Genomic DNA, 129190 nt, shown 5'->3' with positions numbered 1-129190 from the left:
ATTCAGTTCATTCATTCCTGAGATCATTCCGTCAGTGTTGGTATATGCTAATTTTAATTTTTTTCTTTCCCTTCTTCTGTTTTGTTTCCTTCTTTGTGATATACCATTTTCTCAACTTCAGGTCCACTACTTTAAAAAAAAAACTTTTCGTTCTCGGTTCTTTTTTTGTTCCTTTCTTTTGCTTCACTGCTAAGCTCTTTTTCTTTTTCCTTTTCTTCTTCATTCATTTCTTTCTTTATCCATACATTTTTGAGATTTTCACTATTTGCTAGTTTTGTTGTTTTGGATAGTATTCCTCTGTTATCAATTGTGACCTAAGTTTTACCTTTAGCAGCCTAAATTGCTTTTCTCTTGAGTATCTCCCCATTCTGTAAGTTTCCTCAATTTCTTTATCCAAGGTTTGATTTTCCTCTTGAATCTCCTTTAGAATCTCTTTTACAATCTCTTTTTCTTCCCTTTGTCTCTGGTATCTAGGCACATTATGCTTTTCCTTAATACCATAAATCACAATGCATATTTTCCTGTCCACTGCATCCCTAACTAAATTTCCTTTTTCTTTAATTACTTGGATTACCATTTTTTCGTATTATCCTTAACCTGTTCCATTATTTCCTTGAAGGATAATTTTTTACTTTTCTCCTCCTTCCACTGTTTTTTAATTTCTTGAAAGTCATTTTCTTTCATTTTTTCTTCCACTTCCTGAGTCACCATCTGTATTTGATCCTTCATCTCTTTTTTCAATGCTTCATTCCTATTCATATTTTCGTTTTTCAAACTTATATTTTCTCCCTTTATTCTATTCAGTGGGTTTTTGTAAGTGCATATGGGCCTGGTAGTGAGAAGAGTGTAGAGGAAAGGAAGGCTTTTTGGGTAGATATAAATGAGTGCATAGAGGGATTAGGAAGAAATGTCAATGTAGTTGTATTGGGAGACGCTAGGGTAGGAAATGAACCAATAGATGGAGTGATTGGGAAGTATGTAGTTTCAGGTAAAAATCTTACTGGAGAGTTGATGGTGGAGATGTGTCTTGAAAGAGAGTTGATAATAGCAAATACAGTGTTTAGGAATAAAGTCAAGCATAAGTACACATGGGAGAGGGTGGTGGATGGAAGGGTGGCAGATAGAGCATTAATGGACTATATAGTGGTGACCAGGAGTATGGTAGGAAGAGTTAAGGATGTATATGTTCTAAGGGAAGAGAGTGGGGGAATATAAAATAATTTTCTGGTGGAAGGTAAATTGAGAGTGGAGAAAGAGGAAAAGGGCAGAAGGTAGGGAGGTATTTAGAGTGAACTGCTTAAATGAGAGATAAAAGGAGAATTAGTATAAGAAGCTGAAGGAGTGGGAGGGAGTAAAGGACAGAGTAGAACTAGGAGTGGAGGAGGAATGGGAATGGTTCAAGAAGGGAGTCATAAGGTGTGCAAAGATGGTGTGTGGAACAAGGAGGGCGGGAGGAAATAGTAGGAAGGGTAGTGAGTGGTGGGATGAGGAAGCAAAGAAAGGTGTAGAAGAGAAGAAGCAGGCATTCATAGATTGGCTACTAATTAGGAGGAGGGAATCGTATGAGAGGTACAAAGTAAAGAGAAGGGAAGTTAAGCATAAGATAAAGGACGCAAAGAGGAGAGCAGATGTGAAATGGGGTAAGAGTATGACAGAAAAATTTGAAAGTAATAAAAAGATGTTTTGGAAAGAAATTAAAAGAGAAAGAGGAGACGAATGAAGTAGAGAAGAAAAGGTAAAAGGTGCAGATGGAGAGATGATAATGGAAGAGAAGGCAGTGAGAGGAAGGTGGGCAGAGTATTTTAGGGAGTTGCTAAATGTGAAGGAGGATAGGGAGGGAAAGGTAGTTGCAATGGGAAGCACTAAGAAAATGAGAGTGATGAGTGAGGAAAATGAAGGAGAATAGGGAAGGATGAAGTGAAAGCAGCTGTTAAGATGATGAGAGCAGGTAAGACACCTGGGTTGGATGGATGCCATGCAGAATGTCTGAAGAAAGGAGGTACAGTTATGATGGACTGGCTGGTGAGATTATTTAATGTTTGTTTAAGAGAGGGTAGATTGCTGGAGGACTGGAGGAGTGCCTGTATAGTTCTGCTTTACAAGGGAAAGGGAGACAAGTGTGAGTGTAGTAGTTTCAGAGGGATAAGCTTGTTGAGTGTAGTTGGGAAGGCTTATGGGAGGGTCTTGATTGAGAGGAACAGAGGGAGTAATTGGTGAGGAACAATGTGGGTTAAGGACAGGTAAGGGTTGTGTAGATCAGATTTTTGTGGTAAGAGATATGTGAGAAAGCTATAGGAAAAGGTAAGGATGTTTTTTGGGCTTCTATGGATCTGGAAAAGGCTTATGACAGGGTAGACAGGAAGGCACTGTGGAAGGTACTGCAGATATATGGGATAGGAGGAAAGCTGTTAAGAGCAGTCAAGAGTTTTTACGAGAATAGTAGAGCTTGTGTTAAGATTAGAGATGGAGAGAGTGAACGGTTTGAGGTAAAGGTGGGACTTCGTCAGGGATGTGTTATGTCGTCCTGGCTGTTCAATCTTTACATGGATGGGGTGGTGTGAGAGGTGAATGCAAGGGTAGTGGGTCAGTGGTTGGAGATGATTAGAGAAAAGTGGGAGGTGAGCCAGTTGTTGTTTGCTGATGACACTGCGCTTGTAGGAGGATCAGAGGAGGGATTGAGGAAGTTAGTGACAGAGTTTGAGAAGGTGTGTGAAAGAAGGAAGCTGAAGATAAATGTGGGCAAAAGTAAGGTGATGAGATGTAAAAGGGGAGAGAGTGACAGCAGGATGGAAGTGAGCATTAAGGGTGAAAGTCTGGAGGAAGTGGATAGTTTTAGATACTTGGGTGCAAATGTGGCAGGAAAGGGAGGAGTGGGAGTGGAGGTAAAAGATTGAGAGAAGCGAGTAAATGCCTTGGTGGATTAAAAAGTGTAATGAGAAATAGACATCTGGGAATGGATGCAAAGAGGAGGTTATATGAAGGAGTGATTGTGCCAACAGCACTGTATGGGGCAGAAACATGGAGCATGAGAGAGGAAGAGAGAAGGAGTTTGAATGTGTTTGAGATGAAATGTCTGAGAAGTATGATAGGGGTTACTAGGCTAGATAGAGTGAGAAATGAGGAAGTGAGGAGGAGAACAGGGGTGGAAAGGGAGCTGGGAGATAGGGTTGATGAAAGAGTATTAGGATGGTTTGGACACATGGAAAGAATGAGTGAAGAAAGATTAGTGAAAGAAGTGTGGAAGGCAGAGGTGGAAGGAGTGAATATGAGGGGACGTCCTAGTATGAGATGGATGGATGGGGTGAAAGGGGCATTACGAATGTCTGCTGAGGAAGGACAGAAGATAGGGGTGAATGGAGAGGGGTTGTGTATAGATGATGCTGTGATGCATGAGGGAGAGTGAGTGGGGATTGAGGAAGTATGTATGAGAAAAAATTTGACGCAGCCTAAAGGGATTTCTCCCCGTCTTCTCCTTTTCTGCATGGGAGGACAGAGAGGGGGGGGGGTCGCCAAATTTATGAAGCGGCCTTGCTGTGGATGTGCTCTGTCTTGTGACATTGCTTCTGACCCAGGGCAGTGGACAGGATGCAGGGATGACCCGTCATCCAGGAGGTGCCAAGATGGGAAGGAGGGTGGAGGGAAGTGTAATATATAGAAAATGGAATGGGTGGGAGTGGTTTCTATGCCTTTTTCTTTTTGGCTACCCCTGTGTAGGGGGAAAAAGCCTTTGGTATATGTATGTATGTATGGTAACATTTTGGGGCCATTATACATTTACGTAATTTGAAAACCTTTGCCAGTGTGCAATCCAGGAATAGTGATCTGTGGGTCACACTACTTCTCACAACTAAAGCTTCAAAAGCTGAATTGAAACCAAGAATTGCCTTACAGTTTCACCTTGATTTCACCTAACATATCTATCATGTGACTGGCCAAATAAATCTTTGTAATTTCACTTAACAAGTTCACCTTGCCAACCTTAGATATAGTACCTATGGTTAAGGGTACTTAGTGGTAGGGATTATTCATTATCAAGTACAGGGCAGCTCCAAAGATGAGTTGTACTGCATGATGAAAGGTTTAAGGAAAGACAAGTGTGAAGGATCATCACAATATATATTTCTGTATTCAAACATTCACTCAGTCTTATGAAACCTGTATTTGTGAAAACATACATTTTCTCATTCATAAATACATAATCCATGATATTACTATCAAAAATATATATAAAAAATACTACTTCCAAATATAGATATACCTGAAAAATATAAAAATAAAACAAAATACCTTAAAACTATTCATTCTTACAGAATAAGAATGAAGTAAAAACAAACCTAACCTTACAAGAATTCCTCACTGATTATAAAGTTATATAAATTAACCCTAATATTATTGAAATACAGTTCCTGTATTCAGTTATAAAGCATTGTTGCTAATAGTTATGTATAACATAATTTCACAGCCTTCATTAATCTCTCAAAACTTATAAACTACAAAATTCATCTGGCCACATAATCAAACCTCACAAAATTATGGGACAGTTCCTCCTGTAATTATGTATGTATATGTTCAAGTTAGAATGTGTATTAAGATCCCCAAGTTACACAAATTATAATACAAGAGTTACATAACTCATTGATCATAAATTGGTTAATTTAAAATTATTGAATGGAGTACCCTATAACCTTAAAAAGATGATCATATAGTTGTCTTTGTTGCTAAAACTAGTACTAGAATTTAAGAATTCAATTGAATTAGTTACTAGACATTACGTACTTCATTCCTCTTCAACTGTGCCATCACCAATCAAAGTATATATATGATATAATCGTGCTTGGTGTGCTGCTGTTATATTAATTGCTTTATATCCTGTCAGTAGGTGAAATGCAACAAAGACAAGGAAAATGGAGCTCACTGCATAGTCAAGAGGTAAAAGTTTTGTCCCAGGAACAATTAGGAGGAACAGCAGGAGTGGCAACTGTAGTAGAAGGGTCAGCAGCCAGCTGCCTGCCAATTCAGGAACCTAATTCCAACATAAAAGAAGTTCATGGTAGCAAATAGGAAATTATTACAGAATTATTAAATCAAGAGCCTTAGTCTGTGGTCACCTGAGTAGCCACTAGGATCAAACAGTTATTACTGCAAAAATGGTGTTTAACTATTAGCCACAGGATTATCTAAAGGTAATAATATTGCCTGAAGCAGCCAGACAAAAAATATGAAGATGCTCAGCTTGGATTAGTTAGTCAATGTAGGCTTTTAAGCCCATAAGCAATATGGTTATTCTTTGACTACTGAATAGTTCTTAGTGTCTATCAATAGATGCATACAAAAGGATACCATATATACAACTTTTCTATCATATACAGCAAGTGAAAAGCTACTAAAAAAAAATAACATGTTTACATCCCTTAAAATCCTTTAATAGATATGGTACAGATGAGAGTAAAAGGGAAGAGATAGGTAGTATATTTGTGAGAAGAAAGATGGATGTGTTGGCTTTGAGTGAAACTAAGTTGAGAGGGAAGGGCGAGTGTGAGTTTGGGAGGTTCTCAGAAGTGAAGAGAGGGCAAGGGAGAGAAGGGGTGGCTATACTAGTAAGTGAAGAGATTGGTAAACGTGTAGTGGAGTGGAAGGAGGTCTTTTTCAAGGTTAATGTGGATGAAGGTAAAACTGGGAAAGGATGTGGGTTTTTATAAGTGCATATGGGCCTGGTAGGGAGAAGAATGTTGAAGAAAGAAAAGGCTTATGAGAGGGTAGACAGGAGAGCACTGTGGGGGTTTTTGCAGATATACAGAATAGGAGGAAAGCTTTTAGGAGCTGTCAAGAATTTTTGCAAGAGTAGTAGAGTGTGTGTCAGGATTAGATATGGAGAGAGTGAGTGGTTCGAGGTAAAGGTGGGACTTCATCAAGGATGTGTTATGTTGCCCTGGCTGTTCAACTTATACCTGGACTGGGGTGGTGCGAGAGGTAAATGCAAGGCTGGTGGGTCAGGGATTGGAGATACATACATATACCAAGGCTTTTTCCCTCTTACAAGGGAGGTAGCCAGAAAGGAAAAGGCATAAAATCATTCCCACCCACTCCATCCCTGAATACACTCCACACCCCTCCACCCTCCTTCTTATCTTAGCACCTCCTGGATGACGGGTCATCCCTGCACCTTGTCCACTGCCCTGGGTCAGAAGCAGTGTCACAAGACACAACACATCCACAGCAAGGCTGCTTCATTAAATCGGCGACCCCCCCTCTCCGTCCCCCCATGCATAAAAGGAGAAGATGGGGAGAAATCCCTTCGGGCTGCGTCAAATTTTGCTCTCACATACTACCTCACCGCCCATTCCACCTCATGCATTACAACATCATCCACATACAACCATTCTCCATTCACCCCTGTCTTCTGTCCTCTCCCGTCCTTCCTCAACAGACATTCCCCTCTTCCCCAATGCCCCCTTCACCCCATCCATCCACCTCATCCTAGGACGTCCCTTCATGTTCACTCCCTCCACATCTGCCTTCCATATTTTCTTTTACTAGTCTTTCTTCACTCATTCTTTCCATGTGTCCAAACCATCCTAATACTCTTTCATCAACCGTATCTCCCAACTCCCTTCCCACCCCTGTTCTCCTCCTCACCTCCTCATTTCTCACTCTATCTAGACTAGTAACCCCCATCATACTTCTCAGACACCTCATCTCAAACACATTCAAACTCCTTCTCTCTTCCTCTCTTATGTTCCATGTTTCTGCTCCATACAGTGCTGTTGGCACAATCACTCCTTCATACAGTCTCCTCTTAGCATCCATTCCCAAATGTCTATTCCTCATTACACTTTTTAATCCACCAGGGCATTTACTTGCTTCTCTCAATCTACATTCTACCTCCACCTTCACTCCACCTTTTCCTGCCACATTTGCACCCAAGTATCTAAAACTATCCACTTCCTCCAGTCGCTCGCCCTTAATGCTCACTTCCAGTCTACTGCCACTTTCACCCCATGTACATATCATCACCTTACTTTTACCCACATTTATCTTCAGCTTTCTTCTATCACACACTCTCCCAAACTCTGTCACCAACTTCCTCAGTCCCTCCTCCGATCCTGCCACAAGCGCAGTGTCGTCCGCAAATAACAGCTGGCTCACCTCCCACTTTTCTCCATTTTTTTAACCATCTCCAATCCCTGACCCACTACCCTTGCATTTACCTCTCGCACTACCCCATCCATGTATAAGTTGATCAGCCAGGGCGACATAATGCATCCTTGACGAAGTCCCACCTTTACCTCGAACCACTCACTCTCTCCATTTCTAATCCTTACACAAGCTTTACTACCCTCATAAAAACTCTTGACAGCTCCTAGAAGCTTTCCTCCTATCCCGTATATCCGCAAAACCTCCCACAGTGCCTTTCTGTCTACCCTGTCTTAAGCCTTTTCCAGATCCATAAAAGCCCAAAAAACATCCTTCCCCTTTCCTACAGCTTTCTCACATATCTGTCTTACCACAAAAATCTGATCTACACAACCTTTACCCATCCTAAATCCACACTATTCCTCACCAATTACTCCCTCTGTTCCTCTCCTAATCCTCTCAATCAAGATCTGCCCATAAGCCTTCCCAACTACACTTAACAAGCTAATCCCTCTGAAACTACTACATTCACACTTGTCCCCTTTTCCCTTGTAAAATGGAACTATACAGGCACTCCTCCAGTCCTCCGGCACTCTACCCTCTCTCCAGCAAACATTAAATAACCTCACCATCCAGTCCTCCATCACTGTACCTCCTTTTTTTAGACATTCTGCATGGCATCCATCCAGACCAGGTGCCTTACCTGCTTTCATCATCTTAACAACTGCCTTCACTTCATCCTTCCTTATTTCTCCTCCATTTTCCTCACTCATCACGGTCATTTATTAGCATTTCCCACTGCAGCTATCTTTCCCTCCCTATCCTCCTTCACATTTAGCAACTCCCTAAAATATTCTGCCCATCTTCCCCTTACTGCCTTCTCTTCCATTATCATCTCTCCATCTGCACCTTTTACCTTTTCTTCTCTACTTGATTCGCCTCCTCTTCCTCTCTTAATTTCTTTCCAAAACATCTTTTTATTACTTTCAAAATTTTCTGTCATACTCTTACCCCATTTCATATCTGCTCTCCTCTTTGCCTCCTTTACCTTTTGCTTTACTTCTCTTTTCTTTTCTTTGTACCTCTCATATGACTCCCTCGTCCTATTTTGTAACCAATCTGTGAAAGCTCGCTTCTTCTCTTCTACAACCTTCTTTGTTTCCTCATCCCACCATTCACTACCCTTCCTTCTTGTTCCACACACCATCTTTGCACACTTTGTGACTCCCTCCTTGAACCATCCCCATTCCTCCTCCACACCTACCTCTACTCTATCCTTCACTCCCTCCCACTCCTTCAGCTTCTTCTTGTACTCCTTCTCCTTTTCCTTTTCATTTAAAGAGTTCACTCTAAGCACCTCCCTACCTTTTGTCCCTTTCCTCTTTCTCCATCTATCCTCCACTCTCAACTTACCTTCCACCAAAAAATGATCTGATATTCCCCCACCCTCTCCCCTTAGCACATGTACATCCTTAACTCTTCCTATAATAATCCTATTTACCACTACATAATCCATTAACGCTCTATCTACCACCCTTCCATCCACCACCCTCTCCCATGTGTACTTATGCTTGACTTTCTTCCGAAACACTGTATTTGCTATCATCAACTCTCTAGACACATTTCCACCATCAACTCTCCACTATGATTCTTTCCTGGAACTCCACATTTCCTAACCACTTCACCAACTAGATCATTTCCTACCCTAGCATTAAGGTCTCCCAGTACTATTACATTGACATTTCTCCCTAAATCCTCTATGCTCTCATTTAAATCTATCCAAAAAGCCTCCCTTTCTTCTACACTCTTCTCACTGCCAGGCCCATATGCACTTACAAAAACCCACATCTCCTTTCCCAGTTTCACCTTCATCCACATTATCCTTGAGGAAACCTCCTTCCACTCCACTACGCGTTTGCCTATCTCTTCACTTACTAGTATAGCCACCCCTTGGGATTGGAGATAATTAAAGAAAATGGAGAAAAGTGGGAGGTGAGCCAGCTGCTGTTTGCGGATGACACTGCGCTTGTAGCAGGAACAGAGGAGGGATTGAGGAAGTTAGTGACAGAGTTTGGGAGAGTGTGTGAATGAATAAAGTTGAAGATAAATGTGGGTAAATGTAAGGTGATGAGATGTACAAGGGGTGAAAGTGGCAGCAGACTGGAAGTGAGCATTAACCCCTTCCATACGGTGCCGCACACGTAGGCGTCATGAGGAGCAAGTGGATTCGCGACGCTGCCATATCGGCGTCTTGATTATATTTATTGTAGTCGCCCCTGTGTTTTTACATTCTCCCAAATGCGCCCTGAATCCCATTCTCTGTGGATTTCAAAATTTGCGGGTGAAAGAGAGAACGATCGATATAAGCGGTGACTATATTTTATGATGCGAGTATTATTACGACACGTCGTATGGCTGGCATTGGCTGCTGCCCGCGAGATTTAAGTCCCGTACTGAAGTGGTTAAGGGAGAGAGACTGGAGGAAGTGGATAGTTTTAGATACTTGGGTGCAAATGTGGCAGGAAAGGGAGGAGTGGAGGTGGAGGTAGAATGTAGATTGAGAGAAGCGAGTAAATGCCTTGGTGGATTAAAAAGTGTACTGAGAAATAGACATTTGGGAATGGATGCTAAGAGGAGATTGTATGAAGGATTGATTGTGACGACAGCACTGTATGGGGCAGAAACATAGAACATAAGAGAGAAGGAGTTTGAATGTGCTTAAGACGAGGTGTCTGAAAAGTATGATAGGGGTTACTAGGCTAGATAGTGTGAGAAATGAGGAGGTAAGGAGGAGAACGGGGGTGGAAAGGGAGTTGGGAGATAGGGTGGATGAAAGAGTATTGGGATGGTTTGGACACATGGAAAGAATGAATGAAGAACGACTAGTAAAAGTATGGAGGGCAGATGTGGAGGAAGTGAACATGAGGGGGCGACCTAGGATGAGATAGATGGATGGGGTAAAAGGGGCTTTGGGGAAGAGGGTGTCTGTTGAGGAAGGATGGGAGAGGACACAAGATAGGGGTGAATGGAGAATGGTTGTATATGGATGATGGTGTGATGCATGAGGTGGAATGGGGGGTGAGGTAGTATGTGTGAGAAAAATTTGACACAGCCCAAAGGGATTTATCCCCATCTCCTTTTCTGCATGGGGGGACAGAGAGGGGGGTTGCTGATTTAATGAAGCAGCCTTGCTGTGGATGTGCTGTGGCTTGTGATACTGCTTCTGACCCAGGGCAGTGGACAAGATGCAGGGATGACCTGTCATCCAGGAGGTGCCAAGATAAGAAGGAGGGTGGAGTGTATTAGGGATGGAATGGATGGGAATGGTTTTTATGCCTTTGTTTTTTGCCTACCTCCCTTTTAAGGTGGAAAAAGCCTTTGGTGTATGTGTATGCATGTAAAATCTTTTAGTTACTCAAATCACTATTTGAAATTAAATTTGGAGAGAAACATATTTCAATCAATAACCCTCACAATGGTGGTGCATTTTATTGCATTTAGCTCTTACTAATGCTAATTATTTTTCCTATTCAGTTAAGGAGTGGATTCTAAAGTGAAGGGACACTTAGTTTCTATCTTAGGGTCCAGCACCCAGATGAATGAAATTACTTAGAATTAGCCATAACAAAGTATACAAGTTTGTCACTGTATTGTTGAAACCAAGTTCTTACAAAGCTAAGCTATTATGAGTGATAAGGAAAAGAAAGAAAAATTAAAGCATTTTACTAAATCAACTTAGTCTTACACCAACTGACATACCTTGCTCTCGAAGTTCCCAATGTGTCCAATGTATAAACGAATTATCTCAATAACTGGCACTGATGCATGGATTGCCACCAGAATAAACTGATACAAACTGCTGATATAAGCAAACTGCAAGACAATAAACAACATTCAGCATGTTATGTTTGTGGATAGAGTGAACTTGAGGGGAAGATTGATAGTGAAATGGAAGTTCACTTAACTATGCATCCACAATATGGTATCTAACAATTACAAGAAACAAGAGTCTACAAATAATACAAAAAAAATTAAAACATTAAGAATAAGAACTAGCTGCACTAGAACAACACCAATAGAACATCTACACCCAAACTAAAATTCTTCTCATAGTACATGGAAATGGGCACACAGTTCTACATTGAAGACTTTGAACCTTCCCACCCTGTTGGGAATTAATCCCAACAGAGGCATTTTTTAGAGTAAATAAGCTATTATTACAAATTAATATAGACATCTGTGGTTACAATCTCAGTTGATTTAGTGAATTGATAGCTGCAGAATTAGGATGAAGATTGAAATACAACAATTAAGCATATCAAGCTGTATGAAATCTGTATTCTAGAATTCTTAGTACATGAAAGCATGTATAACAAATTATGCAACTTTACTTTTTCCATTTAGATAGAGTAGCCTATCATTTTATTCACATATACGAAAACATTATATAAAGCGTTATGTAAGAGACTCAACATCATAGGACCATGCATGGTTGATTACCCTCTCCAGGAATGTTGAGTTATTGATATATAATTTTCATTATTAATACTTTTATTTACCATCCTAGTGACTTCTCCGTCTAGAGAATTGGTTCTGGTGTATTACCTATCTCCAACTCCCATACATGGGGATTATCTATTGTATGTATCATGCAACATTTCTACATCAGTTAAGGTGAAGTTGTTCCTCCCATAGACCTTTGGCAACAAGAGGTCAAAGGCCACTAGGCATTCGACATGGCATCAGACCCCTTTTACAAAGTCCGAGACATGATTTGAAACTGACCAGAAGTGTTAGTGATTCATGACTGGTGAGTGATATGAAATTTACCCCAATCACAGACCTCATATAAACCCGATAGTGTGAAGTGTAAATGTGATGAAGTGTGTGGCAAACCAATGAAGGGACACATTCTATGAGAGAACCAGTCTCCCCTCAACATGTACCTTTATCCTTCCCTCCATTCCCATACCTATCCCCCATACCATGTCCTAAGTTGACACATACATCACCACCACCAGAACAAAGACGAAGAAAATCATCACCAAGTGGCCCCAAGCCCACGGTATATTACAATACTATGTTTTAATGGAACATCCAAACAAAACAGAAAAAGTAAAATGATTACATATTCACAAAAACACATGATGCTTTGTGATGCCATTGTACTTTTCAGGGTTCAATAAGTATGTAGTTTTTTGTCTTCTGTGAACATTGTAAAAATTCACAGGAGTATCCCAGAATCAATTCAGTGGAGCGGTCACCTAGATTAAACTTACACTGTCAGCATTACGTACTTAAAGGGATGGGAAATTTGTCAGAAGTCATAACATTCTCCACATATTGCATAGCCCCAAAACTTTTAAGTTGGTCCTTCTTTTGATCATGATACCAAGTTCCCTATCCTTATCCCAACTAAAAGTTACTTAGCATATTTGTTTTTCACCCATGTACATGAAAGGTATCTGCATGGAGGCATTAAAAAAAAAAAAAAAGTTACATATCAGAATGTATCATTGGATGCCAAAGTGCCATCAAATCATTAAGACCATACTGAGTCATTGTGTGACCTGTAAGAGGGCTGAGGGTAGGAAATCTGAATACCCAGGTCCACTTCCATTGCCTGTTGAGTGAATGACAATTGAGCATCCTTTCCTTCATACAGGAATAGATTATTCAGGACCTAACACACTCATAAGGATGGAGGATAGAACCCCCCCACAAATATTACATATGTTTATTCACATGCACAACAACTAGACTGGTGCATTTAGAGTTAGCCTCCCACATATTGACCCTAACATTTCTGAACCTCTTTAGGAGATTTTGTGCACTGTATTCATTCCCAAGAACAGTAATTTCAAACAATGGGTCCAATTTTGTCGCTGGAGCCAAGTTCTTCAAGGGGTTGTTAGACCATATTAATATCTCTAAATATGTGACAGGAAATAGCATAACATGGACATTCATAGCCCCTCGAGCACCATGAATGGAGGCTTTTATGAATGCATGATCAGTTTAATCAAGTCATGCCTGAAGAAGGTCTTGTATAAGAAAAGATTTTCTCAGGAGGGGTTGGAAACAATTATGTGGGAAGTACAAATGTGGTTGAACAATCACCCATTAATATATCTCAATGAAGAAGGACCCGTAGAATCCTTGACTCCTAATCATCTTTTATATGGGAGAATCATAAAGCCCTATCCACCACTGGTAACATCTGATCCATCTGACTCAGACTTCTTGGGACATACAGGATTTATTGCAAGACACAGCTGCCTATCATCAATTATCACATATTTTGAAAGAATTTGGAAAAGGTACTACTTGACTTCTTAGAGAGAAAAACATTATGGCTCCTCAAAACCAATGTAAACAAAACCACCCAAGGTTGGAGAAGTGGTGATAGCGAAGAGACATGGACCACAACATGAGTGACCATTAAGATGTATTGTTAAACTATACGCAGATGAAGAAGAAAATGTATGCATTCTAGATATGTTATGCAACAGGATAATTAGTATAAGAACCCTGGACAAACTAATTCCCTTAGAAATTCATTCCCAAGAGCCAATACCCTTGACAGGTGAAAAATCCATTGGCAAGAATGATACACCATCAGTACATCCAATAAGACAAGCAGCCTAAAAGGCAATTAGATTAAGACAATCCCTAACTGACAATGCACAATTGTAATCAAGACATGCCCCTTTGGCGCCCAAAGGGTGTTGAGAATAAATCCCAACAAAGGCATTTTTTAGAGTAAATAAGCTATTAATATAAATTAAAATAGACATCTGTGGTTATGACCTCAATTAATTTAGTGAATTGGTAGCTGTAGAATTAGTATTAAGATTGAAATACAGCAATTAAGCATATCAAGCTGTAAGAAATTAGTATTCAAGAATGCTTAGTATATGAAAGCTGTTGTTTGCGGATGACACTGCGCTTGTAGCAGGATCAGAGGAGGGATTGAGAAAGTTAGTGACAGAATTTGGGAGTGTGTGTGAAAGAAGGACATTGAAGATAAATGTGGGTAAAAGTAAGGTGATGAGATGTACAAGGGGTGAAAGTGGCAGCAGACTGGAAGTGAGTATTAAGGGAAAGAGACTGAAGGAAGTGGATAGTTTTAGATACTTGGGTACGAATGTGGAAGGAAGGGGAGGAGAGGAGGTGGAGGTAGAAAGTAGATTGAGAGAAGCAAGTAAATGCCTTGGTGGATTAAAAAGTGTGATGAGAAATAGACATTTAGGAATGGATGCTAAGAGGCGATTGTAGGAAGGAGTGATTGGACCAACAACACTGTATGGGGCAGAAACATGGAACATAAGAGAGGAAGAGAGGAGTTTAATGTATTTGAAATGAGGTGTCTGAGAAGTATGATAGGGGATACTGGGCTGGATAGGGTGAGAAATGAGGAGGTGAGGAGGAGAACGAGGGTGATAAGGGAGTTGGGAGATAGGGTGGATGAAAGAGTATTGGGATGGTTTGGACACATGGAAAGAATGAGTGAAGAAAGACAAGTAAAAGAGGTGTGGAGGGAGTGATCATGAGGGGGCAACCTAGGATGAGATGGATGGATGAGGCAAAAGGGGCTTTGGGGAAGAGGGGAATGTCTGTTGAGGAAGGACAGGAGAAGACAGAAGACAGGGGTGAGTGGAAAATAGTTGTATATGGATGATGTTGTGATGCATGAGGTGGATTGGGTGGAGGATGGGGGGTGAGGGAGTATGTGCGAGAAAAATTTTACGTAGCCCGAAGGGATTTCTCCCTGTCTTTTCCTTTTCTGTATGAGGGGATGGAGAGGTGGTTTTTTTTTTTTTTTTTTTTTTTTTGCCAATTTAATGAAGCGGCCTTGCTGTGGATGTGCTGTGTCTTGCGACATTGCTTCTGACCCAGGGCAGTGGACAAGATGCAAGGATGACCCATCATCCAGGAGGTGCCAAGGTAAGAGAGAGGGAGGAGGGTAGAGGGGAGCAGAGTGTGATAGGGATGGAATGGGTGGGAGTGGTTTTTATGCCTTTGTTTTTTGGCTACCTCCCTGTGGTGGGGGGAAAGAATACTGACACCAAATATTCCAACTTGAATCATAAGAGGCGACTAAAATGGGGACAGGGATTAGGACTAGGTATCCTTCTCCCTGTAGCCACACAGGGGGCATTCCTAAAACAAGTAAAGGCATAAGAGGTTCTGGGAGTTTTCCAACCAGTACCCTAAGGTTTAGGTCTTTTAATGTGCATGGATATGGTACAGATGAGAGTAAAAGGGAAGAGATAGGTAGTATGTTTGTGAGAAGAAAGATGGATGTGCTTGCTTTGAGTGAAACTAAGTTGAAAGGGAAGGGTGAGTGTGAGGTTGGGAGTGTAGCTGAGAGGTTCTCAGGAGTGAAGAGAGGACAAGGGAGAGACTGGGTGGCTATACTAGTAAGTGAAGAGATAGGTAAACGCATAGTGGAGTGGAAGAAGGTTTCTTCAAGATTAATGTGGATGAAGGTGAAGCTGGGGAGATGTGGGTTTTTGTAAGTGTATATGGGCCTGGTAGTGAGAAGAGCGTAGAGGAAAGGGAGGCTTTTTGGATAGATTTAAATGAGTGCATTGAGGGATTAGGGAGGAACGTCAATGTAGTGTTATTGGGAGACTTTAATGCTAGGGTTGGAAATGAACCAATAGACGGAGTGGTTGGGAAGTGTGGAGTTCCAGGAAAGAATCGTAGTGGAGAGTTGATGGTGGAGATGTGTCTCAAAAGAGAGTTGATGATAGCAAATACAGTGTTTAGGAAGAAAGTCAAGCATAAGTACACATGGGAGAGGGTGGTGGATGGAAGGGTGGTAGATAGAGCATTAATGGACTATGTAGTGGTAAATAGGAGTATAGTAGGAAGAGTTAAGGATGTACATGTTCTAAGGGGAGAGAGTGGGGGAATATCAGATAATTTTCTGGTGGAAATTGAGAGTGGAGGATAGATGGAGAAAGAGGAAAAGGACAAAAGGTAGGGAGGTGCTTAGAGTGAACTGCTTAAATGAGAAACAAAAGGAGGAGTACAAGAAGCAGCTGAGAGAGGAGTGGGAGGGAGTGAAGGATTGAGTAGAACTAGGAGTGGAGGAGGATTGGGGATGGTTCAAGGAGGGAGTCACAAGGTGTGCAAAGATGGTGTGTGGAACAAGGAGGATGTGAGGAAATAGAGGGAAGGGTAGTGAGTGGTGGGATGAGGAAGCAAAGAAAATTGTAGAAGAGAAGAAACGAGTTTTCACAGACTGGTTACAAATTAGGTTGAGGGAATCATATGAGAGGTACAAAGTAAAAAGAAGAGAAGTAAAGCATAAGATAAAGGACGCAAAGAGGAGAGCAGATGTGAAATGGGGTAAGCATATGACAAAAAAAATTGAAAGTAATAAAAAGATGTTTTGGAAAGAAATTAAGAGAGGAAGGGGAGGTGAATCAAGTAGAGAAGAAAAGGTAAAAGGTGCAGATGGAGAAATGATAATGGAAGAGAAGGCAGCAAGAGGAAGATGGGCAAAGTATTTTAGGGAGTTGCTAAATATGAAGGAGGATAGGGAGGGAAAGGTAGTTGCAGTGGGAAGTACTAAGAAAATGACAGTGATGAGTGAGGAAAATGGAGAAGAAATAAGGAAAGATGAAGTGAAGGCATCTGTTAAGATGATGAGAGCAGGTAAGGCACCTGGTCTGGATGGATGTCATTCAGAATGCCTGAAAAAAGGAGGTACAGTGATGGTGGACTGGCTGGTGAGGTTATTTAATGTTTGTTTAAGAGAAGGTAGAGTGCCAGAGGACTGGAGGAGTGCCTGTACAGTTCCACTTTACAAGGGAAAAGAGGACAAGTGTGAGTGTAGTAGTTTCAAAGGGATCAGCTTGTTAAGTGTAGTGGCGAAGGCTTATGGGAGGGTCTTGACTGAGAGGATTAGGAGAGGAACACAGGTAGTAATTGGTGAGGAACTGTAGGAGGTATTGCAGATATATGGGTCAGGAGGAAAGCTTTTAGGAGCTGTCAAGAGTTTTTACAAGAGTAGTAAGGCATGCGTCATGATTAGAAATGGAGAGAGTGAGTGGTTAGAGGTAAAGGTGGGCTTCACAAAAAAAAAAAATAAATAAATAAATAAAAAAATAAATAAATCATAACGTATTCACAAAGACACATTATCCTTTGTGATGCCATTGTACTTTTCAAGGCTTGATGAGTCCCTACCAATCACAGGCATATAGTTTTTTTATTCTATGAATGTTGCAAAAATTGACAGGAGTATCCCAGAATTAACTCTGTGGGTTGGTCACCTAGATTAAACTTACACCATTAGCATTATGTATTTAAAAGGGATGGGAAATTTGTCAGAAGTCATAATATTCTCCACACACCCTTCACATATTACTCAAACACAGCCTTCTGAATGCAACATAAAAATAATTCTATCAGTGATCTATTCAAGCATCTACAAAAACCTGCTCCCAGTAGCCTGCAACACATTTACACAAAAACACATACATAGATCACAAAAACACTCCACAAGCTGCTAAATTCTATACTTTACTAAAGTCCCCCAGAATTGTGACCAACAGAGAACTCACAAGATAAATTGCGCTCGCACAACTACATTCAGGTCACCATACTGCATTAAAACAGTACCAACATAGAGCTGGCCTGGTAACAGTTTTCAATTCCATCAGATTCAGCCACCACACAGAAGACACAGAGCACCTACTGCTACAATACCCTACATTTACTCCTTCCAGACAAAAATATCTATTTACTAAATAATTTATGGGTTGAACCAGTAGTTGAGGCTGGTTTCCTGAAAGCTGCAGTTCTCCTTCAGGAGAAACCTGGGCAATAGATTGAGGCCCTGGGGTTGGTGAATTCAAAAGTACACAGGAACTGGTGAATTAAGAGCGTATATAACCTTGACTGTTCAAGTGTGCCCAGGAAGTGTCAGGTTAATTACCACAACACTTATACGGGATCATAAACATGAAATAGTAAAACTGTGTGAAGGAGGTAAAGAATATATAGATGACACAGAAATGGCAGAAGTTACGATCAGACATTTCAGGTCTGTTTTTTAATTGAGAGCTCACAAATTTGGGAAGATGGACAACAAGAAAGATCCCCCAAAATGAATGAAATAAAGGTAACACAGAAAGAAATAAGAGACCAAATAAAAAAACTTAGATGTTAAGAAATCGCATGGACCGGATGGAATTGCAAATTGGATACTGAAAGAGTGTATAGACGAAGAACTGAAAGACAAATTATACAAGATAATAGACTTTTCACTCAAAGAAGGAAAGGTACCACAAGATTGGAAAGATGCAAACATAGTACCAATATATAAAGGAGGAAACAAAGAAGATCCTACAAACTTCAGACCAGCATCCCTGACAAGCACAGTAGCAAAAATATGTGAAATATTATCAGAAACAAATGGAACGAACACTTGGAAGAAAATAGAATAGTAAACCCCAAACAATTTGGCTTTAGAAGTGGAAGATCGTGTACCACAAACTTAATATGCTTTTGAGATTAATTGAGATAATACAAGAAATAGATGGCTGGGCAGATTGCACCTTCTTGGGCTTGCAGAAGGCATTTGATAAAGTACCACATAAAAAAATTAATAAGAAAAATTGAAATAATAGGAGGAATACAAGGTAAGCTACTGGAATTGATGAAGGATTTCTTAAATAGGAGAAAAATGAGAGTGGTACTTAGAGACAAAAATTCAAACTGGGAAGATATGAAGAGTGGCATCCTGCAAGGCTCTGTATTGGCTCCTTTAATGTATGCCATATATATAAATGATATCAATGAGGGAGTGAATTGTTACATGAACTTCTTTGCTGACGATGCCAAATTGCTGAAGACAGTAAGCACAGAAGAAGGTTGCAGATCGCTACAAAAAGACCTAGACAAAATATGGGAATGGAGTCAGAGATGTGAAATGAACTTCAACATTAAGAAATGTAGCATCATGGAATTTGGAAAAAGCAAAAATAGAATATCGGGTCAATATAAAATTGGAAACAAGGAAGTCAAAAAAGTCGATTCAGAAAGGGACCTGGGAGTGATCATCTCACGTGACCTGACACCTGATACACATGTCAATAAATTATTTGGAGAGACTTTTAACTTATTAAGATCAATGAAAGTGGCCTTCAACTACATGGATGAAGAAATGGTAAATAAAGTAGTGGTTACACTAATAAGACCTAAACTAGAGTATGCTGCAACACTATAGGCACCTGGCACAAAAAAGAACATAAGAAAATTAGAAAGAATCCAAAGAATAGTGACAAAAATGGCACCTACACTATCAAATTTGATATATAAACAAAGATTGGAGAAATTACATCTATCAACGCTGGAACAGAGAAGAGAAAGAGGTGATTTGTTGACCATTTACAGAATTATGAAAGGGATGGAAATTTTCGATGGAGACAACTTTTTAAAATGGGACAGAAGAGAAACAAAAGGACATGAAAAGAAGCTAAAGAAGGACAGTTACAGAAGAGACCTGAAAAAGAATAGCTTCCCACATAGAGTGATTGATGTCTGGAAAAAACTATATGGAGAAACAGTGAGTGCCAAAACTATACATGATTTTAAGAATAAACTGGATGCGGAGAGATACGAAAATGGGTCACTACGAGCATAGCTTTCGTCCCGTAAAATACAACTAGGTAAAACTAGGTACCGTAAATAGAAGCCATGGTCACTCAACTGGGGATTAGAAATATTGTAGTCTCCAGTTCAATTCACTCGAGGGATGCCATTTATTCAATATGTCTGGTTTATTATTTTCCATTTTTCTCTTATTACAATAATATTAGCACACCTATTGATGTGAAGTAATATTTCTCCTATCACTACTTTCCTAACTAGTACAATATTCCTACTGATTTCTTACTTGTCACATAATTTACTTAATAATGAATAAAAATAAATTAATAAATAATTAAATCCAACTCATATTCTAGCTGTTAAGTTTACTCCAGCATATATGTCTGTAAACAAAGTAATATTTTTATGGCAAATGAGACCCACTTTTTGTCTTAAAAATATAGATGAAGAAATTACCTTAGGTATCACATGTGAAGTCAAGGTATCTGGTTAGCTAAAGTTTACTCAGGTATCATAGGCTACAGTACTTGTATCAAACCCAATTCCATAATATTGCAATACATTTTGCTCAAATATCGTAATCACAAAATTCATTACTATCACAACTGTAGGTATTTTCATTAAATTTTAATTAGGGTAATGTTAGGGCGAGTTGTACTATTAGTGGAAAAATATTTCTCAAAATTCAATCTTTGAGGTGAGAGAAATCACAATGGGTGCAAAATCAACTTCAACTATCTAGCCAAGTCTGAAATCCACCTCAAGGTTTCCCAGTTAAGGCAGGTATGTTTTTTCAGGATTTGAAAATATTTTTTATTTTGTGCAGTTTGCTCCCTATATAGGGGCAACACATACTGGGTGTGGTGTGACATGTACAATCTAATTGACACCTCATATTTTATCTAAACTGTAATTTCATGGAACTTAAAAATGTATATCTGAAAAAGTAAAATAAAAGAAAAACAAGTTTCACTGATGTTTTGGGCACAATTTTCCATGTGGTATGTTATTTCATCATTATCTCAACAAATAAACACTTTTTGTAATGTTTTAATACTCATTTTGAAAAAAAAGAGCACATCCAAAATTCTCCTGTATGAGTTACCCTTGTACACATGGTCCCCAACCACAAGGAGCCATTTTCGTTTGTTTGGCCACAATTTTTAATCAGAACCACGTTAATATGGCTATTGTCATTATTCAAATGTATACCAAATGAATCATGACATTCACAATTATGCGACATTATATCTTTAACCCATTAAATTACACTGGACCTTTGGAGAAAAAAAAAATTGTATCTGGTAACCACAATGAGAAAGTAGGTGCCATATCAAAATGGTGTTGTTGTGGGGCATCTTGATCTTCATCAAAGAATGTGATGTCATCATACAGGAGATAGTTTTTTTCTCAGATGCGACTGTACATATCACCCCATATATTACTCGCCCCAACATTACCTTACCACAAAAATTGTGGTGGAATCTTCATTTAGCACCCAAATCTAAAATGTTGCATAAAAATCATTTCTTATCTTGTATGCATGAATAACATGATACTGTCTAATCATGTAACACTTACCATATACTTCTTGAAAGTTTTATGTGAAAATGTCTTAACTTTAGAAAGAAACAAAGTTGGGGTAATAATGGTGTGTAACACTGACAATGATCATCATTGGCATCACTGCAATTTATTATCAAACACTGAAAACTCTTAGATATCCCCACAAGCCATTGTCATTTTGTGCACATGGTATTTTTCAAAATATGAGCATCTTAGTACAATGTAGTCATAACAAACAAGTACAATATTTCTCATGATATTCTTTGCTGAAAGAGGGTTGGGTCTTATATGCCTGTGGGTCTTACATGCCATCAAATATGGTTTTTAACATATTATACATTAAAAAAAATGCAGTCACAAGTATTATTTTTCAACTTACCTTCATATGTAACATAACTACTGATGAGATGAACCAGAATGGGAAGAAGAGTGCAGAGAAGTACAGGTTCATTTGGAATGGAAGACTAGACACTACTTCACTGCCTGGATTGGTAAACAGATTTATTTAGAATCAAATTGTACTAATGATAAAAAATCTTTACAAACACAATTTTTTTCTTTTTTTTAGTTTTGGCATAAACACTTTATGACTGACTTTAAATGTGGTTGTCTGCACACTCACCCCTTAACATTCATGATTTTACCATTTGCAATTTTGATTATTTGTGAACTGCCACAAGGAAATCCCATCATCCAAGATATGTAAAGTAAAATCTTTATCTCCTTTCATAGCATTTTTTTGCCATGCTTATTACAATATATAAACAATACTGTCCAGCCAGTGCATCAGCAAAGTCTTTGCAGGCAGGCATATCTCCATGATACTCTCCAGCACCCACACATATCCATACATATCACAAAACAAACACCACACATTAGACCTACACATTTATTAATTCAACCAACTCCCCTAGATATCAATCCCACTGAAGAATCACTCCCAAGACAAAGAAAACTTCATATCACATTACATTAGGTTCAGATGTGATCTCAAATATCATCACATGTATATATGGTGTGCCACCAGTGCAGAAGCAACACAAAGTTGTGGGATTACATTTATACACAGTAGTTAATGTAGGAGATGGTTAGGCCAGAGACCAATGACAGGTACCTCCATGTGGTGGTCCTATAAGATGGGAGAATGAAGCTCCCTATTTTCAAATCCCATCAACCACCCTGAACTCCAACAGGAAGTGTAGCCCTGAGATGCTGACACTCAGTTTCAGACTGGGCTCAAGATCTCACGCTGTCAATTCTTACTGTATTTCTTACATTTTTTCATATATGAGGAACTGATAATTGGTGACTGCTTCCATTCCCCTATCACTCTGAGCCAGTAACATGGAAACAGTCCCACACTAATATAACAGATAATAGTTGGAAGTTTCTTCCCAAAGTGATCTGGCCACTGTGAGGCTGTGGATTTTCCATGGTATTATTTTAGTTGTGCACACCTACACAATATAGCATTAGAAAATTATATATTAATTTTGTAAATTATAATACATGAACGTAATATGCAATTTTCTTGGCAGAAAAAAAAAAAAATTCTACATGCAAATTTACTAAAGAATGAAGCTGCTAGGATATGGTCCAGACACCATGCCAGTCCAGTCACTATCAGAAAATGGCTTTCATGCTGTGGACTGGGCATTCTCCAACTCCAGGTGATGTTAATAAGTGCTGTTACAAAGAAAATGGGGCTTCCCTGGACTATATGAGAGAACACGAGGTTCTGCCGTCGTCTGTTAATTACACAAGGTACAATAATAATCAAGCTGTCAGCATCTGTGATGACAACAACAACCCAGATGATCTTTAGAATTTGAGGTACCAAAATACTAAATATAGGTTAGGTTATGTAGGTTACTTAGGTTAGGTTAGGTTAAAATAGACTAATTTATTATTCTTTCATTTCTTCAACCTCGGCATCTATCAAAACAAACATGGTGTATCATTCAACCACCACGACTTTACACCTTAGTAAATAGTTTTAGCAACATTTTTGTTATTGATTTTTGCCAAGAAAATCGCATATTACGGTGATCTATTATAATTAAAAAATGAATAATTAATTTTCCATTGCTATATCACGTAGGTGTGCACAACTAAAAATTTACCCTTTCCATTTAGTGAAACTCAAAACAACAGCCGATAATAAATTAGGCCAGTTTGATATTATTGATGTAACTTTTATTGAAACCAATCAAAACTGGCAAAACCCTTCATTTAATGTTATCATAGCTTGCTGAAACTTTCTATATACATGTATTTTGACCCATTCATTCTAATGGTGAAACTAGATATTACTTTTCTGATGATTTTTTTTAAATAATGGCCAGTTTCATAATATTCCACCAGTATCACTTGTAAAGCTCATGATCATGAAGTTTTCTATTTCTTAAGTTAGGTTAGATTTGGTCAGGTCAGTTTGGTTGGATTAAAGTAAGTTAGGTTAAGATAGGGGTGAATGGAGAAGGGTTGTGTATAGATGAGGCTGTGATGTATGTCTGTGAGGCTGTGAGGAAGTATGTATGAGAAAATAAATTGACGCAGCCCGAAGGGATTTCTCCCCGTCTTCTCCTTTCCTGCATGAGGGGACGGAGAGGGTGGGTCGCCGAATTTATGAAGCGGCCTTGCTGTGGATGTGCTGTGTCTTGCGACACTGCTTCTGACCCAGGGCAGTGGACAGGATGCAGGGATGACCCGTCATCCAGGAGGTGCCAAGATGTGAGGGAGGGAGGAGGGTGGAGGGGAATGGAATATATGGGAAATGAAATGGGTGGGAGTGATTTCTACGCCTTTTTCTTTTTGGCTATCCCCCATGTAAGGGGGAAAGAGCCTTTGGTATATGTAGATTAAGATGCATCTTAATTTACTATAATGTAACTATTTTCAATGTTGAGGGTTTTTTAAGATTTTGTGCAGTTTGGTAGGTATCATTTCAAGAAACTGGTCAATATGAATATCTCAGGAACCAATGTAATTAGGCAAAAAAGGATAACATTTTTCGAAACCGAGTTAAATTTACAATATAACAGTCAGTTATTTCAACACATTTTACAGGTACATATTATCTGGTTTCGCTGATGTTCAGCAGGTTTTGCTCGGATTTAGCCTGTTTTGACAATCATGCGTCAGCCCCGCCATTACTATTAACCTAGACGTATTTATAAGCACCTATTTATCTATCACAGACATAATTTATACAAATTATCTATATTCATACTATAAGATCCCCCTAAAATTTATCACATGACTTCCACTCAATGAATGATCAATCCTTAACATCATGACTTACTGAATTTTGTTGCAGACGGTTCATGAAAATGTCTTGAAGATATATTTGGGAAAATTCTTTCTGATAAGTTTTCGACTGTATCAGACAGCAGACGTCTAATTCTACCGTCTGTACTCTGATTTGAGTACAAACTCATTCTTGTTCAAATGAATTTGTTCTTGAACTTCTACTTTCAATTTGTTCGTTACTATGGCAACGCTGAGAAATTCTGTAAACAAAACACAAGTTATATTCTCGACAATTTTTTTTTATTTGATCAATTGAATATATATATATATATATATATATGTGTGTGTGTGTGTGTGTATACATACACACACACACTGCTTTTAAGCTGTCCGTCGATTTTGACGATGACGTCACTCCATGCGAAGGAGTTGAAAGATGAAAGAAATTCAGCGTTGATGTGGAGGTCGACTTTCTTGCAAAGTTGGTCCAGAGCCCCAGGATAACTGAGCTGAGTCAGAGCCTTGTGACAGCTCTGGGACGGTTGGGTACTTTTATCCACTCCGATACCTGGCTGGCACAGGCGGCAGGGATCCTGGACTCCTTCAAGCTCACCAGCACTCTCCTTGAGAAAGGTAGGGACTCTCCACATCCAGAGTTCAAGCCCCCACCACCATGGCTGTCGATACCTGCAACTTTCGTTGTCACAAAGCTTCCCAGTAAGAAGAAGTTATGTGACCAGGAAGGAGTACGAGCGCAGGTCCTACAAGGCGTCCGCGCACTGTCGAGACCTGGAACTGCGGTCTATTACACGGATGGCTCCGTAGACCCCAACAGGCCTCGCAGTGCGGGGTCTGCTTTTGTGACGGATGGTTTGACCTACGGCAGGAGAGTATCTGATCATGCGTCCACTCTCCAAGCTGAGGCCATAGCGGTCCAAGGAGCGTTAGAGCATGCTCTAATATCTCGAGCTGGTCCTGTGGTGATCCACACGGACTCACAGTCTTTGCTAGGCAGCTTAGAATCGATACAGCCCAGCGACAATGTACGCCTACTGACCTCCATCCTAGCACTCCTGCTGAAGCTGCATCAGCAAGGCAGGAGTGTTACGCTCAACTGGGTGCCAAGCCACGTAGGTGTCCCAGGTAATGAGTTAGCCGACGCCGCAGCAGAAGAGGCGCTCAAAAGACCTGAAGACGATGTAGACGTCCCTCGCAGTAGGGCTGGGCAGGATCCGAGTTCTTAAGTATTCGCGGATCCGAGTACTTGGCCAGGCGGATCCGCGGGATTCGGATCCGGATCCGAGTACTTCCTTCAGCACGGAGAACTGGCAGCGCGAGTCCACGGATTCGTTTGGGAGCGGGATCCGACTGACATCCTCTGTCGGATCCCAGTCGCGCGGTATTCGCCTGGCATTGGTAATCGCCACAGCTACATCTACTCGAGTCCACACCAACTAGGCGAATCCCACTCAAGAGGAACACCAAGGAATCTCTATCTGACTGCTGAATTATCTCTGACTGCTGAAGTATTTTGTCCACTATAATACGTCAGTTATGCACACAGATTTATATTTGTTACATATTTACTGCTGTACAAAAAAGTTTGCATTAGTTATATTACGGTTCAGTGATACTCTACCGAAAAAAGATTGTACACGGTGCACGTTACAAAACATATTTAGGGTGAACCTTGTGGTATAATTGAAACACTTTTTAAGGACCTTTGGTTTTATTTGTTTACTGACAGCTATATAATATACAGCATACATGCATACATGCGCGGCACTATTTATACCCTCTGCTGTGACGTCACAGCGCATCAGCCAATCAGTCTCCGAAGAATTTGAGATGCCGATGGCAATACTGAAATTGTATGCCATGTATCGCTAGCCGAAAATAATAGTTTATTTTGTATTGTAATTTCATTTGCAACATATGACTTTGTAACTAATTAATGATAATATCAAGTATGGTATAAATGTAATGCTTCGTATAGATAGTGGTCATAACGAATTTTGGCTCCACAGGGAAAATAGATCCTTGAGTAATCGTTTGTACTCGTCTCAGCGGATCCGAGTACCAACATCTGGTACTCGGGTCCCTCCTGCCTTGTCGGATCCGGTGGATTCGGGTCCAGTACTCGGATCCCGCCCAGCCCTACCTCTCAGCAGAAATCAGTTGCGCCTACGCACCAGGGCTCTTAACCAGGTACAACGGTTCCTCGAGCACAGACTGGAGGCAGAGGTGTCAGAGAGGGCGAGGTGGTACAGGGCAGTCACAGACTACGAGCCCCTTGTACTTCCTCGCTCCACACCTAGAAAAGTGGAAACTCTGCTCTTCCGTCTGCGGCTGGAGGACCGTTGTTTCTGGCAAATCAAGACGAACCCCACACCAGAAGAAAGAAGATGCCATCATTGCCGCCACCCTTGGCCACTACCTCAAACATTGCCCCGCAACTGCTTTTCTGAGGAGAGGGCCTCCGACAACATCTGAGGGTCTTGTGCGCCGCCTATGCAGCCACTTAAGTCCGTTTGAACTGCGTCGGCTGGTGGAGTGTCAGCCCCCCCTTTAATTTTTATATATACATGTCTCTGTCCGGAAGGGTGAATTCATGGCGATGTGCATACGTATACTGCATGCGTATGCACATCTAATGTATGTATGAGTGTGTGTGACCAAGGCCACACACGCTCATACATTGAATCACCCCCCCCCCCTGTAATTTCAATATATATGTTTACTGTCCGAAAGGGTGTATTCATGGTGATGTGCATACGTATATTGCATACGTATGCACATCTAATGTATGTATGAGTGTGTGTGGCCAAGGCCACACACACTCATACATTGGATCACCCCCCCCCCTTCTTTACATTATATAAAACAAGATGTCACCACTTACCATCAGATACAGTTATATTGAGAAGGGTGCATTCACGGAGATGTGCATGCGTATTCATATACGTGTGCACATCTTGTGAATGTATGAGTGTGTGTGGCTGGGCCCACACACACTCGTATGTCTAAACACCCACCAAACGGGCTCACACCTAAAGCCCGTGGGAGCCTACCTCCCAAATTTTATAGACTAGACTAGACAGCGTTGATGGGTCTTGCGGTGGCTGACGAGTCCAATGCGGGCGGCACATACACGTCCACAGATGTCACACACGTACTCTCCACCTGGGAGAGCTGGACGATGGCGCCTAGCGCGTCTTTCTTCAGCCTCTCTGTCATAATTTTGATTGAATGAGGTCATTCCCGCCTGGCAGGTCGCCTTCCACTCATCTCTGTCTTCAGTTAGTGTTTCTAGTTGCATAGGTTGGATGCCACACTTTTTCAAGTTAGCCTTCAAGCAGTCTTTGTACCGTTTGCGCTGCCCACCCACTGATCGTCGTCCTTCTGCGAGTTCTCCATATAAAATCTGCCTTGGGAGTCTATTTTCCGGCATTCTTGACACGTGTCCAATCCATCTGAGCTGTTTCCGCACGATCATAGCTTCAAGAGAATCTACACCCACCCTCATTCGTATCTCCGTGTGAGGTATGCGGTCCCACCACTTAAGGCCAAGAATCTTCTGCAGGCAGCTTATGTGGAACCTCTCTAGCGTCTTGATATGCCCTCGGTAAGGGACCCAGGTTTCACTTGAGTAGAGCAGAATTGAGAGACAGATTGATTTGTAAACTGCGATCTTTGTGCGTACAGTGAAGTCCTTACAAAGAAACACTCTCCCTGAGAGTTTTCCGAAAGAGGTCGAGGCAAGGCTGATTCTTCGATGTATTTCATCAGTCATATTACCTTTACTGTTGATAATTGAACCCAAGTATTTAAAACTATTCACATTTTTGATCGATGTGTTGTGCACTTTGAAGGTGGCGGGTTCAATATTGGGCTGCAAAGTGGTCATCGCTTCGGTTTTGTCGGTGCTAATTACAAGGCCCGCGCGTGTGTAGGTTTGTTCCAATTCTTGGAGATTGTGCTGAAGGCCATCAGAAGTGCATCCCACAATTGCGGCATCATCCGCATACTGGAGCTCAACTACGCAATCCCTAGTAGTTTTTGTGGGCGCTTTCAGTCGTCGTAGGTTGAAGAGGTTGCCATCCAATCGATAAGAAAGTGGCACACCGTCCCTGGGCTGATGCCTTGTGCAGCAGCGATCATAACAGCTGCGAGGTACAGGTTAAAAATTACAGGAGCAATGACATAGCCCTGTCGCACACCGGTGCACACATTGATAGGGTCAGATATAATACCGTCACCAAGGACTTTAACCATTGCACCGTCATGAAGGGCTTTGATTACGTTTAGGAACTTTGGTGGGCATCCAAACCTATGAAGCACCTCCCACAGAAATTCCCTATTTATAGTATCAAAGGCTTTCGTCAAGTCAATGAAAACCAGCGGAAAAAAATACACGGGAGCGACGAGCGATTTCGCTCGGGAAAGTTCCAATGTCGCTCTCGCAAATCCAATAGCGGGAGCGATCCCCCACAAGAAAATCGTTCCCGCGGCAAGATTCAACGTTTTTCATGCATTATCCATCATTTGGCAATCCCTGAATCCCATCACCATTGATGAAAGGATCAGAGCAAACACAACTTACCCGTGATCAATCATTGCATTATCAATCGATATCATAAACGCAACGCATCAATCAACTTTAATTTGTTGATGTACGTACATATGTGTACGCGGTATAGCTCCTTGAGTTCAATGGCTTACCTAGCCTAGCTTCGTATCAGCTGCATGTGCGCGTATACTAGTACGTGTTGACTAGACTCTACACGACTATCGTGCTACATAATGTCGCTAGTTTTGAATTGCATGGTACCTGTATGCAGGGAAGCTCATTGGTTGCATGCAGCTAGCTGCCCAATCAACGCTCTGACTATATGTACAATGCACCATACCCAATACCAGATCACCGCATGCATACGTACACTACATATGCAAGCTCGCTCCGACATGAGTAATAAGTTAGCCTTCCAATAGTTTGAAGGAAATGGAACCTGCAAAAACATGGCTCTGGAAGTATCAAAAATGGCTCTGGTAATTAAAAAAAAAAAATGAAAAATGGCTCCGGGAAAAAAAAAAAAAATCCCCGATGAAAACCATATATAGATTACAATGTTGCTCAATGCACTTCTCTTGTATCTGTCGTATGACAAACACCATGTCGGTTGTGCTGCGGTTTTTTCTGAAACCGCACTGGCTTTCAGGTAAAACATTCTCAGATATTGTCTCAATGAGTCGCAAGAGCAGAATTCTGGCTAATATCTTGCCAGCGGTTGATAGGAGTGAAATCCCTCAACTATTATTACAATTGGCTCTATCACCTTTATTTTTATAAATGCTAATGAGATCCGCATCTTTCCATTGTTGTGGGATGTAGCCAGAGTTCCAAGCTGCTTGTGTGTGTGTGTGTGTGTGTGTGTGTGTGTGTGTGTTTAATTCGGGAGTTAAGCTCTCACGGACTTTGGTTGTGAGCCCGTTTGATGGGTGATTTGACTTATGAGTGTGTGTGGGCCCAACCACACACACTCATACATTCACAAGATGTGCATACGTATATGCAATATGCATGCACATCTCGGTGAATGCACCCTTCCCAACGTGAACTGTGTTCGGTGTTAAGTGGATGGTAACATATAATAAATTGTAAGAAAAAAGAGGGGGGTGATTCAATGTATGAGTGGTCGTGGTTTGGCCACGCCCACACATACATTTACCGGATGTGCATGCCTATGTGAAATACGCATGCACATCTCGGTGAATTCACCCTTCCTAATATGAACAGAGTACGAGTGTAAAAAATATAAAAGAATTAAAGGGGGGGATGACACTCCACCAGCCGACGCAGTTCGTAAGCGCTTAGGTGGCGGCATAGGCGACGCACAAGACCCTCAGATGGTGTTGGAGGCCCTCTCCTCAGAAATGCAGTTGCGGGGCAATGCTGGAGGTAGTGCTTGAGGGTGGCTACAGTGGCGGCATCTTCTCTCTTCAGGTGTTGGGTTGCTTTTAATCTGCCAGAAACAACGGTCCTCCAGTCGCAGACGGAAGAGCAGAGTTTCCACTTTTCTAAGTGTGGAGCGAGGAAGTACAAGGGGCTCGTAGTCTGTGACTGCCCTGTACCACCTCGCCCTCTCTGACACCTCTGCCTCCAGTCTGTGATGAAGGAACCGTTGTACCTGATTAAGTGTTGGGCATCGAGGAGAGGTAGGGGGAGAAAAGGGGTTTATTACGGGCATCGAAGGGTGGACGGAGATGAAACACGAATATGTACGAGATGGTATCCTGTGCCAATATGTGTGATTATTATTCCCTGACATCCCAGAATTATTTTTATCAAAAATTATGAGTATAAAAGTTATGGCATTACACTCTGATTCTATATCTTGTCTGTGTTATCCTCTTCTAGTTTGATAAATGATAGCCAGCATGGTTTCAGACGGAAACGTTCTTGCGTGACTTACTCGAATTCTACAACACAGTTATCTCGAATTATGACAAAAGAAACAATATAGATTTAATATATCTAGACTTTGCAAAAGCTTTTGATACCGTCCCACACGAAAGACTACTTACTAAATTAGCTTTACACGGAATAAGTGGTAGCCTATTAGGTTGGACTAGTAATTGGTTGAATGGTCGAAAACAGAGTTGTTTTAAATGGAAAAACTTCTAGATGGAAAAATGTTACAAGTGGAGCTCCTCAGGGTTCCATTCTTGGACCACTTCTATTCATAGTATATATAAATGATATAGACCATGGACTAAAATCTACTGTTTCCAAATTTGCTGTTGATACAAAACTGTGCGGAGTGGCAAATGATCACTCAAACCAATTAGATATTCAAGAAGATTTAGATCAATTACAGCAATGGTCTGAAAAGTGGCTAATGAAATTTAACACAAGTAAATGCAAGGTAATGCACATAGGTAAAAATAACATTAAGTACGATTACAAGTTATTTGGAAATTCGTTAACAAAAGTGGATAGTGAAAAAGATCTCAGCGTAATTATCAGTAACGACCTCAAATCATCCAAGCAGTGTATTTCAGCCTCTGAGAAAGCAAATAAGATTCTAGGACTGATTGCGTGATCTTTTGATTTCAAAAGTCCATCACTCATTAACAAGCTATATAAATCGTTAGTTCGTCCACATTTGGAATATGCTGTTTCCGTATGGTCACCGAATCTCATTAAAGACATTGACAGACTGGAAAAAGTACAACGGCGAGCCACAAAACTGATTCCATATATCAAAAATAAATCATACGAAAATCGACTAAAACATATGAATCTGTTTTCCCTTAAAAAGCGTAGACTCGGAGGTGACTTGATACAGGTCTTAAAGATTTTAAAGGGAATTGACATCAAAAGTGACCAAATTTTCACATTGAATGAGAATCAGACAAGAAACAATGGTCTCAAAATGTCCAGAAATAGATTCAATTTAGAAGTAGGTAGAAACAACTTTGCCAACCATGTAGTTAATGAATGGAATAAACTTCCTGCACAGGTAGTGCAATGTAGTTCAGTTCGAAGCTTTAAGAATCATTTAGATAAACACCTAAGCAAGATGCTGTAATGATTATAATTCATTTTATATTATTTGTTTTTGTTTTGTTATCATTTGTCTGTCTGATTTTCATTTATTATTAGTTATATGTCAATTTATTATTATTTACTATTTACCTGTTTGTTTATTATTCAACTATACCTATGCATTTATTTATGTATTTTATTTGTTATTTACATTATTATAGTTTTTATTTATTCTTTTATCATTATTATTATTATTATTATTATTTTTTTTTTTCCGCATCCGACCTAGATATGGACCAAAAGATCTCCTGTCGGCATGCTCCGCCTTTGTAATCCTTTGTGAGAAACTAGGTGAGGAGGGGGGTTGGGGTGAAAAAGGAGATGACAGATAGAGTTGGTGAAAGAGTATTGGGATGGTTTGGACGCATGGAAAGATCGAGTGAATAAAGATTAGTAAAAGAGGTGTGGAAGGCAGATGTGGATGGAGTAAACTTGAGGGGATGACTGAGAATGAGATGGATGGATGGGGTGAAAGGGGTGAGGAGCAAGAGGGGAATGTCTGTTAAGCAAGGAAAGGAGAATGCAGGAGATAGGTGTGAGAGGAGAATGGCTGTGTAGAGATGATACTGTGATGCAAGGAAGGGACGGGGAGGGGGAGGGAGGGGTTAGGGAATGGTTATATGTGAATGATATTTTGATGTAGCCCGGAAAAATTTCTTTCTGTCTTCTCTTTTTCTTCATGAGAGGACAGGGAGGGGGTTGCCGATTAAGTGAAACGGCCTTACTGTGGATGTGCTGTGTCCTGCTGCATTGCTTCCGAGCCAGGGCAGTGGACAGCATACAGGAATGACCTGTCATCCTTGAGAAGCTTAGATAAAAGGGAGGAATTGGTGGTGGATGAGGGTGGAATGAATGGGAGTGGGTATGTGCCTTTTGACTTGGCTACCTCTCTTGTAAGTGGGAAAAAGCCCTTGTTATATAGATAGCTTGAGAAACTGTAAAATTATAAATGGTTGGGTGGTTATGTATTGTTGGTCTCAGGTAGGTCTCCCTAACTGATCATAAAATAGGACCAACCAATCCATGCATCTTCAAAATAAAAAAGAATGACTATATTATCACAAACAAGGCTTTATATAAATTCTTAAAATTATACTGCTAGGTTATGTTTATGTTACAACTATAGCTATCTTAAACAGTTTTAATTTTTTCTTTATATGTTGTCAACTTTTTCTTATTTTATTTTATTTTTTCCTTGTGTTTAATTGCCCTTATGCTAAATTGTCCTTGTGCTGAATCATCATGTGCAGAATTTTCTTGTGCGGAATTGTCAGTTCACAACCTGCTGGTCGAAGTGGTATGGATAGTGCAGGTTACTGCAACTTGTTAGTGTTGCCAATGTCCTCATTTTTGTTTATTTCCATAGATTGCAATCCCACTAAGGTGTTGGTCTTTCTTCTGAGATAATCATAAAGGCATAGGTAGTACAGTCCTTACAAATAGTGTGTGTTTTTAGTGAGTGATTCACTTTGTGCACGAGCAAGTGAATGTGGGTGAAAAATGAGTAGATTGTGTAAAATGTGTGCAATAAAACGAGTGAAAGCAATAATTGCCCTTCTCTCCCTCCTCCTCTCCACCCACACACCAGTATCTCTCACTTAAGCCTATCATCAGTTGGCACACGACATTGTTTGTGTTGATATGATTTGCTGCTACCTGTACCCTTATTCTTGTGGATTGCACCATGGCTACTCCAATTAAAATTGGCAGTGGTAAAAAGAAGCTTCTGACCCATTCCATCAAGTTGAACATCATCAAGAAAAAAGGAGCAAGGCATAGGTAACACAGCAGTAGGAAGAGAAATGGGTTTGTCTGAGTCTACAGTGCGTACCATGTGGAAAAACCAGGAAGCTATCAAGAAAACTGTGAAGATTTATGGTGCCTCAGTGTTGGATGGTCATAGCCATAATAATAATCGTGCTGTTAACTTGATGGAGAGATATTTAGTCACTTTTTGTCAGCACAAGGCCAAGGAGGGAGTAGAGCTTACTAACAGATACATACAGGAGAATGCTGCCAAATTCTATTCCGTGGCTAAGAGGAAGGTGAGGTCTACTTGAGACTTGAAGGTGTCAGTTGGCTGGACTGTTTTGTTTTTGAGATGCAAGGAACTGAGGAATCTTGCCTTTATAGGAGAAAGGGGTTCTGCCAATGGGACAGCAGCTGAACAGTTTCCTGCTATTCTGAAGAATATTATCAAAGAAAGAAGGTAAATGAAGGATCAGATATACAATCTTGGTGAAACTGCCTTGTATTACAAAGCTATTCCAAAAAAGACTTACATCACAAAGGAACAGAAGCAGGCAAGAGGATGCAAGGTAGACAAGTCATGAATAACAGTCATGTTTTGTGTCAACATGTCGGGTTCCCACAAGATGCGCCCAACTGTGGTTCACACTGCTGCACGTCCCTGCTGCTACAAGAACTTACATAACATGAATGATAGTGGGGTGTATTGGTACAAGTGTGCCAATGGATGGATGACTGGCAGTATTTTCTCTGACTGGCTAAAAAAGCACTGTATTCTTGATGCAATGATGTCATTCCAGGTAACTTGAGCAAGATTTCAAGATGTTACTTCTTATGGACAACACCCCAGCTCATCCAACATGGGTACAAGACTTAGCACCTAGGCAGTGCAAGATTGTATTCATGCCACCTTGGCCCCTTGATCAAGAACTGATCAGCACAGTAAAGCAAATTTACCACTGAAATGTCTACGGCTACCTATGAGAAAAAACTGAAACCAACGAGGAGCTTTATGGTTTGGAGGAGCTGACCACTGATGAGGATATGGATGAACCAGATTCACCACCAATGCCCTTACCAGCTGCAGCTTCAGCCTTGCCTAACCCTGATTCACCTAACCTGGACTCCCCAGCTGCTTCACTGTCAGCTTCAGCATCAACAGCTACATCTACACCACAACGGTCTGCTCCAAAAACAACAGTAATTCAATTTTGGAAACGTTTTACTATCAAGGATGGTGTTGACTTTCTTTTAAAATCCTGGGATGAAATAAACTTCACTACAATCAATTCTGCATGGCAAACCCTAGTGCTTCATCTTTGTATTCCCATAGGTTAACCCCTTCCATACGGTGCCGCACACGTAGGCGTCATGGGGAGCGAGTGTATTCGCGAGGCTGCCATATCGGCGTCTTGATTATATTTATTGTAGTCGCCCCTCCATAATGACATTCTTTCTAATTCTTTTGTAATCGCATTTTCTATGGTTATCAAAATTCACGGGTGAAGAGAGAACGATCGATATAAGCGGTGACTATATTTTATGATGCGAGTATTATTACGACACGTCGTACGGCTGGCATTGGCTGCTGCCACCGAGATCTAAGTCCATGACGCCTACGTGTGCGGCACCGTATGGAAGGGGTTAACACCACCATTCAGCCTCTCAGTGAAGCAGAAGCAGCCACTCTCCAGGCAGCTCAAGCTGTGCCTGGTTTACAAGACTTAACACTGCATGATGTCCAAGAAGCCCATTCTGTTGAACCAGAGCAAGATCAGTCAGAAGTTCAACAGCGAGTGGATGAGGCAGACGAGCTGTTGGAGGCAAGAGGAAAAGTCGACATGCACAGTGAACAATGCACAGCTGGTGAGAATCCTCTTCCTATGCATAACATAAGCCACATCCTACTAGCAGTAGAAAAGTTAAAAGAACAACTGCTGGACCATGAAACTTGTAGACTTGTATTAGACCATCTCTTTCCTTATTACATCAAGAAATATAGAGAGGAGGTGAACAAGTGACAGCAGACACTGATAACCACATCTTTCGTCAAACTGTTCAAGATGATCATCAAGAAGGTGAAGAAGAGGAAGAAGGTGATTCGGATGATGTCGTTTCTGTACATACATACATACATATACCAAGGCTTTTTCCCCCTTTCAAGGGAGGTAGCCAAAAAGGGAAAGGCATAAAAACACCCCCACCCATTTCATCCCTAAATACACTCCACACCCCTCCCACCCTCCCTCTCATCTGAGCACCTCCTGGATGACGGGTCATCCCTGCACCTTGCCCACCGCCCTGGGTCAGAAGCAGTGTCGCAAGACACAGCACATCCACAGCAAGGCCGCTTCATTTAATCGGCGACCCCCCCTTTCCGTCCCCCCTTGCATATAAGGAGAGGACGGGGAGAAATCCCTTCGGGCTGCGTCAAAATTTGCTCACACATACTACCTCACCCCCACCCCCTGCCCATTCCTCCTCATGCAATCACAACATCATCCATATACAACCTTTCTCCACTCACCTCTGTCTTCTGTCCTCTCCCTTCCTTCATCAACAGACATTCCCCTCTTCCCCAAAGCCCCCTTCACCCCATCCATCCACCTCATCCTAGGACGTCCCCTCATGTTCACTCCCTCCACATCTGCCTTCCATACCTCTTTTACTAGTCTTTCTTCACTCATTCTTTCCATGTGTCCAAACCATCCTAATATTCTTTCATCAACCCTATCTCCCAGCTCCTTTTCCACCCCTGTTCTCCTCCTCACCTCCTCATTTCTCACTCTATCTAGCCTAGTAACCCCCACCATACTTCTCAGACACCTCATCTCAAACACATTCAAACTCCTTTTCTCTTCTTCTCTTATGTTCCACGTTTCTGCCCCATACAGTGCTGTTGGCACAATCACTCCTTCATACAGTCTCCTCTTCGCATCCATTCCTAAATGTCTATTCCTCATTACACTCTTTAATCCAGTAATAGATTTTGAAGTATTTATGGAAGAAGTGGAACATAATGACACAGTTGGTGGAGAGAATGGTGGCAGAGAGATGGAGAGTGGTGGTGCAACTGGCAAGTCATTGTCACAGTTGCAGTTACCCCCACCATGCACTCATTACTACAACACTTCACACAAGTCATCTATGACTTCCAGTTAAGGTAAGCATTATTTAAAATTGTCTAAACATGCCTTTTTTTTATATATTATGATCATTACTTGTCAACTCATATTATAATTAAGGGGACTTTAGCTCAAGATCGGTGGGTCATGTTGCCCATATGTCATTTTTTCCATAAGATACGTTATTTGTAGTGCACATATTTTTTAGTGAGCACCCATGCATGTCACCCATATGGATGCTCACTATCCATAAGGACCACAACTTAATTCTTGCAGTCAACTCCTGAGTTGCATGAGTTCTTGTTAAGTGGGGAGGCAGGAAGAACCTTGTTAAGGCCCTTCAACCAAGTGAGATGAATATGAGCATTATTTAGGTTGAAGAGCTTTTTGAATGGGATACCAAATGCCCTGCACTTGGCTTTGCTATTGGTGATACAGTGTTGCATCAGCTACTCTGCTATATGCTATTACTTGTTGGCACTCTTGCTCCAATATACCCTGCTGTTGTCCATCTAAAATAGGTCCTTCTACCACCTAGGGCATCCTGCAGTGTGTACGAGTACAACATGATGCATCTGATATTGACCCAAACAAGTCAGTCTTGCAGAAGCACAATATGCAGGTACTTGTCGTTTGGCCTTGGTAAAGACAGTAAAATGGCAATGAAATTTATTATACTTATAAAATTACAAGAATAGGCTACTGAGCCCAATTCACAGAGGTGAGAATAGATGGCAGGATAAGAAAAAAATCTCTAAATGTCAACCATGTTTAAAGGAATTACATACATACATAAATACATATACCAAGGTTTTTTCCCCCTTACAAGGGGGGTAGCCAAAAAGAAAAAGGCATAAAATCATTCCCACCCATTCCATCCCTGAATACACTCCACACCCCTCCACCCTCCCTCTTATCTTAGCACCTCCTGAAATGATGGGTCATCCCTGCACCTTGTCCACTGCCCTGGGTCAGAAGCAGTGTCACAAGACACAGCACATCCACAGCAAGGCCGCTTCATTAAATCGGCGACCCCCCTCTCCGTCCCCCCATTGCATAAAATGAGAGGACGGGGAGAAATCCCTTCGGGCTGTGTCAAATTTTGCTCACACATACTACCTCACCCCCCATCCACCCGCCCATTCCACCTCATGCAATCACAACATCATCCATATACAACCATTCTCCATTCACCCGTCTTCTGTCCTCTCCCGTCCTTCCTCAACAGACATTCCCCTCTTCCCCAAAGCCCTTCACCCCACCCATCCACCTCATACTAGGACGTCCCCTCATGTTCACTCCCTCCACATCTGCCTTCCACACCTCTTTTACTAGTCTTTCTTCACTCATTCTTTCCATGTGTCCAAACCATCCTAATATTCTTTCATCAACCCTATCTCCCAGCTCCTTTTCCACCCCTGTTCTCCTCCTCATTTCTCACTCTATCTAGCCTAGTAATTACAAATTACATAATATATTAATAGAATTATTAAACAAGATAAAATACCAAAAGCATGTAACCAAAGGGTTTTTTCCCCTTACAAGGGAGGTACCCAAGTAAAAATGGCAAGTACCCCCTCCCATCCACCACCCTTTCCTCCCTCTCATCTTAGCTCCTTGTGATTGAAGAGTCATCTCTGTCTCTCACCCATTTTCCTGGGTCTAACACAATGCAGCAAGACACAGTACATCCACAGTAAGGCCATTTAACTTGATTGGTGATCCCCCCTGTCCCCTCATGCAGAAAATAAAGAAGACAGGGAGAAATCCCTTTGGACTGCATATGAATATCATTCACACATAATCACTCCCTACTCCCCCAATCCCCTACCCCCTCCCTTCCTTGCATCACAGTACCATCTATACACAGCCATTCTCCATTCATCCCTGTCTCCTACCTTCACCCTTCCTTGCTCAACAAACATTCCCCTCTAGCTCAATACCCCATTCACCCCATCCATTCATCTCATCCTCAGTCGTCCCCTCAAGTTCACTCCATCCACCTCTGCTTTCCACACTTCTTTTACTAATCTTTATTCACTCATTTTCTCCATGTGTCCAAACCATCCTAATACTTTCATCAGCCCTATCTGCCATCTCCTTTTCCACCCCAGCTCTCCTCCTCACCTTGTTTCTCACTCAGTCCAACCTTGTAACCCCTATCATACTTCTCAGACATTTCATCTCAATCACATTTAAACCTCTCCTCCCTTTAATTCCATGTTTGCCCCATACAGTGTTATTGGTACATTCGTTACACTTTTTAATCCCCTCAAGGCACTTACTTGCTTCTCTCAACCTACATCAAAATATCATTCACACATACTCCCTGAAACTCCCCCCACCCATACCCTTCCATGCTTCACAGCATCATCCATACACAACCGTTCTCCATTCGCCCCTATCTTTTGTCTTCTCCCTTCCTTCCTCAATAGACATTCTCCTCTTTCCCAATGCCCCTTTTACCCTATCCATCTCATCCTTGGTTGCCTCCTCATATTCACTCCTTTCACCTCTGCCTCCCACACTTGTTTTACTAATCTTTCTTCACTCATTCTTTCCATGTATCCAAATCATCCCAATACTCTTTCAACAACCCTATCTCCCAACTCTCCTCCTTACATCCTCATTTCTCACTCTACCCAGCCTAGTAACCCATACCATATTTCTCAGACCTTTCATCTCAAATTTAACCATCTTTGAGATGGTTAAAGAAAATTGAGAAAAATGGGAGATAATCCAGTTGTTTACTGATGGGATTGCACTTGTAGCAGGATCAGAGGAGGGATTAAGGAAGTTAGTGACAGAGTTTGGGAAGGTGTGTGAAATGTAGGTAAAAGTAAGGTGATGAGATGTACAAGGGGAGAGGATGGCAGCAAATTGGAAATATTAAGGGAGACTGGAAGAAGTGAATAGCTTTAGATACTTGGGTACGAATGTGGCGGGAAAGGGAGAAGTGGAGGTGGAGGTAGAATGCAAGTTGAGAGAAGCAAGTAAATGCCTTGGTGGATTAAAAAGTGTAATGAGAAATAGACATATGGAAATGGGTGCTAAGAAGAGATTATATGAAAGTGACTGTGCCAACAGCACTGTATGGGCCAGAAACATGGAACATAAGAGAGGAAGAAAGAGTTTAAATGTGTTTGAGATGAAATGCCTGAGAAGTAAAGTAGGGGTTACTAGGTTGGATAGAGTGAGAAACAAGGTGAGGAGAGTAGAGGTGGAAAGGGAGTTGGGAGATGGGGTTGATGAAAGGGTATTGGGATGGTTTGGGCACATAGAAAGAATGAGTGAAGAAAGGTTAGTAAAAGAGGTGTGGAATGCAGAGGTGGAGGGAGTGAACACGGGGGTGGGGGTGTGACCAAGGATTAGATGAATGAAGTAAAAGGGGCATTGGGAAAGAGGGGATGTCTGTTGAGGAAGAAAGGGAGAAGACAGAAGATAGGGGTGAGTGGAGAATGGTTGTGTATGGATGATGCCGTGATGCATGAATGGGAGAGGATGGGGGATGCATACGTGTGAATAACATTTTGATACAGCCCGTAGGAATTTCTCCTAGTCTTCTCCTTTTCTGCATGAGGGGACGGAGAAGGGGGGTCGCCAATTAAGTGAAGCAGCCTTGCTGTGGATATGCAGCGTCTTGCTGCATTTCTTTTGACCCAGGGCAGTGGGAGAGATACAGGGACGACCCATCATCAAGGAGGAGCCAAGAAAATAGGGAATGGTGAATGGGAGTGGAGTATGTGGGGATGAAATGAGAGTGGGAGTGGATTTATGCCTTTAACTTTGGCTACCTTCCTTGTAAAGGGGTAAAAGCTATTGGTATATGTACGTGCCTCTCATATGTTTCTTTCATCCTACTTTGCAACCAATCCCTGAATGCTCGCTTCTTCTCTTCTACTACCTTCTTCACTTCATCATCCTACCACTCCTACCCTTCCTTTTATTTCCTCCCACCCTCCTTGTTCCACATACCATCTTTGCACACCTTCACTCCCTACTTGAATCACCCTCATTCGTCTTCCACTCCAACTGATATATGCACCCAGAATGTAACTTTGAATATTATTTGTTACATATAAGTTGGGTTTTACAGGGCCTTGTATAAGTCTAACAATTTGTCTTTCATTATTTATTATTGTAATCCATGTTAATCTTACGTATACCAAAGGCCTATTCCCCCTAACATGGGAGGTAGCCAAAAAAACAAAGGCATAAAATCTGCTCCCACTCATTCCATCTCCAAATATTCCACTCCCATTCAGCCCCTTCCCTCCCTCTTATCTCGGCTGCTCCTGGATGACAGGTCATCCCTGCATCTTGCCCACTGCCCTGGGTCAGAAGTAGTCACAAGACACAGCACATCCACAGCAAGGCTGCTTCATTAAATTGGTGACCCTTCCCCCCCTCATGCAGAAAAAGAAAAGACAGGGAGAAATCCATTTGGGCAGCATCAAATTATGTTTTTGCACATACTCCCTCATCCCCCATCTCCCCATCCACTCCCTTTCATACATCACAGCATCATCCATATCTTCTGTCTTCTCCCATCCTTCCTCAACAGACATTCCCCTCTTTCCCAATGCCCTTTTTACCCCATCCATTTCATCCTTGGTCACCCCCTCATGTTCACTCCTTCTACCTCTACCTTCCACACCTTTTACTAATCTTTTTCACTCATTCTTTCCACATGACCAAACCATCCCAATACTATTTCATCAACCCTATCTCCTAAATCCCTTTCCAGCCCTGTTCTCCACCCTACCTTGTTTCTCACACTATCCAGCCTAGTAACCCCTATCATACTTCTCAGGCACTTCATCTCAAGCTCATTCAAACTCCTCTCTTAATAAGTATTAACTGATATAACTGTAATAGTTTTATTGATGAGGTGAAGTAAAGTAAGAAAATTTTTTCACTGGTTTCCCAATGAAACCACTTTTATTAACAAGAATGATAAACGTTTTTTAAGTGAAATCAAGCATGATACGATATATCTTTAATATGAAATAATTTTACAATAAAACATTACTTAAATTTTTGGACAATTAACAAAGGTTATACAACAGTAGATTCAATTTCTATTTGTTCAAATACTTAAATTACTTTTATTAATTCTTTTTTTCTATTTCCGAGTCATAAAATGTAACATATAAACTTAAATCAAACAATTCTGAGAATATATGACTAGTAAATTAGCTTCAGATTTGTCTGATCCTTCTCCCTGTGCCTACGGCAGCACACAAATGAACTTGTAGTGTGTACCTGCCACACACTCCACAATTATTTCACCCAATGTTACTTATCCATCACTACTCAATACATATTGTTCTCTCAAAATAATGGGTATGGGACGGGTGTATGCTTTGACTTAACCACCTCTACTATGGGGAAAAGGCCTTAGGGAATATATATTTGTATGTATACATGTATGTACACAAAGTACTGTCTTTCCTGTGTTCACTGTAAGCTGGTCTTTCTAATATGTAGTTTTCTACACTTTTTTATGGTGCTCATGAGAGCACAATTGACTACGGTGCAGTAGCTATGATTTTTGTATCTGTGTGTGACATTTGCTCCTTTTTAGAATACATACATATACCAAAGGCTTTTTTCCCCCTTACATATTGCCCACCACACTCAGTTGATAATTAGTTCTGTTAAGCATTATTGTGCAACCCTCTATTACCTAAAAACCATAAGAAATATAGCCACTGTCATGTCTATTATCACATATGTAAAAGAACAATCCAGTAATAATAATTGTTGCCTCAAGGTTGACTAAATGGAAAACCAGCAGCCTCACAGTGACTGACAACAGTCCCAGGCCCTTCCACAGATCTCTTAGGATAGAAAGTTTGGACTATTGTCTGTGTTGTGCTGATGTAGGATTATTTTACTGTTGCCAGCTGAAACTAATGGAAATAGATCAATCACTGGTTGTCAGCTCTATATGTGGAAAGATGTATAAAATACAGTTGAAGATGATGGAGATTGATTTTGGGTCCAGTCCAGAGACTGACTGTTAGTCCCTCAGGACTGAACCTCTTGACTGAAATGAGGGGGTTGATGGGTTTTGAAAATGGGCAACTCCACTATCCACCTTGTAGGACCACCACAAGTAGATATATGTCATTATTTACAACAATTGGTGACCACCTGTGACATAACATGAGACAATGACAGTTCCCAAAAGCAAACCACTGGTCAGCAGCATTACCAGTCTCCACCATTACTATTGTCTTTGTTCATTTAACCAACCTGTGACTAGCACTATGCCTTTGCTGCCACCCATGGAAAATAATGTTATAAATTGTGACAGGTAATTATGTGGGAAGAAGTAAATGGAGTTTGTGGATGATGCACACTACAATCCTTTTGAAAAAATGAGACTGGAATGTTATTAAAAAAATAATAATAAAATAAAATTTATAAACCTATTACACTTACTCTAGCCCTACAATGCACATTTTATTTCATTTCAATCAAACCATGACTTGAAATTTAAATGATCAAACTTTTATATGAACCTTTCTTTTACCTTTCAGCTCAGTAAATCATTAATATCTGAACTACTTAATGGTTTGACATTTAAAGAGGTGGAATTTGGTATCATGGGTGAAACATTCATGGGCATTAGAGTACCAGTGCTGTTAATAGTGGTACCAGGCATAATACCTGATGGATTTATATTGAATCTCTGTTGTTGCATCTGGTTCATACTAATTGGCTTTGGCTGGGAGGGAAGAAGTGTGTCAAAGGCTGATAAGTTAGGCTTTCCTATAGTGGGTTGCGGGAAATTACTTTGCTGAAATTGTGTTTGTTTAATTGCATTCATCCCTCTTTGCTGATATGGAGTCTGTTGTACTGCATTCATTCCCCAATTGTTATTAACTGGTGGTAGAAATGGTGAACTTTGCATTATGCTAGAAGAGGATGTAGTAAGTGGACTAGTTTTACTGATACTTGTCACATCAGTTCTACTAACAGAAAGGGGTCCATTACTGTTGGAGAGATGATTACTTTCAAATTGGGAGAGTGGGGTGGCAAAGGAATTAGTTGAAGACATTGTTGAAGATTGTGGTTTGGTAACAGACACTGCTGGAGGAGGTGGAGCTGGAAGAAGTGGAGGCTGTTTGCGCAAAATCTCACCAACTGCTTGCTCCTTTGCCATTCTGTGAACAAGATTCCTGTATTACTGATAGTACACAAAACATGTTCCCAAAGTTATTCTTAAAATCTAGTTGATATTTATATTTCTAATATTGAATGACTGTACCACACAATATATCCACACAAAAATACATTCACACTCAGATCACAAAACACACTCTTCAAGAATAATCACTAAGCTCCCTATTCCATCACACCTTCCAGACACCAGTCCAACAGGAAAATACCTACCAAGAGAAGCAAGAATGACACTAGTACACTAGTTATCAGGTAACCATCCAACCGTAAATAAGTAGCAGCACAGAATAGGCCTGGTTACAGAGACAAACTGTCCCAGATAAAACCATCACACAGAATACACTTAACACCTCATCTTACAATGCTCCACACTAGTTATACTCAGACAATGCAATATTTCTTCCTTGAATGACTTATAGGTTGTTCTGATAGCTGTTGCTAGTTACCTGGGAGCCATGGGTCTCCTGCAAGAGAGATCTGGGGCATACACCCACCCTACATCCATCCAAAACTTATATTTGCACCCCATGGATGAAGGGTCATCCCAATCCCTGATAAATTACTTGGATGAAAGGAAATGCAACAAAACATAATACTCGTATGTTCACAGCTGGAGTTAGTTTACTTTCCCTACATAATTATGTGGTAACCCTTCCCTCTTCATCCACTTGAAAAAAAAATTAGAGTAGATAAAAAGAATATCCCTTTGGGCTGTATTATCTCCTCATCCATTTACAATCACTCTCCATTCACCCCTATCTTTTGCACTCTCTCTTCCTTTCTCAACAGACATTCCTCTTATGTTCAGTCCCCCTTCACTCTGTCCATCCAATTCATTTTTGGTCTTCCCTGAAGTTCCCTCCATCTAAATATGCTTTCCACATTCTGCTAGTCTTTCTTCATTCATTCTATACATATACCCAAATTGTCTTGGCACTTTAATCTACCTTATCTGCCAGCCCTTTCCACACACCTACTTCACCTCCACATTTCTCACTCTATCCATTCTCATTGTACTTACCATACTCCTTAAACACTTCTTAAACATATTTAGGCTCTTCCTATTTGCCTCCAAATTTCATGTCTGCTCAATACAGTGCCATAGATACAATTACTTGTACAATCTTCTCTTTGCATTCATTCCCAGATACCTATTTCTCAAAGCCATTTCCATTCCCCATTTACTTGCTTCCCTTAGTCTATAATTCACCTTTACCTCCACTCCTTTGTTCCCTGCCACATATAACCCTAAATATTTAAAGCTTACCACCATTGAACTAAAATGTAAAATAATCACTACAATAAAATCTAACACTGGTCCACAGGGCACCCCAATACAGTCCCTTAAGTACTGGCTGCATGCCATTATCCAGTTAATAACCCAGTACCTTAGGAAAATGCATTTTAATGAATCTTAGCTTACTACTTACCTTTGTTTATCTTCTAGAGTAAAACTGGAGGCTAAAACTGGCACTGATGAGGGAGGTGCTGTGTAATTCTGCTGGTCTGCATTGCTCCCAATAGATGGTTTTGTGTACTGATCAAGTCCCATATTGCTGAACATCTTATCAACCTCTGAACTACTCTCTGAAGAGGATCCTGTGGTTCTTTCTTTTGTGACTGATGCGCTTAACTGAAGGCTGTAAATCAATAATACATCTGTAATATGATCTTAATTTCCTTCTAAATACAATAAAATCTACCCATCCCCCTAATTTAACTGAATTCATGTACATACATGACAGTGATGAATGAGGAAAATGGAGGAGAATTAAGGAAAGATGAGGTGAAAGCAGTTATTAAAATGAGGACAGGTTAGCCACCTGAGTTGTTGTTATTGTTGTTGTCATTCCCTAGACTGTCTGTCCGAACAGTCCCGTCTCCCCAAGGAATGCCACAGCTGGAAAAGGGTTTTCCCACAAATCCTTTATAGAGTGTATGTTGTCTTGTTTGCATGCATGATTGTGTATAATGCAAACTTCCATTATGTGTTGAATAGTATGGGGTGAAGTGTTACATCCTGGGCAGTTGTCCACAATGCAGTCATCCAGTCTCTTCTGGTAGCTTAGAAGGGCTGGGTAGTGGCTGCACTGCAGTCTGGTGAGAAGGACTCTGTCCTTTCAAGGGAGAGAGGATTCAGAGGGATGGATATCAGGGGGCCTGGCATGCAGTGATGTGTTGTCTTTTAGTGTGTTAATGGAGCAGTGAGTGATATGATTATGAAGGTTTCCTGTGCAGCGGTGTCTTCATCATGGGACCACCCCTCAACCTCAAGAGTTGGGGGCCAAATTGCAGCAAACATCTCCGGCCACCAGCTCTGCACAGGTAGCACCTATCCCCAGGAGGGGCTTCAGTTGCCTGGGCAAGTACAAGCACCTGATTTGCATGGGTGTCATACAGAGTGTTTAAAAAAAAAGGAGGTACAGTGATGGTGGACTGGAGGAGTGCCTGTATTGTTCCACTTTACAAGGGAAGGGGACAAGTGTGAGTGTAGTAGTTTCAGAGGGATCAGTATGTTGAGTGTAATTGGGAGAGCTTATGGGAGGATTTTGATTGATAGGATTAGGAGAGGATCCATATGAGTTCAGAACAGGTAGGGGTTGTGTGGATCAGATTTTTGTGGTAAGACAGATATGTGAGAAAATCATTAACACAGACTATTATGAGTGACTGTACATTGATTTGAAACACCAATGTAAAATTCCTTCACTCTCTGAAATTCTAACGAAGCTTCTGCAAAAAAGAAAAACCTCATTCAACCCGCGTGAGGAGTGAAAGAAAGTCTACGGCTGTTCTACCAAACTTTCGCAAACATATCTCGACAAAATCAACCCAGTTTCTTCACTTCTAGGCTAAGAATAATCAAAATAAGCAAGATTTGTTGGTTTTACATCATTTTCAGTTGATTTATGCAATAAAAAAAATTATTTTGGCTCAGACGCTATATGGGTTAAAGAAAATGGAGAAAAATGGGAGATAAGCCAGTTGTTGTTTGCTGACAACACTGTGCTTGTAAAAGGATCAGGGGAGGGATTAAGGAAGTTTGTGATGGAGTTTGGGAAAGTGTGTGGGAGAAGGAAGTTGAAGTTAAATGTGGGTAAAAGGTGTTGAGATATACAAGGGGAAAATGTGGCAGCAAATTGGAAGCGAGTATTAAGAGAGACTGGAGGAAGTGGATAGCTTTAGAGACTTGAGTGCAAATGTGGTGGGAAAGGGAGGAGTGGAGGTAGAGGTAGAATGTAAATTGAGAGAAGCAATTAAATGCCTTGGGGGATTAAAAAGTGTAATGAGAAATAGACATATGGAAATGGATGCTAGGAGGAGATTGTATTTTACCTAGTTGTATCTTATGGGAAGGGGAGCTATGCTCGTGGTGTCCATCTTTGTATTTCAGTGTCTAGTTTGCTCTTAAATTCGTGTATGGTTTTTGCACACACTATTGTCTTGTCCAGTTTGTTCCAAGTGTCCATCACTTTGTGTGGAAAATGTTTTTCTTCGGATCTCTTCTATAACTATCCTTTTTTGAGTTTCTTTCCATGTCCTTTGTGTTTCTCTTGTCCCAATTTAGTAAGTCCTCTCTATCCAATATTTCCATACCTTTCATGATTCTATAGATGGTAAGTATGTCACCTCTCTCCTTTGTTCCAATTTAGACAGTCTCTCTTCATATGACACGTTTGAAATTGCTGGGGCCATTTTTGTGGTTGCTCTCTGGATTATATAAATTTTCTTTATATTCTTTTTGGTACTGGGTGACCATAATGTCACAGCATACCCCAGTCAAGGCCTTATTAATGTGACTAATATTTTTTTAATAATTTCTTTGTCCAAATAGGTAAACACCACTTTTATTGATCTCAATAAGTTGTAGGATTCTCTGACAATTTTGTTTATTTGTTTATCAGATGACAAGTCATTTGAGATAATTACTCCCAGGTCTTTTTCAGATCCCATTTTCTTTACCTCCAGTCAGGGCCTTATTAATGTGACTAATATTTCTTTAATCATTTCTTTGTCCAAATAGGTAAATGCCACTTTTATTGATCTTAATAAGTTATAGGATTCTCTGACAATTTTGTTTGTTTATCAGATGACAAGTCATTTGAGATAATTGCTCCCAGGTCTTTTTTAGATCCCATTTTCTTTACCTCCTTAGTTTCATTTGTATATTGTCCTTTTTTACTTTTTCTGAACTCTATTATGCTACAATTCTTAATGTTGAAGTCCACTTCCCACTTCTGACTCCATTTCTAAACCTTGTTCAGGTCTCTCTGTAATGGTTTGCAGTTTGTTTTGGTTTTCACTTTCCTCAACAATTTAGTATCATTTGCAAAGAAGCTCATGTAACATTTCACATCATCATCCATGTCATTCACATAAATGGTGAACATTATTGGAGCCAATACTGATCCTAGTGGAACTCCACTAATCACCTCCTTCCAACCTGAATACTTTTCTTTGAGTAATACTCTCATTTTTCTACCATGCAGGAAATCCTCCATCCAGTTTAGTAGGTTGCCTTGTATCCCTCCTATGTTTTCCTTTTTTTTTTTTTTTTTTTTTTTAATAATAATAATAATAATTTTTCTGTGGTACTTTGTCAAAGGCTTTTTGTAAGTCTAGTAAAGTACAATCAGCCCATCCATCCCTTCTATTATATCAATTAGTTTTGAGTAAAAATAGTTTAAATTTGTGGTACATGATCTTCCCTGTCTGAATCCAAATTGTTTCGGGCTTATTATATTGTTTTCTTCCAGGTGTTTTACCTATCTATTCTTAATAATTTTCTCACAAATTTTGGTTACAGTGCTTATTAGGGAGACTGGTCTGTAATTTGTTGGTTCTTCCTTATTTCCTCCTTTATATATTGGTACAATGTTGGTATTTTTCCAGTCCTTTGGTATTTTTCCTTCTTTGAGTGAGCAACTTATCATGTTGTATATTTTGTCCATTAGTTCTTTGCATTCTTTTAGTATCCAGTTTAGATGTCTAGGAATGCTGCTTACTGGTTGTGTTGTGTCTACATTTTGATATATAAATAGATAGGTTTTGTCAGGGTGGACTGATTGCTGTAGTTTAGTGTATTTACCTAGTTCTTTTACACAGGAAGGGAGCTATGCTCATAGTGACCCATCTTTGTATCTTTCAGCATCAAGTTTTTTCTTAAAATCTTGAATAGTATTTGCACACACTGTTTCTTTATCTAAGTTAGTATTTTCTTTCCTCTTTGGTCTGCTGTTTGTGTGTGTAACCATACTAAGTGGTGTGCATTTATGTCACTGGCTGGTATATGGTTTATTAATATTGCTATCTTGACCCTTCATCCACAAGAAGCTAAGATAAGAGGGTGGTGGATGGGAGTGGAATGGTTGAAAGTGAGTGTGTGCTTTGATTTGGCTATCTCCCTTAATAAATGGGGAAGAAGCCCTTGGTGCATAGATGGAATCTTGAGTTTCACTTCATGGAAAACCTGCAGCCCCACAATGACTGGCAATGGTTCTCAGACCCTCCTATAAATCTCTCTGGAAATAAACTGAATTGTTGGCAGTGTTGTATCAATGTAGGACTGTTTCTGTGCCATTGGCTGAAAGCAGTAGGATGAGAGAAGTAGTCACTGGCTGTTACCTCTCCATATGTGAAAAAATTGAAGAAATATAGTTGAAGATGATAGATATCTTTGGCCCAATCTTGAGAGTAAATGCCAGCCCACCTGCACTGCATAGGGGTTGATAGGTTTTGAAAAAAACTAATAAGATGATTCTTTCTACTGTCCATCTTGCAGGATCACCACAAGCAAGAACCTGTCATTGGTCCCTCTCATTCCTATTTGGGTCATAAATATAAAGAATAATAAAACATAAGACTCACCTATGTTGTTCATCCTTGATAGAATTCAACTGTTCAAGTTTAGCTCTGTGTTCAACTTCAATACGCTCTGTCATATCCTGGAGAAAAAATATCATTATGAACTATTTCCACAAGAGTAATTATTATTTACTATATGAAAGATTGACTACAAGCTCTATGCTATGAATACCTTATGAACTTTGGTGAAACTTCCAAAGACCAGATCACACAAAATTCTTTTATGACTGAAGATCAATAATTTCTGGTAATGAAATGCCAAATCCCTTTTAACCAATGCTATCCCTCCTTTCTGCTACCCCATCCCTATTAGTTTCCCTTTTCATTTTCCTTGTAGCAGGATCAGAGAAGGGATTAAGGAAGTTAGTGACAGAATTTGGGAAGATGTGTGAAAGAAGGAAGTTGAAGATAAATGTGGGTAAAAGTAAGGGTGTATAAGGAGAGAGGACAGCAGCAAATTGGAAGTGAGTATTAAGGGAGAGACTGGAGAAAGTGGATAGCTTTAGATACTTGGGTTGCTGATTAAATGAAGTGGCCTTGCTGTGGATGTGCTATGTCTTACTACATTGCTTCTGACCCAGGGCAATAGGCAAAATGCAGGGATGATACATCATCCAGGAGGAGCCAAGAAAAGAAGGAGGGAGGGGTGGTGAAAGGGAATGAAGTATGTGGGGGATGAAATGGGAGTGGATTTATGCCTTTGAGTTTGGCTAACTCCCTTGCATGGGGGAAAAAGCCACTGGTATATGTATGTACATATTTTCCTTGAACATCATATGTAGGCCTGGAGTCCATATTATTACTATCGATATGTTCCCTGAACATCATTAGAGACATATCAGAAGGGTTGTTAAAGGCTAGCAAGCTCACATTCCCAAAATAATTTGCTAAAATAAAGGCAAGAGGGAACAAGCAAGGGGGTAAATGTGGTAATTTGCCCAACTACAAAAAGGGTTCTCAGTTGTGAAGATTAGTTGTGTGGATGTAAAAATTGATGTAATAAGGCTCTTGTAGATCACATTAACCTCTTCAATACAAGTCAAATTTTTGCAAGTAGTATCATCTGCCTGATGTATGATGATTTGATGATACATCACAATACTCATGTTATAAAATATAAAGTTACAGCTGTATTACTCATTCTCTTTCACTCTGAATATTAATAACTACAGAAAATATGATCAAGCCAGTTCACAGAATGTGGGGTCACTCAGCTAGAACTACATACATATACCAATATCTTTATCCCCCTTACAAGGGAGGTAGCCAAAAACAAAGGCATAAAATCCACTCCCACTCATTCCATCCCCACATACTCCACTCCCATTCACCACCCTCCCTCCCTCTTATTTTGGCTTCTCCTGGATGACTGGTCATCCCTGCATCTCACCCACTCCCTTGGGTCAGAAGCAATGTAGCAAGACCACTTCATTTAATTGGCAACCCCCACTCCCCATCCCCACATGCACAAAAAAAGATGGGGAGAAATCCCTTCAAGCTGCTTCAAAATATCATTCACACATACTCCCTCACCCCACTATTCCACACCCTCCCTTCCATGCATCACAGTATCATCCATACACAACCATTCTCCACTCACCCCTATCTTCTATCTTCTCCCTTCCTTCCTCAACAGACTTTCCCCCCTTTCCCAATGCCCCTTTTACTGCATCCATCCATCTCATCCTTCATCCTTGGTCGACCCCTCATGTTTACTCCTTCCACCTCTGCCTTCCACGCTTGTTTTATTAATCTTTCTTCACTCATTCTTCCCATGTGTCCAAACCATCCCAATACTCTTTCATTAACCCTACCTCCCAACTCCCTTTCCATCCCCACTCTCTTCTCACCTCCTTATTTCTGACTATCCAGCCTAGTAACCCCTACCATACTTCTCAGATATTTCATCTCAACATGTCAACAATTGGCACTCTTGGGGAATACATTAAAAACAAGACATCTCATCAGTGTTACAATATCAGGATACCTTGGATGTGTTGAATGGGAAGGGGGAGTGCTCATAGATGCCTGAGGTAAGCTAATATAGTGAAAATAATGAGTACTGAAAGAAGATGGATGGGAATGAAAACAGGCCAGATGAGACCCAGGTGGCATGAGCAGCATGTTCAACAAGATGAGAAAACAGCTCAGTTTTGTTGTCATTATTGCAGAGAAAACTCAGTTTCCTGGGATCTGGGTGGTGAGTTACTTTCCCACAAACACCACTGCCTCTCTTCTCCCTGGTTATCTTGAGGCTTTGTTCATTGTAGAGATCAAAAACGATATCTATTCTGGCTATGTTCTTCAAGATATTTTGAATGTGGGGCACAAAGACTTGTGTAACATAGCCAGAGAAGGTCTTTGAAGCAACTGGAGTTAGAGAATGCACCACCATAGCACCATCCAGCACAACTGCAGTAACCTGAGGGACTGTGGTCAGAATTAAATAGACCTTCCAGGGGAATGAGCAAGTGAGACCTCTTACATGATCTCATCTCCCCGGACTTTGACAGAGAAGGTGGACATGGCTGGTTCTCAAACCTGAAGAACTCCCCAAGCTTCTCTCTCGAGATTGGCAGGTAATGTACAGCCTGGAGAACAATGCATAGTTGTCCTTCAATGCAGATACCGACTTTTATGTTTTGAAAGACTTTGAGACTTCGAGAACAGCGACAGCTTGTACTTCTTGATAGGCTGTGTAACTGACTTTGTCCGAGTTGTGATGTGTTCAGTTACAAATGTCTCAATGATGCTGTCCCAAGTCATACATATCCTTGAAACTTTCTACAGCTGACTGGCTGATGACAACTTTGCTGTCATTAAATGTCAATATATTGTTGCTGTCCTCTAGAAAAGGACTTCAAAGATCTTCTTTAACCTTCTTGAGAGCAGTTACCTCCTTCACAAAGGAATTCTGAACACTTGGTGTCTGCTCATGGTGTTTGTCATTGGCTGCTTTCTCTGAAGAGTTCTCAAAGTTGTGGATGAATCTGCTGACCTCTGGACAACCAATCATCCAACGTCTTAGTGAGGCAGGATTGTTTATCAAGCTTACAGCCCCACCATTTCCTTTGATCAGAGCATTTTCTTGCTTGTGTGCCTGATCTAGTGCCATTGACCTGTTTTCTGGACTACAAATGTACCTTCAGAGAACTCCAGAAACACAGCAGGATGAGACTGCTGCAGACTTGACATATCGTGGATGTGAACTGGCAACCACCTAACATAGTTGGTGTGATCTGTAGAAAATGCCCAAGGTGTCAGTCTAACTAGTGACTCAATATACTGTTTGAAGTCACCCTCCCGAAGTGATTGTACATACTGAAGAATATCCATCTCCAACTCCAGCACTAAGTTCCAAAACTGGAACTGTGGATGCTCTGCACACATCTTCTTGACCCACTCATGAAAGTCAACAATGTCTTTGTCAGAAGAAATGTTCTGCTTGTAACTTTCATAGGCCTGGCACTGTAGGAGGTAGGGAGTAGCTGCAGCAACAGTGTGGGCATGACGTGTCCTAGTCGGGTGTGTTGCTTTGAGATGCGAGTCAGCAACACCACCAGTATCAACATAAAGTGTACAACATTTAATGGATTTGCACTGGTTATGCACTCCAGCTCATTGATTGATGGTGGGGGCACTTGAGCAAGTTGAGCTCCACTTTGGTTCTGCTGCTGCTTTCCCTACCCAGTCTTGGGATTTTCCACCGATGACTGCTCCTGATGCAGCCTGAACTACACTCACTGCTCAATTTTCAATGATATTTAGTCCAACATTGTAGAACTTACAAAAGAAACAACAACAAAAACATGACTTGTGTTGTACACTTAAATATCTATCTATATATCTATCAACCATGGTTCCCTTTACAAGATGCGGCACATGATTTTTCATTAATTTTGGTCATTAGGGGGCTTTGATTACATTTTTTATTATCAAGTGATAGTTCTTATTAATATTTTAGAAACCTGCCAACTTAAGACCATTGTAAGTTTTTTTTTTTTTTTTTTCCCGTCTGGGGTATTGGCTGCATGTTATTGTGGCAGAGTAGCATGCAGTTGATACTTTAGGATCTATATGGGGAGCCCATAAAGACCAGAGCCACACATCATTTTGTCTGTGATAGAGGCAAACTCTGTTCATAGAGAAATAATGACATTTTTATACTACGACTGTCCCTCCATTATGCTGTTCCCCAACCTCTTGTTACTGTCCTGTACCATTTCTCTGAATATTCATTTCCATTTTTCGCCTACCCTGTGGTGGTGAAAGAGAATTCTACCACCAAGTCTTCTCACTTGAGTCGTATGAGACAAAAAACGGGACAGGGGATGGGATTAGGAGTCCTGCTACCTGTAGCCCCAAAGAGGACATTCCTAAAAAAAGTAAAGGCATAAGAGGGTCAGGGAGTTTTCCAACCAGTAGCCTAAGGTTTGGGTCTTTTAATGTGCGTGGATGTGGTACAGATGAGAGTAAAAGGGAAGAGATAGGCAGTATGTTTGTGAGAAAAAAGATGGATGTGCTGGCTTTGAGTGAAACTAAAATGAAAGGGAAGGGAGAGTGTGAGTTTGGGAGTGTAGCTGGGAGGTACTCAGGAGTGAAGAGGGAACGAGGGAGAGGAGGGGTGGCTATACTAGTAAGTGGAGAGATAAGTAAGCATGTAGTGGAGTGGAAGGAGGTTTCGTCAAGGTTGATGTGGATGAAGGTGAAAATGGGAAGGGAGATGTGGGTTTTTGTAAGTGCATATGGGCCTGGTAGTGAGAAGAGCGTAGAGCAGTGGTTCTAAGCTTTTTCCAGTTCCCGTACCCCTTGATATCTCAGAAAATTTCCTCGTACCCCCCATCCAATACAAATACAATTATATGAAAAGGATGAGTGATACAAACCTTCTTTGCTTTCTCATTGTAAATATACAGTACCATTGCACTGGCTATCATGTCTCGTACCCCCAGGTTTAAGGTTTCGTACCCCAGGTTAAGAACCACTGGTGTAGAGGAAAGGGAGGCTTTTTGGGTAGATAATAATGAATGCATAGAGGGATTAGGGAGAAATGTCAATGTAGTTGAATTGGGAGACCTTAATACTTGGGTAGGAAATGAACCAATAGACGGAATGATGGGGAAGTATGGAGTTCCAGGTAATAATTGTAGTGGAGAATTGATGGTGGAGATGTGTCTTGAAAGAGAGTTGATGATAGCAAATACAGTGTTTAAGAAGAAAGTCAAGCATAAGTACACTTGGGAGAGGGTGGTGGATGGAAAGATGGCAGATAGAGCATTAATGGACTATATAGTGGTGACCAGGAGTATGGTAAGAAGAGTTAAGGATGTACATGTTCCAAGGGGAGAGAGTGGGGGAATACCAGATCATTTTCTGATGGAAGGTAAATTGAGAGTGGAGAATAGGTGGTGAGATAGGAAAAGGGCAAAAGGTAGGAAGGTACTTAGAGTGAACTGCTTAAATGAAAAAGAAAAGGAGAATGAGTATAAGAAGAAGCTGAGAGAGGAGTGGAAGGGAGTGGAGGATAGAGTAGAACTAGGAGTAGAGGAGGAATGGGGATGGTTCAAGGAGGGAGTCATAAGGTGTGCAAAGATGGTGTGTGGAATAAGGAGGACGGGAGGAAATAGAAGGAAGGGTAGCGAGTGGTGGGATGAGGAAGCAAAGAAGGGTGTAGAAGAGAAGAAGCAGGCATTCATAGATTGGCTACAAATTAGGATGAGGGAATCATATGAGAGGTACAAAGTAAAGAGAGGGGAAGTTAAGCATAAGATAAAGGAAGCAAAGAGGAGAGCAGATGTGAAATGGGGTAAGAGTATGACAGAAAATTTTGAAAGTAACAAAAAGATGTTTTGGAAAGAAATTAAAAGAGGAAGAGGAGGCGAATCAAGTAGAGAAGGTGTAAAAGGTGCAGATGGAGAGATGATAATGGAAGAGAATGCAGTGAGAGGAAGGTGGGCAGGATATTTTAGGGAGTTGCACTGTGGGAGGTACTGCAGATATATGGGATAGGAGGAAAGCTGTTAAGAGCAGTCAGGAGTTTTTACGAGAGTAGTAGAGCTTGTGTTAGGATTAGAAATGGAGAGAGTGAATGGTTTGAGGTAAAGGTGGGACTTCGTCAGGGATGTGTTATGTCACCCTGGATGTTCAATCTATACATGGATGGGTTGGTGTGTGAGGTGAATGCAAGGGTAGTGGGTCAGGGGTTGGAGATGGTTAAAGAAAATGGAGAAAAGTAGGAAATAAGCCAGTTGTTGTTTGCTGATGACACTGCTTGTAGCAGGATCAGAGGGATTGAGGAAGTTAGTGACAGAGTTTGAGAAGGTGTGTGAAAGAAGGAAGCTGAAGATAAATGTGGGCAAAAGTAAGGTGATGAGATGTACAAGGGGAGAGAGTGACAGTAGGCTGGAAGTGAGCATTAAGGGTGAGAGACTGGAGGAAGTGGATAGTTTTAGATACTTGGGTGCAAATGTGGCAGGAAAGAGAGGAGTGGGGGTGGAGGTAGAATGTAGATTGAGAGAAGCGAGTAAATGCCTTGGTGGATTAAAAAGTGTAATGAGAAATAGACATCTGGGAATGGGTGCTAAGAGGAGGTTACATAAAGGAGTGATTGTGCCAACAGAACTGTATGGGGCAGAAACATGGAACATAAGAGAGGAGTTTGAATGTGTTTGAGATGAAATGTCTGAGAAGTATGATAGGGGTTACTAGGCTGGATAGAGTTAGAAATGTGGTGGTGAGGCAGAGAACAGGGGTAGAAAGGGAGCTGGGAGATAGGGTTGATGAAAGAGTATTAGGATGGTTTGGACACATGGAAAGAATGAGTGAAGAAAGATTAGTAAAAGAGGTGTGGAAGGCAGAGGTGGAAAGAGTGAATATGAGGGGACGTCCTAGGATGAGATGGATGGATGGGGTAAAAGGGGAATTACAAAAGAGAGGAATGTCTGTAGAGGAAGGACGGGAGAGGACAGAAGATAGGGATGAATGGAGAAGGGTTGTGTATGGATGATGCTGTGATGCATGAGGGGGAGTGGGTGGGGGATGAGGAAGTATGTATGAGAAAAAATTTGACGCAGACCAAAGGGATTTCTCCCTGTCTTCTCCTTTTCTGCATGAGGGGACGGAGAGTGGGGGTCACTGAATTTATGAAGCAGCCTTGCTGTGGATGTGCTGTGTCTTGTGACATTGCTTCTGACCCAGGGCAATGGAAAGGATGCGGGGATGACCTGTCATCCAGGAGGTGCCAAGATAAGAGGGAGGGAGGAGGGTGGAGGGGAGTGGAATATGTAGGGAATGGAATGGGTGGGAGTGGTTTCCATGCTTTTTTCTTTTTGGCTACCCCCCGTGTAAGGGGGAAAAAGCCTTTGGTATATGTAAGTCATTTTTGTGATGTCTGCCACATGGTAAAATGTTAGTTCCTGCTGTGGCCATCAGGGGACTCTGACAGTTTGTCTCCATATCCCAAAATCTTCATCTAGGGTTACTCTTTAAGTTTGCCAAGTTTCATGCTTTTAACCCAAAAATGCACGAAATGGTTCTGGGGCTGGTTTCAGATCCCCCACTATTGATAGAAAGACTTACTAATTTGGGATACGAGAAATACAAAAGGGCATGGAAGAAAACTCAAAAAGGGCAGTTATAGAAAAGACCTGTAAAACAGCTTTCCCCACAAAGTGGTGGATGAATGGAACAAACTGGGCGAAATGATAGTGTGTGCAAAAACCATACATGAATTTAGGGGGGGACTGAACTCCTTAACAAAAAAAAAAATCATATAAAAAAAGTTTACGGCCTCTCAACTTGAAACTTTTAGGTTTTGTTTAAAATATAAATAGAAATATATTGTGAACCCAAGAACTTCCTATGTCTTGATGTTATAAAGTTATGACGTCATAACCTTTTTTCTTTTTACGTAATCAAATACATATGTTGTATTTTTTGTACTACAGTTCTGCTTTTTCATGGTAATACTTATAGATCCTATAAACACTTTCACATCTGCTCTTTTAAAAATTTGCTATACGACATGAGATATAGGTGCCGTAAGTATGGTCACTTACGTCATCCCTTTTTTCCGCGTTTTTTTTCCACTTGATGGAGCCCGTCGCTCTGTTTTTTAAGATATCAGAAAAATCAGGCGTGGAAATAAAGATATACCTATTATACCGTGCGCGGACAATTGCCACTGGGAAAATTGCCACTGGGTAAATTGCCACCGGGAATATTGCCACTGGGAAAATTGCCCACGTAGGAATATTGCTACCCGGAATATTGCCACTATGAAATATACAGACAGACGCTACAACCTTATTTACTTATGTCCCAAACTTTTATTATCTGTTTGTCACTCAAGATTTCCCTTTTTATTACGGTTTTGAAAACTGTTTACCTCTTAAAGTTGTTAGATAGTTTTTCCAACAATTGTTATTTAGGAAATTGCTAATTACCAATTTAGGTAACAACTGACTTTTTGTATAGGTTAAACGAGTTGACAACGTTCAAATATTCAACTAACAATTTAGTATTTCTGCTAACTTCAGCCCATAATGGTGTCGATCATTAAGAGTGAACGTGGAAATAATATGCTCGTTGATGAGCAACAATTTATGTATCATAAGCATGGGACAAACAAGGACAGTACAGTCATATACTGGGTGTGTAGCCAACAGAAAAAGAGACACTGCAAGGCTAGACTGCATACAGTTTCCGATCAGTTTCTGGAATGTCTATAGCCGTGTTGTAAATTCTTTACCACGAACAAATAACAACGCGGAGGCATTTCATAATGCGCTTAATAAATCAGTTAGTAACCCCCACCCCAGTATCTGGAGACTAATTGACGCATTCAAAGATGAGGAATGCTTAGCAAAAGCTAAGAGAATTCATTTTGAGCGCAGTGATTCACTTCCAGACAAGAAAAAGTATAAAGATTTAAATGCCAGAATAAAGAACATCGTCTTAAACTACAGCACTTATGATGATAAAATAAGATATCTACGTTCCATTGCTTATAACATGCATGTTTTTTAATAAACCAATTTTGTTCTCTCTTATGTATTCTTTATGATCTAAATTTTTAAAATACTTGTTGTAATAAAATCGTGTTTTTATTTGTTTTTTCTTTTTTCCTCTATATTTTTTCAAGTCACTTTTATTAAAGAAATATATCTAGCAATATCAATAGGTAAACAGTTTTTAAAACTAAAATAAAAAGGTTAAAAATCTTAAGTGATAAACTGATAGTAAAAGTCTCGAATATAAGTAAATAAAAAAATCACAGTGGCAATATTCCGGGTAGCAATATTCCTACGTGGGCAATTTTCCCAGTGGCAATATTCCCGGTGGCAATTTACCCAGTGGCAATTTTCCCAGTGGCAATATTCCTAGCGCCCTATTATACACTACCAGAAGCATATTCAGGCTGCTACAATTGATTTAAAAAATTTGGCATATTTTTAATTGCAAATATTTGTGGTTTTGAGATATGAGCATTTAAAGTTTTCAGCAGGAGGTGCTAAGATAAGAGGGAGGGTGGAGGGGTGTGGAGTGTATTCAGGGATGGAATGGGTGGGAGTGATTTTATGCCTTTTTCTTTTTGGCTACCCCCCTTGTAAGGGGGAAAAAGCCTTGGTATATGTATGTATGTATATCTCTGTTACTTACTGTGCGATTTTTATTATATTCACACAATTATATAATGTATATTGAATAAGTTGACAATAAAAATTTTCATATATATACATATCTACTATATATATTACATTAAAATGTGTTTGTTACTCGCCAAGCAATCCTTTTCATAATTGAAATTTTGTGCTTTTACCAGTTTAAAACCTCACTGCTGGGGTGTCATCACTTTGTAAAATCATTGCAGAATAGTTTATTTTTACCAGCAATGAGTGCCTTCTCTATGCTCAATGACAAAGCTGACTAAACATGTTTGATTATCCTACACAAGCACGATCCCAGCCCCATATGTTTCTCCTTCACCAGCTATTTTCTCTTTCTCCTCCTGAATTTCCTTTATCTTCTCTTCATCTAGAAGAAAGCACTTTGTCAGCTGTGTTGTCAGGTGTGGTGGTATTTGGTGGTGGAAATGGTGTTGGCAGTGGAGGTGGTGGTATTTGGTGGTGGAGATGGTGTTGGCAGTGGAGGTGGGGTGGTGACGCGCAAGGCGGTGATGTCCCTCCTCCAAGCCTCTCACACCTTGCCCTCCTTCTAGCACTTTCATTCCACTTTTGGCTCAATTTTTTCATCTTTTCTTTGGTTTTCCTCTTCATCGTGATGCAGTTGATGATTGGACATCTGGTAAGTGTAGTAATGTCCAGGAAATAAGGCAAACAGCGGCACAGGAACACAATATCGCCACAGTCAGTGAGGTGTTTATGCATCAATCTACTCTGATCTTTGATGGGTAACTTAGGCTTGAAGCGTGATGTGCACACCACACAGAAGAGGAAGTCACGCTGATGCCAGGCATACAAAAATATAGCTGTTTCATGGAATTAGACAACCGAAAACAAGACATATTTATAGATATTTAGGTTATTTAATGATTGCTGGAGAGAGGGTAGAGTGCCGGAGGACTGGAGGAGTGCCTGTATAGTTCCACTTTACAAGGGAAAAGGGGACAAGTGTGAATGTAGTAGTTTCAGAGGGATTAGCTTGTTAAGTGTAGTTGGGAAGGCTTATGGGAGGATCTTGATTGAGAGGATTAGGAGAGGAACAGAAGGAGTAACTGGTGAGGAACAGTGTGGATTTAGGACAGGTAGAGGTTGTGTAGATCAGATCTTTGTGGTAAGACATATGTGAGAAAGCTATAGGAAAGGGGAAGGATATTTTTTGGACTTTTATGGATCTGGAAAAGGCTTACGATAGGGTAGACAGAAAGGCACTGTGGGAGGTTATGCAGATATATGGGATAGGAGGAAAACTTCTAGGAGCTGTCAAGAGCTTTTATGAGAGTAGTAGAGCATGTGTCAGGATTAGAAATGGAGAGAGTGAGTGGTTTGAGTTAAAGGTGGGACTTCGTCAAGGATGTGTTATGTCGCCCTGGCTGTTCAACTTATACATGGATGGGGTAGTGCGAGAGGTAAATGCAAGGGTGGTGGGGCAGGGATTGGAGATGGTTAAAGAAAATGGAGAAAAGTGGGAGGTGAGCCAGCTGTTGTTTGCGGACGACACTGCGCTTGTGGCAGGATCGGAGGAGGGATTGAGGAAGTTGGTGACAGAGTTTGGGAGAGTATGTGATAGAAGAAAGCTAAAGATAAATGTGGGTAAAAGTAAGGTGATGAGATGTACAAGGGGTGAAAGTGGCAGTCGACTGGAAGTGAGCATTAAGGGAGAGCGACTGGAGGAAGTGGATAGTTTTAGATACTTGGGTGCAAATGTGGCAGGAAAAGGTGGAGTGAAGGTGGAGGTAGAATGTAGATTGAGAGAAGCGAGTAAATGCCTTGGTGGATTGAAGAGTGTAATGGGGAATAGACATTTGGGACTGGATGCTAAGAGGAGACTATATGAAGGAGTGATTGTGCCAACAGCACTGTATGGGGAAGGAACATGGAACATAAAAGAGGAAGAGAGAAGGAGTTTGAATGTGTTTGAGATGAGGTGTCTGAGAAGTATGATGGGGGTTACTAGGCTAGAGTGAGAAATGAGGAGGTGAGGAGAACAGGGGTGGAAAGGGAGTTGGGAGATAGGGTTGATGAAAGAATATTAGTATGGTTTGGACACATGGAAAGAATGAGTGAAGAAAGACTAGTAAAAGAGGTATGGAAGGCAGATGTGGAGGGAGTGAATATGAGGGGACATCCTAGGATGAGGTGGATGGATGGGGTGAAGGGGGCTTTGGGGAAGAGGGGAATGTCTGTTGAGGAAGGACGGGAGAGGACAGAAGACAGGGGTGAATGGAGAAGGGTTGTATATGGATGATGTTGTGATGCATGAGGTGGAATGGGTGGGGGGATGAGGGGTGAGGTAGTATGTATGAGAAAAATTTTGACACAGCCCGAAGGGATTTCTCCCCATCTTCTCCTTTTATGCATGGGGGGACGGAGAGGTGGGGTCGCTGATTTAATGAAGAGGCCTTGCTGTGGATGTGCTGTGTCTTGCGACACTGCTTCTGACCCAGGGCAGTGGACAAGGTGCAGGGATGACCCGTCATCCATGAGGTGCTAAGATAAGAGGGAGGGTGGAGGGGTGTGAAGTGTATTCGGGGATGAAATGGGTGGGAGTGATTTTATGCCTTTTCCTTTTTGGCTACCTCCCTTGTAAGGGGGAAAAAGCCTTGGTACATGTATGTATGTATGTATGTAGGGCCTATTCTTGCGTGAGCCATTTAAATTGACATGCCTTCCGGGCCATTTAAACTCCCTCCATTACACTAGGAAGGAAAAAGTCATTCATATTTTGCTTTTAGGATGTTAAGATTATTCAAATATGCCCATATCTAAAATTCAATTTTTGGATGAAAATTTCATGATTCTAGGTGTTCAGTCCCTCTTAAGAACAATTTAGGTACTACAAGATACAGAGATGGGACACCACAAGTGTAGCTCCCCTTCCCATAAGATAATAAATGTATTTAAACTCTTCCTCTATTATGTTCCATGTTTCTGCCCCATACAGTACTGTTGGCACAATCACTCCTTCATACAATCTCCTCTTAGCATCCATTCCTAAATGTCTATTTCTCATCACACTTTTTAATACATCAAGGCATTTACTTGCTTTTCTCAATCTACATTCTACCTCCACCTCCACCACACTCGCACCCAAGCATCTAAAGCAATCTGCTTCCTCCAGTCTCTCTCCCTTAATACTCACTTCCAGTTTGCTGCCACATGCTCCCCTTATACATCTCATCACCTTTCTTTTACCCACATTTATCTTCAACTTCATTTCTTTCACACACCTTCCCAAACTGTCACTAGCTTCCTTAATCCCTCCTGTGATCCTGTCACAAGTGCAATGTCATCAGCAAACAACAACTGGATTATCTCCCATCTCAGCTACAACTACAGAATAAATATAATCAAGATGCCAATGCCAGCATCCTCATATAACTCGCGCCTCATGACGCCTGTGGGCATCACTGTATGGAAGGGGTTAACACATAGATGGCAATATTTTTTTTCATATGATTCTTCTGGCTACTGTCAGGCAATTTTATTTGGCCTAGTGAAAACACCTACCACTTAAAAGTAATAAAAATTCTTATACATTTTTAAGGCTGCTGCCAAACAATTATATTCATACACTTCTATCCCTATTATGGCACCTACCTTTCCATATGCTATTTGTTTAGTGGATTTCTTTATTTCAAGCCCATCCTATTACCTTAAAATTGATCTTTTGAGAGTTTTTACAGCTTAAAATAACATACAAAATAAACTCACCTTGATCAAACTCATAATGCCAGCATGTTGAGCAAGGGTGAGGGAACTCTCAATACTTAAAGGAAAGAGGAAAGGCAGCACTTTGGTGGCCAACACTTCCTTTGATATTCCAAGCTTCTTGTGAGTCAGGGAAACCTTATAGATACCTAAAAGTAAAGAAGAATTACTGGTATATACATAATTTTGAATAAATAGAAAATATAATTCATAACTTTTTATATAAATAGTTATTCATTTTGAAGATGCAGCTTTCCTTTTTCATGCATACCAAGTCACAGCATCCTTCCTCCATCTAATTCACACCCAGCCAACAGGAGACAACATGAACTCATCACTAGCTAATCTACTTTGCCTCAGGCTACTGTACTGTTTTGTATTTTATTGCTGACAATTCACTTGCACTTCTATCCTTCAAGACCGTGCTATGCTGAGATTAAAGATCAATCAATCAATCCCTTGCCCCAAGTCTCTCTTGCAAGAGATGCATGACTCCCATGTAACTGGCAACTGCCACAGGATCTGCCCAAGTCAATACAGGAAGAAATATTGTATTGTCTGTGTGGGGCAGTATGAGTGGTGTTCAATGTCCTCTGTGAGATGATTGCATCTGGGTCAGTTTGCTTCTGTAGACAGGCCTATTCTGTGCTGGTACTGTCTTAGTGCTAGATGGTGATCTCAACACAAGTGTGCCAATGCAGTTCAAGTTCTCTTGCGAGGGCTTTATTCGTGGGGCTGATGTCTGAGGAAGGGGTGGGCATTTGATTTTGTAATCAGTGAATGAGGGTAGTGTGGACTATGATGTTAGTTTTGTTTCCAGGATTTGAGCTATGCATATGTTGTGTTTGTGTAGGAACTGAAGCAGTAAGTGTCTATGATTTTGCTTAAGCTTATTTATAATACAGGTGCCTTAGAGCTGCACTACTAGGTGGAGGTGAAGGGGTTGAATTGGCTTGTATCACAGTATCACAGTGAGTTCACTGATCACAGAGGCAGTGAACACTATGTGATGACAAGAAACAAAAGATATCTACACAAGTGAGAGACTCTAATACAGAGGCTACACCTTGACTTACTACCAAAAAATACACCCTAACCACATTCAAATGCCTACTTTCTTATTTGAGGTGATTGTCATGGCTCAACAATTTTAATTACTTTAAACTTTTGTTTTGTAGGTTTAATTAAGCTGGAACATCCAAGGTTATTTCATCCAACTACATTCTGAAACTGCTGACATCTTAATCATATTATTGTTCAGTTACATAATATATTTGGTTTAAATTCCTTGTCTAGAAAAAAATTATTCATGTATCTAAGAACATTTACTACTTAGCTCAGAAAACAAGATCAATCAATCAATCCACTGCCCTAGGTCTCTCTTATAGGAGAACCACACCTCAAAGATAAATGACAGTAGCCACTGGGCAGGCCTACAGGCCACTCAAGGAAGAAATATTGTGTTGTTATCTTGTTATTGTTAGTGTGGGGCAGTGTAAGATAATGTGCTTCATGTCCTCTGTGTGATAGTTGCATCTATGACAGTTTGATTCTGTGTTGGCACAGTCTTAGAGCTGGATGGTGTCCTGAACATTGCATGTGAGTGTAGTTCTTGTTTCCCTGCCAGTGAAGAAAGGAAGAGGACCAGAAGAAAACATCTTACTGAGTTTGACATTGCCTTTCTGCAAATGGACACTATAACCCCACCTCCAAAAGGAAATGTGGCCCAGATGAATCAGTACCTGGTTTCCAGATCAGACCCAGAAATTCAGAAAACAAGATAATATTCAAAGCAATATTAATTTTCCTTTGCATTTTTATCCCTGTCTGGAATATTGGCTGCATGTTATTGTGGGGTTACAAGCTGCTCAGTGGTATGCAGCTGATACTTTAGGGTCCATATGAAGTGCCCTTACAGACCAGAGCCACACATCATTTTGTCTGTGATACAGAAAATCTCTATTCATAGTGATTCATGCTTTTTTTTTTTTCTTTGCATTTTTATCCCCATCTGAGGGTATTGGCTACATGTTATTGGGGGGTTAAAAGTTGCTCAGTGGCAGGCAGCTGATATTTTAGTGTCTGTATGGGGTGCCCCTACAGACTAGAGTGACACATCATTTTGTCTGTGATAGAGGAAATCTCTATTCATAGAGAAATGATGCTATGCTATTATACTGTGATTGTTCCTCCATTATGTTGTTCTCCCACTCTTAAAATTGTCCTGTACCACTTCTCTGAATATTCATTTCCTTTTTCACCAAACCCAGTGATGGGAGAGAAAGAATACTGCCATCAAGTGTTCCCAATTGAGTTGTAAAAGGCGACAAAAACGGGACAGGGATAGGACTAAGTATTGTACTCTCTGTAGCCCCAAAGGGAACATTCCTTAAAAAAAGCATACATAAGAGGGTCTGGGAGGAGTTTTCCAACCAGAAATCTAAGGTTTGGGTCTTTTAATGTGTGTGGATGTGGTACAGATAAGAGTAAAAGGGAAGAGATAGGCAGTATATTTGTGAGAATATACTGCCTATCAGGAGTGAAGAGAGGATGAGGGAGAGAAAAGGGTTGCTATACTGGTAAGTGAAGAGATGTGGTGGAGGGGAAGGAGGTTTCTTCAAGGTTAATGTGGATGACGGTGAAACTGGGAAGGAAGATGTGGGTTTTTGTAAATGCATATGGGCCAGGTAGTGAGAAGAGTGAAGAGGAAAGGTTAGCTTTTTGGATAGATTTAAATGAGTGCACAGAGGGTTTAGGGAGAAATGTCAATGTATTGGGAGATCTAAATGCTAGGGTATCAGATGAACCAATAGATAGAGTGGTTAGGAAGTGTGGAGTTCCAGTAAAAAATTGTAGTGGAGAGATGATGATGTGTCTACAGAGTTGATGATAGCAAATACAGTGTTCAGGAAGAAAGTCAAGCATAAGTACACATGGTAAAGGATGGTGGATGGAAGGGTGGTAGAAAGGGCTTTAATGGATGATATAGTGGTAACCAGGAGAAGAGTAGGAAGAGCTTTGGATGTGCACGTTCTAAAGGGGAATATCAGATCATTTTTTGGAAGGTAAGCTGAGAATGGAAGATAAATGGAGGAGGAAAAGGACAGAAGGTAGGGATGTACTTAAAGTAAACTGCTTAAATGAAAAGGAGTAAAAGAAGAAACAGAGAGGAGTGGGAGGAAGTGAAGGATAGAGTAGAACTAGGGGTGGAGGAGGAATGGGGATGTTTCAAGGAGTCACAAGGTATTCAAAGATGGTGTGTGGAATAAGGAGGATGGGAGGAAATATAAGAAAGGGTAGTGAATGGTGGGATGATGAAGCAAAGAAGGTTGTAGAAGAGAAGAAATGAGCATTCACAGATTGGTTACAAAATAGGATGAAAGAATCATATGAGAGGTACAAAGAAAAGAGAAGTAAAGCACAAGTTAAGGGAGGCAAAGAGAAGAGCAGATGTGAAATGGGGTAAGAGAATGACAAAAAAAAATTGAAAATAAGAAAAGATGTTTTGGAAAGAAATTAAGAGAGGAAGAGGGGTGAATCATGTAGAGAAGAAAAGGTAAAAAGTGCAGAAGAGGTGACAATGGAAGAGACAGCAGTAAAAGGAAGATGGGCAGAGTATTTTAGGGAGTTGCTAAATGTGGAGGAGGACTGGAAGGGGAAAGGTAGTCGCAGTGGGAAGCATTTAGAAAATGACAGTAATGAATGAAGAAAATGGAGGAAAAATAAAGATGAGCTGAAAGCAGTTATTAAAATGATGAGAGCAGGTAAGGCACCTGGGTTAGATAGGTGTCATACAGTATCTAAAAAAGGGAGATACAGTAGTGGTGGACTGGCTGAGGAGGTTGTTTAATGTTTGTCTAAAAGAGGGTAGACTGTTGGAGGAGTGCCTGTATAATTCCACTTTAAAAGGGAAAAGAGGACAAGTGTGTGTAGTAGTTTCAGAGGGAAGAGTTTGTTGAGTGTACAGTAGTTGGGAAGGTTTATGGGGGGGGGTTGAATAATAGGATTAGGAGAGGAACAAAGGGAGTAATTGGTGAGGAACAGTATGGGTTCAGGACAGGTAGGGGTTGTGTGGATCAGACTTTTGTGGTAAAGCAGATATGTGAGAAAGCTTTAGGAAAAGTTAAAGACTGTTTTGGGCCTTTATGGATTTTGGAAAAGGCTTATGACAGGGTAGACAGGAAGGCACTGCGGGAGGTACTGCAGATATATGGGATAGGAGGAAAGATGTTAAGAACAGTCAAGAATTTTTACAAGAGTAGTAGAGCAATGTACAGGGCAGAAACATGGAACATGAGAGAGGAAGAGAGGAGGAGTTTGAATGTGTTTGAGATGAAATGTCTGAGAAGTATGATAGGGGTTACTAGGCTAGATAGAGTGAGAAATGAGGAGGTTAGGAGGAGAACAGGGGTGAAAAGGGAGCTGGGAGATAGGGTTGATGAAGGAGTATTAGGATGGTTTGGACACATGGAAAGAATAAGTGAAGAAAGATTAGTAAAAGAAGTGTGGAAGGCGGAGGTGGAAGGAGTGAATATGAGGGGGCGTCCTAGGATGAGATGGATGGACGAGGTGAAAGGAGCTTTACAAAAGAGAGGAATGTCTGTGGAGGAAGGACGGGAGAGGACAGAAGATAGGGGTGAATGGAGAAGGGTTGTGTAGAGCTAAGGCTGTGATGCATGAGGGGGAGTGGGTGGGGGATGGGGGGGTGAGGAAGTATGTATGGAAAAAATTTGACGCAGCCCAAAGGGATTTCTCCCTGTCTTCTCCTTTTCTGCATGAGGGGACGGAGGAGGGGGGGGGGGGGGGTCACCGAATTTATGAAGCGGCCTTGCTGTGGATGTGCTGTCTTGCGACACTGCTTCTGACCCAGGGCAGTGGACAGGATGCAGGGATGACCCGTCATCCAGGAGGTGCCAAGATAGGAGGGAGGGAGGAGGGTGGAGGGGAGTGGAATCATATGGAAAATGAAATGGGTGGGAGTGATTTCTATGCATTTTTCTTTTTGGCTACCCCCCATGTAAGGGGGAAAAAGCCTTTGGTATATGTATGTGTGTAGTAGAGCCTGTGTTATAATTAGAAATGGAGAGAGTGAGTGGTTTGAGGTAAAGATGGGACTTCAACAGGGATGTGTTATGTCACCTTGGCTGTTCAATTTATATATGGATGGGGTGGTGCAAGAAGTAAACATAAGGGTAATGGGTCAGGGATTGGAGATGGTTAAAGAAAATGGAGAGTAGTGGAGTCTGTGTTAGAATTAGAAATGGAGAGAGTGAGTGGTTTGAGGTAAAGATGGGACTTCGACAGGTATGTGTTATGTCACCTTAGCTGTTCAATTTATAAATGGATGGAGTGGTGCAAGAAGTAAACACAAGGGTAATGGGTCAGGGATTGGAGATGGTTACAGAAAATAGAGAAAAATGGGAGATAAATAAGTTGTTGTTTGCTGATGACACTGCACTTGTAGCAGGATCAGAAGAGGAATTACAGTAAGTCCTCGTTATACGGTACATATGCGTTCCTGAAAACCTTACCACAAATTGAAATTACTGTATACCGAACCCATTATAACATTTAATAATAGGATATGGCAGATGTACCTTCTCCCTGCTCTTTCCTCTTCAAAATATCTAGCGGATACCATATCTGTGAATTTTTCTTACCATAAATAGAATCGAGGGAAGTAATTACCAAATACCATAACTGTGAATTTACCGGATGGAGAATTTCCGTATAAGGAGGACTCACTGTAATGGATTTAAACTGGACAAATTTAGGTTTAAGAAGGAAATAGGCAAGAATTGGTTTACTAATAGGGTGGTCAACAAATGAGATAGATTTAGTAACCATGTAGTGAGTGCTAAAACTATCAGTTGTCATAAGAAACGGTTAGACAGCTTTATGGATGGGGATGACAGGTGGTACTGGACATGGAACTACCTTGTGCAGGCCTCATGGTCTTATGTTCTTATGTCCCTTCATGCAGAAAAAGAGAAGACAGGGAGAAATCCCTTTGGGCTGCTTCAAAATATCATTCACACATACTCCCTCACCCACTCCCTTCCATACATCACAGCATCATCCATAAACAACCATTCTCCACTTACCCCTATCTTCTGTCTTCTTCTCCCTTCCTCAACAGACATCCCCCTTTCCCACCGCCCCTTTCACCACATCCATCCATCTCATCCTTAATCACCCCCTCATGTTCACTCTCTCCACCTCTGCCTTCCACACCTCTTTTTCCAATCTTTCTTTACTCATTCTTTCCATGTGTCCAAACCATTCCAATACTTTTTCATTAGCCCTATCTCCCAGCTCCCTTTCTATCCTTCCTCTCTTCTTCACCATATTTTTCACGCTATCCAGCCTAGTAACCCCTACCATACTTCTCAGGCATTTCAACTCTTTCTTATTCTATCATGTTCCATGTCTCTGCTCCATACAGTGCTATTGCCACAATCTGTCCATACAATATCCTAGTAGCATCCATTCCCAAATGTCTATTTCTCATTACACTTTTTAATCCCCCATGGCATTTACTTGTTTTTCTCAACCTACATTCTAACTCCACCTCCACTCCTCCCATTCCTGCCACATTTGCACCCAAGTATCTAAAACTATCCACTTCCTCCTGTCTCTCTCCCTTAATACTCACTTCCAATTTGTTCCCATCCTCTCCCCTTGTAAATCTCATCACCTTTTACCTACATTTATCTTCAACTTCCATGTTTCACACACCTTCCCAAACTCTGTCACTGATACAAGAAAAAGATGGCTGGGCAGATTGCACCTTTTTGGACTTGCAGAAGGCTTTTGATAAAGTACCACATAAAAAGCTAATACGAAAAATTGAAATAATAGGAGGAATACAAGGTAAGCTACTGGAATGGATGAAAAATTTCTCGAGTGGGAGGAAAATGAGAGTGGTACTTAGAGACAAGAATTCAAATTGGGAAGATATGATAAGTGGGATCCCACAAGGCTCTGTATTGGCCCTTTAATGTTTGCCATATATATAAATGATATGGATGAAGGAATGAAATGTTACATGAACTTCTTTGCTGATGATGCCAAACTACTTAAGAGAGTAAGCACAGAAGAAGACTGCAGATCGCTACAAGAAGAACTAGACAAAATATGGAAATGGAGTCAGAAATGTGAAGTGAACTATAACATTAAGAAATGCAGTATAATGGAATTTGGAAAAAGCAAAAATAGAATATGGGGTCAACATAAAATTGGTACCAAGTCAAAAAAGTCAACTCAGAAAGGGACCTTGGAGTAATTATCTCAAATGACTTGACACCTGATAAACTTGTCAACAGATTAGTTGGAGAGACTTTTAACTTAAGATCAATGAAAGTGGCCTTCGACTAAATGGATGAAGAAATGGTAAAGAAAATACTAATTACACTGATATGACCTAAACTGGGGTATGCTGCAACACTATGGGCACCTGGTAAAAAAAAAAATAATAATAAAGAAATTAGAAAGAATTCAAAGAGCAGCGACAAAAATGGCACCTACACTCTCAAATTTGACATACGAACAAAGACTGGATAAATTACATCTATCAACACTGGAACAGAGAAGAGAAAGAGGCAATTTGCTGACTATTTACAGAATTATGAAAGGGATGGAAGTTCTTGATAGAGATGACTTATTAAAATGGGACAGATGAGAAACAAGAGGACATGAGAAGAAGCTAAAGAAGGACAGTTACAGAAGAGATTTGAAAAAGAATAGTTTTCCAGACAGAGTGATTGATGTCTGGAACAAACTAAATGGGGAAACAGTGAGTGCCAAAACTATACAAGATTTTAAGAACAAACTGGATGTAGAGAGATACAAAAATGGGTCACTACAAGCATAGTTCTCATCTCATAAAATACAACTAGGTAAATACAACCCATTACCAATACTACTAAAGATTGATGATTTGGTTTAACATCTTAAACTCCCCCATCAGAGTGCTAGGATGGTACCCCTTAAAGATGAGTTTGTAGCATGGAATTTAATGAATCATGCCCTTGGTACAACTTGCTGGTGGCAGAGTTCAAACTGCCATCACCATTACCTCTACTGCCAGCAGCAACACTCTAACCTGCTCAGCCAGCATAAACCCAAGTCTTACATGTAATACTAAATAATAGTACACATAAGTTAATATATAAAATAGGATTTCAACTTCTCAATCAGCCCTGTGTTTATGAATAAAATAAAGAAGTAACTTACCAACAATGGCCATAATGACTGGAGCTTCCCGAGATGGCACCTGAGAGAGAAAGGGCAGGACCTCATCCAGCACCAGCCACTTGTCTAGATGCTCTAGCAGTTTTCCCAAACACACCAAACTATTCACTCGTACCTTTAAAACATTGAACAGGGTATTTATGGAATGACAAATAAATCAATCAATCAATCAATCAAATCAAATAAATAATAATACTAAGTTAAATCATTACAGTACCAAGAGAAATGCCTACTAATACACAGGTTGTTGTGAATGAAAATAATTTGGATAAAACTTACTGAGAGATAGCCTGTGTGAAGACATAGCTTTTTGATTCTTGGTAAAAGTGAGTTCTTCATAGCTGGAAATTCAACATGGGAGGCACACATGGGAATGATGCTGAGGCAAAGTTCTTGTATTTGCTGGATGTCACATTCCAAGGCACGATAGATAAGTGGCATGACATCATTCTTCACATTCTCAGGTGGAGTTTTAGTTAAAAGCAGCTCCATGTTCTGCATTAGCTGAAGCATTACCTTTAAAGAAATCAATTTTTTTCACTCAGTATATACTGTCCCAACAATCAAGGGATCTTTTCCCTCTTATATCTGGAGTGGCTGAGTCAAAACATACATCAAACCCAACATCCATCCAAAACATACTCATAAACTATACCCCCACACTAATCCAAAACCTTATTCATAGTACCATATATAAAAGGTTTTTTCACCCTTACAAAGGAGGTAGTCAAGAAACAAAGGCATAAAAACCACTCCCACCCATTCCATCCCCTACATATTCCACTCCCATCCATCCCCATCCCTTCCTCTTATCTTGGCACCTTCGGATGACAGGTCATCCCTGCATCTCGCCCACTGCCCTGGGTCAGAAGCAGTGTCACAAGACACAGCACATCCACAGCAAGGCTGCTTCATTAAATTGGCGACCCCCTTCTCCATCTCCTCATGCAGAAAAGGAGAAGACAGGGAGAAATCCCTTCGGGCTGTGTCAAATTATTTCTCACACATACCACCTAACCCCCCATCCCCCACCCATTCCACTCATGCACATCATCATCCATATGCAACTATTCCCCATTCACCCCTATCTTCTGTCTTCTCCCATCTTTCCTCAACAGGCATTCCTCTCTTTCCCAAAGCCCATTTTACCCCATCCATCCATCTCATCCTAGGTTGCCCTATCATGTTCACTCCTTCCACATCTGCCTTCCACACTTCTTTTACTAGTCTTTCTTCACTCATTCTTTCCATGTGTCCAAACCACCCCAATACTCTTTCATCAACCCTATCTCCCAACTCCCTTTCCACCCCTGTTCTCCTCCTCACCTCCTCATTTTTCACTCTATCCAGCCTAGTAACACCCATCATACTTCCCAGACACCTCATCTCAAACACATTCAAACTCCTCTCTTCCTAACTTATGTTCCATGTTTCTGCCCCATACAGTGCTGTTGGCACAATCGCTGCTTCATATAATCTCTAAGCATCCATTTCCAAATGTCTATTTCTCATTACACTTTTTAATCCACCAAGGCATTTAATTGCTTTTCTCAATCTACATTCTACCTAAGATAAGAGGTGCTAAGATAAGAGGGAGGGTGGAGGAGTGTGGAGTGTATTCAGGGATGGAATGGGTGGGAATGATTTTATGCCTTTTCCTTTTTGGCTACCTCCCTTGTAAGGGGGAAAAAGCCTTGGTATATGTATGTATGTACATTCTACCTCCACCTACACTTCTTTTTCTGCCACATTCACACCCAAGTATCTAAAAATATCCACTTCCTCCAGGCTCTCTCCCTTAATACTTCCAGTCTGCTGCCACTTTCTCCCCTTGTACATCTCATCACCTTACTTTTACCCACATTTATCTTCAACTTACTTCTTTCACATACCTTCTCAAACTCTGTCATTAACTTACTCTATCCCTCCTCTGATCCTGCTACAAGTGCAGTGTCATCCGCAAATAACAGCTGGCTTATCTCCCACTTTTCTTTATTTTCTTTAATCATCTCCAATCCCTGACCCACTACCCTTGCATTTACCTCTTGCACCACCCCATCCATTTATAAATTGAACAGCCAGGGTGACTTAACACATCCCTGATGAAGTGGTGTTCCATAAGGGTCAGTGCTGGCTCCAATCATGTTTGCCATATACATAAACGACATGGATGAGAGAGTTGAATGTTATATGAAATTCTTCACAGATAATGCAAAATTATTAAAGAAAGTAAGAACAGAAGAGGACTGTGATTCATTACAATCAGACCTGGACAAAATCTGGAAATGGACTCAAAAGTGGGAAGTGAACTTCAATATCAAGAAGTGTAGCATATTAGAGTTTGGAAAAAGCAAAAACAGAATTTCAAAAAATTACAAAATTGGTACAGAAATAAAAAAAGTGCACTCGGAAAGGGACCTTGGAGAATTAATCAGCAAAGACATGACACCGGATAAACATATAAACAAAATAGTCGGTGAAACATATAACCTATTAAGGTCAATAAAAGTGGCATTTGACTACCTGGATGCATACTCTTACCCCATTTCACATCTGCTCTCCTTTTTGCTTCCTTTATCTTATGCTTAACTTCCCTTCTCTTTACTTTGTACCTCTCATACAATTCCCTCGTCCTAATTTGTAGCCAATCTATGATAGCCTGTTTCTTCTCTTCTACAATCTTCTTTACTTCCTCATCCCACCACTCACTACCCTTCCTTCTATTTCCTCCCGCCCTCCTTGTTCCACACACCATCTTTGCACACCTTATGACTCCCTCCTTGAACCATCCCCATTCCTCCTCCACTCCTAGTTCCACTCTATCCTTCACTCCCTCCCACTCCTCTCTCAGCTTCTTGTACTCCTTCTCCTTTTCTTTTTCATTTAAGCAATTCACTCTAAGTACCTCCCTACCTTCTGCCCTTTTCCTCTTTCTCCACCTATTCTCCACTCTCAATTTACCTACCACCGGAAAATGATCTGATATTCCTCCACTCTCTCCCCTTGGAACATGTACATCCTTAACTCTTCCTACCATACTCCTGGTCACCACTATATAGTCCATCAACATTCTATCTGCCACTCTTCCATCCATCACCCTCTCCCATGTGTACTTATGCTTGACTTTCTTCTTAAACACTGTATTTGCTATCTTCAACTCTTTCAAGACACATCTCCACCATCAATTCTCCACTACAAATTTTACCGGGAACTCCATACTTCCCAATCACTCCATCTATTGGTTCATTTCCTACCCTAGCATTAAGGTCTCCCAATACTACTACATTAACATTTCTCCCTAATCCCTCTATGCACTCATTTAAATCTATCCAAAAAGCCTCCCTTTCCTCTATGCTCTTCTCACTACCAGGTCCATACACACTTACAAAAACCCACGTCTCCCTTCCCAGCTTCACCTTCATCCACAATAACCTTGAAGAAACCTCCTTCCACTCCACTACATGCTTACCTATCTCTTCACTTACTAGTATAGCCACCCCTTCTCTACCTTGTCCCCTCTTCACTCCTGAGAACCTCCCAGCTACACTCCCAAACTCACACTTGCCCTTCCCTTTCATTTTAGTTTCACTCAAAGCCAGTACATCCATCTTTCTTCTCACAAACATACTACCTATCTCTTCCCTTTTACTCTCATCTGTACCACATCCACGCACATTAAAAGACCCAAACCTTAGGGTTCTGATTGGAAAACTTCTAGACCATCTTATGCCTTTACTTTTTTAGGTATGTCCACTTTGGGGCTACAGGTACCAGGACTCCTAATTCCATCCCCTGTCCCGTTTTTTGTCTCCTCTTACGACTGAAGTGGGAAGACTTGGTGGTATCATTCTTTTCCCCCACCACAGGGTAGGTGAAAAAAGGAAATGAATATTCAGGGAAATGGTACAGGACAGTAACAAGGGGTTGGGGGACAGCATAACAGAGGGACAGTTGTAGTATAAAAGTGTCATCATTTCTCTATGAACAGTTTTCTTCTATCACACAGACAAAATGATGTGTGGCTCTGGTCCATAGGGGCACCCCATATAGACCCTAAAGTATCAATTGCATGCTACTTTGCCACAATAACATGCAGCTAATACCCCAGATGGGGAAAGGACTTTGTAGCATGGCATTTAATGAACCATGCCCTTGGTTCAACTTTGCCAGTGGTAGGGTTTGAACAGCCATCCCCTCGACCTTTGCCACAAATAGGATGGTTTGGACACATAGAAAGAATGAGTGAAGAAAGACTGGTAAAAGAGGTATGGAAGGCAGATGTGGTGGGAGTGAACATGAGGGGACGTCCTAGGATGAGATGGATGGATGGGGTGAAGGGGGCTTTGGGGAAGAGGGGAATGTCTGTTGAGGAAGGACGGGAGAGGACAGAAGACAGGGGTGAATGGAGAAGGGTTGTATATGGATGATGTTGTGATGCATGAGGTGGAAGGGGTGGGGGGATGGGGGGGTGAGGTAGTATGTGTGAGCAAAATTTGACGCAGCCCAAAGGGATTTCTCCCCGTCTTCTTCTTTTATGCATGGGGGGATGGAGAGGGGGGTCGCCAATTCAATGAAGTGGCCTTGCTGTGGATGTGCTGTGTCTTGCGACACTGCCTCTGACCCAGGGCAGTGGACAAGGTGCAAGGATGACCCGTCATCCAGGAGATGCTAAGATGGGCGGGAGGGTGGAGGGGAGTGGAGTGTATCTAGGGATGGAATGGGTGGGAATGATTTTATGCCTTTTTCTTTTTGGCTACCTCCCTTGTAAGGGGGAAAAAGCCTTGGTATATGTATGTATGTAACAACACCCTAACCCACTTGGCAGTTGGGATACAAGAAAAACAAGGGGACACAAAAAGAAGCTTAAAAGGACAGTTATAGAAGAGATCTAAAAGAGAGAGAGAGAGAGAGAGAGAGAGAGAGAGAGAGAGAGAGAGAGAGAGAGAGAGAGAGAGAGAGAGAGAGAGAGAGAGAGAGAGAGAGAGAGAGAGAGAGAGAGAGAGAGAGAGAGAGAGAGAGAGAGAGAGAGAGAGAGAGAGAGAGAGAGAGAGAGAGAGAGAGAGAGAGAGAGAGAGAGAGAGACAGAGAGAGAGAGAGACAGAGAGAGAGAGACAGAGAGAGAGAGACAGAGACAGAGAGACAGACAGAGACAGAGAGAGAGAGAGAGAGAGAGAGAGAGAGAGAGAGAGAGAGAGAGACTTTCCACACAGAGTCGTGGATGTCTGGAACAAATTGGATGAAACAATAGTGTGTGCAAACACCATACATGAATTTAAGAACAAACTAGATGTTGCGAGATACAAAGATGGGACACCATGAGCATTGCTCCCCTTCCCGTAGAATACAACTAGGTATACACACACACATGCAATGTCAACTCAAAAAATTACAGAGCAGACATGAAGAACATCTCTTTGGGCAGCCTTTTCTAATTGATTTACAACTACTTTCCATTAAACATTTAGGTAATATTGGTATTTGCTCCTTAACATAAAATAATTTGGATTTCTTTCAGGTAATGTCATCACATTGAATCCTCATTACCTTTTCTGAACATCTATGTTATATTTATCATTCACAGAAATATGGATTAATTATTATTGATATCACTTACTTGAATGGGTTCCGTAAGTTTCATAATAGGAGTGAGAGCTGGAAGAATATGAGTCACAAATTCTTCTTTGGAGGCTTTTTCTGCCACAAGTAGCAATACTGGTAGTACAAAGGGCACCATGGTTGCATTCACAAATTCTTTCACCAAACAAGGAACAATTCTTCAAGAGAAACAAAATTACATCCAAATTAGGGCAGTAAACACTTCCTTGCTGATACATAATCAAATACATGAAATCATAGCATGGTCAAATTTTATCTAATAGATAATACTAGTTTCTTAACAGGGTAAGCAATCAATCAATCAATCCGTTGCTCTTGGTCTCTCTTCCAGAAGGCCTGCAGCCTTCAGGTAACCAGCAACAGTCTCCAAATGGAACCATGTCATTTAGGGTAAGTATACTGTGTTGTGTAGGGATTGTAGGGACTGTTAGTGTTAACCCCTTCGTTACCGACCCGTCAACCTTCCATAAACAAACGTTTCAAACCGTCCCACAAATGGCTGGAGCCTTATGTTTGTAAACACAGACACTTGCCACCACGTGGGTAGAAATAACCCAGAAACCGAGGCCTTGAGAGCCCTCAATACACACAGCTTATAACTGTGACAAGTGCATGTCACAAGGAGCACGCTTGGTTCCTGGCAGGTGCACTCAGCCGTGACACGCAGGTGTCACAAAACACACATCCGGTACTCAAGGGGTTAATATCACAGGTTAACTATAGTGTTAGCAAACCAGGTCATCTGCTATCACCCACATTATGCCCAACAGGAAAAATGTAGCAATTTGAAGAATTAAGTTCTGGTTAATACCAGATGCTTTAATGAAGATTTAAGGAATCTCTAGGCAACATCTGCTGCCTTGAGTTTCATGGACTGGAAATCCACTGCCTCACAGTGGGTGGGAATGGTGTAATAAAATATTGTGATACTATCTATATGTCACCAGTTTACAGCAGAATAGGGAGGGAAGCTGTTATTTGTTGTCTGTGAATAAAATACAGTTGAAGCTGACACAGATATTGGGCCTAGTCAAAAAATAAAGTATTCCAGATACAATGGCTTTTGAAGATGGACAGTAAGATGATCCTCCTGTATATCTTATAGGACCACCACTTTCAAGTACCCATCCTTAGTCCCAGGATTGATAAATTTCATTAAAGTACCTAGTTAACCTTTTACAAGAGAGACCTGGGACAATGGAGGAACTGTTTGCCCAAGAGAATAAACTTGGTTCCTTTGAAGGTTTTGTTCTCGGCAATATCCCTTTTATCAGCAAGGGTGAACTTCCTTGTAATATTCCACCCTCATGAAGAAAATATTACCTCCAACTGGGATTAACACTATCATTGATTTTAATTGCTAAAATGATAAAATTTCTTATGAATACTAAAGAAATTAAATTATTTCAATCAAGACATTAAAGTGACAAACCTTAGCAAGACAACTCTATGTGGAAGCTGAGGAATGATCTGTGGCAAGCCTTTATAAAACTGAGACTTTTGAAGATTGTCCCACTGGAACATTTGATCAAGATAACTCAAGGTTTTCACTCCAACATCATCAAAATACGAGATCTGCAAAAACATAAAATACAAATAACATACATAGATATACATATACCAAGGGTCAAAGCCAAAAGGCATAAATCCACTCCAACCGATTTCATCCCCACACACTCTTCTCCCATTCATCCCTCCCTCCCACTTTTCTTGGCTCCTCCTGAATGATGGGTCATCCCTGCAGCAAGACATAGTATATCCATAGCAAGGCTGCTTCATTTAATCGGCGATCCCCCCTCCGTCCCCTCATGCAGAAAAAGAGAAGACAGGGAGAAATCCCTTCAGGCTGTGTCAGAACATCATTCACATGCACTCTCTAACCCCTCCCCATCCCCCACCCACTCCCTTCTATGCATCACAGCATCAACCATACACAACCATTCTCCACTCATATCTTCTGTCTTTACTTTTCCTTCCTCAACAGCTATCCCCCTTTCCCAATGCCCCCTTTACCCTATCCATCATCTCATCCTTGGTCACCCTTCATGTTCACTCCATTCACATGTCTTCCACATGGACTCGAAAATTGTCGAAGTTTTCGCAATTTTCTTGTCAAGATACATGCATCTTGGTTATAACTTGGTTGTAACTTTTGCTAGGCCAATGCACTGTCGCCGTCGGCAGGCTAGCTACTAAACGTGTCAAAATAGTACGTCACTGTCCGAGGCATTTTTTTGCACTGAAGCCACACAATAGGCGCACCTCACGATAAGGCACACCACCCAATTTTGGCCAATTTTAAGGATTTTGCCCACGCCTTATGGTCCGAAAAATACGGTACTCTCATTTTCCTCCCAGTCAGGAAGTCTTTCATCCATTCCAATAACTTTCCCCTGATGCCACCTATTGTTTCCTTATTAGTTTCTTGTGTGGTACCTTATCAAATGCCTTTTGTAGGTCCAGAAAGGCACAGTCTGCCCAACCATCTCTCTCTTGTATTATATCTATTAATCTCGAATAGAAGCAGATCAAGTTTGTTGTACATGACCTTCCTTGTCTTAATCCAAATTTATTTGGATTCAGTAGTTTTTTCTTCCAAATGTTTAACCCATCTATTTTTGATTACCTTTTCGCAAATTTTTGCTACTGAGCTTGTCAGGAAGACCGGTCTGTAATTTGATGGATCTTCCCTGTTTCCTCCCTTATAAATTGGTACAATGTTTGCATTCTTCCAGTCCTGTGGCACCTTTCTTTCTTGAAGTGGGAATTCAATTTTATTGTACACTTTATCTGTTAATTCCTCCATGCATTCTTTCAGTATCTAATTTGCAATTCCATCTAGACCATGTGATTTTCTGACATCAAGGGTTTTGATTTGGTCGATGATTTCCTTCTGTGTTATAATTATTTCTTTCATTGAGGGGGATATCTCTCTATTTCCTCACAGTTAGGCGAGTTTTCTATTGTGAATACTGATTTGAAGTGGTTGTTCATAATTTCAGCCATTTCCAGTTCTTCTGTATATTCGTGTGGTACGTACTGTGGCCTCGCATCATGGGTGGCAATGTGGAGGGTCAACACTGGCTTTTAAAAATTTTTGGTTGACGTTTTTTTTTTTTTTTTTTTTTTTTTTTTTTTGTACCTCCAAGGTGTTCACTACATTTTCAAATGTCATAAGAGCAAATTGTCATGCATCGGGGTGTCGCAATGTGAGGTATCCTTGTAATGGGGTGGAGGGAGTACACAGACAAATAACATATACAAGGATCGATCGAGCATGGTGATTGAAAGAATCTTTTATAATAGGCTATAGGAATTAGTAAGCGATTGTGTATGAAAGGGATTGTGGCCAAGAGTGTTCTCTCCCAACAATAAAGAAAAATTATGTGATTAGGTTAGGATATGAGTTAGGTTAGATTAGGTGTAAAGTGATATTCAAGAAGGTGGCCCAACAGTTACAGGCATAAGACCCACATGTTCATTTCACACCAATAAAGCATTGAATTTATACCCCCTTTGTTTTTTATCCACTACCTTTCTATATCTCATATATTGTTCATAAATAATAATCCAGGATAAGGTTTGATTAATTTTTTTTTTTTAGCAATTCAAATTAAAATAAGAGTGGATAGGAATCTTAAAGGAAAAGATACAAACATTCTTGTATGGCATGGAAGCGTTATATTTCTACCACCAAGTCTTTGTCACATTCTTGTATGGTGGGGAAGCATTATATATCTGAATCCCATGACATATATACTATGTTCATTTTGCAATGAATTGTGTTTCTTTTATTTTGAATTGGTAAATGTACATTGTAATAACAAAATGATCTCTTAAATCAGTAAATCAACTTGTTGTAAACTTGAAATTTCCTTTAATTCACCTATCCTGAATTTCATGTATATAAAGTAACACTTAAACAGCCTAAAAAGAGGGGAATGGATTGAAATCATATGTTCACTCATGAACCTCACATAGTCATACACATATATATATATATATATATATATATATATATATATATATATATATATATATATATATATATATATATACAGTGGTTGGGATGGTGGCAGCGATTACTAATCAAAATAATCCTATTTAACGTAGGATTTCCCAATCACGTTGTATTTGGCTTTGTCATCATCATATGTGGTGCTCTTGATTGAACACAATTTTATGAAGGCATACTATACATCTTGCCCATCCATTCATTGATGTAATCATAGTAGTCATTCAGGCACTACACATTTTGGATGTCAGAGGTGGCACTACAAAAGCATTTACTTGCTTCTCAACCTACATTCTACCTCCACATCCACTCCTCCCTTTCCCCCCACATTTGCACCCAAGTGTCTAAAGCTATTCACTTCCTCCAGCGTCTCTCCCTTAATATTCACTTCCAATTTGCTGCCATCCTCTCCCTTGAACATCTCATCACCTTACTTTTACCCACATCTACCTTCAACTTCCTTCTTTCACACACCCTCCCAAACTCCATCACTATCTTCCTTAATCCCTCTGATCCTACTACAAGTGCAAATATACAAATAAAAAAAGTATAAAGTTCTAAAGAAAGAATTATGTATCCTTACTAAACTTGCAATCTTCCCATATAATAACAATAATCACTGCCATAAAAGGTATATCTATTAAAATTTGTATATTAGTTCTTCACTTGTGCAAAACTTTTTGATTGCTTTTAATGGACTTCCCCCTATTTCAGAGCACACTTACCAGAGACACACATTGAATAATCTCACTAGTTACCCCACCCTAGCTGCCTCTCTCTTTAAATGCTATTTCTCCTATCTTCTCATTTGCTATAGGCTCATCATTTTCTTCCATCACAGTCATTTTCCTACCATTTCCCATCAACAGTAAACACAAATGCAACTTTAGGTGTCTTCCAAAGCTAGACAAGCAGGAAAATTTTCAAGTTTAGAGGTTTACACCCTTTTACATATATCAAAATATGGCTTATCAACATTTTCAATACGAATCAAATTCTCGCAAGCAGCATCAGATGCCTGAGATACGATGATTGATGCATCACAATACTCGCGTTATAAAATATAGTCACTGTTGTATTACTCATTCTCTTTCACTGAATAATAATAAACATAGAAACCGTGATCAAGTCAGTTCACAGAATTCGGGGGTCACTCAGCTACAACTACCAAATTAATATAATCAAGATGCCAACATTGACATCCTCATATACCCACTTGTGCCTCATGACACCTATGTAACCTTCATCATATGGAAGAGGTTAAGCTTTTCTAAAATCTATGGATAGAGTAACAAGAGAGAAAAACATATCTGGGATCTTACTTTCGAAAACTGCAGTGCATCAGGTCGGAGCTGTGGTGTAGAGTGTAGAAGAAGACGGGCTTTTTCTTGCAACTCATTTGGGATGTTTTCCATCACAATGGAATGGTTATTCTTCAGCTATCAAAATTAGGAAATTATTATTATTAATTTCAAAAAAGGAATTATGAAGTATCATTACTACAATACCCATCAAAAATACATACATACACATACCAAAGGCTTTTTCCCCCTTACAAGGGAGGTAGCCAAAAAACAAAGGCATAAAATCCACTCCCACCCATTCCATCCTCACATACTCCACTCCAATCCACCCCACTCCCTCCCTCCCTCTTATCCTGGCTCTCCTGGATAATGGGTAGTCCCTGCAACTTGCCCACTGCCCTGGGTCAGAAGAAGTGTTGCAAGACACAGCACTCTGGAGCAAAGAAGAGAGAAAGGTGACCTATTGACCATCTACAGAATCATGAAAGACACAGAAATACTCGATAGAGAGGACTTGTTAAACTGGGACAAGAAAAGCACAAGAGGACATGGAAAGAAAATAAAAAAACATAGCTACAGAAGATATCTGAAGAAAAACAGTTTTCCACATAGAGTGGTGGACACTTAGAACAAACTGAACAATGAAATAGTGTGCGCAAAAACCATTCATGAGTTTAAGAGCAAACTAGACACTGCGAGATACAAAGGCGGGACACCACGAGCGTGGCTCCCCTTCCTGCAAAATACAACTAGGTAAATACATCCACAGCAAGGCCACTTCATTAAATTTGTGACCCCTTCTCCATCCCCTCTTGCAGAAATGAAGAAGACAGGGATAAATCCCTTTGGGCTGCATCAATTTATTTTTCACATGTACTCCCTCACCCCAAAAAATATTTTCTATAATGCATACTTTTGTCTGCCATATAATCAACCAGTGGAGGTAAACCAGTCCTGATTGTTAGCTCTGCAATAGAAGAGCTGAGCCTTGCTGCACTGCCCTTGACCCAAGTGGCATAATAGTTAGGGATGACTTTTCATCCACAAGATGTTGAGATGAGAAGGGAATTAACTGGGTTTTGATTTTGAAGAAACTAAAGGAGGGAGTGGAGGGATTTATATATTTGAAGTCACATGTAGAGCATAATGAAGTAGGGGTGAAAGTGAAGTAAGTAAACATCTTGAGGGAATAACAAGTGTTGAGAAATAGATGTCTTGAGATGGATGCAAAGAGAGGAATGTACAATGGAGTGATTGTGCCCATAACACTGTATAAAGAAGAGACTGAATTTGCAGGCAGAGGGAAAAAAGCCTAATCATGTTGGAATTTAAGTACCTCAGAAGTATGGTGAGGGGTTACAAGGATGGACAGAGTGAGGAATATGGAGGTAAGGTGGAAAATTAAGGTAGGAAAAGACCTGGCATATAGGACTGAGCAAAGAATGTTTAAACAGTTTGGGCATACAGCAAGAATGAGAACTGTAAAGTGCATTAGTTGATGGAAGTGACTTAAAGGGAAGACCAAGAATGAGGTGGATGGATAGGGTAAAGAAGGCATTGATTATAAGAGGAATGTCTGTCAAACCAAGAAGTGTGAAAGATTGTAGTGACTGGAGAGTGGTTTGAGTGCGGGGATCACTGCATAATGAAGAAGTGGGGATAAACCAGCTCAAGCTGTTGAGCCCCACTGTGGAGGGGCTGTGTCTCATTGCATTGCCACAGACTCAAGCAGGGTGGCTAGGAAATGGATGACCCTCTACATATGAGATGCTAAGATGGGAGGGACAACAAATGGGTTTTTGGAAGGGTGTGGGTTGGATGTTACAAAGGTACATACTTGGAACTGACCACACCCTTTAAAAGAGGGAAAAAAGTCTCTTGGTATTTTGGTATATGGATATATAGGAAATCAGTGTGTGTTGATTCAACAATCCCCCCCTTGTAGGGAGGAAAGGACCTTTGGTGTATATTATATATACATATCTACACACTGGTGGTTGTTGATAAGAACCAGGTTATGATCCGACTAAACAGTCATTAGCTGATATGGTTGTATTCTAATCTTAATTACATATGGGTAAAAATGTTAGACTTATGTTTCATACATCAGACTTCAAATGTATTTGCATCAGTTCTTCAATACATGCTCAAGTGTAACATGTATTATCATTGTATATTAATAGGCTATACATACATATACCAAAGGCTCTTTTTCCCCTTACACGGGAGGTAGCCAAAAAAGAAAAATGTATAGAAACCACTCCCACCCACTCCACCCCCTACACACTCCACTCCCCTCCACCCTCTTCCCTCTCTCTCATCTTGGCACCTCCTAGATGACAGGTAATCCCTGCATCCTGTCCTCTACCCTGGGTCAGAAGCATTGTTACAAGACAGCACATCCACAGCAATGCCGCTTCATTAATTCGGCGACCCCCCTCTCCATCCCCTCATGCAGAAAAGGAGAAGACGGGGAGAAATCCCTTTGGGCTGCGTCAATTTATTTCTCATACATACTCCCTCATCCCCCATCCCCCACCCCTTCATGCATCACAGCATCATCCATACACAACCCTTCTCCATTCACCCCTATCTTCTGTCCTCTCCCATCCTTCCTCAACAGACATTCCTCTCTTCTGTAATGCCCCTTTTACCCCATCTACCCATCTCATTCTAGGATGCTCCCTCATATTCACTCCTTCCACCTCTGCCTTCCACACCTCTTTATATCTAAAACTATCCACTTCCTTCAGTCTCTCTCCCTTAATGCTTGCTTCCAGCCTGCTGCCACTCTCTCCCCTTGTACATCTCATCACCTTACTTTTGCCCACACTTATCTTCAGTTTCCTTCTTTCACACACCTTCCCAAACTCTGTTACTAGCTTCCTCAATCCCTCCTCTGATCCTGCTACAAGCACAGTGTCGTCAGCAAACAGCAACTGGCTCACCTCCCTTTCTCCATTTTCTTTAATCATCTCCAATCCCTGACCCACTACCCTTGCATTCACCTCATACACCAACCCATCCATGTATAGATTGAACAGCCAGGGTGACATAACACATCCCTGACGAAGTCCCACCTTTACCTCAAACCATTCACTCTCTCCATTTCTAATCCTAACACAAGCTCTACTACTACCGTAAAAACTCCCAACTGCTCTTAACAGCTTTCCTCCTATCCCATATATCTGCAATACCTTCCACAGTGCCTTCCTGTCTACCCTGTCATAAACCTTTTCCAGATCCATAAAAGCCCAAAAAACATCCTTACATTTTCCTATGGCTTTCTCACATATCTGTCTTACCACAAAGATCTGATCTACACAACTCCTACCTGTCAAAAAACCACTGTTCCTCATCAATTACTCCCTCTCTTCCTCTCCTAATCCTCTCAATCAAGACCCTCCCATAAGCCTTCCCAACCACACTCAACAAGCTGATCCCTCTGAAACTACTACACTTACACTTGTCCCCCTTTTTCTTGTAAAGTGGAACTATACAGGCACGCCTCCAGTCCTCCGGCACTCTACCCTCTCTTAAACAAACATTAAAAACCTCACTGCCCAGTCCACCATCACTGTATCTCCCTTTTTCAGACACTCTGCATGACATCCATCCAACCCAGGTGCCTTACCTGCTCTCATCATCTTAACAGCTGCTTTCACTTCATCTTTCCCTATTTCTCCTCCATTTTCCTCACTCATCACTCTCATTTTCTTGGCACTTCCCACTGCAACTACCTTTCCCTCCCTATCCTCCTTCACATTTAGCAACTCCCTAAAATACTCAGCCCACCTCCCTCTCACTGCCTTCTCTTCCATTATCATCTCTCCATCTGCACCTTTTACCTTTTCTTCTCTACTTGATTCACCCCCTCTTCCTCTTAATTTCTTTCCAAGACATCTTTTTGTTACTTTCAAAATTTTCTGTCATGTTCTTACCCCATTTCACATCTGCTCCCCTCTTTGCCACCTTTATCTTATGCTTAACTTCCCTTCTCTTTCCATGTATCCAAACCATCCCAATACTCTTTCATCCACCCTATCTCCTAACTCCCTTTCCATCCCCATTGTCCTCCTCACCTCCTCATTTCTCACTGTATCCAGCCTAGTAACCCCTATCATACTTCTCAGAATATAAATACATAGAGAAAATGGATACAGTAATGTTTGAATATAAAAACAAACATACATATACCAAAGGCTTTTTCCCCGTTACACGGGAGGTAGCCAAAAGACAAAGGCATAAAAGCTGAACAAAAAGGGGTACAACCATCTCTTCTATGGTGTGTAAATATATGTTTGTGTACATATCTACATGAACATTATACACACCACAGCATCCCTCTTCCTATAACCTTGTCATTTTTCCTTACAATTTCTGAATAGTTTCTCAGTATGCAATTTTTTCCTATGCTACTCTAACAATATCAGTACTTTGGACTTTGTGCTACAGTTGTCTTCAGACCATTTAAGATTTTCCAATTACCTCCTATCCCTAAATTAAGGTGTGGCCTCTGTAGTGAACAACTGCTATAAGTAACTACATTCATCACAATTCCTGAGAACCAAAACACTAAAATTTTCAATTTGCTATTAATCAATGCACTACAGTCAGTCTGAAATTCCAAAATGCAAGCTTAAGTTACATGATAATATAATGAACTTCAGTCCTCAAAAACTAGAGAAAAAAAAAGTAAATACTCACCTCACATGAATTTCTTTTGAATGTACTAAAGTTCTGAGAATTATGGAATATTGGATGGCCATCATTGAAAATGGAGTAGATAACTACACCCAGAGAGAACATATCTGCACTTGGGTCTAGTGTATGAGTTAGTGCATATTCTGGGGAGAGGTAGTCCAGGTTGGGCTGACAATATGGATGCATACCAGAGTTGTATTCCTCAAAAGACCAATAAGGCTGTCAAGAAAAATAAAAACACATAAATATACATATATACATATACCAAGGGCTTTTCCCCCCTTACAAGGGAGGTAACCAAAGTCAAAGGCATAAATCCACTCCCACCCATTTCATCCCCACATACTCCACTCCCATTCACCACCCCTCCCTCCCTCTTTTCTTGGCTCCTCCTGGATGACAGGTCATCCCTACATCTCACCCACTGGCCTAGATCAGAAATAATGCAGCAAAACACATCACATCCACACCACGGCTGCTTCATTTAATCAATAATCCCCCTCTCTGTCCCCTCATGCAGAACAAGAGAAGATAGGGAGAATTCCCTTTGAGCTGTATCAGAATATCATTCACAATACTCCCTTAACCCCATCCCCCACCAACTCCCATGCATCACAGCATCATCCATACCCAACCAATCTCTATTCACCCCTATCTTCTGTCTTCTCCCTTCTTTCCTCAACAGACATCCCCCTTTCCCAATGTCCCTTTTACCCCATCCAACCATCTCAACTTTGGTGGTGCCACCATGTTCACTCTATTCATCTCTGCCTTTCATACTTCTTTTAATAATCTTTCTTCACTCATTCTTTTCATGTGTAGAAATCATCCCAATACTCTTTCATCAACCCTATCTCCCAACTCCTTTCCCAACCCTACTCTCCTCCCCACCTCCTTGTTTCTCACTCTGTCCAACATGGTAACCCCTACTTCTCAGGCATTTCATCTCAAGCACATTTAAACTCTTCCTCTCTTATGTTCCATGTTTCTGCCTAATATAGTGCTGTTGGCACGATCACTCCTTCATACAACCTCCTCTTAATATCCATTTCCAAATGTCTAAAAGACCAAACCTTAGGGTTCTGATTGCAAAGCTCCTCCCAGACCCTCTTATGCCTTTTTTTTTTTTTTTTTTTTTCAGGAATGTCCCCATTGGGGCTACAAAGAGTAGGTTGCCTAGTCCTAACCTCATCCCATTTTTGTCACCTTTTACAATTCAAGTGGGAACAGCCAATGGCAGTATTCTTTCTTCCCTACCACAGGGTTTGGTGAAAAAGGAAATGTATATTCAGAGAAGTGGTACAGGAAAGTATCAAGAGTGGGGGGACAGGATAATGGAGGGACAGTCGTAGTACAATAAAGTAGCATCATTTCTCTATGAACAGGGACTTCCTCTATCACAGACAAAATGATGTGTGGCTCTGGACCATAAGGTCACCCCATATGGACCCTAAAGTATCAGATGCATGCTAATGAGATGATTTTAACCTCATTATAACATGTAGATAATACCTCAGACAGGGGTATTAAGACATAAACCATAAGGCTAATACAAATACATAAACAAATTAATATAACCAGAAAAAGAATAAAAAATGCAATTATTCTGTCTCCTTACATCATTGTTTGAACTCTACCAACTATCAAACATGGCACATACATCCCTAAGATTTAAATGATAAGATTAGTATTTCATCAGCAATTACCAGCTCTTCTATCCTTAAATACAATATTTCATTGAAGAGGAAGCTACAGAGGTGGTAAAAGGAAGATTTAAGGATTGATTGATTGATTGATTTTATGAGTTTTTGGCTGACGGCCAGGCACTGGGACCAAAATGATCATTCAGCGCCACAATGAATTTATGAAAATTGAAATTAATGAGATGTTAATGGAATGAATTTAAAATAAAGATAAGTTGCATAGTAAGACTATGCATATGAATAAAAATCAAAATGAATTTAAAAATTTGAATGAATAAAATCAAAATGAATTTAGAAAATTTGAATGAATAAAAACCAAAATGAATTTAAAAATTTGAATGGATAAAAACCAAAATGAATTTACAAATTTGAAAAAATTAAATTCATATATATGATGATAGTGAATTAACGAATACATAAAATAAAGTAAGATCTAGATAATATTTACATAAAAGTTAGAGCTTATAAAACAAATTAATTTCTTTTAAAAATTTAACTAGTCCAGCTACATCTGCGTCATCCCCTAAAAGATTTGGCATGGGCTTGCCAGCAAGCCCATATTTACGTCGAGCTCTAGCATACAGCTGACAGTGCGGAAGATTTAAGGAGGGTATATACATACAGTATCGGACAAAAGTGATGGCCGGGCACCTGTCGAGAGGAAGCACAGTGGTCAGAATCAAATTTTATTCATGTTTAACAATCAATTGCTCTTCCTTTCCTAAAGAGTACCTTCTGAAGATGCTCAGGCAATGAACGGACTAAGTTTCAACACGTTTCCAAAGATATTCTATCCCAACTAGTTCTCACCTCTTTCTCTAATTTCTCATAAGTGGACACATCCTTTCCTTGCAAATCGGTTTCTACTAGGGCCCAAAGGTTCTCAATTGGGTTAAGATATGGGCTTTGTCCAGGCCAATCTTTAATATGTTCAACACAACAATCATCCAACCACTCCGTCACAATCTTAGCCGTGTGAGAGGTTGGACCATCTTGCTGAAAGATTTCAGCCTGGCATTTTTCCATAGCACAGTAATTCAAGATATGAAAACTTATTAACACTTTCACTCAACCACTTAGACACCAACACTAATTCACTCTTGCCAAATCCACTAAAAGCACCCCAAAACATAAGCCAGCCCAGGAACTTAACGGTACCCTGTGTGTAGTGTGGGTCGAGTGGGTCACTCTCCCAACTGTACACATTGCCGCTCCACCCATCCACAATAGTAAAGTTACTTTCGTCACTCCACAGCCCCTTCATCCAGTCATCCTGACCCCAATCTCAATATTTCTTGGTGAAATTGACCCACTTGGCCATGTTGGATTTCTTCACAGGGTGGCACCTCTTGTAATTCAGGTCCTTGATGCAGTGGCATACTGTCCTCACAGACACACCACCAAACAGATCTGAGTTTTCCTGCTTTATTTTCCTGGCTGTGGTTCTTGGAGTAGACTCCAAATTATGTTTCAAAATATTGTGGGCCCAACCCGAAGTCTTCTTAGGCCTACCAGACCTTGGTTTTGAAGATGGCAGGTTGTTCCCTCCCTCCTCATAAAATCTGGCAACCCACCAGCACACTGTTCTCTCACTGGCACCAATTTGCTGCACTATTTGCTTGGTTTGCAGGCCAGATTCCTTTAAAGCAATTATCTGAGCAACTGCTTCATGTGAATATTCCCTCCTAGAGTTCATATCACCGTTGTAGGGATGCCTGGAGTGGTAAAAATGCAACGCATCGGAAAGAAAATTCAACGAGCACTCACCACAGCAATCCTCTTCCCACAGCAGCTAGATGCACACTAACCGCCATTTTGTGCTACCACGTGACTCAGACTATCCTACACTACACACAGCCCAGCCATCACTTTTGTCCAAATTCAATACAATCTCCCATGGGTATGGTTATAAAACAGGCAAAATTCTTGTCCTCCCGCCTCACCCAGCCATCACTTTTGTATGGTACTGTATATACAGGCCTTTTCCCACTTATAAAATGGGAGGCAGCTGAGTCAAAGCATACACCCACCCTAACATCCATTCATTCATTCATTACCCCTCCCATCTCAGTATCTTGTGGGTAAAGGGTCATTCCTAGCCCCTACCACACAGTTTGGGTCAAAGGCAATGCAGTAAGACAGTGTCTCCACAGCCAGAGCTGTTTTACTCCCACCACTTCTTTACAGTGTACACCCACCCACCCTGCTCATCCATTCAAGAAACTATAGACCAGATAAGAAAAATCCCTGCAGATCACACCATTTACTTCTCCATTCATGACCACTCTCTGCTCACATCTATCTCTTGTCTTCCCCATTCCCTGCTTGACAGACATTCCCCTTGCATTCAACACCCTTTTCACCCCATCTATCCACTTTATTCTCAGTCTTCCCCTTAAATTCACTCCATTGATCCCTGCTTTCCCCACTTTATTTTTGCTAGTCTTTCATCACCTATTCTTTCCTGTCCAAATCATCCCAGTACTCTTTGATCAACCCTATCTGCCAGCTCTCCACTCCACCCATTCTATGCCTCATCTCCTCATTTCTTATTCAATCCACACAATACTACTTAACCACCTCATCTCAAACACATTCAGGCTCTCCCATTATGCCTCCTCTCAATTCCAAGTTTGCTCCATACAGTGTTATGGGCATAATCACCCCTTTGTACATACATACATACATATACCAAGGCTTTTTCCCCCTTTCAAGGGAGGTAGCCAAAAAGGGAAAGGCATAAAATCATTCCCACCCATTCCATCCCTGAATACACTCCACACCCCTCCACCCTCCCTCTTATCTTAGCACCTCCTGGATGACGGGTCATCCCTGCACTTTGTCCACTGTCCTGGGTCAGAAGCAGTGTCGTACGACACAGCACATCCACAGCAAGGCCGCTTCATTAAATCGGTGAACCCCCCTCTCCGTCCCCCCATGCATAAAAGGAGAAGATGGGGAGAAATCCCTTCGGGCTGTGTCAAAATTTGCTCACACCTACTACCTCACCCCCCCATCCCCCCCGCCCATTCCACCTCATGCATCACATCATCATCCATATACAGGTACACCTCACCTTACGTCGTTAATTGGTTCCAGGAGACACGACGTAAGTCGAAAAACGACGTAAGTCGAATTTGCTTACAAGTAGGCTAGGTAAGCCTGGTGTAGCCTAGGCTAAACTGCCAATAGCCATTTTTCAGTACTTTATTTTACTTTTGATTGCATTTTTTATTACACAAGGTTAATAAAAATATATTTTAAGTTTCCAAACAGAACATTTATTTATCATTTTGTAATAAAGTATAAAAAAGTACCTGTACAATTTGCTGTACTTTATGAATGCATTGTCAATTACATACGGTGAAACAAAACAAAAAACAAATAAATAAAAACTAGTTTAAGCTTACAATCATTTTGTAATAAGTGAAAAATTGAATAAAGTATTTTTAATTTAACAATGCAGTACATACATTATGTCGATGTTTACGCGTTGCTATTTCGCGGTGCTGTACTCTATGAATGCATTGTCAATAACATACGGTAAAACAAAACAAAAAACAAAGAAATAAAAACTATTTCAAGCTTACATATAATCATATTGTAATAAGTGAAAAACTTTAATGTATTTTCAGTTTACCAAAACAGTAGATACAATATGTTGATGTTTACGTTGTAGACGTAGATGGCTGGGGATTGTCGACATCAACATCAGCTGATTCTCGTCGATCGACGCGTAAAAACTGGTCAAGAGTGCCTTGAACCATCTTCTTGTTCTTTTCTTCAAGGATTAGATTATAAGGAGCAAAAGCTTCATAACAAGCCCCCATTATCTTGGAAAAGCGTTGAGCATTTGGATCCATATCCTCAAACATAGCAAGACCTTTTTCGATGTGTGCAAATGCTTCCTCCATTTTCTTAATGGTGAAGTGGCGTGGCTCAGATTCATCATCCTCTTCTTCTTCTTTCTTTTGTTGCTCCTGAAGTTCCATCAAATCCTTGTTTGTCAGTAATCTGTGAAATCCTCTTCCTCCAAATTCATATCCAGCTCTTTGCTCATTGTAACCAAATCTTTGTTGACAACAACAATATCAAAGCCCTTAAACTCGTGCACAAATTGCGGGCATAGCTTTTTCCATACACCATTCATAGCAGTGCTCTGAACATCATTCCATGCTGCTGCTACATTCTGTAAAGCTTTGTAGATGTCATATCCCGTTCAAAAGTTGCGAAGTGTGATAGACTCATCCATTTCAATTGCAGCTATTGCTTGCCGTAGCGTACGCTTCATATAATAACGTTTGAAGATAGCAATTATCCCCTGATCCATTGGCTGGAGAATAGACGTAGTGTTTGGGGGGAGGTATATGACGGTAATGTTGGGGTGAAAATCTGCGATGTTTTGTGGGTGGCCAGGAGCATTATCTAAGATAAGTAAAACCTTAAAAGGAATCCCCTTCTCCTTACAATACTTCTCTGCTGCTGGGACAAAATTATTGAAAAACCAATATTCGAAAATAACAACAGTGACCCAAGCTTTTGAGTTAGCCATCCATATAACAGGGAGAGATGCTTTGGGTATATTCTTCAGGGCACGGGGGTTGTGTGCATGATAAACAAACAGAGGCTTTAATTTAAAATCTCCTGCACAGTTACCTCCCAACATTATGGTCACACGTTCTTTTGAGACCTTGTAACCTGGAATCGTTTTCTCTTCCTTGGAAACAAATGAACGATCTGGTAATTTCTTCCAATATAATCCTGTTTCGTCTACGTTGAAAATTTGCTCAGGAAGTAACCCGTTTTCTTCGATGATTTTCTTCAGTGTAGCAGGAAATTCCGCTGCTGCTTGTTTATCAGCTGATGCGATTTCACCTTGTCTTTTAAGGAAGTGATAATTTCTCCTGTTTTTATATCTCATAAACCATCCAGGACTTGCTTTGAAATCTACATCTTTCTCATCTGGATATTTTTCCTTTAGGTCCTCAAACAAAGACAACGCTTTTTCCTGAATGAGCTCTTGACTAAGATTCGCATTCTGACGATTCCTCCTATCAACCCAAATCGAAAGAAGATTTTCCATTTCTTCAAATATCTTACCTCTTTTCTTGTTGATGATCGTGTTCTTCATCAATGGGGCTTCAGATGTGACATGTGTTAAAATCTTGTCTTTATTATGCACAATCGTTGATACAGTTGTCCGACTTACTCCAAAACATCGTGCAATCGATACAACTTTTTCACCATTACAATGACATTTTATCATCGCCATTTTGTCCTCCAGCGAAATAGCATGACGCTTAGCACTTTCACTAGAACTTTTCTTAGGAGGCATGGGGGCAAATATTACAGTTACAAGTGAATGTTAATGAGAAAATTTACAAAACTTCAGTAAACAGATAATAATCCAAAAGAATTGCGGGAGTCGAGACGCCGCTTACGGTAAATACGTATTGGAAGTACCGTTGCGATTTCATGTTCTAGTGGACTAGGCCATACTACTTTATGGTATATATTTTAGCAGTTACTGAATCTTTATATAATTTTACATGCTTTTATTCTTATTTATTGTAACATGAATTGCTTGAAACGCTTGAAACGTTTTTTGGTGTTTATGCGATTCCATTATTGGCTGACCGACGTAAAGTCAAGTAAAACGACAACTTGAATTTTTTTCCATATTATTTTTGAAAACCGACGTATCTTCGAAAACGACGTAAGTCGAAATGACGTAAGTCGAGGTGTGCCTGTACAACCATTCTCCATTCACCCCTGTCTTCTGTCCTCTCCTGTCCATCCTCAACAGACATTCCCCTCTTCCCCAAAGCCCCCTTCACCCCATCCATCCACCTCATCCTAGGACGTCCCCTCATGTTCACTCCCTCCACATCTGCCTTCCATACCTCTTTTACTAGTCTTTCTTCACTCATTCTTTCCATGTGTCCAAACCATCATAATACTCTTTCATCAACCCTATCTCCCAACTTCCTTTCCACCCCCGTTCTCCTCCTCACCTCCTCATTTCTCACTCTATCTAGCCTAGTAACCCCCATCATACTTCTCAGACACCTCATCTCAAACACATTCAAACTCCTTCTCTCTTCCTTTCTTATGTTCCATGTTTCTGCCCCATACAGTGCTGTTGGCACAATCACTCCTTCATACAGTCTCCTCTTAGCATCCATTCCTAAATGTCTATTCCTCATTACACTCTTCAATCCACCAAGGCATTTACTCGCTATTCTCAATCTACATTCTACCTCCACCTTCACTCCACCTTTTCCTGCCACATTTGCACCCAAGTATCTAAAACTATCCACTTCCTCCAGTCGCTCTCCCTTAATGCTCACTTCCAGTCTACTGCCACTTTCACCCCTTGTACATCTCATCACCTTACTTTTACCCACATTTATCTTTAGCTTTCTTCTATCACATACTCTCCCAAACTCTGTCACCAACTTCCTCAATCCCTCCTCTGATCCTGCCACAAGCGCAGTGTCGTCCGCAAACAACAGCTGGCTCACCTCCCACTTTTCTCCATTTTCTTTAACCATCTCCAATCCCTGACCCACTACCCTTCCATTTACCTCTCACACTACCCCATCCATGTATAAGTTGAACAGCCAGGGCGACATAACGCATCCTTGACGAAGTCCCACCTTTACCTCGAACCACTCACTCTCTCCATTTCTAATCCTGACACAAGCTCTACTACTCTCATAAAAACTCGACAGCTCCTAGAAGCTTTCCTCCTATCCCATATATCTGCATAATCTCCCACAGTGCCTTTCTGTCTACCCTATCGTAAGCCTTTTCCAGATCCATAAAAGCCCAAAAAATATCCTTCCCCTTTCCTATAGCTTTCTCACATATTTGTCTTACCACAAAGATCTGATCTACACAACCTCTACCCGTCCTAAATCCACACTATTCCTCACCAATTACTCCCTCTGTTCCTCTCCTAATCCTTTCAATCAAGATCCTCCCATAAGCCTTCCCAACTACACTTAACAAGCTAATCCCTCTGAAACTATATTCACGCTTGTCCCCTTTTCCCTTGTAAAGTGGAACTATACAGGCACTCCTCCAGTCTTCCGGCACTCTACCCTCTCTCCAGCAAACATTAAATAACCTCACCAGCCAGTCCACCATCACTGTACCTCCTTTGTAGTCTTTTATTTGTGTTCTTCCCTAGACACCTATGTCTTATAACAATTTAAATTCCCCTAAACCTGATAAATATGATCCTAAATATTTAAAACTCTCCACTTCTTCCAGCCTCTCATCCTTTAAACTTGCCTCTAATTTTCTGCTACCCTCACCCCTTGTAATCTCATTACCTCACTCCTGCCCACATTTACTTTCAACTTTCTCTTCTCACATACTCTTCCAAACTCTGCTAGCAATGCTCTCGTCGCTACAACATATAGACTGAAACCAAAGATTATCTTACTGGCTGGTCAGCTGCTGCACTGTTGGCAGTACAGAAGTCAAAGCCAAAAAGCTTCCAAGCGCCTTGGTGGTTCAAGATGATGTTCTCAGGACAAATATTGCGATGGACAGTCTTGACAGAGTTGTGCAAGAAAGCAAGACCTTCACTCAACTGAAAAGGAAAACAAAAAAGGTGTTACAAGAATGGATAGTGACAAATATGGAAGTGAGGTGGAGTGGAAGGGATGGAAAGAAAGCTGATGAATATGATAAATAAAGTGCTGATGCAGTGTGGACATATGGAAAGAATGAATAAGGTATAAACCAAACACAGTGGAAACAAAATGCAATGTGAGGGGCACCAAAAAAGACAGAGGATGTGAGGTGAAGTAGCTATTTGATGGAGACTTTTGAGAACAATAAAAATACTTGTATGTTTCGGAAGGAAGTGAAAAATGTGAGGGGTGGTGAGTTACATATAACAGATGTCATCAACCACAACACTGCCCATACTATATGATTTCCACTCTTGGAACTCAATTTTTTCACAAATCTAATTCAATTTGGTCTGTAGCTTACATTACCTAAGACATGCTTTTACATATATACATACACACATAAGAGGCAAGGGGAAATAATGGATAAAATCTTGGACACTGATAGAAATATTAGGATTAGCAGAGCGATAAGGAATTGAGAAATTAACAACTTAGCAGATGAATTGATTGATTTAAAATTAGACCATAAAGCTTTACAACTAGAGGTATCCATCTGCGTAGAGCTGATGGCCAGGGGTAAATGCTGCTGTTTGGCCCCCAACTCTTGGGGTTGGGGGGTGGTCCCACGACGCTTATATCGATCGTTCTCTCTTACACAATTTAATTTTTAAAACAATAGAAAATGTGATGAAGACAGTTTAGTGATTATTTAATTCCGCCGGGCAAAATAAAATAAATATAATCAAGACGCCGATATGGCAGCCTAGCGTATCCACTTGCTCATCATGACGCCTACATATGCAGCACCGTATGGAAGGGGTTAAAATAAAAAATAGCAGTATGAAAAGTAGAATGTTTATAGTTGTATATGTGCCACCAAAAACTAAGACTTGGACTGATAGCGAACACTCAAAATTACTAGAAGAGACAAAGAATGAATTAATCAAGACACTGAAATATGGAGAAAATATAGTAATTATGGGTGACTTTAATGCAAAGGAAATAAATTGGGAAGAATTGACAATGGGAGGTGGAGAGGAACTCTGGGGCAATGTCCCACTGAATATGACTACCGATTACACATTGACTCAATGGGTTAAAGAAAATACTAGATATAGACAAAATGAAGAACCATCAAGACTAGATTTGATATTCACCTCTGAGCCTGAAATTGTGGAAAAAATTAACTATATTAGGATGGTTTGGGCACATGGAAAGAATGAGTGAAGAAAGACTAGTAAAAGAGGTATGGAAGGCAGATGTGGAGGGAGTGAACATGAGGGGACATCCTAGGATGAGGTGGATGGATGGGGTGAAGGGGGCTTTATGAAAGAGGGGAATGTCTGTTGAGGAAGGATGGGAGAGGACAGAAGACAGGGGTAAATGGAGAATGGTTGTATATGGATGATGTTGTGATGCATGAGGTGGAATGGGTGGGGGATGGGGGGTGAGGTAGTATGTGTGAGAAAAATTTGATGCAGCCCAAAGGGATTTCTCCCCGTCTTCTCCTTTTCTGCATGGGAGGATGGAGAGGGGAGGGTCACTGATTTAATGAAGCGGCCTTGCTGTGGATGTGCTGTGTCTTGCGACACTGCTTCTGACTCAGGACAATGGACAAGGTGCAGGGATGACCCATCATCCAGGAAGTGCTAAGATGAGAGGGAGGGTGCAGGGGTGTGGACTGTATTCAGGGATGGAATGGGTGGGAATGATTTTATGCCTTTTCCTTTTTGGCTACCTCCCTTGTAAGGGGGAAAAAGCCTTGGTATAAAACACCAATTGGAAACAGTGACCACATACTAAGAGATTGAACTTGAGGAACAAAATGTTGTGAGAAGGAACGAGAAACATAGAGAAGGGAGATTAATGTACAACAAAACTGACTTTGTAAAACTTTGAAAAAAAAATCAAAATGCCTGTTGGGAAAAATTTGCAAATGATGAAACAAAGATGGAATAGAAATGGAACATTTAGAGTGCTGGTATAATAAAAAGTGTAGCAATGCTAAAGATAGAAGAGACAAAGCTTGGAAAAGATGGAAAAGAGACAAAAAAGTGACTAAATGGCAAACATACATCAAACTGAGAAATGAATATGTAGACATACACAGAGAGGAAAAAAGAAACTATGAAAAAGATATAATAGCAAAATGCAAAGATCAACCTAAACTATTTTACAGATATGTAAATGATAAACTAAAAGACAAACATGAAATAGTGAAACTGCATGAAGGAAATAAAGAATACACAGAAGATGTAGAAATGGCTGAAGTAATGACCAGACACTTTAAGTCTGTATTTACAATTGAAAGCTCACAAATGTGGGATGATGGTCACCAAGAAGGATCCCCTAAAATGAAAGAAATAATGGTGACACAGAAAGAAATAAGGGACCAAATAAGGAAACTCGATGTCAGAAAGTCACATGGGCCAGACGGAATAGCGAACTGGATATTAAAAGAATGCATAGATGAACTCACAGATAAAATACACAAGATAATTGACTTCTCACTCAAAGAAGGAAAAGTACCACAAGACTGGAAAAATGCTAATATTGTACCAATATATAAGGGAGGAAATAAAGAAAATCCAACAAATTATAGACCGGTATCCCTTACAAGCACAATTGCAAAAATATGCGAGAGTTATAAAAATTAATGGACTAAACACTCGGAAGAGAACAATACTAAACCCCAACCAATTTGGATTTAGAAGATGAAGATCATGTATTACAAACTTAATATGCTTTTACTCAAGATTGGTAGATATAATACAAGAAAGATGGCTGGGCAGACTGTGCCTTCCTGGACCTACAAAAGGCTTTTGATAAAATACCACACAAAAACTACTAAGAAAAATTGAAACAATAGGTGGAATACAGGGAAAATCATTGGAATGAATGAAAGACTTCTTGAAAGGAAGAAAAATGAGTGTGGTATTTGGAGAAAAGAACTCAAATTGGGTAAACATGTTAAGCGGAGTCCCCCAAGGCTCCGTGTTGGCTCCAATAATGTTTGCTGTTTATATAAACGACATGGAAGAAGGAATCAAATGTTATATAACCTTCTTTGCAGATGATGCGAAACTATTGAAGAGAGTAAGTAAAGAAGATTGCAAATCTTTTCAAGAAGACCTGGACAAAGTCTGGAAATGAAGTAAAAGGAACGAAGTGAATATAGTAGAATGGAATTTGGAAAAAGTAGAAATAGAATATCCAGTCAATACAAAATTGGAACTAAGGAAGTTACAAAAGTAAACTCAGAAAGAGACCTAGGAGTAATTATCTCAAATGACATGACACCAGACAAACATGTAAATACAAGAGTTAGAGAAACATATGATTTAATAAGATCAATGAAAGTGGCCTTTGACTATATGGATGAGGAAATGGTAAAGAGAATACTAGTTACACTGATAAGACCAAAATTAGAATATGCAATGTCACTATGGACAAAAAAAACATAAAGAAACTAGAAAGAATTCAAAGAGCATTGACAAAGATGGCACCAACATTGGACAAACTAAACTTACTAACTCTGGAGCAAAGAAGAGAAAGAGGCAATTTGATAACCATCTACAGAATTATGAAAATGATGGAAATACTTGATAGGGATGATCTACCTAAATGGGACAGGAGAAACACAAGAGGACACGAGAAGAAATTTAAGAACGACAGTTACAGGAGAGATTTGAAAAAGAACAGCTTTCCACACAGAGTAATAGATACATGAAATAAATTGAGAGAGAAAACAGTGAGTGCTAAAAATATACATGATTTTAAGAAAGAACTGGATGTGGAAAGATACAACTGTGGATCACTATGAGCATAGCTATTCTCCCACAAAATACAACTAGGTAAATACACCAAAAGGTCTTTTGATCCTTATAAGAGGTGGCCAGTCAAGGCATGCACCCACCCTTCACCCATCCTACACCTATCCAATACCCACATGTTTTCCCTTTTATCTAAGCTCCTTGTGGATGAAGAGCCATCTGTGCCCCCAAACCCACTGCCTGGGTCAGAAGCAATGCAGCATTACACAGCACATGCTCTTGCTGATAGATAATTTTTGGTAAATTCTGAATTCATCCTAATTATAAATTGCACTTTTTTATCTTCTGCTATTTGAGAACCATTATACATAAAAGACTGACAAGGTTGTGCACACATCTAGTTATGTAAACAACTTCAATATTTTGATTACTTACTTGCATCAGTCCATATTTAATTTCTACATCATAAAGCTTAAAGTTGTTGAGTGCTGAAGGAAGCTGTGCAGGCATGTTCTCAGTGTTCCCAAGTACATTGGCAAGAGAAGCAAAGACTGGCTCAGTAGCAAAGGCTAGGCTGTCCCGAGATTCCTCCAAGGGATGTTGCACTGTCAATACCTACAAAATATCAAAAAGTATTTCAAAATCTATTGATTTACATCCATACCAAAGAGCCTTTTCCCCTAAATAAAGGGGTGACTGAATCAAAGTATGCACTCAAACCACACATCTAATAAAAGAATAAGTGACAATGAATAACTACAGAATAGTATTTCTACCTGCTAGTATATATTCTTTACATCTAGAATAACATCTATATATTCAGTTTCTTTAATCAATTTAGTAGTCATCAATATATCAACCCATATATAAATTCTTTGGGAAGATGGTGGTATACCTTCTTGAACTACGAAATCTTAATCCAAACTTAACAGATGAAAAAATACATATATCTAGGGTTATTCCACCTGTGGATGACGTAATCTTGTCAGCTGTGAGATTCCTCTTCGAAGCTTTTCCAGCATAAGCTCCCGTTCATTCTTATCCCATCGCTCAATTAGCCGCTTCTCAAAAACAAAAATTGCTGCTTCTTGACGTGTTGATTTCTTGTATCCTTTATAAACTTTCCAAAACAGACCTGAAAACAATTAAATACTAATGAACAAAGATGTAACATTCCAACTCAATTCACTGTATAACCTATATTCTTTTAATCGAAGAAGAATGTGGTGAAAACTTGGCGAATCTTAGAAGTTGTACTTGAACGACACTGTCCGGAGCCGTTCGAAGGAGCCCGGGGTGTTCGTTTCAATATATATATATATATATATATATATATATATATATATATATATATATATATATATATATATATATATATATATATATATATATATATATATGGATTAACCTCTTCAATACAAGTTGAATTCTTGCAGGCAGCATCAGCTACCTGATGTACGATGGTTTAATGATGCATCACAATACTCGCAGTATGAAATATAAAGTCGCAGCTGTATTACTTGTTCTCTTTCACTCTGAATATTGATAAGCACAGAAAATATTATCAAGCCAGTTCACAGAATATGGGGATCAATCAGTTACAACTACAAAATAAATATAATCAAGACATCAATGCCAGCATCCTCATATACCCACTTGCACCTCATGACACCTATGTAGGCATCATTGTATGTAAGAGGTTAATAAGCTCTACTGCTGGGATTTGAACCACTGTATGAGTGACTACTTATCACAAAGCAAGGACAATACCATAGCACCACACATGACTGTACAAAAAGGAACAATCTGGAACAGGACCTGATCATTCCCCCAACAGCATTTGTGGGGTACAGTATATCTATTTCACTGAGTCTTTATTTAGGCAAGCCATCTGACAAGTTGTGTATTGTTACAAAAATGGATTAACAAGCTTTGCTGCTAAGACTTGTACTCTTGTATGGGTGACTATTTATCACAAAGCAAGGACAATACCATTACTCTATGCATGACTGTGCAAAAAGGAATGATCTGGAACAGGACCAGCGGCAGAGCTTGTTTTTGTCATAATGTTTTGTAATTTGTTGTAGGAGGGATACAAGGTAAACTACTGCAATGGATGGAGGATTTCTTGCATGGAAGGAAAATGAGGGTAGTGCTAAGAGAAACAAGTTCAACTTGAGAAGAGGTGATTAGTAGAGTTCCACAGGGATCAGTATTGACTCCAATAATGTTTGCTATTTATGTGAATGACAAGGATGAATATGTGGAATGTTGCATGAACTTCTTTGCTGATGACACAAAATTACTGAGGAAAGTGAATACTGAAAAGGATTGTGAATCGCTGCAGAAAGATCTAAACAAGGTTTGGAAATGGAGTCAGAAGTGGGATGTGGACTTCAACATCAAGAAATGTAGTATTGGCTGCATGTTATTGTGGCAAAGTAGCATGCAGTTGATAATTTAGGGTCTATATGGGGTGCCCCTATGGACCAGAGCCACACATTTTTTCTATGATAGAGGAAAACTCTGTTCATAGAGAAATGATGACACTTTTATACTACGACTGTCCCTCCGTTATGCTGTCCCCCAACCCCTTGTTGCTGTCCTGTACCATTTCTCTGAGTATTCATTTTCTGTTTTTGCCGACCCTGTGGTGGGGGAAGAGAATGCTACCACCAAGTCTTTCCACTTGAGTCGTAAAAGGCGACAAAAAACAGGACGGGGATGGGATTAGGAGTCCTACTACCTGTAGCCCCGAAAGGGGACATTCCTAAAAAGAAAAGAAAAGGCATAAGAGGGTCTGGGAGTTTTCCAACCAGTACCCTAAGGTTTGGGTCTTTTAATGTGCATGGATGTGGTACAGATGAGAGTAAAAGGGAAGAGATAGGCAGTATGTTTGTGAGAAGAAAGATGGATGTACTGGCTTTGAGTGAAACTAAAATGAAAGGAAAGGGCAACTGTGAGTTTGGGAGTGTAGCTGGGAGGTACTCAGGAGTGAAGAGAGGACGAGGGAGAGAAGGGGTGGCTATACTAGTAAGTGAAGAGATAAGTAAGCGGGTAGTGGAGTGGAAGATTTCATCAAGGTTGATGTGGATGAAGGTGAAGCTGGGAAGGGAGATGTGGGTTTTTGTGAGTGCGTATGGACCTGGTAGTGAGAAGAGCGTAGAGGAAAGGGAGGCTTTTTGGGTAGATATAAATGAGTGCATAGAGGGATTAGGGAGAAATGTCAGTTTAGTAGTATTGGGAGACCTTAATGCTAGGGTAGGAAATGAACCAATAGATGGAGTGATTAGGAAGTATGGAGTTCCAGGTAAAAATCGCAGTGGAGAAATGATGGGAGACATGTCCTGAAAAAAAGTTGATGATAGCAAATACAGTGTTTAAGAAGAAAGTCAAGCATAAGTACACATGGGAGAGGGTGGTGGATGGAAGGGTGGCAGATAGAGCGTTAATGGACTATATAGTGGTGACCAGGAGTATGGTAGGAAGAGTTAAGGATGTACATGTTCTAAGGGGAGAGAGTGGGGGAATATCAGATCATTTTCTGGTGGAAGGTAAAATGAGAGTGGAGAATAGGTGGAGGAAGAGGAAAAGGGCAGAAGGTAGGAAGGTACTTAGAGTGAACTGCTTAAATGAGGGGAAAAAAGAAGAGTGAGTTTAAGAAGAAACTGAAAGAGGAGTGGGAGGGAGTAAAGGATAGAGTAGAACTAGGAGTGGAGGAGGAATGGGGATGGTTCAAGGAGGGAATCATAAGGTGTGCAAAGATGGTGTGTGAAACAAGGAGGGCGGGAGGAAAAAGAAGAAAGGGTATTGAGTGGTGGGATGAGGAACCAAAGAAGGGTGTAGAAGAGAAGAAGCAGGCATTCATAGATTGGCTACAAATTAGGATGAGGGAATCATATGAGAGGTACAAAGTAAAGAGAAGGGAAGCTAAGCATAAGATAAAGGAAGCAAAGAGGAGAGCAGATGTGAATTGGGGTAAGAGTATGACAAAAAAAATTGAAAGCAATAAAAAGATGTTTTGGAAGGAAACTAAAAGAGAAAGAGGAGGCGAATCAAGTAGAGAAGAAAAGGTAAAAGGTGCAGATGGAGAGATGATAATGGAAGAGAAGGCAGTGAGAGGAAGGTAGGCAGAGTATTTTAGGGAGTTGCTAAATGTGGATGAGGATAGGGAGGGAAAGGTAGTTGCAGTGGGAAGTGCTAAGAAAATGAGAGTGATGAGTGAGGAAAATGGAGGAGAAATAGGGAAAGATGAAGTGAAAGCAGCTGTTAAGATGATGAGAGCAGGTAAGGCACCTGGTCTGGATGGATGCCATGCAGAATGTCTGAAGAAAGGAGGTACAGTGATGGTGGACTGGCTGGTGAGGTTGTTTAATGTTTGTTTGAGAGAGAGTAGAGTGCCGGAGGACTGGAGGAGTGCCTGTATAGTTCCGCTTTACAAGGGAAAGGGGGACAAGTGTGAGTGTAGTAGTTTCAGAGGGATCAGCTTGTTGAGTGTAGTTGGGAAGGCTTATGGATGGGTCTTGATTGAGAGGATTAGGAGAGGAACAGAGGGAGTAATTGGTGAGGAACACTGTGGGTTTAGGACAGGTAGGGGTTGTGTAGATCAGATTTTTGTGGTAAGACAAATATGTGAGAAAGCTATAGGAAAATGTAAGGATGTTTTTTGGGCTTTTATGGATTTGGAAAAGGCTTATGACAGGGTAGACATAAAGGCACTGTGGGAGGTATTGTAGATATATGGGATAGGAGGAAAGCTGTTAAGAGCAGTCAAGAGTTTTTACAAGAGTAGTAGAGCTTGTGTTAGGATTAGAAATGGAGAGAGTGAATGGTTTGAGGTAAAGGTGGGACTTCGTCAGAGATGTATTATGTCACCCTGGCTGTTCAATCTATACATGGATGGGGTGGTGCGAGACGTGAATGCAAGGGTAGTGGGTCAGGGGTTGGAGATGATTAAGGAAAATGGAGAAGAGGTGAGCCAGCTGTTGTTTGCTGACGACACTGCGCTTGTAGCAGGATCAGAGGAGGAATTGAGGAAGTTGGTGACAGAGTTTGAGAAGGTGTGTGAAAGAAGGAAGCTGAAGATAAATGTGGGTAAAAGTAAGATGATGAGATGTACAAGGGGAGAGAGTAACAGCAGGCTGAAAATGAGCATTAAAGGTGAAAGACTGGAGGAAGTGGATAGTTTTAGATACTTGGGTGCGAATGTGGCAGGAAAGGGAGGAGTGGAGGTAGAATGTAGATTGAGAGAAGTGAGTAAATGCCTTGGTGGATTAAAAAGTGTAATGAGAAATAGACATCTGGGAATGGATGCTAAGAGGAGGTTATATGAAGAAGTGATTGTGCCAATAGCATTGTATGGGGCAGAAACATGGAACATAAGAGAGGAAGAGAGGAGTTTGAATGTGTTTGAGATGAAATGTCAGAGAAGTATGATAGGGGTTACTAGGCTAGATAGAGTGAGAAATGAGGAGCTGAGGAGGAGAACAGGGGTGGAAAGGGAACTGGGAGATAGGGTTGATGAAAGGGTATTAATGATGGTTTGGACACATGGAAAGAATGAGTGAAGAAAGATTAGTAAAAGAAGTGTGGAAGGCAGAGGTGGAAGGAGTGTATATGAGGGGGGCGTCCTAGGATGAGATGGATGGATGGGGTGAAAGGGGCATTACAAAAGAGAGGAATGTCTGTGGAGGAAGGACGGGAGAGGAATGAAGATAGGGGTGAATGGAGAGGGGTTGTGTATAGATGATGCTGTGATGCATGACTGGGAATGGGTGGGGGATGGCGGGTGGGGAGGTGTGTGTGAGGGGGAAATTTGACGCAGCCAAAAGGGATTTCTCCCCGTCTTCTCCTTTTCTGCATGAGGGGATGGAGAGGGGGGGTCGCTGAATTTATGAAGTGGCCTTGCTGTGGATGTGCTGTGTCTTGTGACACTGCTTCTGACCCAGGGCAGTGGACAGGATGCAGGGATGACCCGTCATCCAGGAGGTGCCAAGATAAGAGGGAGAGAGGAGGGTGGAGGGGAGTGGAATATATGGGAGATGGAATGGGTGGGAGTGGTTTCTATGCCTTTTTCTTTTTGGCTACCCCCCATGTAGGGGGAAAAAGCCTTTGGTATATGTATGTATGTAAAAAAGATTATCAGGACAATATAAAATCAGTACAAAGGAAGTAAAGAAAGTGGGATCTGAGAAAGACCTGGGAGTAATCATAACAAATGACATGTCTCCTGATAAACAGATAAACAAAATTGTCGGAGAAACCTACAACTTGCTAAGATCAATAAAGATGGCTTTTACCTACTTGGACAAAGAATATAAAAAAAATTGAAAGAATCCAGAAAACAACTATGAAGATGGCCCCAACTAGGGGTGTGCTGATTAATCAGCATCAGCAAAAATCAGCACTTTTTTGGTAAATCAGCATTGGCAGCTGTGAGAATCATCATTTTTTTTATAAAGGGATTCAGCATTTGCATCAGCAATATTTTGCCAATGCCAATGCCGATGCCAATTCAGAAATTCACCTATTATTCATTGTTCTGGCAGTTGTATAAAGCCATGCAGCATATTATTTGCTATATTAGATACCACTACCAAATAATCATTTTATTTTCACATTGCATTAAAACCATTGGGAATGAGGTGGCTACAAATATGATGTGGTAGTGGTAAACCCACACTGCCATCTAGTGCCATAATACACGTTTTGAAAATATTATGCAGAAGTGATAAAATATCCAGACACGAGGATGTACAACCAGAGAAACTTTTAAAATAGCAGCACAAGTCAGAGTAAATGATAGAGCAAATTATATTAATTTTTAATCTTATTTTTGTATTTGTTATACATACATACATATGCCAAAGGCTTTTCCCCCTTACACAGGGGATTGCCAAAAAGAAAAAGCCAAAGAAACCACCCCCACCCATTCCATTCCTACATATTCCACTCCCCTCCACCCTCCCATCATCTTGGCACCTCCTGGATGACGGGTCATCCCTGCATCCTCTCCACTGCCCTGGGTCAGAAGCAGTGTCACAAGACACAGCACATCCACACCAAGGCCACTTCACTAATTCGGCAACCCCCCCCCCTCTCCGTCCCCTCAAGCAGAAAAGGAGAAGATGGGGAGAAATCCCCTCGGGCTGCGTCAAATTTCTCATACATACTTCCCCACCCCCCATCCACCACCCACTCTCCCTCATGCATCACAGCATCATCTATACACAACCCTTTTCCATTCACCCCTATCTTCATTCCTCTCCCGTCCTTCCTCCACAGACATTCTTCTCTTTTGTAATACCCCTTTTACCACATCCATCCACCTCATCCTAGGATGTCCCCCTCATATTTACTCCTTCCACCTCTGCCTTCCACACCTCTTTTACTAATCTTTCCATGTGTCCAAACCATCATAATACTCTTTCATCAACCCTATCTTCCAGTTCCCTTTCCACCCCTGTTCTCCTCCTCACCTCCTCATTTCTCACTCTATCTAGCCTAGTAACCCCTATCATACTTCTCTGACATTTCATCTCAAACACATTCAAACTCCTTCTCTCTTCCTCTCTTATGTTCCATGCTTCTGCCCAGTACAGTGCTGTTGGCACAATCACTCCTTCATATAACCTCCTCTAAGCATCCATTCCCAGATGTCTATTTCTCATTACACTTTTTAATCCACCAAGGCATTTACTCACTTCTCTCAATCTACATTCTACCTCCACCTCCACTCCTCCCTTTCCTGCCACATTCGCACCCAAGTATCTGAAACTATCCACTTCCTCCAGTCTCTCTCCCTTAATGCTCAATTCCAGCCTGCTGTCACTCTCTCCCCTTGTACATCTCATCATCTTACTTTTGCCCACATTTATCTTCAGCTTCTTTCTTTCACACACCTTCTCAAACTCTGCCACTAACTTCCTCAATCCTTCCTCTGATCCTGCTACAAGCGCAGTGTCGTCAGCAAACAGCAACTGGCTCACCCCCCACTTTTCTCCATTTTCTTTAACCATCTCCAACCCCTGACCCACTACCCTTGCATTCACCTCTCGCACCACCCCATCCACGTATAGATTGAACAGCCAAGACGACATAACACATCCCTGATGAAGTCCCACCTTTACCTCAAACCATTCACTCTCTCCATTACTAATCCTAACACAAGCTCTACTACTACCGTAAAAACTCCTGACTGCTCTTAGCAGCTTTCCTCCTATCCCATATATCTGCAATACCTCCCACAGTGCCTTCCTGTCTACCCTGTAGTAAGCTTTTTCCAAATCCATAAAAGCCCAAAATACATCCTTACCTTTTCCTATAGCTTTGTCACATATTTGTCTTACCACAAAAATCTGATCTACACAACCCCTACCTGTCCTAAAACCACACTGTTCCTCATCAATTACTCCCTCTGTTCCTCTCCTGATCCTCTCAATCAAGACCTTCCCATAAGCCTTCCCAACTACACTCAACAAGTTGATCCCTCTGTAACTACTACACTCACACTTGTCCCCCTCTCCCTTGTAAAGTGGAACTATACAGGCACTCCTCCAGTCCTCTGGCACTTTACCCTCTCTTAGACAAACATTAAATACCCTCACCAGCCAGTCCACCATCACTGTACCTCCTTTCTTTAGACATTCTGCATGGCATCCATCCAACCCAGGTGCCTTACTTGCTCTCATCATCTTAACAGCTGCTTTCACTTCATCTTTCCCTATTTCTCCTCCATTTTCCTCACTCATCACTCTCATTTTCTTAGCGCTTCCCACTGCAACTACCTTTCCCTCCCTATCCTCCATCACATTTAGCAACTCCCTAAAATACTCTGCCTACCTTCCTCTCACTGCCTTCTCTTCCATTATCATCTCTCCATCTGCACCTTTTACTTTTTCTTCTCTACATGATATTCACCTCCTCTTCCTCTTTTAATTTCTTTCCAAAACATCTTTTTATTACTTTCAAAATTTTCTGTCATACTCTTACCCCAATTCACATCTGCTCTCCTCTTTGCATCCTTTATCTTATGCTTAACTTCCTTTCTCTTTACTTTGTACCTCTCATACAATTCCCTCATCCTAATTTGTAGCCAATCTATGAAAGCCTGCTTCTTCCCTTCTACATCCTTCTTTGGTTCCTCATCCAACCACTCGCTACCCTTCCTTCTATTTCCTCCCTCCCTCCTTGTTCCACACACCATCCTTGCACATCTTAGGACTCGCTCCTTGAACCATCTCCAATTCCTCCTCCACTCCTAGTTCTACTTAATCCTTCACTACCTCCCACTCCTCTCTCAACTTCTTATATTCATTCTCCTTTTCTTTCTCATTTAAGCAGTTCACTCTAAGTACCTTCCTACCTTCTGTCCTTTTCCTCTTTCTCCACCTATTCTCCACTTTCAATTTATCTTCCACCAGAAAATGATCTGATATTCCCCCACTCTCACCCCTTAGGACATGTACATCCTTAACTCTTCCTACCATACTCCTGGTCACCACTATATAGTCCATTAATGCTCTATCTGCTACCCTTCCATCCACCACCCTCTCCCATGTGTACTTATGCTTGACTTTCTTCCTAAACACTATATTTGCTATCATCAACTCTCAAGACACATCACCATCAACTCTCCACTATGATTTTTTCCTGGAACTCCATACTTCCCAATCATTCCATCTATTGGTTCATTTCTTACCCTAGCATTAAGGCTGTGTCACCAGTGATCATTTGAAAAATTCTGGTACATGAGCGAATCTTAGGTAAACATTTCAAAATAGAATGGTGGTAATACTCATACAAAGTTATACAGCTGAATTTCATTTCTATTTTTTTAATACAGAATAAAATAAATAAAACATCGGCAACCCTATTGTATTAAAAAACATTCTGTATATTGAAATAGTGTCAACATTTCTATAGCTATTTCATTTTTTGCTACAGAATTGTGTTATACCAACACTTTATGTAAGCCCTGTTAATGAACTTGTGGCTAGGTATGATAAATTGAAGAGTAGAAGACAGGACCCAACAAATGTTGCTCCTTTCCTGTATAATACAATTAAGTAAATATACATACATATTGTTCACAGATTACACCACACTTGTAGTTGAGTTAGAGTGCAGACTGAAGCAGTTAGTAGCAAATTTTGGTAGGCTTACTATTTTGCTTTTGACACTGTTCTAGTTGGTCAAAGTATGTTTGGGTGTTTTCAGCAGCTATTCTTGAGTTGCTGTGCATAGGTGAGCACTTCGGTGTTATGCTCTGGATAAGGTGTGGGGAGATCACTTCTGAAGCAATTGAAGAATGCAAGTCTGGCTACTTGGAGAATAGATTGATTGATTATACAGAATAGAACCATTCCTCATTGCATTATATTGTCCATAACTGTTCAATGACATGAAAGGGGATGACAGTGATTGAGCAGCAAAGTTGCAAAATTTAATAATTGTGTGTACAGTTGGTGATAAGATTAGGTCATTTAGAGGTAAACCAGTAGTATGTTTTGGTGGTTGTATTTAACAGATGAATATATAAAGACCCAGAGAACAGGAGTCCTCTCAGTAAGAATCCTGGTAGGGTCAAAAGACCCTAGTCTGGAGATGTAATCCCCTATGGGGAGACTCCCTGCTATGGCAATGTAGTCACCAACATTTATACACAGAAATGTATGTATCTTTATTTCTGTGTGTAGATGTCTATTGATGTTTACATCATCTTTATTTACAATAATATTTGTTAGTTGAAGTACAATGTATCTAGTTTGCACCAGTGTTGTCTTGATGTGTATGGTTTAGTTATGATTATGTAGTCGGGTAGATATATAGGAATGGTTAACCCCTAGATTACATTGGCATCATGAGGCGCAATTGTGTATACAAGGATGCTACCATTTACACCCTCATTATATTTATTTCTATAGTTGTAGTAGAGTGACCCTTGTATTCTGTGAACAGGCTTGATTGCATTATCTGTGGTTATAAACATTATAAGTCAAAGAGAACAAGTGTAACAGCTGTAACTTTATATTTAATAATGCACATATTATGATGCATCATTGTACATCAGGCAGCTATTGTGTGTGCAAATATTTGACTCGTATTGAAGAGGTTCATGATGTGTTTGGCAAGAGACTTGTGGCATATTGATAGGATCATGCAATTGTGGCATCATGCTTGCTCATGTAGTTTGTGTGATTTGGGGAATGTATGGGTCAGCAAAGATTGGTAGTATAGTTTAGGCTAAGTATGAGTTGAAAGGCATCACAGGCTTTCAATATCCTGTTGGAGCCAGTGTGGATAATGTGTCATTCATGTGACATATCCTCTGGTCGGTTATATATGGTCATAAGGTTAGTAATGGTTACAACTAACTAAACTTCATACCATATTGGCACTGAGGAAAATACCTCAATATATAATGTTGGTGATAAATTGAAGTGAAACAAATACAGTACAGAAGAATAAAAACAGTTAATGTTATGGAAATTCTAGCATCACAATAAGATAATGCTCATCCAATACCTACCTGGTCCAGCTGATGCAACATGTATTGTGGCCTCAAATTCACGTGTCACTGGGTTGCCAGGAAGATAATTGGTCACTTGAGAAGCAATGGAGGCAGCACTGCTCACAGTGTTGCTCACTGTGTTTCGTAGCTTACTCAAAACCGACTCCATCCTATGGGGAATAATCATAAAATCATAACATGAACACTTCTTTACAGATATTTTGAAGTTCTATCTATATACCAAGGGCTTTCCCCTTACAAAATAGGTAGCCAAGTCAAAAAGCACTTATTGATCCCCATCCATTCCACTCCCATCCACAACCCTTTCATCCCTCTCATCTTAGCTCCTCATGGATGACAGGTCATCCCTGTATCCTGCCCATTGCCCTGGGTCATAAGCAATGTAGCAAGACACGTTACTTCTGACCCTTAACTTCAATGAAACAAAGGCCCACAAGAGGGGCTTTTCCTTCACATTGTGGGAAGGTCAAGTACCAAAGGGCTAAATCCCAAGGAAAATAAGGTGCAAGCAATCCCTCCGTATTCCCACCCTGCCAGTAATGAGAACAATCTGAAATATACCCTAGATCTGAAGGATATAAAGAAGCACATTTTTATGAGCAAATGCATAAATTCCTGGATTAGCCTAAAAGATGATAGTCCAAGAAAAAATAAAAAATAATCACAACAAGTTTCATTAACCACTTTGGACAGAGTCCACTTGGCCAGACTGCGATGCGGTCACCACCCAGCACTTCTAAGCTACCAGAAGAGGCTGGACGACCGTGTTGTGGACAGCTGCCCAGGATGTAACACTTCACCCCATACCATACAACACATAATGGAAGACTGCATTATACACAATCATGCACGCAAACAACACAACATACACTCTATAAAGGATTTGTGGGAAAACCCAGTTTCGGCTGTGGCCTTCCTTGGGGAGACGGGACTGCTCGGACAGACAGTCTAGGGAACGACGGGAACGACAACAACAACAACAATCACTTTGGTACAACGACACCTATGTAGGCGCGAGTGGGTACACAAGTATGCCGGAATTGGCATCTTGATTATATATTATTTTTTGTAGTTGTACATGAGTTAGCCCCAGATTTGGTGAACTGGTCTGATCATGTTTTGTGTTTATTTTTACTCAGAGTAAAAGAGAATGAGTAATAAAGCACTGACCTTATACTTTATAATATGAGTAGTGGAGTCAGAAATCAAGATCAGATTCATATGTATCACTCTATAAAACATATATTTCTGTATTTATCTTTAATTATGGAGATGGACTTAAGTAAAAAAATATATATATATATATATATGTATATTTTCAGAAATGCACACCTAAATCATATAGCAATAGAAAATCAAATATTAATTTTGGGAAGTGAACATTAAGGGAGAGCGACTGGAGGAAGTGGATAGTTTTAGATACTTGGGTGCAAGTGTAGCAGGAAAAGGTGGAGTGAAGGTGGAGGTAGAATGTAGATTGAGAGAAGCGAGTAAATGCCTTGGTGGTTTAAAGAGTGTAATGAGGAATAGACATTTGGGAATGGATGCGAAGAGGAGACTGTATGAAGGAGTGATTGTGCCAACAGCACTGTATGGGGCAGAAACGTGGAACATAAGAGAAGAAGAGAGAAGGAGTTTGAATGTGTTTGAGATGAGGTGTCTGAGAAGTATGGTGGGGGTTACTAGGCTAGATAGAGTGAGAAATGAGGAGGTGAGGAGGAGAACAGGGGTGAAAAAGGATTTGGGAGATAGGGTTGATGAAAGAATATTAGGATGGTTTGGACACATGGAAAGAATGAGTGAAGAAAGACTAGTAAAAGAGGTATGGAAGGCAGATGTGGAGGGAGTGAACATGAGGGGACGTCCTAGGATGAGGTGGATGGATGGGGTGAAGGGGGCTTTGGGGAAGAGGGGAATGTCTGTTGAGGAAGGAAGGGAGAGGACGGAAGACAGAGGTGAGTGGAGAATGGTTGTATATGGATGATGTTGTGACTGCATGAGGAGGAATGGGCGGGGGGGTGGGGTAGTATGTGTGAGTAAATTTTGACGCAGCCCGAAGGGATTTCTCCCCGTCCTCGCCTTATATGCAAAGGGGGACGGAGAGGGGGGGTCGCCGATTAAATGAAGCGGCCTTGCTGTGGATGTACTGTGTCTTGCGACACTGCTTCTGACCCAGGGCGGTGGGCAGGGTGCAGGGATGACCCGTCATCCAGGAGGTGCTCAGATGAGAGGAAGGGTGGGAGGGGTGTGGAGTGTATTTAGGGATGAAATGGGTGGGAGTGTTTTTATGCCTTTCCCTTTTTGGCTACCTCCCTTGGAAGGGGGAAAAAGCCTTGGTATATGTATGTATGTATATGTATGTATGTAAATTATAATACATCAATGTTTTCTTGGCAGAATTTTTTTTTTTTTTTAAGCAAATACATTACTGAATGGAGCTGTCCAGTCCTGTCATTGTCAATTTGATGATAGCGACAAGTACTGAGGCCTGGAATATACCCTCAGTACCTCGCACACTACATACTCTCTAAAGTGCTACAGAGCTGAGCTTCATGTAGACAGAAAGGCACTGTGGGAGGTTTTGCAGATATATGGGATACGAGGAAAGCTTCTAGGAGTTGTCAAGAGTTTTTATGAGAGTAGTAGAGCTTGTGTCAGGGTTAGAAATGGAGAGAGTGAGTGGTTCGAGGTAAAGGTGGGACTTCGTCAAGGATGCATTATGTCGCCCTGGCTGTTCAATTTATACATGGATGGGGTAGTGCGAGAGGTGAATGCAAGGGTAGTGGGTCAGGGATTGGAGATGGTTAAAGAAAATGGAGAAAAGTGGGAGGTGAGCCAGCTATTGTTTGCGGACGACACTGCGCTTGTGGCAAGATCGGAGGAGGGATTGAGGAAGTTGGTGACAGAGTTTGGGAGAGTGTGTGATAGAAGAAAGCTGAAGATAAATGTGGGTAAAAGTAAGGTGATGAGATGTACAAGGGGTGAAAGTGGCAGTAGTCTGGAAGTGAGCATTAAGGGAGAGCAACTGGAGGAAGTGGATATGATGAGGCTGTACTTGGGTGCAAATGTGGCAGGAAAAGGTGGAGTGAAGGTGGAGGTAGAATGTAGATTGAGAGAAGCGAGTAAATGCCTTGGTGGATTAAAAAGTGTAATGAGGAATAGACATTTGGGAATGGATGCTGAGAGGAGACTGTATGAAGAAGTGATTGTGCCAACAGCACTGTATGGGGCAGAAACATGGAACATAAGAGAGGAAGAGAGGAGTTTGAATGCGTTTGAGATGAGGTGTCTGAGAAGTATGATGGGGGTTACTAGGCTGGATAGAGAAATGAGGAGGTGAGGAGGAGAACAGGGGTGGAAAGGGGGTTGGGAGATAGGGTTGATGAAAGAGTATTAGGATGGTTTGGACACATGGAAAGAATGAGTGAAGAAAGACTAGTAAAAGAGGTATGGAAGGCAGATGTGGAGGGAGTGAACATGAAGGAACGTCCTAGGATGAGGTGGATGGATGGGGTGAAGGGGGCTTTGGGGAAGAGGGGAATGTCTGTTTGTTGAGGAAGGACGGGAGAGGACAGAAGACAGGGGTGAATGGAGAATGGTTGTATATGGATGATGTTGTGATGCATGAGGTGGAATGGGTGGGGGGTGGGGGGGTGAGGTAGTATGTGTGAGCAAATTTTGACGCAGCCCAAAGGGATTTCTCCCCATCTTCTCCTTTATGCATGGGGGGACGGAGAGGGGGGGTCCCCGATTTAATGAAGCGGCCTTGCTGTGGATGTGCTGTGTCTTGCGACACTGCTTCTGACCCAGGGCAGTGGACAAGGTGCAGGGATGACCCATCATCCAGGAGGTGCTAAGATAAGAGGGAGGGTGGAGGGGTGTGGAGTGTATTTAGGGATGGAATGGTTGGGAATGATTTTATGCCTTTTCCTTTTTGGCTACCTCCCTTGTAAGGGGGAAAAAGCCTTGGTATATGTATGTATGTATGTATGTATGAAACTCCAATACACCCCATAGTCTGACTGGATGCCAAAACTGGCTGTCAACACCCCTGATGACCTCTAGCATTACAGGTACTGCATTATTAAATACAGGTTAAGTTTGGTTAGTTTAGGTTAAACCAATTTATCATACTTTAATTTCTTCAACTTCCACATCTTTCAAAACAAAGATGCCGTCTCAAGCACTCATCTCAACTCCGTTCAGTAGTGTATCATGCTTAGCAACTTTTTCTATTATTGAATTCCATCAAGAAAAATATAAATAATATTGATGTATCATCATTTACAAAATTAATATATAATTTTCTATTGCTTTATCATTTAGGTGTGCACTTCCAACAATTTACCACAATTTTATCCATTGCTTTTTTCCTCAAACAATTTGAGGGACAGGGAGGACATTCATAATTTCTAAAATCAAACTGTAAAACTCTACCCACTATAATCTAAACTACAAGTTCCTCACCCACACATTCTGTATTCTCATGAAGGCGAAAGCAAGAACAACACTTCTTGAGTTAGGTTAAGTTACTACTACTTGCAATCTCCCTAATAACCAACCAAAACAGACCATAACCAACCAAACCCAACCAAGGATGGTTTTGGCTCAAATGCACAATGATTTTCAGGTAATTTGATCAAAAAGAAGTTATGTTTTTAGCCTCTGCAAAATTACCGACCACAGCTACGAATTTACTGTCCAGGCTGCCATCTTTGTTCATGGTGGTTTGCATAAAATATGAAATACACTACCAGTTGTTTCCAGACTGGCAAGTGCAGACCATTACTGAGAGTGGTTGATAGAGTTGGCCCAAAAACATAATACTTTTAGAATTTCTTGTGGGGTCAAACATGTTGAGCTTAGGATTAACAACTTACTGATGGGTTCTGATGCGGTAGTAGCACTGACCAAGGCCATCAAACATTCGTTCTTGAATGTGACGCTCCTTCTGTGCACCTGCCACTTGGAGGAAAATGCATAGCATCGTCTAAATGCTGAGTCCACAGAACAATCGAAAAAACTCAAGCTGTGAATAAGATTTTTGGAAGAAATGGTCTTCTGGCAATGAATGATTCGTATGAGTTTGATGAGAGGTCTCAGAGGATACGCCTAAAATTCAATAAGGATTTAACGCAGTTCACAAAGTACTTTAGTGACAAACTGGTTCCCGTGTTGCATTCTCATGTGTTTCAACCACAATGAAATCATAATCTCCTGTTCAAATGGACCAATAACGACTGTGAAAGTATGAACCACATTTTGAAGTTGCAAACAAACTGCAAGCCTCAGAAATTCATTGATCTCATTGACAGGATACACAATATTGTTCAATTACAATACAAAGATATGAAACAGGTATTGTACAGTGAAGGCAATTACCAACTGGCACCTGGATATCACACTCACCAACTTGCCAGAACCATATGGATTGGAAAATCAAAAACTGAAAGAGAGGCAAATTTTTATGAAATTCCTCAAATGCAAGCCCAATCAGCACAGCAATGAACAATGTGTCCTCTACTGATAGGAAATACGCTATTCCAAAACCGCCTAAATTGGCCAGAAAATCGGGTCAGACAAAATAACCAAGGAATGCAAAAACAAGGACAATACAATAATTTCCACCCATCACATTCACTAGTTGTCCTGATGTTATAGTACATGTAAATCCAATGTGTATTATGGAGACAGAATTTTATCTGATATTCACGGAAGAGATTCATAATATTTTCTATGTACATTTATGTTCTATATTATGAAGAAGTAATCTATTTTGTGTTTTGTAAAATAATTATGTGTACACATTTATGTTGATAATTCATTAGATAATTTTTATCAAACCCAAATGTCCTAATTTGTGATTAAGATTTCGATATTCACTTCATGGAATAGATTCTGAATATAATATTCTACTGCTATTATATGCTACTTTTATTTGTATTTCCAATGCGGTCTCACTAATTGCCGAACAAACCGAGAAAAGCCAAACAAAACAACAAAACCCAAACCAGGACGGGTTTTGCTCAAATGCACACTTCTATATATGTATGGTTGCATTATTTGAACTATTTTCTTTAAAATGTGTGATTTCCATGTAATATGATCAAAGAGAACTTAAGTTTTTATCCTCTGCAATTTTACCGACCCCAGCTACGACTCGTCCAGCCCGCCGTCTATAATCACTGGTGGTATGGATCAAACTACACTCTTTTAAGTTTCTTACTGTTGTGTTATTAGTGTAATAGACTGCATATAGTTGAATTATTTAAACTCTTTTCTTTAAAATGTGTGATTTTCATGTAATTTGACCAAAGAGAAGTTATGTTTTAGCCTCTGCAGTATGACCGACCACAGCTACAAATACCGTAACAAATTAGCATATGGTTGCATTATTTGAACTATTTTCTTTAAAAGGTGTGATTTTCATGTAATTTGATCAAAGAGAAGTAACGTTTTTATCCTCTGCAAAATTACCGACCCCAGCTACGATTCGTGGTTACAAATTTACCGCTAGCCTGCCATCTATGTTCTGCGAATGCAGATCATCGGTATCCAGACATTTGGGCACAGGATATTTGGGCACACGACATTTGGTCACAGGACATTTAGGCACACGACATTTGGTCACAAAGTACTGGGTGCGACATTTGGGCACAGCATAATTCGTGCTGTATATTACGATCTCAAACCAAGAAAAAATAATAAAAGATGATTCTTTTGAACAGCAGGCATGAAATTTTTAAATTAGGCATGAATAATTTATATTAGTTGGGTGTTACTATGCCACGTGACGAATACAAAAAGATGATGAATTACTTAGTTTCCTGCCATCAACTTTCAGACATACATATGAGAATCACAGAGCATCAGACATGCATTGTTTCTGATTCTCTATGAATAAGAAAGGAAAAAACCTGAAAAATATATAATAATGAAATAAAAATAATCCAAATAACTAAAATGTTGCAAAAATGTTATGTGTAAGTGAGCAAAGAATCAATGATTTTATACGAATATCAATTTATTTTTGGATAGTTTCACATAACCAAGACAAAGAGCAATGAAGGACTTCTATCAGGGTTACAATTATAAAGGGCACACAGAAGGGTTTCACCGAACTTTATGTTTTTGCATAGGTGTGTGTAGGGACTTCATCTAGTAATTGGTTGAATGATCGAAAACAGAGAGTTGTTTTAAATAGAAAAACTTCTAGACGGAAAAATGTTACAAGTGGAGTTCCTCAGGGTTCCTTTCTTGGGCCACTTCTATTCATAGTATATATAAATGATATAGACCATGGACTACTGTTTCCAAATTTGCTGATGATACAAAACTGTGCGGAATGGCAAATGATCACTTAAACCAATTAGAAATTCAAGAAGATTTAGATGAATTACAGCAATGGTCTGAAAAATGGCTAATGAACACAAGTAAATGCAAGGTAATGCACATAGGTTAAAATAACAGTAAGTACGATTACAAGTGATTTGGAAATTCGTTAACAAAAGTGGATAGTGAAAAAGATCTCAGCGTAATTATCAGTAACGATCTCAAATCAACCAAGCAGCGTATTTCAGCCTCTGAGAAAGCAAATAAGATTCTAGGACTGATTGCGCGATCTTTTGACTTCAAAAGTCCATCACTCATTAACAAGCTATATAAATCGTTATTTCGTCCACATTTGGAATATGCTGTTTCCGTATGGTCACCGAATCTCATTAAAGGCATTGACAGACTGGAAAAAGTACAACGGTGAGCCACAAAACTGATTAAAAAAAAATCTGTTTTCCCTAAAAAAGCGTAGACTCAGAGGTGACTTGATACAGGCCTTTAAAATTCTAAAGGGAATTGACAACATCAAATGTGACAGAATTTTCATATTGAATGAGAATCAGACAAGAAACAATGGTCTCAAACTGTCCGGAAATAGATTCAATTTGGAAGTAGGTAGAAACAACTTTGCCAACCGTGTAATTAACGAATGGAATAAACTTCCTGCACAGGTAGTGCAATGTAGTTCAGTTCGAAGCTTTAAGAATCATTTAGATAAACACCTAAGCAAGATGCTGTAATGATTATGATTTATGTTATATTATTTGTTTTTGTTTTGTTATCATTTGTCTGTTTGATTTTCATTTATCATTAGTTATATGTTAATTTATTATCATTTACTCTTTACCTGTTTGTTTATTATTTAACTATACCTATGCATTTATTTATGTATTTTATTTGTTGTTTACATTATTATAGTTTTTATTTATTAATTTTCTTTTTTTCGCATCCGACCTAGATATGGACCAAAAGGTCTCCTATCGGCATGCTCCGCCTTTGTAATCCTTTGTAATCTTACCAGAAGGGCTTCACCCGAATTTCTGCTTGACTGTAGGTACTTCACTTTTTGGGTTAGGCTGATTCAACATGGAAGTTTGGCATGAAGGGCTTCCCTAGTAGACATATATTTGTATATAAGGCCTTTTCTACAGCAAAGTTCAAATCAGTCTAACATGGAGTTCATACAGAGTAGCCGAGGAGGAAAGAAATTGTGTCCTGATGGATATATGTATACTACGCACGTTACTTGCAAAGAACGGATCACTTGGAGGTGTGTGAAGCAGGTAACCAACTGCAAGGGCGCTATCTCAACATCCCTTCAATTTGAAGATGTCAGGATAGAGCAGAGACACAACCATGACAGCAACCCCATGGAGGTAATTTAATTCTAGTGGTACTGTAATAAACCACCATCCTCTGAAATAAATCTACTTTCAAGACTGTGAAAAGGAAAGAAAGATATGAACTTCCAAAATAAGATATATTATACTCCATATTATGTGAGAAAGAAAAAATATTAATAACTAAAATAAAATGTATTACTCCATACATTACGTTTAAGTTCCAAAGTAAACTTTTTGGTATCCTCTACAATAAATTAAACCAGTTTATTAAACAACCTCCTAGAGACTCTGACATACATAAATAAAAAATACATTTGTGACTTTTCTATTGTGTCTAACTATAATCAAAAGCATCATCAGATTTAGAAAGGTTTGGTGCACTACTCCGTTCATACATATTTTCACTAAAGAAGAGCTGAAACATCCTTTGGCTAGGCACAAAATCTTTACAACATATCCCACATGATATAACCAAGATAAATTTATATCATTCATATACATCATCATTTAATTCTTGATACAAGTAAAAGAGTGATCTCTAATCACGACCGGGCATTTAAAAACGCCCCCCAAAAATGCCACCTAACAAATTTTCCTGCCAAACACAGTAAAAACATTCCAAAAAAACAAAATTTGGCATTAAAAACGCCAATCTGGCAACCTGACGCTCAGTGATGATCTGCATTCGCAGAACATAGATGGCAGGCTAGCGGTAAATTTGTAACCACGAATCGTAGCTAGGGTCGGTAATTTTGCAGAGGATAAAAACGTTACTTCTCTTTGATCAAATTACATGAAAATCACACCTTTTAAAGGTCAGATATCAACAGATATACCATTCACTAAAAATCATCGAAAAAGTACTTTTTAAAAGCATACAAATAAAGTTTTTACCTATTACAGAAGAATTTATTCAGAAAATTCACTTTTAATTGCGCCTCGCATACCACTTTTCCGAAGTCTAGATATTCAGAATAACAATATTGTTTGTTTGGCAACTGTGACGTCACGAACGCGGAATTCCCCGAACCTTTCCCGAAGCGCACGGACGGAATGTTTCGAATAGCAGACGACGCAATGAAATGAAGACAAAACTGTTTTTTGCCAAATTTGATAAGATGTAGATGGTGGAATTATATAGAATACTGTCAGTATGTTTTTTTATGTACATTAAACTGTAAATACAAAAAGTTATGGAAGTCTTGATATCTGACCTAAAGGTCAGATATCAAGACTTCCATAACTTTTTGTATTTACAGTTTAATGTACATAAAAAAAACATACTGACAGTATTCTATATAATTCCACCATCTACATCTTATCAAATTTGGCAAAAAACAGTTTTGTCTTCATTTCATTGCGTCGTCTGCTATTCGAAACATTCCGTCCGTGCGCTTCGGGAAAGGTTCGGGAATTCCGCGTTCGTGACGTCACAGTTGCCAAACAAACAATATTGTTATTCTGAATATCTAGACTTCGGAAAAGTGGTATGCGAGGCGCAATTAAAAGTGAATTTTCTGAATAAATTCTTCTGTAATAGGTAAAAACTTTATTTGTATGCTTTTAAAAAGTACTTTTTCGAGCAATACGATGATTTTTAGCGAATGGTATATCTGTTGATATCTGACCTTTAAAGAAAATAGTTCAAATAATGCAACCATATGCTAATTTGTTACAGTATTTGTAGTTGTGGTCGGTCATACTGCAGAGGCTAAAACATAACTTCTCTTTGGTCAAATTACATGAAAATCACACATTTTAAAGAAAAGAGTTTAAATAATTCAACTATATGTAGTCTATTACACTAATAACACAACAGTAAGAAACTTAAAAGAGTGTAGTTTGATCCATACCACCAGTAATCATAGACGGCGGGCTGGACGAGTCGTAGCTGGGGTCGGTAAAATTGCAGAGGATAAAAACGTAAGTTCTCTTTGATCATATTACATGGAAATCACACATCTTAAAGAAAATAGTTCAAATAATGCAACCATACATATATAGAAGTGTGCATTTGAGCAAAACCCGTCCTGGTTTGGGTTTTGTTGTTTTGTTCGGCTTTTCTCGGTATGTTTGGTTTGTTCGGCAAATAGTGAGACCCTTTCCAATGTATGTATGTACAGTATTACAAGATATTTTTGAGATTCTTGAAATAACATAAATGTATTTTTAGTTTTGTAATTTTGGCATTATGATATCTATGTTGATAATTTAAGCATATATATTGTAAGTACTATTAATCTACATCTTTAGATATTTTTGATGGGATCTGTGCTAATTCTGTGAACCTAACTAGTGATAGTATAATACAATGTATACAATGTGATATTTCATAGCCTATAAATTTAGTATAGCCTATTTTAAATAAAAAAAAAATAATGAAAATTTTGTATTTAATTGTATCTGATATGTATGTCATCTTGGTATTATAAAGAAATACACAACAACAGTTTTTAAAATAGCATAATTTTTACTTTAGCTAATTCAAGTTAGTATGCAAATATGCCCCACTAGGTAGGTCAAACACCACCAGAGGCGCCACCGTCAATGATGAGCACAATAGCGCGTCATTTTATGCGCACGCCATTCAAACGGCCAAATTTACATACCGCGGGAAATTTAATTAATAAAAATGTTGTGTGAGTGTATTTACTACGATCGTAGTAAATTTCAAACATTCACATCATCAGTTACATATCGGTCAATAAAAACATAAGATAAACATGGCGGCCTGCATTCAGCAGTAGATCGAATATTGGTGTATGTTTCAACGTAAAAAATGAGCTAACAAATTTATGGTGCGGGCAACTGACCATAATTAACCAAAACTACTAGTATCGCAGATTATTCTAATACCAAAATAAAGGTAGCGTGTTACAGTAGAGCTGAGAAATCGGTGGTTTTAATTAGTTTTTTTTCTATTGGGTCGGATTATCGGATAACAACATCAACATCCATCCCGCCATCTTATCTATCACTGGTGGTATGGACCAAACTTCACTCTACTAAGTTTCTTACTATTATGTTATTAGTGCCTCTGGCAGGAAAGGGTGGAGTGAAGGTGGAGGTAGAATGTAGATTGAGAGAAGCGAGTAAATGCCTTGGTGGTTTAAAAAGTGTAATGAGGAATAGGAATCTGGGAATGGATGCTAAGAGGAGACTGTATGAAGGAGTGATTGTGCCAACAGCACTGTATGGAGCAGAAACATGGAACATGAGAGAGGAAGAGAGAAGGAACTTGAATGTGTTTGAGATGAAGTGTCTGAGAAGTATGATGGGGGTTACTAGGCTGGATAGAGTGAGAAATGAGGAAGTGAGGAGGAGAACGGGTGGAAAGGGAGCTGGGAGATAGGGTGGATGAAAGATTATTGGGATGGTTTGGACACATAGAAAGAATGAGTGAAGAAAGACTAGTAAAGGAGGTATGGAAGGCAGATGTGGAGGGAGTGAACATGAGGGGACGTCCTAGGATGAGATGGATGGATGGGGTGAAGGGGGCTTTGGGGAAGAGGGGAATGTCGGTTGAGGAAGGACGGGAGAGGACAGAAGACAGGGGTGAATGGAGAATGGTTGTATATGGAAAATGTTGTGATGCATGAGGTGGATTGGACGGGGTAATGGGGGTGAGGTAGTGTGTGTGAGCAAAATTTTTTGACGCAGCTCGAAGGGATTTTGCCCCATCCCCTCCTTTATATGGGGGGACGGAGAGGGGGGGTCGCCAATTTAATGAAGCGGCCTTGCTGTGGATGTGCTGTGTCCTGCGACACTGCTTCTGACCCAGGGCAGTGGACAGGGTGCAGGGATGACCCGTCATCTAGGAGGTGCTAAGATGGGAGGGAGGGTGGAGGGGTGTGGAGTGTTTTCGGGGATGAAATGGGTGGGAATGTTTTTGTGCCTTGTCCTTTTTGGCTACCCCCCTGGTAAGGGAAAAAAAAGCCTTGGTATATGTATATGTATGTATGTTATTAGTGTAATAGACTTATAGTTGAATTATTAGAAATATTTCCTTTAAAATGTGTGATTTTCATGTAATTTGATAAAAGAGAAGTTACGTTTTCATCCTCCGTAATATTACGGACCACAGCTACGATTCGTCCTGCTCGCTATCTATGATCACTGGTGGTATGGATCAAACTACACTATCAAGTTTGTTACTATTGGGTTATTAGTGTAATAGCTTGCATATAATTGAATTATTCAAACTATTTTCTTTAAAATGTGTGATTTTCATGTAATTTGACGGTATTCGTAGCTGTGGTGGGTAATTTTGCAGAGGATAAAACGTAATTCTGTGATCAAATTACATGGAAATCACACATCTTATAGAAAATAGGTCAAATAATGCAACCATATGCTAATTTTTTATATAAAATTGTGCCTGTCAGTAAAAACCGTCATTGTTTGCGTTTGATCGGCGATTAGTCAGACCGCACGTTTCGGCCCGATTTCCTCGGACAAAATAGGCCCAATTTAATTCCATTCAAAATGCAATATCTCGAGAACTAGGACAACTAGATGGATAATTCAAATTGAATTATACTCATAGCGACTTTTTGCATCCCATGAGAACTACTTCAGCTCAAATATCAGGAATTCCATTTTCATATTGACCTAGCTAGCCCCACATGTTCAAACCCCACAAGAAATTCTAAAAGTATTATGTTTTTGGCCAACTCCATCAACCACGCTCAGTGACAATCTGCACTCTCCGGTCCAGAAACAACTGGTAATATATTCCATATTTTATGCAAACCACCACGAACAAAGATGGTGGCCTGGACGGTAAATTCGTAGATGTGGTCAGTAATTTTGTGGAGGCTAAAAACATAACTTCTCTAAGATAAAATAACATGAAAGCCACACATTTTAAAGAAAATAGTTCAAATAATACAACCATATGCTAACTTTTTACATAAAATTGTGCCTTTGAGCAAAAACCGTCCTTGGTTGGTTGTGGTCTGTCTTGGTCGGTAATTAGAGACCCATTTACCATTACTTGTACTTGACCTTGTACTGCCCAAAAAATTAACATTCCTCTTTTTCATATTTTCAAAAACACTGTTGGCAAGTGGTCCATATATTTACATCCAAAATCTATTAGTTTCAAAATTCTGCACAAGAAATATTACCAATAAATACAAAAAAACACATAAATAAGCCTTGGGCTTGGGCACTAAGTGACTGTCACTATATCAATATCAAATGATTGGTCACACTCCTCCACTGAAAGGAGTCATACTATGTAAGACTCACCTTTGAGATGTTGTATCACTGTTATGATAGATGGTATCCTGGGCAGTTGGGAATCATAGATATTGGGTATAGTACCCAAAACCTTAATTATCATTTCCTTCCTTTCTGTCCATAGTGCAGATTACAAAGTGCATTGTCACAAGTAAATGGTAATCCGGATCACTTATACATGACTTTTAAGTCAAAGTAGCCCTATATAAGAATCAAATATATATAATTACATATCAACATATTGTTCCCGATCACCGAAAATTGTACAACCTGTCATTGAAATGACTCATTCGTTCCAATTTTTGTTTACGTCTACCCTCCACGCATTGTTGCTACTCAAGAAAGAATTAGCTGTATACAAAGCGCTTAAATTTTTATTTTGAATACAATACATTGAAGTGCGAATACACATGCAATGAGTAATTTTGGCGCAGTTCCTATTGCATATGGGTGTAAATGGTGTAAATGTTATTTACATTTAGTTATTCGTGTTACCATTATTGTATGCATTATTTAGCACTTACCCTTGACAATGGCCATTTAAGTCTCCAAGGCTATAGAAATAATGTTTATGTTCATGATTTGGTTGAAGATGTACGCTTGTAACAAATTCTGTCGAAAAAAATATATTTGCATATGTTTGTATACCACAAGGAAGGTAGTGTGGTGACAAGCTACTGGTCAAAACCAGACTGGCCATCACACATTAATTAATAAAGGTTTATTGTATAAAATATGTACAGAGATATATACATTAATATACAATGCGGGCAACAGCCCGCCGGCCGCCAGTGGGGGAGTTGTCGTACCCTAGTGGGTGGAAGGTGAGGGCGTGGGGAGGTCAGCAAGGAGGGGGCGCCGCCCTGAGCACCCCAAGCATCACACATTCTATTCTGTCTAATTAGGGAGTGAAGCTCTCACGGGCTTTTGATGTGAGCCCGTTTGGAGGGTGATTTGACTTATGAGTGTGTGTGGGCCCAACCACACACACTCATACATTCACAAGATGTGCATACTCATGTAAAATGCCGCACATCCCAGCGAATGCACCCTTCAAGATGTATCGGTGTTTGGTGTTTCAAGTGTATAAATGGAGTCAATATATATATATATATATATATATATTTGTATATATATATATATATATATATATATATATATATATATATATATATATATATTTATATATATATAATTATAGGGGGGGCTGACACTCCACCAGCCGACGCAGTTCGTACGGACTTAAGTGGCTGCATAGGCGGCGCACAAGACCCTCAGATGTTGTCGGTGGCCCTCTCCTCAGAAAAGCAGTTGCGGGGCAATGCTGGAGGTAATGCTTGAGGGTGGCTACAGTGGTGGCATCTTCTTTCTTCAGGTGTTGGGTTTCTCTTGATCTGCCAGAAACAACGGTCCTCCAGTCGCAGACGGAAGAGCAGAGTTTCCACTTTTCTAGGTGTGGAGCGAGGAAGTACAAGGGGCTCGTAGTCTGTGACTGCCCTGTACCACCTCGCCCTCTCTGACACCTCTGCCTCCAGTCTGTACTGAAAGAACCGTTGTACCTGATTAAGAGCCCTGGTGCGTAAGCGCAACTGATTTCTGCTGAGAGGGACGACAACGTCGACTTTGGGTCTTTGGCGCGCCGCTTCTGCTGCGGCGTCGGCTAGCTCGTTGCCTGGTACACCCACGTGGCTCGGCACCCATTTGAGCGTAACACTCCTGCCTTGCTGATGTAGCTTCAGCAGGAGTGCTAGGATGGAGGTCAGTAGGCGTGCATTGTCGCTGGGCTCTGTTGAATCCAAGCTGCCTAGCAGAGACTGTGAGTCCGTGTGGATCACCACAGGACCAGTTCGTGATATTAGAGCATGCTCTAACGCTCCTTGAACCGCTATGGCCTCAGCTTGGAGAGTGGACGCATGATCAGATACTCTGCTGCCGAAGGTCAAACCATCCGTCACGAAAACAGCCCCCGCACTACGAGGCCTGTTGGGGTCTACGGAGCCATCCGTATAATAGACCGCCATTCCAGGTTCCGACAGTGCGCGGATGCCTTGTAGGGCCTGCGCTCGTACTCTTTCCTGATCACATAACTTCTTCTTACTGGGAAGCTTTGTGACAAGGTTGCAGGTACCGACAGCCATGGTGGTGGGGGCTTGAACTCTGGGTGTGAAGAGTCCCTACCCTTCTCAAGGAGAACGCTGGTGAGCCTGAAGGAGGCCAGGAGCCCAGCCGCCTGTGATAGCCAGGTATCAGAGTGGATAAGAGTATCCACCCGTCCCAGAGCTATCACAAGGCTCTGACTCAGCTCGGTCATCCTGGGGCTCTGGACTATCTTGGCAAGAAAGTCGACCTCCAGCCTTCTGACCCGTGACGTTAATGAAGGCAATGAAGCCTCTATCTGGAGGTAAACAATCTTGGTCGAAGGTTGAGCTCCCAGGATAATCCTTGCTGCGGCATTTTGGCAAGGCTCCAGGTCTTCAAGCTTGGCAGTCGCTACATTTATGAGAGCTGGGGCAGCGTAGTCCACCAAGCTGCGGACAGCTTGCACATAAAATGTGCGAAGGACCTGATGCGTGGCACCAAGTGCCTTCCCCGTCATTGCTCTCATAACTGTGGTTCTTGCCTTCAGTCTCTCCTTGAGATAGGCTAGTTCCTTCTGAAAGGTGAGCCTCTCATCAATCCAGACCCCCAGGTACTGAAACTGGTGAACACAGTCCAGCCTAAGGTTCTGGATGGTGAGGTGCTTCCCCTCTTTCCAGAGTCTCAATGCCATGGCCTTCGATTTTGTAGGGGAGATCTTTAACCCTAACCTGCAACATTCCGTCGCTACAGTGCTTAAACAGCGTTGAGCCCTGTTGAAGCACTGCCGTTTCCCAGTAATTATGAGGGCAATGTCATCTGCATAGCAGATGACCTTGCACCCATTGGGTAGAGGTAGTTCCAGAATGTTGGAGACGAGCGCATTGAACAGAGTGGGACTGAGGACTCCCCACCCCCCTGTGGAGTGCCATTCTCCAGCATTCTGGCCTCTGATATATGACCCTGAAAGCGTACTTTCGTAGACCGGTGACTGAGATAGTCAGCAATCCAAGAAAGCAGCTTGCCTTTTACGCCCTTGCGAACAAGGGTGTCTAATATCACAAGTGGACTGGCCAGCTCAAACGCCTTTTCCAAATCCAAAAGGACCACGATGGACGGTGTGCCGCTGA

General features: G+C 40.6%; 2 protein-coding genes across 4 annotated transcripts; both read right to left on the bottom strand.

Annotated features, from left to right (window-relative positions):
• Positions 1-4078: 4078 nt before the first annotated feature.
• Positions 4079-24825, bottom strand: LOC143027238 (transmembrane protein 17-like). Its single transcript, XM_076188482.1, has 4 exons — positions 24635-24825; positions 21710-21813; positions 10894-11007; positions 4079-5023 (listed from the first exon to the last, which is right to left on the bottom strand). Exons 1-4 carry the CDS (start codon positions 24768-24770, stop codon positions 4778-4780), a joined length of 600 nt encoding a protein of 199 aa, XP_076044597.1. The 5' UTR covers positions 24771-24825; the 3' UTR covers positions 4079-4777.
• A 17178-nt stretch (positions 24826-42003) lies between these two features.
• LOC143027236 (SCY1-like protein 2) lies at positions 42004-126310 on the bottom strand. 3 transcript variants are annotated; one of them, XM_076188466.1, is made up of 16 exons: positions 125994-126310; positions 112060-112211; positions 110694-110822; positions 101495-101664; positions 100965-101144; positions 96561-96710; positions 87408-87623; positions 82719-82835; positions 78814-78956; positions 77380-77539; positions 72045-72281; positions 71748-71880; positions 63516-63661; positions 50125-50201; positions 45687-45896; positions 42004-44240 (listed from the first exon to the last, which is right to left on the bottom strand). In XM_076188466.1, the coding sequence occupies exons 2-16, from the start codon at positions 112208-112210 to the stop codon at positions 43610-43612; spliced, it is 2850 nt and encodes a 949-aa protein (XP_076044581.1). In that variant the 5' UTR covers position 112211; positions 125994-126310; the 3' UTR covers positions 42004-43609. The 3 variants fall into 3 exon arrangements, with proteins under 3 accessions (XP_076044581.1, XP_076044582.1, XP_076044584.1); XM_076188467.1 differs by lacking the exon at positions 125994-126310 and having other exon boundaries at positions 42005-44240; positions 110694-110850; XM_076188469.1 differs by lacking the exon at positions 110694-110822 and having other exon boundaries at positions 42022-44240.
• Positions 126311-129190: the final 2880 nt, after the last annotated feature.

This window comes from Oratosquilla oratoria, chromosome 7 (assembly GCF_046742065.1).
Source record: "Oratosquilla oratoria isolate Oo_2021 chromosome 7, ASM4674206v1, whole genome shotgun sequence".
In the NCBI taxonomy this organism is placed as follows: Eukaryota; Metazoa; Arthropoda; class Malacostraca; order Stomatopoda; family Squillidae; genus Oratosquilla; species Oratosquilla oratoria.
This window is presented reverse-complemented; position numbering and strand designations above follow the sequence as displayed.

What these genes read in the sequence shown, in the direction of transcription:
- LOC143027236 (XM_076188466.1), bottom strand. Translation starts at nt 112,210, where the DNA reads ATGGAGTCGGTTTTGAGTAAGCTACGAAACACAGTGAGCAACACTGTG. An exon ending in AACTTACGGAACCCATTCAA is followed by an intron (nt 72,282 to 77,379) that starts GTAAGTGATATC and finishes ATTTCTTTAAAG; the next exon opens with GTAATGCTTCAGCTAATGCA. An exon ending in GCATTATGAGTTTGATCAAG is followed by an intron (nt 50,202 to 63,515) that starts GTGAGTTTATTT and finishes TTTTTTCTCCAG; the next exon opens with GATATGACAGAGCGTATTGA.
- LOC143027238 (XM_076188482.1), bottom strand. Translation starts at nt 24,770, where the DNA reads ATGAGTTTGTACTCAAATCAGAGTACAGACGGTAGAATTAGACGTCTG. An exon ending in ACCGTCTGCAACAAAATTCA is followed by an intron (nt 21,814 to 24,634) that starts GTAAGTCATGAT and finishes TTACCAATCCAG; the next exon opens with GCAGTGAAGTAGTGTCTAGT. An exon ending in TAGTTATGTTACATATGAAG is followed by an intron (nt 11,008 to 21,709) that starts GTAAGTTGAAAA and finishes ATTGTCTTGCAG; the next exon opens with TTTGCTTATATCAGCAGTTT.